This window comes from Choloepus didactylus, chromosome 22, assembly GCF_015220235.1.
Source record: "Choloepus didactylus isolate mChoDid1 chromosome 22, mChoDid1.pri, whole genome shotgun sequence".
Classification (NCBI taxonomy): Eukaryota; Metazoa; Chordata; class Mammalia; order Pilosa; family Megalonychidae; genus Choloepus; species Choloepus didactylus.
The window spans coordinates 28,204,821-28,348,999 of NC_051328.1; the positions used below are offsets into that span (position 1 = coordinate 28,204,821).

Here is a 144,179-nt window from a genome sequence, read left to right on the forward strand (position 1 = left end):
TTTTGCTGGATATAGAATTCTTGGTTGGCAGTTTTTCTCTTTCAGTATCTTAAATATATCACGCCACTGTCTTCTTGCCTCCATGGTTTCTGCAGAGAAATCTGTACGTAGTCTTATTGACCTTCCCTTGTATGTGATGGATTGCTTTTCTCTTGCTGCTTTCAGAATCCTCTCTTTGTCTTTTGACATTGGACAATCTGACCAGTAAGTGTCTTGGAGTAGGTCTATTGGGATCTATTCTATTTGGGGTACGTTGTACTTCTTGAATCTCTAATTTTCTGTCTTTTATAAGAGTTGGGAAATTTTCAGTGAATATGTCTTCTATTACTCTTTCTGCCCCTTTTCCCCTCTCTTCTCCTTCTGGGATACCCATAACACATATATTTGTGCATTTCATGTTGTCACTCAGCTCCCTAAGACCCTGCTCATATTTTTCCATTTTTTTCACCGTCTGTTCTTTTGTGTGTATGAATTTGAATGACCTGTCTTCCAGTTCACTGATCCTTTCTTCTGCCTGTTCAAATCTACTGTTGTGTCCCTCCATTGTGTTTTTCATCTCCTCCATTGTGGCCTTCATTCCCATGAGTTCTGCCATTTGTTTTTTTAAGTTAATGAATTCTTCTTTATGGTCAGCCAGTGTCTTCTTTATATCCTTCAGCTCTTTTGCTATATCTTCCTTCATTTCATCAAATTTATTTAGCATTAGTTGCCTCCACTCCTGTGTCTCAGCTGAGCTATTAGTTTGTTCCTTTGGCTGGTCCATGTTTTCGTGTTTCCTGGTATGGCTTGTTATCTTAAGTTGTCTAGGCATCTGATGCTCTTGATTAGTTTATTTTGGAGCTTGTTTTCTGTCTTTTACCTAGTGGTTTTCTTGTTGGTTGGCTTTGTTCTCTGGCCTCTGTTATTCAGTTGAACTTATTCTAGACCTCTAACTTAGGTTCTATTTAGTTGATCAGCATTTTTCCCCTCTTGTTTTTTCTGTTTCTCGCTCTGCCTCTATGTAACCTTTTTGTGAGTGGGTCTCCTCAGATATGGTCGACCCTAGTCAGATTTTCCCAGTCTAGTGAGGCCCAGGTCTCATTGGGAGGGTATGGAGTTTTCCTGAGAATGAGACCCTCCTATGAGGCCTTTAGAATTGGTGCTTTTCCTCTCCTGTCCAGCAGGTGGCGCTGGCCAGCCCACAGCTCCCCCACCAGTGTAAGGAGGTATGGAGCCTTTAGTTCTCCTGGTGACTCTGATCCTGTCAGGGGCATGGCTGACTGAAGCTGGAATCTGAATTCCAGCCCCTGGGGTCTGAATTCCCAGAAGGAGGACTGCCAGTTGAGCTGGGCCTCCCTCCACTCTCCCAATCCTCAGAACTCCAGTTGTCTCTCAGGGGCACTATTCCCTTCTCCCCTCTCCTCTTTGGGGCCTCTCCAGGTAGATTCCTTGGTCAGCCTGAGTTGCCAATTAAAGACGGGGCTGGAGGCCTTCAGTAGTGAATACGGAATTCAAAGACACCGTGGGTACTCCGTCTCCCCTCAAGCCCAGCCCAGTCCCCCAACCCAGGCCTTCCAACAGAAAACAACCACATATATTACTTTTAGATTTAAAAAAAAAAAAAAAAAGTAGAAAAGAAATCAAGAAAAAGAAAAAAGGAAAAAAAAAAAAAAAAAAAAGAGTCTCTTTTAAAAGTCTTTCCCCAGCCTGGAAGTTTTGTTGGTGTCAGAATAGAGCATTTAAAGATATGCTTTGGGCTATTGTCTGATAATTACTCTCCAACCGCTTCAGTTCCACCCCTGCCGGGGGCCATTGAAATGCAAAAAGACAAGGGATCAGTGAGAAGCCAGAAGGGACAAAATGCAAGGGAAAAAAAAATGGCTTTTTTGGAGTCTGGGAACGGGTGCCTGTTTCTACGTGCCCCCCACCCCTCGGAGCCCAGCCCTTCTTTAGCACCCCAGCTCCCAAAGTTAGTTAATTAATTTGTTAATTAATTCTGCAGTTGAGGCTGGGTTGAGTCTCCCTTCTTGCCATCAGCAGATTGCTGTTTTTTGTTTTTTTTCCCCCCCTTTCAGGGAGCCGGCAGCAAGACAGTCTGTGAGGTCTGGGTGGGGAGGGGCGCCAGACCCCTGGTCCGGGGAACTTACAATGTTCGCTGCGATCTCAGCTTTTCCTCCAATTCCAAACTTGTGTCCGATGTGTGACTGGTTACTGGAGACCCTGAAAACACTGTTTCATATAGTTCTTGGGTAATTGCCAGCTGCTCTAGGGGAGAGACGAAATTCTGCTCCTCACCACTCCACCATCTTGCCCCACCTCCCTCCAGAATCTTTTTAATTTGGTCGATAGTTTCTTTTATTTCCATAAGATCGTCTATTTTTTATTTACTCTTGCAATTTCTTCTTTATGCTCTTCTAGGGTCTTATTCATGTCCTTTATATCCTGTGCCATGCTCTTGTTGTTTGTCTTTAGTTCTTTGATTAATTGCTCCAAGTACTGTGTATCCTCTGATCTTTTGATTTGGGTGTTTGGGTTTGGGTTATCCATATCGTCTGGTTTTTTCACATGCTTTAAAATTGTCTGTTGTTTTTGCCTCTTGGCATTTGCTTAACTTGATAGGGTTCTTTTAGGATATGTAGACTGATTCAAACACTTATCTCTAATTTGTCAGATCTACAGCTTGGTGTAGTACACTTTCTCTAACTAACCAGCAGGTGGCGACCGTGAGCCCTCTATTCCCCTCAAGACAGTTCTCCCCAACTTTGTCTTTGTGGTGAGTGGGGGTCTGAGTCTTGTGGGGGTCCAATTGGTGTACCAAGTTTGTGTTTGAAGTTGATGCTGCCTGCTGTGAATGTGGGGTGTGTGTCTGAGTGGTTAGGGAGGGAGGGCAGCTTTAATAATCAAATCTCCCAGGTGTTCCTGGTGATTTAAAGCTGTTGCAATAGTCTAAATCCTTCAATTCAGCCTCACCCCAATTTGTCTCTGCTGCCAATCCAAACGTCCTTGGTATTGGCTTATGGTCCCTGGTACTTGTGAGTGGATCCCTCTTCCAAGCTGTGCCCTCCTAGGGCCTCTGCTGAGGGGAGACTGTGCTACATCACCAGTGAGTGCTGTCCCCAAGGGAGGTTCTGGGCTGCAGGGCCATGTAGGGGTGTTCCCAGCCTGCTGAAAGGATGGCTGAATGGGGTGTGTTAATTTCCCCCTTTTCACACAGCTCCGCCTTCCCAGCTCTGGGATGATTAGCTGTGGGAAAGGCTATTGTCCACACCACATATTGTGGTGTGTGCGTGTGTTGCTGGAAACACTTCCTGTCACACTGGGTTGTTTGGCACAGCTCTGGGCTATAGCGCTGGTGATGGGCAGGAGCATTCCCAGCCCACCAGGAAGATGGCTGTAAGGGGATGCCCCCCTTTTCTTGGGAAGTTGTGGTGTTTAGCAAATTTTCTCAGCCACTGGACTTATTGCCTTGTGTCTCAGAGTTATCTTAGCTCTGTTCTTGCCTGGGCCCAAATTGCAAGTCTTTGAGGCTTTCTGTAATGGTCTTCTTAGAGTAATTGTTTTAGAAAAAGAAAAAAAAGGTAAAAAAAAAAAAAAAAAAGAAGAAGAAAAGGAAAAGAAAAGAAGGGCCCTCCTTGCAGATCTAATGGCTATTGAAATGCTAAGAGACAAGGAGTTTAGGGCCGTTAAGAAACAGTCAAGAAAGCAGAGAAACCAGCTCTCTAGACAAGTGTCCTCGCCCTCTGAATTTGCATATGAGCCTGATTTTGTCTGAGCCCTGCCCTTCTCTGTATTATGTTCACTGGAACTCCAAAAAGTCTCTGTTTTTATTTAATTTTTATTTATTTATTTTTTTATTTTGCTGTTTTTGCTAGCCCTATCTCCTCTCTGCTGGGCTGACTGCTCCCAGATTCTCTGGTGTCTGGTCTCAGTCTGTGTTTGGAGTTTTTGATCATCAGTCTGAGTTTTCAATCAGAGCTGCAACTGTAGTTCTCCCTCTTGATTTCCCAGCACCAACAGCCCCTCTTCCCATGGACTGAGCCTGGCAGGGAGTGGCACGGGACCCTGGCCACGAGAACTTACAGATTTCGCTGATCTCAGCTGTTCCACGCATTCGTGAGTGTTACATGAAGTATGCCCAAAGTCAAATGGCTCTGCGGTGTCTGGTCCACGCAATTCCTGGCTTTCTCCCTGCTGCCTTGGAGGAGTAACTAAAACCCACACCTCACCACTCTGCAATCTTTTTTTGTTCACTTTCACTTCCTCAAGCAGCTTCTGTTCTTTCTCCTTCCTCGCCTGTGCACCAGCATGACTTGTTGCTGATGGTCATTTACCCAGTGTTCTTCCAACTCTTGCGCTGTTGACTCACCATCTCACTTAGGATTGGAAAGCCACATCTTTTCCAAACCACTCTTTTCTTCCCTGACTGTTTGTTTTGCAGTCATGCCTTGCTGTCGAGGGCCGGCACTAAGGCTGCATGAGGTTGCTACGCTTTTTCATTGGAGAGCTAGCTGCTTGCCATGCTCATTCTTTCTGCTAGGGCATAGTGAAACCCTCTCTCTCAATTTACAAGGAAAGTGGGCTGCCTCCTTTGGACCAGTGTTTTGTCCTAGGATAGCCAAGAGTTGATTCGTCAGGCTTTGTCTCCTCATTTCGGGATTCATCTGTTTTCTGACAGTGTGTGGTGCACTGGATACTGGGGAGGGGAGGGCAGCAGGGCAGCGGGGCAGCAAATGGCCCAAGGAAGTTGGAGTATTTACCCACCAACTCCAGGCTCTCATTGTTTGCAGGGTGCTCTGGAGATGTTAAACTCCCCAGAACTTCTGGCTTTCTGTGGTTTTGGATCATCCCCACCCCCCACCCTCTTTGTACTTTTGACTGTGCCTCTTGAGCTCCTCAGCAGTTAACTTGGCTGTGGCTTTAACTGTTTAGACTTGTCTTCTGAGCAGTGTCTCCTGGTGGCTTCAGGGATTTTCATGAAACCAGAGGCCAAGAAAAGTCACCTGAGGGAATGAGGGTGCTGAGCACAGCTGCTTTGTTTCGGACTCCGGGGGCCACCCACGGTGAGGGGATGCTCTCCTTTGGGCTGTGTCTCTGGGAACAGCTCACACCTTTCAGCTTCTCTTTTCTGCATGCTGACAGTGCTTCATGGGCAATGCTCTGTGCTGTCTCCCTGCTGTCCCCACCTTGGATGAGCCAGACGGTGTTCCTGAGCCTCCACAAAACTCCAGAAAGCCTGGGCTGATGCCAGGGTCTTGGGGCTTTCAAGAGGAGTTCTTTGGTCCAAAAGGACTGTTCCCAAGTTTACTTAGGTTTTTGAAAATTCATATTCATTTTATGAACGTGGCAGATTCAGAAACTTTGCTTTTCCTTAACCTTTAAGTTCAGTTTACGATTTCTGCCCTGACCGATTTCAACAATCACTTTTAAGGGGGTGTCGGTGAGATTCTGGGTCCTGTTTGGCATAACCCTTAATGAGTGGACACTCCCTTCTCACAGAAAGCTAAAGGGGTCACACATGGGCTGGTGGCTCAGAGAGGGGCCCTCCTGTTCTTCCTGTGGTGCATTGTTAATAAGCTATCTCTCTGTGCCTCCTTCAAGAGGGGCAGGTGGGGCATGCGAGCTGTGACGTCATGCAGGGCCCTAGGCTAGGTTGAATGCTCTGCTGTTGGCGTCTTGAAACTCTTGATATTTTTTGAACAAGGGGCCCCACTTTTTCACTTATCACTGTGCCTTACAAATCACATGACTAGTCCTGAAGATGGGTAGTTATAGACCATAATGTGTCCCTGGGAGATGAAGGGGGGCAGTGAAGGAACTGGGAACCGGCTTCCTAGAGAAAGAGTTGTGGAAACAGGCCAGGGGAGAGGAGGGAGGGAGAGAGAGAACAGAGGGTGGGTAGAAAAGGAAAGACTATCTTAGAAGGGGCTCTTTAAGGAGGAAGCGCTGCTGGCTCTGGCCCATTTTGGGTCATGTCCCCAATCTAAGGCCATAAAAGTGTCCAAATTAGGGCATCAACAAGAGAATACCTTCACTGAAGAAAGACAGTAGTGTCCGGAACACCTCTGTAAGCTGGGAAGCTTTGCTCACCTACTGATTTTCTGTTTGTGAGGGAAAACCCAGAGTAAGACAGTTGTCAGCTGAACTATTGACAATGCAACTACTGGAATCAGTGGCCTTCAAAGATGTAGGTATAGACTTCTACCAGGAGGAGTGGGCTGTCTTGGACATGTCCCAGAGAAAGCTGTTCAGCGATATAATGCTGGAGATTATCAGTCATCTGGTCTTGGTGGGATATCAGGTCTTCAAATCAGGTGTACTTTCCCAATTAGAGCAAAGAGAGGAACTGTGGAGAGAAGGAATGGGATATCTACAAAACCTGGGTTCAAGCAGTGAAAGTGGCCTTCAAAAATAGGAAATGATATCCATACAACATGTCTGCAGGAAAGATCATCTACTATCATATCATTGAGATCTCACATCAATTTAAAGAAGCCATTTAAATGTGACAATTTGCGAGAAGGTTTCACTCACAGATCCACAGTTAGCAACTCAACTTGTGTTAAGTCACCAGGGAAAGAAACACTATTTCAGCAAACCATTTGGAAAAGCCCTCAGTGACCAGTCAGCTTTTACTCAACATAAGCAAGCTCATACTAGATGTAAATCATATAAATATCATCTAAGTGGTAAAATCTTTTTTCAAAATTCTGGTCTTAAAGAGTGTAATGGAACTGACATTCAGAAGAAATCTTACGAGTGTCATCTTTGTGGGAAAGCCTTCACTCTTTGTGCTACCCTTAAATGATTTGAGAAAATTCACAATGGAGAGAAACCATATAAATGTCATCAGTGTGGGAAGGCCTTCGGTAGATCTTTTCACCTTAAACACCATAAGAGAATTCACCCTGAGAAAAACCCTATGAATGTCATCTATGTGGGAAAGCCTACACTAATTGTTCTGCCCTTAAACAACATGAGAGAACTCACACTGGAGATAAACCATATCAATGTCATCTATGTGGGAAAAGTTCATTCATTGTTCTCCTTTAGGTGACATGAGAGAATTCATACTGTAGAGAAACCAAATCAGTGTCATCTTCGTGGCAAAACCTTCACTCATTGTTCTGGCCTTAGACAACATGAAAAGATTCATACTTGAGAGAAACCGTATGAATATCATTAATGGGGGACATTTCACTTGTACTGGCCTTCTATGACTTGAGAGGACTCAGACTGCATAGAAACTGTTTGAATGCTACTGATGTAGGAAAGCTTTCATTCGATGTTACTTTAGACAAAATGAGAGGACTTAACTTTGGAGAGAAACTGAAAGAATATCATTGAAATAGGGAAGCCTTTACTCATTGTTCTGCCCTTAGGTGACATGGGAGAATTCACAATGAAGAGAAACCGTACAAATGTCATCTGTGTGGGAAAGCCTTCAGTACATGTTTTTACCTTAGCATGAAAGAATTCACACTTTGCTCATTGTTTTGGCTTTAGAGAACATAAGAGACCTCACACTGGAAAGAAACCTATGAAAGTCATCAATATAGGAAAACCTTCCATTATTTTTCTAATCCTGGGAAACATGAATGAATTCGCTTTGAAGAAAAACCATTACAGCATCATCCATGTGGGAAAACCATAATTTATTTTGTAACCTTAGACAGCATGGGAGTAAAAACCTTGAATATCATATATGGGGGAAAGACTTTAGGGAAAGATGTGACCTTAGATGGTATGAGAAAACTCACACTATTATTGTTTTCAATATGGAAGAAATTTAAGCCATAGAATTAACCTTTAACATGCCAGAAAACTCACATCCTGAAGAAACACTATGTAATCAATATGCAAGAGCTTTTGTCATTGTTACTATTTCAGTTGGTCTAAACTCATTCACAATGAAAAGAATCATCTCTCTAGCGAAGCTTTAAGTTGATGGACTGATGATATATAACATGAGTGAACTCACAATATATTTGTAATGAAAGTGGAGTAGTTGTCATCCACTACTCTAAAAACAAAGCAGAGTAATCACATGTGAGAAATTCTGTTTGTACTCATTGTGGGATTGACTCAGTATAATTTATTCTTTGAGTAAAGTAAGTGAACACCACAGGTGAGAAACACTAGGTTCATAATCACTGCACTACCATTCAGCCAAGCACCCTCTTTGGGGTGCAAAAGAAAATTCAATGTGAGAATAGCTAAGTAAACAGAAATAAATGGGGAGAGTGGGAGATGAGAGCTAGGTGTTTTGTATGGGATTCAAGAAGCAGATCTAGGAGGCAGATAATGGCAAGTCGGTAGATGTGATTGTTTGCCTCACGTCCTCTCATCAGACTGTGACTTTGGTGAAGGCAGAGGCCCATCTACTTGTGCAGGGCCACTCGAAAACCCACCACACACGTAGCATGACATGCTATGGGTAGCCAAAGCTCCAGAAAATAGTTGTCACGAGGAAAACCCCAGCCAAATATTTCTTTGACAAACAGCAGGTTTGCGGTCAGCAGCACTGATTTAAGCAGAAACCAGTGGGTCATGTGGCATTAATCGCTAGTATTTCTAGTGTTGGGTTAAACTTATGGAACACATATCCTGCAGCGCACACCTGTGGGATTTGAGCCGGTGGTGCAGTCCGTGCCTCTTGGAAAACATTCTTTTGGCTTCCGGCCCTCTACTCTGGTGTCTTTGTGTACCTGCTGGCTTCCTTTCTCCTCCCTCCCCCTTGCCATGGGCACCGTGGGTCTCAAACTCATGTACCTTAAAAATGTCCCTATACTGGGATAACGGCCTTGTTCACCCTGCCTACCTCTTTTGCCACTTTCAGCTCATTTCTACATAGCGTATGACATCTCTACCCTGTCCCTGCAGCTGAATGAATCTTGTTGTCACTGTGGGTGGACTGTAAATCGTAAACATGCTTACATCTCCACTGTGCTGTGGTACCCAGTCCCACGTGTCTTCCCTTCTCTGGGATGCTGCCCCCCTCCGCGAGGCCAATTCTCCCCTGCTCCTCACCTGTATGGATTTGCTGGAGAAAATCCTCCAGGGTGTGGCATCTTCAGGCAGGTGGAGGGAGGAGCTCTGCATAGAGTCTGCTCTGTCCTGGGCAGCTGCTGGGACAGTGGGGTCAGAAGCCAACTGGCAGTTTCCTTGGGAGGGGCTGTGGGAAACTCTGGGTTCGAGGGTTGAATGTGTAACACTCAGTGCGTGGCAGGTCATTATCAGTGATCCATGCATGATCCTTCTCTTGTGGTTTTATTCCCTTTCAGCAGACTTCCCACTGCCATTCCTCCACTCCCTCTTCCCACCATAGGCAACCATTGTGTGCCGCTTATGGGCGTCTTCTGGTTTCTCTGTGCTCTAAAAGGTCTGTTTTGTGTGTAGGCACTTTTAATTCACATTATAGTATTGTTATGCCATTTCTTAATTTGTTTCCATTCTCACTCAACACTGTTTTTAGATCTGTCCTTCCCCATTACCCTCTTAAAATTTACTGCAATCCCCAAAGAGCTTTTATTTATGTGGGTTAAACTATTGATATTTACCATATTAAATATTAAAATGGAGACATATAAAAATATTTATTGATTTATTCATTTGAAGCTAGCAATGGTAACACATTGCATGGTGGCATAAATAACATCTTAACAATATTATGAAAATAGTCTTGAGCCCGCAGACTCTTTGTCCTAATGTAAAGTGTAGGTTTGTTCCAGAATGTGAAAGAGCATTCAGAAGGATAAAACTTGGATAGTGAATTTTACTTGTTTCAGTTTATAATACCTGTGGCTGAAAGAACCTGTGAAATGTGGTGAAATTTTAACAAAGTTTGCTCAGTTTTGATGGGCTTGTTTCCTTGCTTTGCTGACTAATACTGTTGCTTCCAATTGGAAAGGTTATTCTAGATAACAGAGTTTCTGTGTCTTACTGGGATACTTTTTGGAACTTTGGTTAAATTTGTAGTGTCCTACCATACGTTATTTAACAATACAAAGAACAAAGATTCCTAACTTATGGAAGAGCTAAGTTCTTTACAATTGTGTATACTTCTCTGTTTATTGAATTTATTTTGCAGTTGATGTCTTCATAAGTTTTTTTTTTTTAATTGAGATATAGGGTAACCTTTTAAAGAGTATAGTTCAGTGGTTTTTCCTATATTCCCGAGGTTGTGCAACCATCACCACTGTCTAATTCTAGAACATTTTCAAAATGAAACTCAGTAGCCATTAGCAATCACGTCCCATTCTCTCCTTTTCCCCAGCCCCAGGCAAGCAAGAATCTACATTCTCTCTCTCTGAATTTGCCCAATCTTGACATTTCCTGTAAAGGAATCATGCAATATATGGCCTTTTGCATCTGGCTTCTTTAACTTAAAATGTTTTCAAAGTTCATCAATATTGTAGTACCTCATTCCTTTTAATGACTGAAAAATATTACATTATATGGATATGCGACATTTTATTTATCCATTCGTCAGATCGTGGCTATTTGGGTTGGTTCTACCTTTTGGCTATTGTGAAGAGTGCTGCTATGAACATTTGCATACAAGGTTTTTTTTTTTTTTCCTCTCCTTTATTATAGAAATTGTGGGTTTACAGAACAATCCTGCATAAAATACAGGATTCCCATATACCACCCCACCGACAACCTGCATTGGTGTGAAACATTTGTTATAATTGATAATAGCACATTTTTATAATTGTACTATTAATTAAAGCCAATGGTTTAATTTAGGGTTCACTGCGTAGTTGTAGTTCCATGGATTTTTTTTTTAATTTTGTTCTGTTGCCATATATACAATCTGACATTTCCCCCTTTAATCATATTCAGATGTATACTTCAGCATTGTTAACTATGTTCACAATGCTCCATTACTATCACCACCATCCATTACCAAAACACTTCCGTCATTCCAAATAGGAGCCCTGTACATTTTAAGCCTCAACTTCCCATTCCCCATCCCCACCCCTTCCCATGGTAGCCTGTATTCTAGATTCTGGCTCTCTGAGTTTGCTTATTCTAATTATTTTATATCAGTGAGATCATCCAATATTTGTCCTTTTGCGTCTGGCTTATTTCACTCAACATGATGGCTTTAAGTTTCATCCATGTTGCATGCAAGGTTTTATGTGGACATATGTCTTCAATTCTCTTGGGTCTGTTTATTTTTTAACTTTAAAAAAATCACTCAAGTAGGCAACCAAAGATGGTTTCTCCAGCACTGACAACCATATTTAAGTGCAATATCTCCTCTGACAACTCTTCACATTTTGCTTTCCTCAAATCAGATTGTAAGTATAGAAAAAAAAAAATGAAAGGGAACTTCCAGGATATCTTCTAAAACTAAAATGATCTTTGTGATTCCCCAGAGGACCCCTGGAAAATCACAAAGATTTGTTTCTTCACCTTATAAAAAGAGAGAAGCAAGACATAATTAAGTTTGTTTGGTATGTTACTGTTGTAAGATTTGCATGTGAGGAGTTGTCAGAACAGACCCTCAGCCTTTAATAGATTAAATGCTATTAATCTAAGCATTGCAGAAATTGTTTTATGTGAAAGTCCTGGAGATTTGTCAATACCCTAACTGCCTGTAATATTTTTGCCCTCAGGGGAAATACTGATCAAAACTCTCATGGAATATTTGTTCTGTCTCTAATAGAGACGTTTGCTGTCCTCCATTCCGATATTGTTAGTTATGGTGTTAGATTAACTACAGGTATGAAGTCTCTGCCCTCTATAGACAGCTTTTTTCTTTTCTTTGATGCTAGCCTGAAGGCTGTGCTATAAGCTGCAGGCTGCCGTTTGTGTCTTCAGTGAGGGGGCAGGCTCGGAGCCTCGGAAAATGACTGTACCAGGTACTTTAAACTATCAACACTTTAAAGGATAGACTCTTGGGCATGGGCTTCTGAGCTGACATCCCTCCGACAGCTTTCAGGTCCTACCAGTGGACTGAGTCAGGATTTCCAGGACTCTTTTTAGTCCAGAAGCAAACAGCTTCATGGAAGCAGACTGTTAAACCAAGATCCAGCGGAACTAGAATTAATTACCCAGGAATGCATGAAATGATGTGGGGATTTCATTGTGGTTATTTGTTTAAAATATTGTTGATGCTGTTTTAATATTCTGTTTTCTGGGTATCGGAGGAAGCCCATTCCCTTAAGCTGCCTGCAACCCACAAGAATTTAGTAGGCTCTGCTTTTGTAAACCAAAATAAAACTTTTTAAGTGATCGTTTGATTTTCATTGGCGTGCAGGTGGTAGCTCACCGTGGTTTTAATTTATGTTTCCCTAGTGGCCAATGATGTCAAGCACCTTTGCATGTGTTTACTTGCCATCTGTATGTCCTCCCTGGTGAAGTGTCAGGAGGTAAGGTTTGGAAGGAAACTTGCACACTATCCATTCCATGGTAGGGAATTTGAGACTCCAAAAGGGATGTCTGGCCAAGTTCTCAGAGCAGACTGTGGTCTCTGAATAGAAACAAAGGACAGATGGAAGGAGGACTGTGTACCCTGACCCAGGCCCTTGGGTGGTTTCCAGGATGCCCATATCTTCAGCTCCTTCCCACACCATAGGGAAGGAAAATTGGGGTATCTGCCAGGTTCATAGGAGTCACATCCTCTAAGCAAGAGGGGGTGCACCAGGCAGGCTCTCGTTCAGGTGGGCAGCAGGGGTGAACCGGACTTCTTGAACTTGGAACCAAGTGACTCCCTGCAAGTCCTGGGGCAGCCACAGAACATCTACCTGGAAGTAGAGGAGGCATCTGGGGCTTCATCTCTAGCAGCAACAGTACATATTATTCCCACAGCTGCCATTTAGTGATACTATGTGCCAGGTGCTGTGCTAAGTGTGCGTATTAGTTAGGGTTCTCCAGAGAAACAGAACCAGGTATAAATATTGTGGGGTTTATTATAGGAATTGGCTCACTTGACTGTGGGGCTTGGCAAGTCTGAATTCCATAGGGCAGGTTGAAAGTTGGCAACTCTGACGAGGGTGACACTGAATTCCCCAGGAGAAGCTGGCTGGCTGAAGTAGGGATCAAAATTCCTCTTTCTGACTGCTGAAATATCAGTTTTCCCTTTAATGCCTTCAACTCATTGGACAAGACTCTCACTGCTGGAGGCAGTCTCCTTTGTTGATTGTAGATGCAATCAGCTATAGCCTATGCATGCATATCCAGCTATGAAATACCCTTACAGTAACAATCAGGCCAGTGCTTGCTTGACTAAACAACTGGCACCATAACCTAGCTAAGTTGACACATGAACTCAGCCATCACAATATGTAATAAGGATTAGCACAAGTTGAGCCAAAACACTTGGAAAAAGATGCATCCTTACCCTCATAATGTGACAGGAACAAAAATATTAATGTGGAAGTAGGATTATGCTTTTGCCTGTGTATTAGTTTCCTGTAACACATTACCACAAACTTGGGCTTAAACTAACATGAATTTATTACAGTTCTGGAGATAAGTCTGAAGTGGATCTCACTGAGCTAAAATCAAGGTGTGGACAGGGCTGTATTCCTTTTTGGGACTCTAGGGTAGAATGTTTCCTTCCTCTTCCAGCCTCTAGATGCTTCCTTCCATCTTCAAAGCCAACAAGGGCCAGGCGAGTGTCTCTCATGCCACATCACTCTGGCTCTGACCCTTCTGCCTCCCTCTCCCACATTTAAGGAAACTATGATCTTACTGGGCTCACCGAATAATCCAGGGCAATCTCCCTATTTTGAGGTCAACTGATTAACAACCTTAATTCCCCTTTGCCTCGTAAGAGGACATGTTTGCTACATCTGGGGATTAGGACATGGACTTCTTTGGGAGGGGGTCATCACTGTGCCACCACTCACCTGCTTGGCCCTTGAGACCATATTGCTCTGGGAGGGAGTGGGATAATAGGTGAGGGGGACCCCCAGAAGGAGCTGGGTGCCCCGAGGTGTGTGTGTGGAGGGGGTGTGGGCAGGAGTTGTGGAGAATGAACATGCCACCTCTGCAGATGTACATTCTAGCTTGGGGCAGGGGGGAGGGGTGTGCAGTCAAAACATTCATCAAGTCACAAGGTCACAGTGCTGTGGAGGGCTGTGGAGGGTGGGCATGGCTGCAGTATGATCAGGGTGGGCCTCCCTGAGAAGGTGCTGTAAGCCATGCTGGGAAGGAGAAGGGAGCCACGGCCCTGGGAGAAGAGAGCACACAGTGCACACAGCCCACAGGCCTGCTGGCTCCGTCACGAGATGGTCACGTTTGGTCCTGGAGCCTTCATCACTCGCTTCTCCCTCCGAGCTTCAGCTCTGTTGAGAGACTTGCTGTCCCCCCTAATGAGCCAGGTGACCTCTGGCCTTGGTGCCACTGGTTATGCTATTTTTTTTCTTCTCCCTTCCTGAAAGGGTTCTCTCTCCTCTCATCCCTTCTGAATAAATCCTGTGTTTCCTCCGGTCTCAGCTTATCCATCACCTCCTCCAGGAATTCTTACCTGGCCACCTTCTCCCCCAGTCTAGGTTAGGTGCCTCTTCTCAGACCCACCTCTTATCCCACTGAGTCACCCGTGCAAGCATCATCATCTGCCAGGCCCAACGGCCTGTAAGCTCCTGGCAGCCAGGGGCTGTCCCATCCTGTTCTGTCTCCCTAGCTCCAGGCCTCGTATGTGTTCATACTAGGTGTTCACTAAATATCTGTGGAATGAATGTGTGCTCTCTACTCTATATTCAGCAGAAAAGCACAGTCATTTTGAACCCAGATTGAGCTCAGACTCTACCACTAACTTGCTGGGTTAGCTGGGGCAAGCGACTGCCCCACCCTGCGCAGTTTCCTCATCTCTGCAAAGGAGATAAACAACAGTACGTCCCCACAGGGCTGGAATGGGGACGAAGGAAGCCAGTGCTGTACATGTGCTGAGCAGAGCACCTGGCACCGAATATGTGCCCCCAAACCTGTTACAATGACAGTGCCACCTATTGTTCTCTAATATTTCGTGCAAAGAATTTTACCTGTTCAGCTTCATCCCGGGTGCTTTGAGCCTTCTGCTGTCCTGAAACAAAAGGCAAAACAAAATGAAACTGACCACCAGAAGATGAGCTCTTCACTCTGTGATGCTCTGTTCTAAGCTGGTTTTCTTTTTTCCTGTGCAGTTCTCCTGGTTGGCCACTTGGAGGCTGCTTAGCCCGTACGTTCTTCCTGGCTTTTATGCCTTCAAAATGACAGGAGCCCCCGCCGATACCTGTGGCTCCTAAACCAAATCCCCTGGGAAAAGGTGGCCACCCTTCCCTCAGGGACGTCTCCCTCACCAGGCACTGCAGGTTGAGCACCTGTGGCCCCCAAGGATGTTCTAATTTCTTTTAAAATCAGAGGGAAAAAATGACCTGTTAGGTTGCAGAAAATGTTTGCATACTTAATACATTTGTCTTTGTACCAGTGCAGCCATAAATATGTTTTTAAATATATATATTTTATGGAGGAAGAGGCCCATGAAGACAAAAGCATTCAGGGCCCCCCGAAGTCCTGCTCCCTCTGCTTTCCTCTTCTCTTTTCTACCCAGGAACTGGAAGGAGAAGTTCTTAGAAGTACACGAAGACTCCTTGTGAAGAAGTGATTCTTTTGGAGAACGCTCCAGTCTCCTTTATCCACCATGCTTAGTCCTCGTCCCCTCACTGCCCATCCTTGTCGGTCTAGAAGGCGCTCAGCACGCTCAGCAGACCTCTGTTTGGCTCACTCACACATGAGCCCACGTGCTGACATATGCCTCCTTCCCCTCTTGTTGGCTCATTTACCCACATGCACCCCCTTTCCCCGTGTTTTGACTTCCTTTCCTCCAGTTCATAAGGTAGGGATTTCTTGGATGATCATTTTGCTGTCCAGCACACTTCCCTTCTTCTGGGAATAGACTCATCCCTCCTTCCTTGGGAATCCCCCTCCACCCCCCCATCCCATGCATTCAGTCCTAATGAGGCTTATCCCAGCCGATGACCTAAGGTGGGCCAAGCAGAGTTCTCTCACCTGGATACTTTGAATTGGAACTAAGGGAAGAGGAACAATGCATCTTTGCCAGCAAGGCTGAGCTCAGATGTGTCCCCTGGAGTCTATTAGTTCATTCAATAAATGTTTATTGAGTACCTGCCATATACCAGGCATAGTTCTTGATGCTGGGGATATATATAGCTGGTGCTGGCTGTGTTTCCTGCCATATGGAGGAGGACATCAGTCTGAGATATGGAGCCATCAGAGTCCTGGCAGTTTGCTAGTTACCCTGGCAGTATTCAGGTTGTCTTGGAGAACCTTCAAGATATGTGGCAGTCCAGCTTTTATCCAGTACTTCTCTTTGCTTAAACTTGAAAAAATGGGTTTCTGGTGCTTTCCATTCAAAGACCTGACTAATCTGGGTGGCTAATGTCCCAGGTTTCTTGGAGTGATTATGAGTCCATCAGTCCCCAAAAGGTATCCAAGATGAAGCTCAGGCTCATACCCACCCTCTTGCTCCTAAGGAGGAAGCACTCATTTGTTTATTCATAACATTCACTCCTGCATTCATGCACTCTTAAAAAGACACAGCCCCCATCTCAGGGAGCTCCCATTGTCCTTGAGGAGGACTTAGTCAAGGAACCAAGCAGTCATTTAATTCTCAGCCCTTCTACATCTCAGCAGTGTCTGATACTGTTGATGACTTCCTCCTCCTTGAACATGTTATCAGCTGTCTTTCAGGAAATCACAACTTCCTCATCGCTCTCTACCTCCCTGGCAGTGAGCTCTAATTTTTGGGCCCTGAGATCCTTTCTTAGACCCCCTATCGCTTCCTGGCTCAGCTCCATCCCATTCCCATGATCTTAAATCCCATCTTTGCACTGATGTTTTACGAATTCAAACTTTCAGTCCCAGCCTCTTCTGGAACTCCAGATTCATATGCTCAGTGCCTGCTGATAGCTCTAATTGCCTGAGTGTGCTGAGTGTCTTCTGTTTGCCTCTCCTCATCACTCTCCCCACATCCCCACCTTGCTTTCTGCTCTTGGCCTTCTGGCTTGTGGTTGGGTCCAGGCAATAGGGAGCCTTGGAATGAGATGAGAGGCACGGAAGGAAGGAGAGTGGAGGTGTAGTCTTTGCTACCCGAGGTAACCTCAGGTTGTTAGTGTGCTTGGACCAAATCAGTGACATTCTCTGCACAACTCATTCCTTCTGGGTTTTGGTTACCACTTTCTCCTCTCATCCTTTGGGCCTAGGGGTGTTAACAGCGACCCCACTGTTATTAGTCCCTGTTTATCTACTCTCCCTAATGATGCCCTTGTACTTCACCCACGTTTGTAAAAAGACCTTTGCAAACAAATCCTCCTTCTCTCAGTACTCGTGGATTTGGTTGATTAATTATTCAGGAAGGGCAGAGATAACCTCCTCTTGTCAGAGGGAGATGGAGCATGGCTTACCCAGAGCAGGTGGTGGCATCACGACTGCTCACATTATCACCAGTCGTTGACTAAGAGGATCTGCAGGTAGAGGGTAGAGCACTGAGATTTCACGTGGCCGTGGCACTCAGTTTCTATGGCAACGAAGTGAATTTAAAGATTTTGGAGTCATTTGAATTCTTTTTACGGCCTTAGCACAAATAGGGAACAGGAGAATTTTTAAACTACAAACACAATCAAGAACACACACGAAGAACCAGAAGACCTCTAGGGTGGTTTGAGGGGGTCTCTCATCTCCGATGATAGCAGGGCAGATATGGCTGAGGACCAAGCCCAGGTGAGGACTTTTGCAGAGTCATGTCTCTTACACCAAGGTAAGGACACTGGGAGGGAAAGAGTGGGACCCAGAAACATGGTAGGAATATTTGTGCAGGTATGGATGAGGCAAAGAAATGGAAACTCCCCAGTTTTCCCTGGACCCCCATAAGCCCCAGAGGAAGCCCCTTGCCCCATCCCACCCCACCTGTGGCAACCAGCCCGTCTCTCATAAAAGCCTTTAAGTGGCTGCACATGGGTCATCATCTCACATGCTGATACCAGCCCCTGGTGGCTGCAGCATCTTCTGTGGCTCCCCTGTGCCCTGCCCGCACACCTTTGTAACCAGTCCCTCTGTAAATAAGCCCTCCTTATATTATCCTAATGAGAATGTGCCATCTGTTTTCTGACAAATCCAACAAACATCAGGCAGCTTGTTCAGACGCGTGATTCCTCACCTTCCCTCCCCAGAGCTGCTCCTCTGCTGGTCTCCTGTCTCAGTGATTGGCACCCACGAGGCACCCAGTGGCTCCAGCCAGCAGTCCTGGAATCGTTCTTGACTCCCGTCTTCCTCCCACATCTCTCATCCAATCCTTAGCAAGTCCTTTTGACTCTGTCTTAAAAGTGCATCCAGAATCTGATATTTAATGACTCTCCCCTGCTGCTTCCTTGGCCCAAGCCATCAACATTTCTTAACTGCACCAGCACTTCGGCCTCCTAACTGGTCCCTCTGCTTCCTCTCTTGCCTCCTACAGTTTAGTGTCCAGACGGAAGATGGATGGACTTTAAAATAAGTCAAACCATGTTACTCCTCTGGTGTCACCCTTCAGTGGCTTCCCTTGACACTTAAAATGAAATCCAAAATCCTTTTTATCATGGCCTCCAAGACACCATGTGACCCAGCCTCACCTACTTCACCAGCCTCAGGTAGAGGTCATCCCCTCCCCGACTCTGCTCGGGCTCCAGGGACCTTCTCTCCGAGCTCTTTTGCCCTTGCTTTCCTGTGTGGACTCTTCCCCCGGACAGCTGCAGGGCTCACTCCCTCACTTCACGCAGGCCTCTGAACAGTCTCCGCTGGCATATCCCCTTTTCAGAGAATCTAAACTAGCACCTCCCCCCACCCCTCCTGTCCCTTTCCCCCGTTTCACTTTTCTTCGGAGCATTTACCACTGTTTTACTATATGCATATTTTTATTTATATGTTTACTATCTGTCTTTCATCTAGAGTACAAGCTCCATGAGGGCACTCAATAAATATTTGTTACGGAGTGAAGATGATGGAGCCAAATACAAGGTGCCCATGCTAGTGGAACCCAACCCAGACATTGGGAAGCCACGGAGAAACTGCCAGAGGAAGTGATGGTTGCCTTGGAGCCACTGCCAAGGGGGTCTGTAGGACACACGATCCAGGGCGCTGGGGCCCATGTGTTCCCGACGTGGTCAGGGCCATGTCCAGGCCAGGCCCTCTCAGAGTCACTCCATCTGTCTCCCCATGCCACGTCCGGTAGAAAGAAGGTTGTCAGGAAAATATCTTTTCCATGGAAAAAGAACTGCAGAGTTCTAAACCCTTTAGCATTCTTCCCCGCAACCTGGCATCTTATGGGGTTGGCCAGTCTGATCTAGGAACATTTTCATCATGGCCTTGGGTTCTAGTAGATGCCAGCTACCTCCAGCTTGTTGAGTTTCTGAGCACTGTCCTCATCGGGACTGACTTGGCCCAGTCGACGGCCATGGGCACTTGTCCTTTTCCTTAAAAAAGTGTTCCTGTTGACCTTGGTGTTCAAAGCTGGGGCAGTGGCTGGGGTTACCTTCTAGGGTAATGCTTTGAAAAGTGCTGAGGACCTTGGTGCCACAGGGGCTGGGCTTTACCTGGGTGGGCCTGGGGGACTAGGGTGGAACACACTGCTTCCCTCTGAAAGAGTTTTTTGCACCTGGCTTTCAGGATTGTTTCAAAAGAGGATTGTGTGAATACAGCACATGCCCTGGAGACAGTGCCCTTTCTGGGTTGTAATCTCTGTGTGTGTGCTCCTTATCCTTCACTTACATCCAGTCCCACACTTCTGTTTGGATTTGGAGATGTTGGGTTCCCAGCCACTAAAGGAAATGGAGCTGGAGGAGGATTATCCTCCTAAGGTCCTAAGGCTTTCATTGGAGTTGAAGGAACAGATAAGCCTGTTCACGAGCTCTTAACACATCTGTGAACGAGGCCGCAATAGTCTGGTGTTCATGGGAGAGAAACAGTTCAAATCAATCACAAATGTCACCCAGGTCCCTGTTTGTGTGGTGTGGTCTCCTCAACCCAGGGTAGAATCTGTAGAAAATCATTAATGATGGCACTTTGATGTCTGTGGGATAGCTTTCCATTCTCCCTTTGTGCCCGTGAACAAAGATGCCTGTGCTCAGAAGGAATTAAATGGGCTGCTAAACGGGCTCATTAAAAAAGACCACATCTTGTTGAGGGCACAAGTCTCCCTGTGCCTCTGCCTGAAGCACGCCTGGGAAAAAGGGATCCAGTAAACCCGGGTCAGGGAAGCTGCAACCAGTTAGAGACGCCCAGTTCTGTCCCTGCCTAGACCCTAGACCACGGCAACCGCTTCACCCCCTCTTGCCCTGGGATGCTTTAACCTGGAGCACAGATAGAACAGTGTGCGTGTTGGAGGGGCAGGCGTGAAACCCGCAGCCTGGGGGGCTTCTGCTCCTCTTTTAGGTACATGCTGCCTGGAGACCAGGGATGAAATGGTCTCCTGGCCTCCCAGCCTGTGGGCGCTGTGCTCCGTGGAGAGGAGATGCCCTCTCAAAATAGTGTAAGTGAGTAGGGATTTGTTGTGGGTACGAAAATCAGCATGAGGAAGTGCCATGGGGCCTCACAGGAGCTGGATGCCATGGGATGGCAGGTAACTCTTCTGCCGTACCCCTTCTCATTCTGAGTGTGTCTCTCTCCTTCTCTCTCTCTCCCACCTCCTTGCCTCCCTCCCTCCTTCTCTGACTTTTGGTTTTCCATCTGCGTTTTTCTCTGAATATCTTCGCTATTATCTGACTGGCTTCCTCTTCAAGGGTCTTTGTTTCTGCTCCTCCCAACATCAATTTGGCTTTGGGTTGCCATGGTGCCACCACCCCCACCCCCAAAGCCATATTCTGCCACACCTTCTGCCTAACCCCCTCGGGGCTCAAACCCAAGTTCCAGGGGACTCTCATTGGCCTGGCCTTGAGTCAGATGTGCACACGTGGCCCCGCTGGCTGTGGCGGAGGACTCGCTGGGCTGCACCGTCCAGGCTGTGTGCAGGGCAAGCTCTCCCAGAAAGGGGTGTGGCTGGGAAAGAAATGAGGGCTATATGTGATTCGGGTGGGCAGTATCCTCGGTGGCCTGTTGCTCCAGGTGGTTCCAGGACAGCAGATAGAAGGACATTTCCAAAGGTGACTTTGGGGTCAGACCAGTCCACATTTTTAAGTCCTAGCTCTGCCACTTAGGAGTTGTATCACCTTCAATAAGTTACTTAATGACTTTGAGCCTTAGTTTCTTCATCTGCAAAATACTCACGGAATTGTTGTGGGATTAGGTGATGCCATGTTGTGAAAGTGCATCTTGTACACAGTCAGTAAATTGCAGCATTAAAAAAAAAAATGAGTTCTCTATTCTAGGGTCTCAAAGAGCTCTGTGAACCTACCGGCCAAGCTAGTTCTATACCAAGGGCTGGCTGATCCATGGTTGTGGGGTAACTTGCACTTTTAGGAGGAGAAGTTAAATTCGTGGTAGTCTAGAACTCCTGGCTTGAGTGCCTCCCTGCTTTGTGGAAATCACCTAGTCCCATCATTGTCAGAACTTGTTGGTGCCCCTACTACAGAGGGAGCAGGATGTGTGCTCAGTCTGCTGGATTCATATCCCAGCTCTGCTGCCAACTGGCCATGGGACCTGGGCTTCTCACTTACTCTCTGTAGTCTTCAGAGCACAGTGCCTCCCTCAAAGGATTAAGGGAGATACTTCATAGAAACTGCTTAGCACAATACCTGGCATCTAGTGAGCTTTCCGTGAGCTGGTTGCTGTTATCTTGGAGTTCAAGGAACAAACATGGAAGAAAGAAGTGACTCACTTTGGTGTGATGGTTAAGTTCATGTGCCAGTTTGGCTGGGTTATGGTGTCTACTTGTTTGGTCAAGCAAGCTTGTTACTGTGAGGGTGTTTCATGGATTTAAATCATTAAGTCAGTTGATTGTTACATCTGCAATTAACTAAAGAGCTTGCCTTCAACAATGAGAAGAGTCTCATTCAATCAGTTGAAGGCCTTAAAGGGAGGACTGATGATTTCAGCGGTGAGAAGGAAGAATTTCCATCTCTCCTTCAGCCAGCCGGGTTCTCCTGGAGACCTCGTAAAACCTTCATCAGAGTTTCCAACGTGTGGTCTGCCCTACGGAATTTGGACTTGCCAATCCCCACTGTCATGTGAGTCAATTCCCATAATAAATCTTATAATAGTTACACACACACGCACATATCCTGTTGGTCCTGTTTCTCTGAAGAACCCTTACTAACAGGCTGGTGAAAAGGCAGATGACAGGCAGTGAATGGCGAGTGAGAGCCAAAGTCCCGGGGTCCGAGGACTCTGCTTCTGGTGATTGGGTGGTCCCGGCCCCCTCCCCACCCGCCTGAGAACAGGCCCTCTCTTTGTCAAAAAGAGCTGTGACCTGCAGAGAGAAGTTGACAACTCAAGAAAACGAGTGCCCTTCCACAGCAGAACTTTTCCATTTAATTGTAAACTCTTCTTTGGTAAACAAGAAGACAAGAAACAAAAAGAGAAAAGGAGCACGTGGAATAAAGACAGCAAGGGAAGGGCCCGTGCCTTCCACAGACAGGAACTCGGAGGAGACAGCTACACCGCTAGCCAGGTGGTGGGTGGGACTGGGAAGTTGGGGGTGGCGTGGAGGAAAGGCAGAGGGCAGCAAGAGGGAGGAGTCCACTCTGTTGGACATAGAAGCCTAAACCATACAGTGAATGAGCTCATGCATCACACGAAAAGATGAGGGAACCTCCACCCATGCCCCCCCCTTCCCTGCATTTGGAGATCTAGGCTGCAGGCAGAGCAGGACGTCAGGTCAGGGTCAGGTCTGAGCAAGTAGAGCGGCAGCCCCTCCTCCATCTCTCCTTTCCTGCTCTGCTGGCTGGTGTGTGCGGCTCGTGGGAGGGCAGGGGACCATGACCCCTGGGTCTGGGTAGAAGTGTCAGGGCAGCAGGGGCAGGGTTTGGGGGAGGGTGGAGAAGCAGCTCCCACCCTCCTTTACATGGGGGGCTCACTGCAGAGCACAATCTCCAGGTCCTTGCGGTAGAGCTTCCCCGCCTCGGCCAAGGACATGACGCTCTTTCTGTAGCTGGTGAGCTGCTGGATGTTCATTTCCTGGGGGACACGGAGAGGGGAAGGGCAGGCTTGTGGATGGCCCCCACCAAACGGGCCCATCTCCACTCTCATAAATACACCGCCTGGGCCTTTCTTTCAGCCTACTTCCCACCCCACCCTCACCTCCAGTGTAAGTGGCTGAGAGTGATCCAAAGCAAGGGCTTTTGGAGTTGGATCTGGGTTAACACCTGGTGTCTCTGTCACTTACTGGCTGCAACGTGTTGGGGAAAGCAGTCAACTTTCTGGGACTCAGCTGCCTCACCTGTAGCATGGATACACTGACAGCACTTCACTGAGGCGTTAGGAGGATTAGATGAGGGAATGAAGGTAAACAGCACTCAGCACAGTGCCTGACATAACAGCATGCTCGTCCCAAGTGGTAGCTATGGTGGTGGCTGTTGTTGTCTACACCTAACTTGTGTAAATTCCTCTCCCTCATTTGGCCTCCATCAGCTGACAGCCAACCTGGTCCTTGCAGGTGATGGAGAGGATGCTGGCAAAGCCCCCAGGCCTTGTCTCCAGAGCCCTTGGACCACACTTCCTTAAACACCCTTTTAAACAAAGAATTCTAAATCCTGTCTCCTCCAGCAACAAAGCTGGTGGCCGGGGCCTGGCTACACTAGGACAGGTGGTCCATAAGCAATCAGCGCGTCTCTCATTTAAGATGGAGATCAGTGTTGGAAGGAACACATGCACCTGCTATGCCTTATGTTAAATATATGCTTTATACTAGTTGCTTTGGATGCAAATAGATCTGAAATATAGCAGTCATCATTAGCAATGGAAAATATTTGAACAACTTTTTCTCCCTCCCTCCCTCCCCTCTTCCTCTTCCTCCTTTTTTGTATTGAAAATGCTGTCATACCATGTACTCAGTATCAGAAGGATACTGCTTTTTGTTTTCTTTCTTAACACTTTGCCTTTGAGGGGTCATTATCCCCCTTCTGTTGCTGAGAAACGGAGGTATACAGACTAAGGAATTTGCTGAAGTATCGGCCCAACTCACAGCCATAAATACCCTCAGTCCCCAAGTCGTGAAGTCCATCTAATTCTTTACCTGGCTCACTGTCCTCAGCCACCTTTTTTACTATGCTCTTTTTTTCCTTAGCTCAGGGACACCCCTGCATGTTACTGATTTCTGGTTTTGTCCCACCATCTAGTCCAAGGGCACTGTGCAAACATCTCTTGCTTGGGGGCCCTAAAGTCACGAAGTCCCTGGAAATGTCCCTCATCCGCAACACTGGGGTGTGCTCAAGCCATCTGCCACTCATCTAGCGCATTTCCTTCCCAGTTTGGCCTGTTCTAACTGGGGGCCAAGGAAGGGACCCCACAGATCAATCCCGAACTTGTGAAAACTCCCCACAGTGCAGTGCAGCAGCGAGAAGCTTAGCAGCACGGAGAAAGGGGGCTGCTTGCTTTCAATGTCTGGAAGTTTTGTTGAAGCTGGCGAAGGTTTTAGTGAGTTGCACTTGCCTTAGGAATGCTAAGAAATATTGAAGTTTGATCCTATTCAGCGTTTTCATCCAGGGACCTCAAACATTAATCTGCTACAGAAACCTTATCACAGTCCTCGCAGGCACCATTAGAATGGAACGTGCGCCTGCCATGTGGGTTCACCAAAAATGGCCTGTCCTCTCCTATCTCGGGTGTCATTAAAGACATGTAAATAATGAGTCATTCTCTTGATTCCCAAGTGCCAAATCTGGAGCCCAGTACAGGTGGAGGGCTCGCAGGGAAACAAACTTTATTGTTATCCTTGTTCTCTAACCTTCACAGTTGCTCCCAACCCCCAATACCTGAAACTTCCCTTTCGTTTCCATGCCTGGAGTCAACCTGTGCAGCTATGAGTTACTGGTCCTTTGTGTTAAGCAAGAAAGAGCAAAGTCAGTTGATGACTAGGAAATTCAGGCCATTCCTGAATTTAACGCACACCTTCAGGGTTTCTCCACCGCAGATGTAAGGCGGGGCCATGGGAAGACTAATTGTGCCTCATTAATATATAATTATAGATATTCTCCATTATGGTGCCCAACATTCCCTTGATAGATGAAAGTACATAAATAATTTCCTCCTGGAACTTGGTGCCTGGAAAAATTTGCCAAGTTCAAGCATTGTGGCAAATACTTCCTTCCTCCTAGGAACACTTTGCTTACTTATAACTTATTTTCTGCTCTGTTAAAAAGCAATTTTAGGTAAGAAAGAAAAAGAAATTTAGGATAAAAATAAATGAAAGATGAGATTTAAGAGAAAGAGATCAGAAAGCAGTTGGATAGGGAGACAGATAGACTCAGAGGCTGCAAAGAATTTATTCCTGAAATTGAGCATTAAATTTAGCTCTTGCCTGTCAGCCAAGGCAGTTAGGCAAGGCAAGGAATTATGGAGCTTTCATTGTCTAATTAAAGAAAGCAGGCAAAACCATGTGCTGAGAGACATTTTCCAGGAGGTGAAGGGAGCCAGATGCAAAGGTTTTTCTCCTGGTTCCCATTCCACCCAGACCCCTCCTACCCAGTGCACCAAGGTGAGCCCACTCGAGGGTCTGCTGGGGAATGTCCCAGATGCAGCAAGAGTCCAGGTCTCTGCTTTTTCCCCAAGGGAACAAACATTCTGGGGGCTCCTTTTGGCCCTCTCGCCAGCTCCAGAATCTGTAGTTACTCGACTCAGAATAGCCCCTCACCACCCACTGGCCCCTGCTCTCCAAAATCTCTCTTTGTGTTGGAAGTCTTTTTTGTTGACAATTTGGCTGATGCTTCCACCAGACTGCCATGCCTGGTTATGGCCAATCAAAGGAGCTCTAAATGCAGCCCCAAGACATTCTCTCCACCTGCCCCTTCCCCAGGGATAACGCTCTAGCCCTCTGGGGACAACGCGCCAGCTCCCCTGGGTCAGCCACTCACCTTCTTGTTTTTCTCATACAGATCCTTCAAAAGGGCGTCCAGCTCATTCTCATCGATGTAGCCACTTCCGTCCTGGTGATGGGGAGTGGAGACTTATCAGCCCAGGGCTCTTAACATTTTAAGGCCCCCGTGGCCCCAACCTTGCTCCTTGCTTCTGCCCACCTGTTCCCAGGGAGGTCTAAAAGTTTAACCTTCCCGTACTGCGTACAAAAGACGTTCTGACTGTGCAGTGCCAAAATAATGCATCACACTTCTGTCTTAATTAACCCAGCAGTGCAGGATCACGGCAGATCCCCATACATGGTTCTTTTGTGGCCTTTAGTTCTGGTGTCTTTGGCTTGCAATGACCACATGAATGAGGTTCAAGCAGCATTTTGCTCAGCCTCTGAATGTCACATCCATGAGGAGAGGTCAGGGTGACCACGGGCTATTTCAAGTTCACCCCTACCCTCCGGTTGTAAAGAACCCTGTTAGAGTCGCACTGGCAGCTGCAGGTAAGGGAGGCGCGAGAGGGCAGGTGGGGTCTCAGGCGCGAGAGGGCAGGTGGGGTCTCACTCCCAGCTTCCGGGAGAAACTGGCTGGAGTGCACACTTACGAGCCGCCACCAGGGGACAGCACTGAGCACCCCTCCCTTCATTCCCCACACAACATGGTCACACCCTCTTCCACCGACTATTCTCCGCTGCATTTTTCAGAAATCAAAACATGGGCCACGAATTGTGAATGACGTTTATCTTCTTCCACAGCGGGAGATGCTGCAGGGAATCAAAAGGGCCTGGCAGAAACCCTGCAGCCGCAGCCCCAGCTGCCCCTGTGACCTCTGACCTCTGACTGTGGCAGGGGCCTGGTGGGGGGGGGGGCTCCCCTGGGGCTGAGGCCTTAGGCTTTGCCATTCGGCACAATCATCCTCACCTTGTCATAAAATGCGAAGATTGCGTTGAACTCCTCTGTGGTCAGCTTCATGCCCTGTGAGGACCGAGTTATTAAAGAGCGAAGGGCAAGCCTGGGGGTGCCTGGTGTTCATGGAGGGGGGGTGGGGGGTGGAAGGAGAAAGCTCAGGGGGATGAAGGCAAGGGAAGCAGCCAGGGAAAGCAAAGCAGCTCTTTTACCTGGTATTTAAGCAGGAAGTTTTCCTGTACAGGCAAGAGTCTGGAAAGAAAAGGTTAGAGCCAAGATGAGGTGCCAGTGCAGGCCAGACCCGCTGAGGCCTTGCAGGGGTGCTGAGGCAGCTCTGCAGTTATAGAGAAGATCTCTGAGCACGGAACAATCGGGAGTTAGTGGAGCGTTCAAAGAAGAGGGAAACAAACTGAGGTGTCGAACTTCACAGTTCTGTTCAGCTTTGTCTTGAGTTTCTTGACACCCAGCCTGTCACCCATCACTTTTCCCACCCGTGGGTCTTGAGATGGGGTCAGTGGCACTAGACTGATCTGCAGGAATCTTGTGAATGGTGACACTGGGGACGCAGGTAGGGGGTGGGCAGGCGCTTACCGGGACATCTCCGAGAGGCCCAATTTGCCATCCCCGTTCAAGTCAAACATCCGGAGCTGTTGGGGACAGAAAGAGGTGCCTGGGTTATCTGTCTTGGCCTTGACCTTGACCTGCCAGCGCCTTCCACTGGAGAGGAAGGAGGCAAGATAAAGAGTGCTCACGGCCCCTGGCGGATCGGGCCCAACAGTCAGGGATGGGGGGTGGGAGGATATTGGTGGGGGAAGGTGGGCTCTCTGTTACTGCCCCTCTCTCCCCTGCTCAGCGAGGAGGCGGCAGAGGCACAGCGGACCAGCTCCAGAGGCCCACCCTCTCCAAGTTTATCTTCTCCTGGAGCTGCTGAGGTTGTCATGGAAACAGAGGCTCCCCAGGCTCACACTGGCCAATGCGACAGCTAAGTGGGGATCTCAAAGAAGGCAGGCGCGGAGTCCAATGGCATCCCTCTTTGCTAGCTGCCACCGTGATGAGTCACCTCACCCTGAAGGATCAGCAAACAAAAGACCCTGCAAACCCAGAACCCCCCTGGCTGGGGGCCCAAGTCCTGTGTCCACTCACTATGGTCTGGGTGTACTCCTGGAGCTTGGATTCGTCATAGGGCCGGTTTGCCTTCTTCAGCAGGTCTGACAGGAACCCCTGGAATACAGGAGGCCTCTCCAGAGCTCTGGGCTCTTACTCATTCCCCCAGTCATTTGCTTCTGGATTCATTCAGTCAGTCAGCCTTATTTTCTACTGTGTGTATAGCCTCCATCCCTCACAGTTCCCTAAACCCTTGACCCCTGTGGAGTGACCTCCCAGAGCTGGAGGGAAAGGCCGGAGAGACTGGCCCTGCCTCCCCCTGGGCCCAGCACTCAGGGTCGGCAGTGCCTGAGGACCACTGGCTGGCCAGAGGACCCCAAGGGTGGACGGCCAGGCTACAAGGCCAACACCTGCCATCAGCTGGAACTCCCTCAAGGGCACCTGGTTTGGTTGAAGTCTGTGGCCCTACAGCTCCACATTAGTGATTTCACAGCCCTGCCCTGGAGAAGTTCAACAATTCAGAGCCAGGCCTGGGTATTCCTGTGCTGACCGTAAGCCCCCATTTCCCCACCTACCCACCCCCAGGTTCCTTCAACCCACTGCCACTCTGGCCTTTGTCCCCTTTTCCAAAGCCTCCACCCCGCCCCAAGGCCCGTCCTACCTTGAGCTCATTGGCTTCAATGTAGCCGCTTCTGTCTGTGTCGTACTTTCGCCAAGCCTGCAAGGGGAGCACAAGCTGTTTTCCTTCATGGGCCAGGCCGGGTCTTGGTATTCAAGAATGGGGGGATGGGGTGAGGGGCTGGCCCAGCCCAGTCCCTTCCTGTCCCAGATGAGGAAATGAGGTCAAGTGTCTTGACCAAGGTCACACTGAGGAGAAGGAAAACTGCTGGGATAGAACCAAGGCTCTTTACTCTAACTTGCTCCCAGCCTGGGTCCCTCCTTGGCTCATTTTGTGACCAGAGGGAGGCTTGCTAAGGTGTAGTTGGCCAGGCAGCTCCTACCAGGGCGAGAACTAGGATCTGGCGGGTCCGCTGTAGCTGTGGGTACACGGGGTGTCCTTTTACTGCCCTGAAAGCTTCTGTTGCTCTGAGTGGGGCCTGGGAGCAGGGGACAAACCCTCTGCAGGGGCAGGCATGGGCTTCGGTTACTCTTCCCTGCCCTCCCTGCTATGTCCCTTCAGGCTGTTTGCACACAGTAGCCGTCCGTGTCTGAGGGTGAAGTAGAATTGGTAGTGTAACTGGGTCCCAGAATACCCAAAGCCACTGCCCCAACTTTCTGATTTAAAAATGCCCCATTTTTTCTTTAGGAACTGCTCCCTCTGCCTTTCCACTCTCCATCTGTGTGATTCAAGCAGGGCTGACCCCATCTCCAGAGGCAGGCGTGATGCCTCCCAGGATCCCACCCCTCCCCGGTTTTGGGCTCTGATATGAGACCTAGTTATTTGGAGTGTGTGTGTGATCCCCGTGAGGGACCAGGGCACAGCCTGCTGACCACAGCACCAGGGAATCAAAGAGAAGCAGAGTGCCAGCAGGCGACGTGGATTTGACTGCCTCCACCCCCTACGTTCTGGCCGTCTGAGCAGAAGCAGACGTTAAGCAGGAGAAGCAAGGAAAAATAGTAGCAGCAGCTTTAAAATATTCATGAGTTCTCCAGGGCACCTCCCTCCCTTCAAAATGTGGAGCCCAGTGCCCCTCTTCTGGAGTGCGGTCGGACTGAGTGACTCACTCCTAACGAGGAGAGCATGGCAGATGGGACAGTGTATGACTGACCTCTGAGACCAGGTCATAGAAGGCAATGCCACTTCCTTCTCGCTCTTTCCTGGGGCATGCACTCTGGAGAGGAGGAAGCCAGCTGCCTTGTTGTGAAGCCACTCAAGCGGCCCCATGGAAAGACCTCCTGCCAACATCCACGTGAACGGCCCAACTTGGCAGTGGATCTTCCAGCCCCAGTCAAGCCTTCGGATGAGTGCAACCTGGCTGACACCTCGACTATGACCTCACGGACACCCTGAGCCTGGCCACCAGCTAAGCTGTTCCTGAATTTCTCACCTATAGTAATTGTGTATTGTTTTAAGCAGCCAAGTTGGGGGTAATTTGTTATACCACAATAGATAGCTAATGCAGTGTTCCTGAGAAAACATGGTCCTGGATATAACTGCCCTGAAACCCCAGCCTTTTCTCCAAACCATCTAGTGGAGAGGAGGGAGTGCCAGGGCAGATGGGGATGGGGGTGGCCTGTATCTGTGGCAAAGATGCACAGAGAACCTTTTTCCCCTACATCTTTGGTCTGTTTTGGTGCCTGCTCATATTTCTTAGACTTTCCTTCAAGTTCTGTTAAGTTGTCTTTCCTGCCCTTTCTTCCCAGCTCTCAAATTGCACATGTGGACACAAAGACTTTGGTTTTCTGGTGTCAACAAGCATTAATTCTTTTCCTAAATTTTATCTCTTGCCTCCCCCACTTCCCTACATCATGCCCTCCTTTTACTGTCAGAAGGATGAGAGTTTGGGGACATCTTAGGAGCTTCTTCAACGCCAGTGAACAAGGCTGTGTAATTCTCATGGTGTAGTGCCAGGCCTCAGGAAATTTGGTCCTGATTTATTATTATTATTATTATTATTGATATTATTATTATTGTTGTTGTTACTTAGTTATGAGCAAGAGCAAATCCTAGCAAAAATGTGGGCCTATACTACAGACAATTTGGGTATCTGATTAGGGGATTGTCTTTTCTCTGGGGGGAAAAACACCTTGGGTTCCATCAAAATATTCCTTCCCTCATCCAAAATGCCTCCTCTTGAAAAAGTATGGAGGGTTGAGAGAGATATGTGCAGGTTTCCAAACCTGACATCACCAACCACTGGCATGTACTTAGTGCACTGGAATTTAGTTCGTCCATGTTGAAAGAAGGCAGACAGCTCCCAAATTGCCTAAAAGGAGGATGACCCAGATAGACCCCAGTCCCCGCCCAGGGCAGAGCATCTGGCTGCTCTTCCAGCAGGTCTGATTCCCTCCCTGGATTCACTGTCCACCCTCGGCCTCCCCCTTCTGGCTCTGGATCTTACGCTTGGCTTCTCTTCCCCTTCAGCACTCTGTGCCCAGCCTCAGTGGGTCATTATTCTCTTCCCATTCAAGGAAAAGAAGCTCAAGAGACCTGGGCTTTTTGAAATTCCAAAGAAGTCCTCAGGCTTCACTAAAATTAGAAATTACAAATGTTGGCCTGAGCAGTGGGGTGGGAGATATCTGAGAGCACAAGCCTTTCAGGGCTACTGGGGGACCATGAGTTGTTTCCGGCTGATAGAAATGGGACAAATGGACAACTGCAGGAGGGGATGGTGCTGGAGGAGGGAGGGTTCCCAGGAAACTGGGGGAGTATTTGCTCTGTGGTTAGGCTGGGGCTTTTAAGGAAAAGGGAAGATATGGATATGGAATCACGTCAGCCACACAGAATGAGTTAAAGAAAAAGTGAGAGTCAGGGAGAGAGACTGAGAGGGAGAAGGGAGAGCATGAAATTGGGCAAGAGAGAAAGAGAGCAAGGGAGGAAGGGAGATGAGGTGGGGGGCGGAGGGAGAGAGCTGCTGTTTGCTCCTCTTTAGGCATCTCTGCCCCCTGCCAGCTATCACCATCTCCATTTTGAAACCAGAGATGGAACCGAGGCCAGTCTTTGGCTGCCTTCCTATCAGGGAAGGAGGGCTTGGGCATAATGCTCCTTTTTCTATAGACAGAAAAACCTGACGCTCACAAAAGTAGCCCCCAGACAAGTTATAAGTATATGCAGGACTTCTGCCCCCCAGAGAAGCAAGAGAAGAACTAAGAACAGAATCCAGAATATCAATGACCAGTTTATGGAATCTTGCCATCTTGAACAAACTGGAGAAAATCCTTTAAAGCACCATGAAATTAAATCCGTATCTAGTGCTGAGGCAAGCTGCCACCTAAAAAAATGACTCTTCCACCCTGAGAATCGGTTTTTGCTAACCGACTCTCTATTCGTGAGAGGGGCTCACTGCTGCGTGGGTTTCTGGGTTAGCTCGTCAGTCGCTTTAGGCAGCAAATCACGGAGAGGGGATAACCGGTGGCTGGAAATGGATTTAACCACACACTGAACGACTACATGAGTCACAGTGAAGGCTAGACGCTATTTATCACAGCAGGCAGCGTGTGTGGCAGGTATGGGTTGACATCCGTTGAATAGCAAGGGTGCAGAGTCCCAGAAAAATAGCAAGAAGTAATTGGTAGCTTGCAGGACACCAGGGTAAGTAACGTATCTGGTGGAACCACATGAAGTTGCCGTTTTTTAAGTCAAAGATGGTCGAATATTGGTAATTTCATGTGGTCCAATCTGATGCTATCTGTTTTGAAGTAGGACATAGTGAACATTACTCAAAAGACACTTGAATTTGGATGTCATGTTTCACACGAGGATCTCAGAGAATTTATATTGCAAAGACAGCAATGCCCATTTTTAAGGAGGGCACTGTAGCCCAGACAACTGTCCGAGATCAAGCTTGGAAAATACTGGAAACTGGAATTCTCACAGGGCTTTCCCAGGGATAGGATGATACATTATTCTTTCTTTTCTTTGTGGTAAAGGAGGATGGGGTGTCAGCAGAACTCTGGTTTCCTTGGAATTTGAGGAACACTAATGTTATTGAATGAGAAGAAAGTAGGGGAGATACGGGAGCCAAACCAAGTAAACTAGATTTCTCTACTCCAGAGACTGTAATATACAAACATCTGCAGCAAATCCAGCATTTCCCAGACGTACTTGACCCAAGCTTACCTCCAAATTCACCTCCCACACTTTCATGTGAACACAGATCACCCGGAGATCTTGTTAAAATGCAGATTCTGATTCAGTAGGTCAGGGACTCTGCATTTCTAACCAGCTCTCGGGTGATGCTGACGCTGCTGGTCCACAGACCACACCTGAGGAGCCGCGTTCCAGGTGGCTTAGCATCCCAGGGACCGTGTCTGGGCATTAGGGCGAGTTGCCTCTGGACACAGAGAGACAGCAGCGCCTTGGCCTCACCTCCATAAACTCCGCGCTGGAGCCCACGTGCTGCCGGAAGCACAGAAGGAAGTTCTCCTCGGTCGGCAGGATCTGCGCCAGCTGGGAGGATACCGAGAAGGATGTTAATGTGAGGGAGGGACGTGGCAGGGAGCAGAGCAGGGTTTCTTGTAGGAAGGAGGGGGAAAGGGTCAGTGGAGAGGCAGCACGGGAGTCACATTTTGCTTCCTTCCTTAGAACGGGGGCTGCTAGCCCTTCAAAGGGGAAGGAGGATGCTCTGAGAAGTGCTTCTGGGTCACCCCAAATCCTAGGGTATGAACAGCTAGAGGGACAGAAAGCGGTGCCAGTGTGAAATGAAAGTACACAGACTTGAAAGAATACTTAATATATGATTCCATTTACGTGAGATTCTTAAAAATGCGTATTAATCTAAGCAGATCAGTGGTTGGCTATGGTGGCATGGTCACGATGGGAGGGATGTTTAGGGGTGATGGAAATGCTGTGTCTTGATTGTGGTGGTGATTCACTGCTGTATTCAAGCATCAAAACTCATTGAATTTTACACTGTAAATGATGCAGTTTATTGTATGTAAATTATTCCTCAACAAATCTGACTTTGAAAAAATGCAAACAAGTGCCCTTGTGCAGCAAACACTGCTGGCTGCCCACCCAAATGGCCTTCCCCCGTCTTCCTCTCCCAGATGAGATCCTGATTAGTCTAAGTGAGTTAAAGGTGGTGATTCCGTCCCCCTTGCCAGTGATTGGCTTATGGCGAGGCATATGACTCAGTTCTGGCCAGCGAACTGTGAGGGGGAGGTCTGCTGAGGGTGCTTGTGGGAAAAGTTTCCTTGCTTTTAGGAGGGACCCAATAAGATGGTCCCTTTCTGCCTCTGGACATGGTTGTATCTGGATGTGATGTCTGGAACTACGCAGCCATCTTGCTACCAGCCTGAGGGTGAAACTGTTTTAGGACAAAGAACAGAATCTAGAGAACTGCAGAGAAGCAGAGCTGGACCCCTGACCTCTTTCACCTGGAGCCAACCCTACCTATGACCTTTCTTGTTGGGAGCCTCTCATGGTTGAAGCTAGGAGTTGGCAAACAATGGGTCACAGGTAAGTCGGGCCCAATGACTGTTTTAGTAAATAAAGTTTTGTTGGAACACAGCCATATCCATCCATTTACATACTGTCTATGGCTGCTTTTGTGCTATACTGGCAGAGTAAATCACTGCAGCAGAGACCATATGGCCTGCAAAGCCTAAAACATTTACCATAATCTGGACCTTTAAATAAAAATGCTGACCCCTGAGTCAGGGTTTTCTGAGCCTTGACCATCAGCATCTTGGTGCCCCTCCCTGATCTTCCTCACACCGCTGGGGTGCCATCCTCAGCTGCCATGAAGTTTGGGGGCTAACTGCTCATCACTGCCCCCTGCAGGAGAAATGCCCTCAACCAAAGTAGACTGCCTCACTGGGGACAATCCCCCCCTCACTCCCATTTGGGGGAGTGGGCAGCCGGAATCCAATGACTGATTGACATGGGGGTACAAGAAATCACCTCCTACCCCTCTTGCCTCAAGGTGGGACCAACTCTGTGGCACAGTCCACACTCCAGAGCTCCCCATGGGCTCAGGCCAGAATTGACTCCAGTTGAGTTCACGTCCTTGATTAGCAACTTCCTCTACCCTTTCCTGCGTCCCTCTCTTCCCTTCTCTTGAGAGCAGTCCCTCCACAAATCACATGCACTCGGATCTATCTCAGACTCTGCTTCTAGAACACCCGACTAAGACAGCATCCCGACAGCATCCCAACCTATAAAGCCCCGGAGGAGCTATGTCCTCAGTCATATGCTGCTGTCACCACTTCGACCCCTTAGCCAGGGGTTGCAAACTGATGGCCAGAGTGTCTGGTTTGGCACACGCACAAACACATATGTATATGCACAAATACACATACATGCATATCTGTATATATTAATTTTGCCTTTGGATGCCTTTAGAAGGGGTGTGAATCCTCCGTTCACTGTGGTCTTCACCCTTCCTATTGTCTTAAGCTGAGCTTTTCACACATTTACAAAACCTGTTGGACTTTGAAGGTATTTGAACTCTTGATCCCTGTCTTAAACCATTGTTAGTTGGTGCCTTTTTCCTTAGGAAAATTAAGAAAAATTCACTTTTCTTGTGATACAGAGAAAACACCCCACCTGTTCTTTTTGGTCAGCTTAAGTACTGGTGGCTGGGAGGCTGGGGGTGGGCAGGCAGCTCTAAGGCCACCTCATTTAGATCCCCGGATGGACATTTGGTGCATGGGAGAGGCACAGGGACGAATGGGGCTTCCCATGTAGCTCTTAGGGCAATAGGACTCACTTCTGCCATCTCGATTTTCCCATCTGAGTTCTTGTCATACTTCTGCATGAACTCCTTCATCTTCTCCCCAAAGTTGTCACTCTTTGACATCTGTGGAAAGACAAAGAGGGCTGATTCCACTGCTGGGTCCTCCTGAAAACCAGGGGTCTCACACCCTCTCACTGTGGCAGTGGCAGGGATCGTTTTGTGTCCCAAATCCGTGGGCACAAAACCAAGCTCTGCTGCTGCTCTGAGCTGCTGACCTTTACAGGACCCTTCCAAATCCAGCTGCGTCTTCGTCAAGGCTCAGTCACATACTTTACAAAGGGGCACGGGATACGGAGGCATGTAATTAAACATGCATCCCTGCCTTTGAGATGTATTACACCTCTACCAGAAGGGTGGGGACCCATTCCTGTCACGCAGATGTGAGACCTGAGGTCTAACAGAACCCAACTTAATCCAGTGCCTCCCAGAAAGTACTCCACCAAAGCTCATTTTCTTTAAAGACCAACTGGCAATTGCAGAATATTTTTCATACTGATTTTATGCCAGGGGGAATGTGAGAAGAAAGTCTTCATACATCAGAGGGTAATTTAGGTAGGCCATTTAATTATTGTGACTTCTGGGAAGACAAAGAAAATCAAAAGTTTCTTTAGCTCATCATTGCCTATCTTGAATATGAGCCTCTCTTGAAATTCTAAAACCTTGCCCTGGTTTGGGGAGTTGCTGATTAATTATCTGCATTAATGAGCTCTTCTTTATCCTTAAGCAAAGAGGAATACCCCTTTGGCAGCCGATACCTCTGCTTCAGTTATCAGATGACTTCTGGGTGGGCTGTGTGCTTTCTAGGATTGGCAAAGGAGAATTCTGCCAATTCTTAGAGTCTTCTCTGGATCCCTTCTATTGCTTTTTATGATATTGAGATGAACTGCTCTCAATAGGATGATATTTATATGTTTATCCATATTTATTTATTTGCAGTTACTAAGTGCTAACAATGTGTGCAGTATGACCCTTGGCATTTATCACAAATGTGGTCATCCCTTCTTGTTCTTACAACAGCCCCCGTGAGGTTGACGGACCCTCCATTTTACACCCAGATGGAGGCTGAGATGATGTGTGTGACTTTTCCCGGGTGACCCAATTAGTATAGCCAGGATTCAAACTCCTGACTCCTGATCCCAAGTCCAATCTTCTTTCTACCATATAACACCTGCTCTGAGAATCAGTCCTGGGTGACATCAGCTGGGGTCGTTGTTAACGGACTTGAAAATCATCCCTGAGGCCATCTGAGGAAGGGAATGACTAAGAGAAGGATTTCAGATTTGAAGTATTTCACAAAAACACATTCCTCTGCCTACTCCACCATCCCAGAGTCGGGTTGGAAGCTAGTGTTTTCTGTGATCCAAGCTTCATTGTCCTAGTAATGAGGGTTGACGGGGGAGCTGTTGATAAATAAACCCATGAGTCACCTCAAGCCCTCTAAAGCCAGTAGTTTTGACCTCCTCCTCATGGGGCTGCTCCCCCTAGCTTTCAGCCAGCAGCTCACCGGCAGATTCGTGACTCATCTCCCTGAAGAACTGCTGTCAAGCAGTGGACCGGCCAACAGACAGGCGGAGGGGCGAGGAGAGGGACCCCTGGAGCACCTGCAGGAGCTGGTGGGAGGGAGTGGGCCTGACTCCATATATCTGAGAACCAGACAAGGGGATCACAACAGACCAGCTCCAATCCCCTTGGCTTTTCAGTATCTCAAATGCCTCCCCCAGAAGGCTTTAGAGCTCAGTTAGTGCCAGGACGGCACCAGGGAAAACAACTTCTCTACCATGGTGGGGCTGAGCCGTGGTTTGGAGTCACCTTGGGCAGGCTAAGAAGAGCAGTTTGACTCCTCCACAAATGGGGCCGGCCAGTGTCATGGGGCCCAGGCACTGGTTCAGAGCAATCCTCAGTTTTTCTTAAGGCTCTCGCCGAGGAGTCCAGTTCTTGCTGGTCTAGAGCAGGGCCTTTCCCTCCCCACCACGGGACACTGGGCAATGTCTGGGAACATTTTTAGTTGTCACAACTTGGGGAGGTACTAATAGCACCCAGTGGGTAGAGGTCAGGGATGCTGCTGAAAATTCTACAACGCACAGGCTGATCCCTCAGCCCAAATGTCCACATTGCTGAGGTTGAGAAACCCTGAGCTAAGATAAAGGCACTTGAAAGTCCCTAGACATCCACTCTTGAGCCAGGACCCCTTTAAGCACCTTCAGAAACCCAAGGGCTCGGTCCACAGGGAAAAAAAAATATTTATACATACATATGCAGACACAAACGTTGCCATTTTGGGTGGTTCATAAACCCCTGATGCCCATTCATGAACACCCTGCCCCCCAAATCCCAGGTACTCAATGCTACTGAAGTACTTTTTGGGAGAGTATTCCAGCTTGAAAATTAAAGACAAACTCTAAGTGTCAAGGCATCTGTCCTGGTATAAACAATGCTCAAAGCCATAGTTCATGCTGATGGAAAAACCCAAACCATGGGGTAGGGGGCTGGGCTTACCATGCCAGCACCTTTTCTTGCCTTCTCCAGCTCTTGGAAAAAGTTTTCTAGCTCTTTACCTTCAATATACCCGTTTCCTGCAAAGATAGGAAGGAGCGGGGAAACAGTTAACGTCAGAGCTAAATAGTAAGGCTGATGTGGGGTGGGAGAGTCAGGGGCCTCGTGGAGATTTCTTCTCCCCACTGCTCATCAGGCATGTGTCCAGGCCAGCCCCGGGCTGCACAGGGTTAGGGAATGCAGTTCCTGTGCTTGGGGTATTTGCAACCACAGATAAATAACAGTGAGTTCTTGGGATCTACATTCAGCAGTCAGAGAATACTGGGAGGATCTAGCATCTGGGACAAGCTGGCAGAGTGAGCAGGAGCTGGCAGGCTGAGTCTATCCATAACCATTTGGACAGGAGACAACAGGAGCAAGATGCAGGAGGTTTGTCAGCAGGTGGCAGGCCCTAGGATGGGAAAGGAAGAGTGAAAAGAGGAAGGAGGGGCAAATGTCCTATGGGATAGGGGCACCAGAGAAACTCATTCCCAGGGATTGAGCGACAGGGAGGTAGTCCACTGTTCTGTAACTAAGGGAGAAGTCTCTGAGCTTTATGGATGCAGATTCAAACCCTGGTTCTGCAGCACTTACCAGCTGTGTGACTTTGGACAAGTTATATCTGAGCCTCTGTTTCCCTGTCTGCAAAATGGAGGTGATAATAAATGGGATTATGTATGCGAAGACCATCACACACTGCCCAATTGTTATAAATGCACCATAAATGTTACTGAGTTCAATTACTGAAACCTGAGTACACAATGGGAATGAATCTGGGGAAAATGTGCAATTATCAAAACCAGGTCCCCATGTCGAAGCCTGCCTTGCAAGAAGATACAGAAATAGTGGGGGCTCCTTTAGAATCTCAAGCCTTGAGCAAGGCTGCCTTAGATAGAGGCCAGGGCCGAGCTGCATCCACAGTCAAGGGTCACTGGTCTCGGCTGTTTTGGGGTGAAAGCACTGGGGGTGGGTATCAGACATGGCTTAAGGCAGTGCTTCCCAGACTTTACTGCACATTGGAATCTTCTGGAGGGACCTTTAAAAAATACAGATCTCTAGCTCCCACCCCCAGACCTTGTGATATAATTGATTTGGGGTGCAACCTAAGCACTCTGCTTTATTTGAAGCTTCCCCAGATGATTCCAATGTGCAGTAAAGTTTGGAAAGCACCAGCCTGAAGTCAAGTTCCAAATCTGATCTAAAGCAGTTTGAGCAAGGTTCCCACAGAGGAGCTTCAACTTGAACAGGAAAGTGGGGTGGTAGTTTTCTTCAAGGGCAAATGGAATTTAAAAACTAAACAAAGAAAAAAAAATAAAAGAAGCATGTACCCTGGCCTCTGGGGGTTTGGGGGTGGGGGGCAGGGTCCCTTCCTAGCCTCTCCTAGTGCCTCCCTGAGAATTAAAAATCCGAATAAATAACCTTAGAGAGGCCCTCTAGTGGAGAAGCAGCCACAGGAAGTATCGCATTGAGAGAATCACATGAGATAAATTATGTCTTTTTACCTGCAGGGAAAAGATGGGATTGTAATTGGGCGGAGGGCGAGGCGGGGGAGACTTGGGTTTCCTTTTTTCCTAGGGTGAGGTGATCCTCTTTCTTCTAGGGTGGACTTCGAAGCTTCTTGGAGATATGGAATTTAGGAGAACGTACCCAGTGGCTGCTGTGAGTGGGGGCGTGAGGGAGGAAGACTGAGGAAGAAGGGCTTTCCACAAAGGGCTGTTGTCTGGTGGATGACACCTTTGAGTTGGAGGAGCCAGTCATTTTTCTCTCCCTGGTCACTCCCTGCCTCGATCTGACTGTTCTCCCATTTCTTCCGTGAGATTTCCTCTTGCCTGAGAAGGCAAAGGCACACCCAGTTCCCTGGAGGCTTTGTAGGGTCAGAGAGGGAGGTGGAAAGCAGAGCTCAGCAGAAGCCTGGGGCTGGGGCAGGGAGTGGGGGGCTCGTGTCTGGCACCATGAGCACGTGATGGTTCAGTGAGGCAGGGGTCGCCGAGGCTGGGCTGGGAGCCAGGGCTCAGGGGGCACGTGAGTGGGTGCATGTGTCAGTTTCACGAGCAGGTCAGGAGGTGGCCGAAAGGAAGTCAGAGGCGCCAGCCCAGCAGTGCGGCATGATATGTTACCAAGAGCATCTTCCACCCAGCTCTGAACGGCCCCTCCTGCATTCAGGTCTTTGTACCAGGTCCTTGCTTTTTTTGCCATCTTTTCTGCAGCCCCTTCGCCTACTATTTGGGGGCTTGGTAGAGTGACTGGTCCTGTTTATCGAGGAGCTGGGGCCTGTTTCTCCTCCTGCCGCTATCACACACACTAGGGGACTCTGATCCCATTATGTTGCCTCCCTGAGCCTCAGTTTCTCCCCTATAGGGTGGGAATGGTGGTAGTGTCCCCCTCATCCTTCGTGGCGAGGATCCAGCCAGCACACAGTGAGCCTCAAAAATGCCCGTGGTTGTCACTGTCGTGGCTGGTGTTTGTCTCTGCTGCCATGCTGGGGGACACCTTGACCTCAGGGTGCCTGTTTCAGGCTGGGAAGGTTTGGGGGTGCAGAGGGAGGCCAGAGAGAGGGGTCCGAGCAATCTGAACTGAAATAAGAAAAGTAAAACAGCGTAGACCTGTGGGGCCACCTTTTCTGTGGGGAGTCTCTGAGACTTACAAAGAATACATGCAATTTATTTTTACTCTGCCTTGTTCTAGAAAGGTTTTTAGGTGGTTTAACAGCCTCATGAAATCCAGACATTCATCCAGTGCCTCGCCCAGCAGGAAATCAGGGACATTTGTGAACACCAGTAACTCCCTCACAGATACAATGCCTTCAGTTTTTCAAAGCACTTTTGCTCTTTCTTGGATTCAGCACATAACCTGAGGCCTCGCTGTGTGTAAGGCCCTGTGGGGGTTGCCGTGGGGGACAGGAACGTGGACAAGAGCTAGCCTCATCTTCCAAGTGGTCCCAACCCTTTCAGACACATGTGATTGCGGCATGGCAGAGTAGAACTCTCTCCGTGTGACAGAAGAAACTGAGGCACAGAGAAGGTAAGCAACTTGCTGAGGGTCACACAGCAGGGCAGGACCTGGATTCCCAACCAGCATGTATGTATCACCTCTTAGTGCTGGGCCATGTGCTAGGCACTGGGAATGCAAAGGTGAGCTAGACAAGGTCTGCTGTTATGGGGCTTACGCTCTAATGGGGGTGGAGTGGGGCAGACAATAAACAAGGAAATGAATTTAAACATATTTCCAGGGAGGGTCAAGTGCAATGAAGGAACCATGATCACAGCTACTTGGACAGAGGGACAGGGAAGGCCTCTCTGTGAATCCCCCACCACTGGGCAGAGGGAAGAGAAAGGGAAGGGTAAAACCGCAGGGAGAGGGGGCCAGGAGCTGGGATGGTGCCACTGTAGAAAGAATCCCCCCTCTCAGAGGCTGGGAGAGCCCCTCTCGCTATGCTGGGAACCCCGCCATCACCTCCCTCTGTCCACCTCCAACAAAGGGACTGAAATGTGTTCCAGTTTGACACGTCTTTATCTGTTGAACTGAACAACAGCTCAAATTTGTGGCCCCTGCTCGGGGTGCCATGGCCAAGTTTAGCTATGGGCTTGTTTCCCGAGAGCATTTAAGGGACCACTGGCATGAGGCAGCCAGACAGGAATGGCCAGAACCTACCAGCTTCTGCAAACCACCTGCAGTTTCCATCTCCCTCCATCACCCAGAAGGCCCTGTCAAAGGCTGGGGTAGAGGCTGGATGGGTTCACATCTTTTGAGGGAAGGCTTCAGCACTGGACAAGTGGTTTGCTGTTTCTATGGCTCTGTTACAGAGGGTGTGTGGCACCTGGCCACCATGCAAATCTCACATGGATGGGCATCCATAAGGATGTGGTTTCCATAGCAACCATCAATAGCAGAGTGCAGCCCCAGAATGGAAACAAGCCTGCTTTTTTCTTTCTGAGAGTTGTATTTACAGACCTTACAGGAGTTGAACAGGTAAGAAGTGTCTGAATAAGAGATACAATTCTACCACCAGCTCTGTGACACTCCATGTGATGGGGAGCAAGTCAATCTCTCTGAGCCTCAGTTTCCTTATCTCTAAAATGGGCACAACTATGTCCTCCCTATCTACTTTTATTGGGTTATGGTAAAAGCCACACAAGGTAATAATGGAAAATGGAAAATCTCACATAAACGGGAAGCATCATTTTTATACAGTCCTCTGACTCAAACTATGGCTGAAAACCCTTCAGCACAAAGAGTTCCAACACTGCCACTTTCTTTAGAGTTGTGGTTCCCAGCCCAGGCTGTGTGTTAGAGTCACCTGGGAAGCTTTTCAAACCCCACCCTTTCCTGGGCCCTACACACCAGAGTCTCTGATTTAATTGATGGGGCGGAAACATGGGATGGGTTATTTTTAAAAGCTCCCCAGGCGATTCTAATGCAGAATCAAGGTTAAGATCTGCTCTGAAGCAGCACATCTCAAACGGCAAGGTACTTAAGAATTACCTGGAGGATCTTGTTAAAATGAAGACTCTGATTCCGCAGGTCTGGAGTGGAAAGGTTTCTGCTTATAGCGTGGTCCTCGGGCAGAAGCATCAGATTACCAGGGAGCTTGTTAGAAATGCAGAATCCCCAGCCCCACACTGAATCAGAATCAGCATTTTAACCACGTATGAACATTAAAGTTTGAGAGCCACTGCTTTAGAACTTGTTCCAGGGAAGAAACTCTCTGGGGTTCAGACATAAAGGAGTGAAAAAACAGAATGTGGGGTGGGGGTGGGGGTGGGGTTGGGGAGGTCTTAGAAAGTTTAAGAATTAATACCCAATCCTATGGATTATAAATCTTCATGTATTTCTCATTTCTGTTTGACAGGCCTTAAGTGAAGGGACTATTTACAGAGGAAAGTGCTTTGGTCACCAAAGAGGAGGAGGCAAGCTTTCCACTCAGGGTGGGAGAGCTTTAGTTAAGGGGTATGTAAAAGCAAGCCAGGAGGGGGAGTTATTTATGTTCACTTGTTAGTTATGATTTGTGCACATTTCTGTATGACTGTTATACTTAAATGTTTATTTAAAAAATAAAATTTAGACACTGATTTATCTTTAAAGCTAGCAAGGATAGTGCCTTCTCTTTAGAGAGATGATGGCCTTAGATGTGCAAGGTCGGGTGGAGGCGGGGGTGGGCTGGCATGAGCTTGGAGATGGTAGACCAGATACTCATGCTACCAGTGCCTGCCCCTGGCTTGACTTGAGGGCCCTAGCCCACCGCTCCCCAAAGTGCACCCGGGGGCCTGACAGTGTCAGCATCACCTGGCAGCTTGTTAGAAATGCAGAATCCCAGGACCCACCCTGGACCTAAAGAATCTGAATCTCTGGGGACAGGGCCCAGCCATCAGGCTTTCTAGGTGATTCCTGGGCTGGCTAAAGTCTGAGAAGCACTGGCTCGGTAGTTCTCAAAGTGTGGTCTGGGCCACCATCATCAGAATCCCCTGGAGCTTGTTAAAAATGTAAATTATCAGGTCCCGCCCCAGGTCTACAGGATCCTCCAACTCTCTGGGGGTGGGACCTGGAAATCTGAGTTTTACAAGCCCTCCAGGTGGTCTTCAGGAGGCTCATGCTTGATAACTTCTGGCCTAGGTGCTGCATCCATCGCATCTGAGCTCACCCATCTGCGCGGTGCTCTGTGATCCGCAGGTTAGAGGGCTGTGTACGGCGTTCCTGCAGTTTGCAGCTTCCTCCTTAGGAGAGCATTCATGTGGCCAGGACACTTGGCTGCCCATCTGGAGTTTAGACTCATCGAAAGGAAAAGAGCCCTCTGCTGTCCAGCCTGATAGCCCCCTGGATGGCACAGTCTCACCCTCTGGGGCAAGAAATTGACTTCTCCAGGCTCTGCCCATTATTAATATTATTTTGCACAGTGCTCACTGTTAACAAAGAGCTATCTGCCCCCTCATCTCATCTGAGAGCCACAACTCTACCAGGTAAAGCAAGATGGGTGGTACTGACCCCATCTTATAGGTGAAGAATTTAAGGGGTGAAAAGTTTAGTCACCCAGCTAGCAGGTTTCCTACTCATCCCAGGGACAACCTCTGTCTGTCTTTGCTTCTTATTTCTCCCCCCTCCTCACCCCCCCACCCCCACCCCCACCTCCCCAGGGGTTCTTGAAGGTGGGGTGTGAGGGGGGAACCTCGGCAAAGGCACCTACTGGATGAACGTTTGGACGCTTGGATTCTGGGCTCTTTTTTGGGCTGGTCCCCTGAACCTGTGGACATCTGGCAGCCTGAATGCTGGGCTGACTCCCAGGCCTGGGGGAGGCCAGAAGGATGGGGTAGACTGGGGAGACAGCGGAGAGCCGCAGAGCGGGGGAAGGGCCTGGCGCCAGGGGCCCCAGTGGGCCCGCTCGGCCGAGGAGGGCAGCCACCCGCCGGGGGAGGCCCCGGCCGGCGCAGGCGAGGCGCCGTTCTTGAAGAGCCTCTCGCCTCCTTGATGAATTCTGGCTCCCAGGGTATCGGAATAGATTTCCCCGCGGGGTCTCCTTAACGCTGGAAACCTCCCCCGGGGCTCAGCGAGTAAAAGCACTGAAGTCTAGAGGGGCATAAACAAGGCGAGCAGGGCAGGGACGGGGCGCGGCCGGGCTGGTGGCTGCCCTGGCAAAGCGGGCTGAAGCGTGTTGTTTGTGAAATCCAGTCCCCTCGCTGCCTGCCTGGGGGAGCCCCAGCACGACGCAGACACGGCCGCCTCCCCCCGGCTGGTGCAATCTCCATCAGCGGGGCGGGGCCCCAGAGCACGCGATCCCCGCTGGCACCTCCAGCACCCCACAGCCCCAAGGCTCCGTTAGGGAAACAGCTGGGAGGATTGGGGCTGGAAGAGCAGGAAGGGGCTTACTGGGGGCTCACTTCCAGGGTGTTTCCCCAGGTGGGGCAGGAGGGCCTTCCCAAGAGCCTGGATGTTATTGCCACATGAGATTTATACAGACCCCACAGAGATACTCCTTTATGGGCCAAGCAGCACTCGTTTATATAGAGCCTGTAATTATCTTATGAATAGCACTGAGATACTGCCTTGCAAACGCTGTAGTGTGTATGTAAACACGGAATATATACCATATATTTTGTAACCCAGTTTCGGCACGGCTCTTTTTAGGATTCCCAGGCAAGCTGCCCCAGGCCTCTCTCGACCTCTGCGGGGCGCTGTTGTTCCCGCGCTTTTCCAAGCCCCCCCCCCCCCAACAGGGATGATCAATGAGCAGTGACCAGCGCCCTGGGTGGTGGTGGGGGGAGGGGGGCTGCAGGGCTCTCGGGTTCCGGCTCGTGGTCCTCGGTGCCGTGTGGGTTTGGAGGACCTTCCGTTATCGCCATCGGGTTTAGGAGGACAGGAAGGTGGGAGGAGACGAGCCAGAGCCCTCCAAACGCCTTGGTGGTCCTTCCTATCGCCTGAGGGGCTTGCAGAACCCCTCCCCCCTTCTCCCTGCCTCACTAGGTCCATCTGGAGGGGGACCGAGGCCCACACCTGGGGTGTGTGTCTGTGTTGTGTGTGTGTATATAGATATACATATATGTGTATATCTCTCTCTCTATATATATATATATATATAGATATACACATACATATTTTTTTCTTTTTTCTTTTTTTTTTGCAGGGGTCTGGGGCTGGCCATAGAATTGTAATTGTTTTCTTCTTATATCCTTATTTTTCTGATTACAAAACAAAACAAAACGTGCTCTTGTAAAATCTTCAAACACTATAGAAATTAACTTAAAAAGTGAAAGAAAATGCCCTTTAATTTTACCTCATCCACTCTGCTGAAAGAACCATTATTGTTATTATTCAATTATATTCTTCCAAATGTTTTCCAACATACACACTACATTAAAAATAAGATGGGCTCATACTATAATGGAGTTCTGCTATGGGATCTTTTTCCCCCTTAATAATATGTCTTGGACATTTTTCCACCTCACCCTTACCAGCTGTGTAAATTCCGTTGTAGAGATTACCATGATTTATTTTTCTGTTCCCTAGTGATGGATGTTTTTTCCCTCAAATTTTCAATATTCCGAGGAACGCTGACTAGACCTCCTGGTGTATATAATTTTTTGCAGGCAAATGAGTCTGTCTATGTAGGATAGATTCTTAGAAGTAAGTAAGATTCCCCACCCGCTCCCAATCCCAGGTCCTGTGAGTGTCTGCCTGCCCCTGGGAGAGAACCCACTGCCCCACCCAGTCCCCACCCTCTTGGTTGCTTCCAAAGGGATGGCAAAGGTTAAGGGGTTTCTCTTCCCAGCCACAGAGAATTGGCCTGAGAAACAGGAGCCTCGAGGCTCGTCTGACCTGGGAACACAGCGGGGACGGGGTGAACTCTGAGATGGGTGTCCCTCAGCTGCCCTGGACTTCACAAAGTAAGAATAAGAACGTTCCTGCAAAGAAGTGACCAAGAAGCACAGATCAGTGGACTCACACAAGTAAGCACATTATGGGTCATTAAGAGCTGGGGGTGTCGGGTGGAAGAGCCCAGCCCCCTCCCAGGTTGTAGGGTGGGCTTAGCGGTCATCCTCCCCACCCTGCTTTTGAGAGACCCAAAGGCTTGGCCTTGGCTGGTGGACAGTCCAGGGGATTCTCCTGACCCTGATTCCTGGGTTCCCCTCTTCCTGAGCTGTTTATCTTGTGGACAAAATCTTTGCTTCTTTGTGTCCCAGCTTCCCACTCTCAAAACACCTGTTCCTTCCTTTCTCCACTGCAAAGCAAATGATAATTTTGAAAATAACTAACTATTTGGGCAAAGGGACCAGGTGATGACTCTTCCTTCTGTTTAGGAATGTGCTGACTTAAAGAACAGAGCCCCCACCACCCTATCCTTCCTTGGAACCCAGCTTTCTCCTAAGTTCTCCTTGTTTTTGTTTACTGGAGGGTCTGGGAGTCCAGGAGGGGTGGGGAGGTGGCTCCTCTCGCAGGTGGCTCTGATTAATTGGGCTCCAGTGAGCTCACTCCAGGGACCTGGTGAGCAGTAAAGGAGGATTCTCCCAGAGGTCTTTGAGGTCTTGAGTGGCAGGGGGGCTCTTAGAGATGGGAAGAAAGTCCAAGTTGAAAACAGAAGCAAGAGTTAGTAAGAGAGAGGCCTCAGAATAGGGAGGGGAGCAGGTGGGGAAGTGGGGAGCTCACTGGCAGCCAACGGGTGCTTGGGAAGGGAAGGGTAGAGAAGGAGAAAGGTCAAAGAGAAAGAGCAAGGCAGCCTGAAGCCTAATTCTGGATCCTTTAGTGGAATTCCAAGTAGGTTCTAACCCCATTTTCCTAAATCACCTTTCTCTTCCATCTCTTTGCCTTCCTTTTCTGTTAGTCCACCCTCCCTCCTTGGGAGTTCCCTGAGGCTGTGACCCAGAGAGAGGGCAGTGGGGAGCCCAGTGGACAAGGGAGTCAAAAAGCAAGCTTTTAGCTCCCCTTTTACCTAGGAACAAGAGGGCACCAGATGAAGACCCTTGGGTCTAGTTCTAGCCAAGGATCCCTCTGTGGGATAAAGGGAACTATCCATCACTTCCAAGGCTGGGTTGGGGATTCATCTGTTGGAGGATAGATGGGAGGCTTTTATCTATCATCATGGAAAAGTCCCTCTTCCAACCTAAGCAGGTGTCGGAAACCAGAGCTGGGGAGGAAGCTCTGGCCAGGAAACAGCCTAGTCACTAACCTGCCCCACATGACCTTAGATAAGACACCCCTTGTGTCTCTTTCCTCACCTGACCAGGGAGGATGACAATCCGCCCAGCAGCCTCACGGGGAAGGACTCAAGAAGGTTCTGTTGTGTCTCAAAAAGTACAGTGTCTCATATAAATGTAAAGACTTGAATGATTATTGAGCATGCTATTGGTTGTCCCTGTGAGAAGGGAGGAAAGGTAGAATTGTGGACTCCTTCGTTTATAGCTGACTCATCTGGGAGGAGGCTGGTGGTATAACCTTGGCCACTTGGTAACTTTCCTTGAATCGTGTAAGTCTCTGGTGCAGATAACCTGGCAAAAGCATCCTTAGGGAAGATGCATGTCATCTGGAATACTAAGAAGCTGCAGACCCATTACAGCCCTTCCCCCACGGGAATTTGATGGCACCAGGTGGGGTCTGGAAATGCAACCCACTCCTTAGCCCCATTTTACAGATTTAACAATCTCTCCAACCTCCTTCAGTGATTCATAGGCAGAGCGGGGTCCTAATCTAGGGATCCAGGTGCCCAGCCCTCTGCCCCTCTGGCTTTCTCAGTTGGCTCCAAGGAGACCAAGCTTCACTGAGCAGCATCCCCAGACATTAACCCCTGCCTTCCCACAGTGTTCTGGGCAGAGGGCCTCTGTTTAACCACCTCCACACCATACCAAGGTGAGGAAGGGAGGCAGGGATGATTGAGTGAGCACCACCTGATCTTCTCTTTAGTTCCCTTCTCCTGCACTCTCAATTCCTGGATAAAAACCCTGAGCCTGATAAAGACCACCCTACCCAAGGTGCCTGTTCTGAGATGCCAGAACATTCTGGATGCCCACCCAACCAAGACCTCAGAGAAAAAGATCAGATCACCTAGCTTTTGGGGTGGTGGGGAAAGTCTCTGGTGCCATCCAAAGCCTTCAAAGGAGGCTCCCTTTATGCCTGAGGCTGAGCACCAGGGACCCCTGGAAGCCCAGCGCTGAGGGCCACCCCCAAAGTTTATTCAATCCAGTCCTCAGTTTTTCTGTAAGTCAATATCAAAACCACATACAGAGCAGGGGTCGATCATGGATGCATTTAAGATGTGCCTCTCCCCACACCCGGGGATGGGGTCACCAAAAGCACCCAGGATTATCATCATGAGGGGATATGTCTAGGGCTGGCACCCCAACTGCGCCCCCTCCACACCCTCTGCTGCTGTGATTGAGAAACCCAAATGCCCATGGAGGATGGAAAATGGGCACAGGAAGCCCAGGGGGTGCTCAGACCCCCAAATACCCTTGTATTTGCTCACTGCCAACCAGGCTGGGGAGGCCAAGGGTTTCCCTTCAGAAGCCCCCAGACTGATCCAGTCCCCAGTTGCCAAATGTGAGGCAAGAAATGAGTGGGCTTCTGAGACCTGTGGCTGCAGCAGCTGAAGCCAGGAAGTTTCCTTGAAGAGAAGGGCGGGGAAGATGGCATTTCCTAGCCCAGGCTTCCTCTCTGGGAAAGCTCCACCTTACCCAGGATGAAGCTGCAAAAGCAGGTGGGTTGTCTGTCGTCTATGCCAGGGAAGAAAAGTTACTGACAGTTGTCACCAGAGCAGCCAGATGTCTCCCACACTCGAGACCCCGACCCCAGCGGACGCTGGGGCCAAAACACCACCTCGGGCAAGGATGTACCCCTGCGTGTATGGAGCAATAACCCCTTCCCCTCGCCCCACTGCAGGTCCCCTGGGGCTAATAGGCACAGAAGTTGGGCGCTTTACTGACCGTCTGCATCAAAGTGCTTCCAGATTTCCAGGAACTGGGTCGCCGTCAGCTCCGCAAGGTGCAGGTAAGGGGGCTGCTGCTGCGGGCCAGCCATGGCGAGCCGCTCGGAGACCTCAGCCAGCACAGCGCTCTCCCTCCGCGCCGGCTCCGCTCTCGCGCTGGTCCGGGTGGTGCGCGCCACGCTGCCTTTATATACAGTCCCGAGGCTGCGCCTGCGCCGGGCTCCAGCAGGGGGCGCGCGGGCCCAGGGAATCGGGGCTGGGTCGCGGCTGGGGCAGGGGCGCCCGAGGGGTTCCGCGGGGGTTCGTGGGGGGCCGAAACACCTGCGCCGAGAGGGCTCCGCGCCCGCCAGGGAAACCCAAAGGCTTTCCGGTGAAACCGGGAGACAGGCTGCCCTTCCCCTCCGTCCCTCCCTCCTTCTCCCACCTCCTTGAGTACAAAGCCACCATGTAGGCCAGTAGTAGCAACGGTGATGATGATGATGATGATGATGATGAAATAAGCATTTTACAGGAATTAAGCCCCGGGTCTTCAGAGGTCACCGTGTCTTTCGCATGCCTCCTCTCACCTGAGCCTCCTACAGCAGGAAGAACGGGGACCACATTTCTAACTGAAGCCTGGGGCTTAAAATGGCTGAACGACTTGCCCAGAGCAGCTAGAATTTGAGCTGGACTCTGTCCAGGCGCCGTATGTCCCCTCCAAGTGCCCAGGCCTGGGGAGAAGCCCGGGCAGTAGTGGGGGCGCTGCTGGAATCAGTGACCCCCGCGGGAGCGTCCAGGTGGGAGTGGACAGGGCCACCTGCTGTCCCCTTGTCTTGGTTATCGTCCTCCCCCTGGGTGACCACCTCCACCCCCTGGGGTCCTGCCTCCCCCTGGACATGCCGTGGGTGGGGTGGGATTTTAGATGTTTGTCCAGCGGGAGGTAGAACCAGACCCTGGGACACTGTGGGAATTTGCCTGGTCCAGGGGGCAGAGAATGTCCCAATGGAGCAAGGAGTGTTGGATGCTGAGAAGACAGAAGCAGCTACTGAGGGCGCAGCCCTGAGGCCCCCAGGGCAGGACCCACCGCGGGACCCCGGCTCCCTCCCTGCCCCCTGTGGGGCCTGAGCCCTGGGGCGGTCCTGGCCTGGTGGAGCGGCCGCTTCACCCCTCCCTGCCCTCTCTCAGCCAAGGGGCTGAGAAATGAATTGATGCTCATTAACATGTGCTAATGAGTGTTAGCTGAACTGCCTTCCAAAGGGAGTGCGAAAGGGAAGAAGGTGAGAATCAAAAGGAGGGCGCTAGGAGAGAGGGGACGCCAGGAGGAGACCGAGAGGGGCAGGTTGTCCCTTCGGGGGAGGGACGAGCCCTGGGTGAACCTGGAAATGGGAATTCAGAGTGGAGGTTCCAGCACCCCTTGTTCTTTTGCCTAGTGAGATGTGTTTACAGTGGCTTTTTTCAGGGGGAACAGGTCGGGAGAGAAAAAGAATCAACTGGCCTATTGGGGAGGGCAGGAGGCCACCTCAGGCATTGGTGATGCGGTGGTGGCAGGTGTCCTGGTTCTGTCTTGCTCTGGTTTGGCGACACCTTCTCCCTGCCTCTAGGGAGGCAGGACGGCTCAGTGGTTAAGAGCAGTTCCTTAGGAACCAACTGGGCTGCTCGGGTTCAGATCCCGGAGAAAGCTCTGTGACCTTGGGCAAATTATGTAACCTGCCTGTACCTCAGTTTTCTCTTCTGCAAAATGGGAACATACTTACCTTGTAGACTTGTTCCCAGGATTAAGTGAAATGGTGGTGCTCTCTCATTTCATGCTCCTCTGGGCTCCTGATGGAGCCAGTGATCAGCAGTTGGCTTGGCAGGAAATTCCTTGGCCAGTGTCCCTCCCCGAGGGTAGCTCTTGGCTCCTGGAGGGGCTGACCCCAGAGGGAGACCAAGAGGGGATCGCCAAGACAGATGCTGTCTCCAGGATGCAGGCTCTTAGCTACTAGTAAGGGCCAGGCCAGCCCCTTCCAGCTCTGACATCTGCCATCCAGCTTCTCTGATCCACCTCCTGTCCCTGTCCCCACCCGTGGTCTGAGGGATGTGAGAGCTCATCCCTGGCTCTCAAAGACCTAAGCCAGCATCCCCTTGCTGCTTTGGCTTTCCTGGTGAGGAGAAGAGAGTGGGACTCCTGCTTTCTACTTTCCAGAGCTGCCCGCTTGACTAGGTATGACTGCAGGATGGCCACGGTGTCTTCCAAACTGTGCATTAGAAGAATCCTGCACCATTTATTTTGCATACATGGTTGGAGTCTCTTTCTGGGCAGCCCTTTCCTGGTTCTCTCAGACATGGGTGCAGGGGGACTGAAGAACTCAAGCAATCTCTTTGTCCTTTGTCCTCCTGCTGTCTTGCAGAAGCAAGGCCTGCTCTGAATCAGTCAGACACGGGTTTGAAACACACCGACTTGGGAGGCCTTGGGCCAGATATTCAACCTCTTGCAGATATTCAACCTCTTGAATCTTATTAAATAGAAGTAATATAGTTACTTCCCAAAGTCAATGTAGAGACCAAAAATCAATCAAAGGGTTAGTTAGCAAAAAGCCTGGCAGTGGTGTTTGAGTAAAGACAGTTTGATTAAAAGATAGTTATTATTAACATGGAATTTTGTTAGAAGGATGTGTTCTTGTTGTTCTGAAATGGTGGCACCTGGGAACAAACGGGACTAATTACCCTCTTGTAAAGCTAGTCCACCAGGAGCCAGGCACCTGTCTGCTTGCTTTGCTGAGCTTGCCTGGGCTTCTAACCACTGCATGGGCTATAAAAAGACAGGACTGAGTACGAGAGAGACAGAGGAGCCTTAGCCTTTGGGGGTTGCATCTGTGGCTCCTCTGAGGCCAAGTTTTGTTGGGGGAACCTCCAGAACACCTCTCGAGGTCAAGGGGGATGCCCATGGTAAGGGGATAACGTGGCACCCACCTGTTCCTTGAGGGGACTGGGTGAGCAGAATTCTTGAGTTTGGGGCCATGTATGTGGACAGAACTGGCTCTTGGTTTTGACTTAGAGATGGCTGATGAAGCAGGTTTGTGTTGGTGAGGCTTGAAGAGACTGCTGTCCTGTGTCTAGAAGGAAGATGGGGCAATCCCACCTCATTCTAGTTCTCTGGAGCCCTTGGAGGATGCTGTAGTTCCTGGGGAAGGTGCGTGGAGTTTAAAGGCGGAGCAGAGGCTAGATAACTGCTGGTCGGTCCTGGGTGTTGAAGGACGCTAGTGTGGAGCTGAAAACCGCTCCAAGGAAACCTCTGCGTCAGTAAGTGGGGAGACCCTGGAATTCCCCGGAGGCCGACCTGCAGTAGCTAGAACCAGGGATGCTCCTGCCACCCACGGATGACCAAATAGGTAAAAAGATCTCCTCTTCCCCATTTCTTCTCCCGTCACTCCCCCTCAAAGGGAGGGGATGTCTCAGAGCCGGCTACACACACACACACACCAACACACACCAGCCCCATATGTAGCCCTGGAGCCAAGCCCCTCATCCAGTTTGCAGTGGAGTTTTAAACTGGATCACACCAAGTTTAAATGACAATGCAAGAGGGAAAACATGGATTCAGATCAAGAAATCATTAAGGGCTGGAAAGGGAGATTCAGTGAACAAATTTTAAAGCAGTGATGGTAAAAGCAAAACTCTTATGTTTATATCTCGATTACTCCTGTAATTATTTTTGGATGTCTAAGGTTCTGCTACTCTTCCAGGGCCTCCCTCTCCCATGGTGATGATGACAGCAGTGATGACGATTACTTTAAATGCTTTTAAAGAAGGCTTTAGTGTGTCTTACCTTGCCTGGGCTTCACAACTAACCCATCAGGTGTGCAATGTAAGAAATGGGCCCCTTTTAAAGATGAGGAAACTGAGGCTCAGGGAAATTAATGCCCAACCCAAGACCTGGCATGGTGGGATATCAAGAACACTTTGGCTCCTCCAATTTCCTTTGGGTAGAGTCCCTGTGGATGCCAAACTCCTGGTCAATACATATAAAGTTCTTCCCAGATCCTGGCTGCCAAAACCATGGGGCCCTCCCGGTGGTAAGGAATGATGCAGTGTCCACTGTTTCCAGGACACTCACAGGTTCAGCTGCTTGCTGGCTTTTCCTTCCCCCAGAAAGGGTAATCTTTCCCATGCCTACTCGCTAGCTGCATCCTGAGTACTGTCATCCAAACGAAGAACTGATGAGGACACTTGCCACTTGCTCTCTGCCCCAGGCAACTGCCCTCAGTCCCAGAATCGCTCCCCCAGGAAGCAAGTGAAGCCTGGTGACTGTGAGATGGGGAGATGCAAACTCACCAGGCTGACAAACAACTTTCCAGCCAGCACCCACTGGGCACGGTAATTGGCAGAGCTCCTCAGAGCACCTGGTGTTATTTTGGAGCACATCAAAGAAAAAGTCAGAAGCCTGACCCGGTTCTTCCCTTGGCCTGGACGTGTTTCTTCTGGATATTGCTTCTTTGGTCTTTATAATGGTCAGGTCCAGCTACCAGGGGTGCTGGGGAGCTGGCCCTGCCTCCCAGAAAGGAGGATGAAAGAGATGCAGGAGCCTGGCAGTTTCTATGGAAACGGATTGAGGTGGAGGGAAGAGAGAGAGTCCAGAGGAACCCAGAGGTAGGAGCAGGACTTTTGAATAATTCAGTCTGAAGCTTGATAATCTGTGGACAAAATACCTTCCTCTGTACAAAGGCTTTGGGTCACAGGAGATGGCAACAGGCAGTAGACTATCAGTGGCTGGGGCCGTGCAGTGACAGCCCCCGCATCCTCCCAACAGGTAGGGATGCAGGGAACTAAGCTCTCAGGTTTCTGAATCCCACAGGCCCTGCTCAGTTCCCAACTCCACCATTTATTGGCATTGCTGCCACATGCTATCTGTGTGACCCTGGGCAAGGGGCCCATCTTCTCTGAGCTTTGATTTCCTCCTTGATAAAACGGGAATAATTCCAGGAACCTTCATATAGCTTTTGTGAGACTTAAGAGAGGTGATGCTTGTAACGTGTGACACTGGTCCTGGAATGGGATCAGCCCTCAAATGTTGTCATGAAACATGAGAAGCCGGAAAGCAAGTAAGGGAAAGTATGATTCAGTCAGTGTAGTCACAGCGATTGGTTCAGGGATATGTGTGCAATGAATTCCCTCCACTGAGCGAGTTTGTATCACTGAATGTGCAGGAGCCACTAGAAGGGACTCCCTGATTTCTTGCAGTCTGGTATGAAGCCGTGAGATCTGGAATTGCACGACCATCTCAACACCCTGAGTGACAAGTCAGAGATGGAGGAGGGCACACAGGAGACAGGATGAAGGTGACCTTGCAAAATGCAGAGCAGAGAGGCTGCAAGAAACCGGGTCAGAGGTGATGGCATATGACCTGCTGGATCAAGCTGAGCCTGAATACCTTTGTACTTTTTAATTACATGAGTCCATGCATACCTATCAGCGGTGAAGCCCATTTAAGTTGAGTTTTCTTTCATTTGCAACCCCAAAAAGGCCTAGCTGATAGTCCAAGAAGGGCACGATTGTCCTCATGGGAGCTGTAAGTGGGAAACCTTTTCAAGGAACCAGAGCTTCTCTCTCCCTTTTTCTTTCAGGACAGGAGGACTGCGCTCATAAATTCTGACTCGATCTGCATGGCTCCTCCATTTTCTTCTCTCCCTACCAGCAGGCTTCCTTACCACCTTGCCTTTCCCTGACCTACCGTAATCTCCCCAGCCTCAGCTTGTCCTCAAGACTCTGTAGCTTCCATTTTCCCCAGCGCCTTGGCCTCTCTGTCCCCCTATTTAAATTCCCAAGAGAGAAATCTGATTGGTTTGGTTCATCTGTTTATGCCAGGCCATTCGAATCGTAGGTTGCTGTCCAGCTGGGCAGGGACACCTGGGGGCAAACCCTCACCCCTTGCTCCAGTCGGCTGTGGCTGGTGGCAGGGGCTGAGTGGATGGTGGGCGGTGCAGAGGGGCCCTTTTCCCTTAGAGGGTTGTGGGTACAGCAGCAGCAACGACTGCTACTCTAGTATTGGGTGCTCCATGTGGAACACTCACACAGGTGGTGAGACATGTTGACTGCTAACCTGGGTGAAACACAGCCAGCCTGTGAGCCCACATGTAAGAGGGAGAGCCTGGGGAGGGGGTGTCATCTAGAACAGGGGTCAGCAAGCTTTTTCTCTAAAGGGCCAGATAGGAAATAGTTTTGGCTTTGGAGGCTGTACTGTGCCTGCCACAACTTCTCAACTCTGCCCTTGTACTGTGGAAGCAACCACAGATGAACTGTAAATGAACGAACTTGGCTCAGTTTCAATAAACCTGTATTTACAAAAGCACACGGTGGGCCAGATTTGCCCTGTGGGACATAGCTTGCCACCCCCTGATCTAGTAGGATGGATTCTAGGCCCTTTTTAACCTCTCCAAGCCTCAGTTTCTTTTTCCATGAAATGCAGATGCTCATTGAAACCTATGAGGAAGGATTGTTGTGATGATTAAATAAAAGGATGCATGTAAATTACTTACCACAGTGGCTGCACAGAGTAGATAAGCATTGGCTGCTTGGATTCTCTTTGTTGTTGGGCTGGAACTCAGCTTCACCATGGGTTTGCTCTGTGAACCTAGGATAGCCTCTTCTCTGAGCCAGAGGCTGAGTACCACCTCTCCATGGGGTGAGACAAGGATCACTAAAGAAAGGGGGTGGAGAGTTAGAGAAAGATAAGTCTCAGGTTAGGAGGACACAGGGAAATGTGGCCGCAAAAGCATCCAAAACTGCAGTAAGAGGCTGGCTTAGTCTCTGCTCGGCCCTGGCAGGGCTCCCTGGGCCCGCTTTGCAAACAAACCTGCTCCATTTCCTGCCGGAACAGGACTTTCTGGTGGCCAGAAATTTGGATCCTTTCACCAAGGATGGGAAAAAGTTCCCTGGAGGGACAGTGTCCTACTTCTAGGATTCCTCAAGATGCAACAGGGACATTGGAACGAGGCACCAAAAGGTAATGGCTGTGTTTCATTCATTCATTCAAAATTTTATTTATTCATGCTGTCAAAAATATTTATTGACCATCTACTTTGTTCTGGGCACTGAACTAATCACTGGGAATTCAATGGTTAGCAAAACAGAAATAGTCCCTACCCCCAGTAGTTTAAAATCTCTTGGGGAAGACAGATATTAATCAAACCAGACAATGGAACTTTTAAGTGCAAACTGGGTGTACAACAGTGGTCTGGCCTTCTCTAACCTTCCTGAGGTTTGGGGAGGCCTTCCTGCGGGTGAATTAGCCAGGGGAGGGAGGTGGTGAGTGAGCCAGGGGTTTAAACCCCAGGGGCAAAGGTGCCTTGGCGGAGGGACTGTGATAATTGTGTGACCGGAGCACAGAAAGGATGGGTGTTAGGAGTTGAGCTGTATCCCTCCAAAAGATATGCTGATGTTCAAACTCCTGGTACCTCAGAATGTGACCTTGTTTGGAAATAAAGTCATTGCAAATGTAATTAGTTGTTAAGATGAGGTCGCACTGAAATAGGGTGGGCCCTTAATCCAGTATGGCTGGTCCTTATAGGAGCAGAATCAGAGACAGAGACACACGGGAGAATGCAGAGTTGGGGGCAGAGGCTGTAAGATGCAGCCACAAACCGTGGACGCCAAAGATTGCCAGCAACCCCCAGAATCTGGGAAAGTCAAGGAAGGTCCTTTCCTAGAGTCGCTGCCGACACCTTGAGTTTGCACTTCTGGCCTCCAGAACTGTGAGAGAGTTTTAAGCCACGCAGTTTGTGGTCTTTTGTTATGGCAATCCTAGGAGACTGATTCACTGGGGATGATCCTGAAGAGGAGAGCAAGGCCAGATCCTAAAGCTCTGGGGAGCCATTGGGGGGTTTTCAGCAGGGAGCGATGGGATCAGAATTGCCTTTTTAAAGGGTCCCCTGGTCTCTGTGTGGGCTCACTGGTGAGGGCCTAAGTGGACACCGAGAGCCCTGTCCAGTGGTTCCTCCGGTTGCCCAGGAGAGATGGTGATACCTTGGACTTGGAAAGGGGCGGTGGGTGTGCAGAGAAGTGGTCAGGAATGATTCCAGCAACAAATGGGACTTGGCAATGGATTAGATGTGGAAGGTGAGGGAGAAGGAGATACCCTCATTGGCCTGGGTACCTGGGAGGGGAGCAGTGATGTTTCCTGGGATGGGGAATGATGGGGGAGGACCAGATTTGGTTGGGTGTTGGATGTGTTGTGTTTGAGTTATCTTTTAATCAATCCAAGAGAAGGCATGGGCCAGGCAGCTGGATTTATAGACCCTGAGCTTGGAGGGAGGCCTGGGCTGGAGAGGCAAATCTGGAATCCTTGGGAGCTGAGCTAAGCGAACCAAAGCTCTGGCCCTGGAAGACTGCACTGGACCTGGCATCCCTCACTTGGAGTGCCCTTTGAAGCCCTCCCCGAGACCCTATCCTGCTGCTTCCATGCCCAGTAGCCATTCAGGGGAGAGGGGATTGTTCCAACTTTGAAAGCATCCATGGTTTTGTTCTTCAAGTCCTGAGCCACTAGACTAACCAATAAAGAAAGTAGCTCTTCTTAAGACCTGCTACTCAAAGATGGAACAGGGATCCTGAGCAGCAGAACCTGGTGCCCTCTGTAAGGGCTGATGTGGTCTCTAGAACTTCCCCGATGCACCTTTGAGCTCCCAAAGGCTGGGGCTGCATGTCCTCCCCCTGGGTGGGCAGACTTTTTCTCAGAAATAATTATTCCAAGAGAAGAGGGAGAACTATGTGCAGAGAGAACAAACCAGTCCCTAACAATTGCAAGGAAGACATGGATTTCATGAAGACTAGCCAGTCTCACACTGGGAAAACCTCAGAACTATTTTTTATGGACCCTACTGGGAACTAAGAATCTTGGTCTTAGCTTTAGCTTCTGCCTTGGCCTTAGCTTGTGCTTCTTACATGTGTTGTTCTCCCTGTCTGTGATAACCTTCTTCTTTCTCCTTCTCACTGTTTAGACCTAACATCAGGAAGCTCTCTCATAGCCCTAGGTCATAAGCACAGCACTTCTGGTATTTAGTATGTGTAGTAGACATTTGTTGTGGCTGGTGAACCATCATTTGAACCTTCTTCCTGCATTTGGGAAATTCTACCCCTTATGAGATTCTGCCCCTCATTAGAGAAGCTAGAAATGATGGGTTTTCTCTTTCAGCTTCCCTTGCAGCTAGAGTACAGGTATAAAACCAACCCTCCTCCCATTGAACGTCCTCATTCAAACTTTTGTAGCTAGTGATGCAAGGAAACAGGCCTGCAAGGAGTACTCTATGGTAGGAGCAGCAACTGTATCAAAATAGAGTTCTTGAGGCTGTGGTGGCAACTGATGCTAATGGACTGTAAGGCTGGCAGTGCGAGCTGCAAGATCTAGTGCTTAGTGGTGATTATGGCAACAGGTAGTCTCACTGATCATGACTGCATGATTTTTAGTGGTGTTTTATGCTGTATAATCCTGAGCCCAGCTTTTAGCCTTCTGGAGATTATGGGAGCCAGCCAATATCCTTTTAACAAATCTATTCCCTGCTTGAGTCAGCCAGGATGGCTTCTGCTGCTTGCAAGTCGGAACCCTAACTGATACAATGGGCCTCTATCCAACTCTGGCTTACATATAGTCTTGTCTTATATCTAGATGTTTCCTAAATGTTGACTTTACTTCCCAAGAGGGTGATGTATAATCTCTACAAGGTAAAATACTGACTAGCTAAGCACATACATTCTCCCTAGTTTGTCCATGGTAGACAGCACTAATCGAACCCAGCATTTTCTCCCCTGGATCCTGGGCCCAGCCTCAGAACCATTTCCCATACAGATCCCAGGCAGTCATTACCAATCAATCAGAGTCATTGCCTGAACTGAAAGCTGTTTCTCCTGCCTGGTTAGGCAAGGAGAATCTGAGAATCACTGTGAGCTGGTGTTGCAGAGTTTAGCAGTATCAATATATGTATGTCTGTATGACTTCAAAAATTGCAGTGTTCATTTTAAGCAGGTTCTCACGCAAGGCAAGTTTGACTTAAGTAGCTTGAACAAGAAAATCTACCCAGCGAAATACAAAAATAGGGCACTCTCCAAGATAGCAACTGTTGCCCTTTTTTGATGTGGTTGCAGAACTGGGCTGGCATTTGGTGGCCAGAGGGGGTAAACTGATGTGAGAGGAGCAGGGTAACCACCTGCCAAGCTCTCTTATTGGCCACTCATAAGCCAGATTGGTGAGAAGTGTGGGCTTTCCCAGGACCTGAGGTACAGTGGGAACTTCACTCTCTCTCCTTCCTCCCTGCCCCACCCCAGACCAAGCCAGCATCTCCTCACACCTGCATGATGGCAGTGCCCCCCTGATTGTGACATGAAAAATGCCTTTAGATTCAGGGAACAGAAGACTGGACTGAAACAAAAAGGAGTTTGCTCTTTTTACTTGACAAAAAGTCTGGTGCTGACTCAGAAGCTCAACCTTGTCAGTCCCAGCACGTCCTACTGCCATGCATTGGGGTAGATGGCTGCCCCATTTCCATGCAATCCAGCCATAGTGATATCCGTCTTTTTTAGCAAGAAAGCAAAAGCACTCCCAGAAGGCCCCTGTCTTGAGTTAGGTTCTCTAAAAGCATGGTCTGAGGTGGGGATTCTTGTGCAAGTGATTTATTGAGAGAGGGCTCTCGGGAGAAATCTATAAGGGAGTGAGGGAAACAGATTGAAACAGAAGAATCCAAACAAAGGTGAGGATTCAGAGGAAGTCTAGCCTCAGTCTGATCCAATGGAGTTTTGGAGGACCAAAATGATAAACTAGCGCTAGGCTAGTATATCCTGCTCCTTCCTTCTTGCCGCCATTCTGTCCATCCCCAGGGGCAGGGGCCATCTCCCTTCCACCGTGGGCAATCCCTGGAGAAGGGGTGCAGGTGTGACAAGTTAGCAACCAACACCTGCAGCAGGTGGGGATCAGTGGGGCTGCCACAGCAGCTGCTGCTGCCCGGCAGACAGCACCAGGAGTATCTCAGTGTCCAGGCAGGGTGAGATAAGGCAGGCACTCTGTAGCTGAGGCCAGGGAGGGGGCCCCAGGGTACCTCCAAGTAGATCCCACTCTGCTCTGTAATCCCTCCCTCCCTCGCACTCTTACGCCATCCTGGAGAGGGAGGCAAGGAGAAAACTGAAGACTGAGCATTCATCCAAAAGAACCCAACTCATCCAAAAGAGCCCAAGCGCCTATTTAAGCTAAAGACACTGAAGTTCCATAAATTGGCAAGTTTAAAGTGTGTTTCCCCACCACCCACCCCCACTTCCCGGCAGGATGAGGCACTTGAAGATTAGGCCAATTACGGGAAACAGAAACTATGTTTTCCTTGCACATCTGAGTGAATTTGGGGCCCTGCTACACTTAGTTCTTGCCTCTCTCCCACACTGGAAGAGAGAGATCTGTTTTGCCTATTTTGTCATCACTTTTTTCCCTGCGCCCAGTACAGTTTGTGGCACATATGCACTCAGTGAATAATTGTTGAATGAATGAATGAAGGACAAAGAGTGGAAGAGGTTTCTGCACATGGATTCAAGGCCCCACTGGAGGCTCTAGAAATGACCACCTGCACTGACCTGGCCTGTTCAACTCCTGGCAATCAAGAGCCAGGCACCTCGCCCACTTGGGCTGCCCACAGGAGGGCAGCTGCTGGCCCTGCTGGGGGCCAAAGCACCGTCTGGTGAGAAGGAGCTGCCTGGCTCCCATCCTCTCCCCTCATTCATTACCCATCGGGCCTGGCTCGTAGCTGCTTCCCTGCTCTGCCTTCCTGATAGCGTCAGTGGGAATCCCCACATGGGCAGGTGACAGGATGGGGTGCAGGGTGGGCAGGCCTGGGCCGGAAGAGGCCAAACTGGGGAGCTTCCTGGAGGCCTCGGCTCTGGCTGTGTTTGCCAATGGCCTGACACAGAAGCCAGGAGCCTGGGCCAAGCCCAGCCTGGCCAATGCCGGAGGGTGGCAAAGGAGAGGGAGAAGGGTAGCAAAGGGAAGGGAATGTGATTTTCCAGGAGCTGCAGAGCCAGTTAGTGTTTTTTGGACCCACTGTTTATCCTTTTCGCAGTAGATATTGATGGTGCCTGATCCCCCCACTGCTGGGAGTGTTGGCTGCTAAGGTGCCAGGCTGTGTCATTCTCCGGAGAATTGCCAACTTGCACAGAGATGTTCCGCCCACCCCACTGGCCAGTGGCTGGCCCATCCTGGGTATAAAGTCCTGGCCCCCTGCCTCAGGGAGAAACAACTCCGTGGTCCGCTTATGCTCTGGAGCTCTGTGGGCTCAGGCTGCGGTGAGGCTTTAGCTGAACCCCCTCCTTTGCTTGGCTTCTTCCTCTGCCCTATCCTCCTTTCACTGTCTTACAGTTTCTCCTCAGAGCTCTACTCCTTGCAAAGGAATCCCCATCTCTAGTTCTGCCATTAGATCTGACCTAAGACATGCTCTCAGAAGAAAATGTTTCTCCCCACCTGTTGGGGGACCCAGCCCTTTGGTCTAGGACCCATTTCAGACAGCACTGTGTGTTTCTCATGAGAGCAGGGTGGGCTCCAGCATCTCTGCATGGCGGTGGCATGCCAGCAAAGGGTCCCCCCTCTATCATTTGTCAACTCCATGGACTGGGACAAAGACCTTCACCTCTCAGTATAGTTGGGATGCTAATATAATCTTGCAAGGTGGCTCTGAGGTAAGGGCAGGCAGTGGGGCCTTGTGGCCAAGAACCAGGCATTAAGAATTGGACAGACCTGCCTGGCTGGGATCCTGGGTGTTGTCATTTCTCCATATCCATAAAATGGAGATGATTATAGCACCGAAGTCATGGGTTCCTGAGAGCATTCAGTGCATATAAAGGTCTTAACCTACAGTCTGGTCCACTTAATACCAGCTTTATATTTATTAAATACCAGCTCTGAATAGTGCCTGGCACACAACAAGTACTCATAAGAAGCATGACTGTCACTATTGTTGGGGATGGTCTGCCTAAAATTCAGTGGTGATAATAATAAATGCCCATGGTGATTTGGGATTGGTGCCTGAAGAGAACCCCACAAGTGGGGCAGATGGGGAGTGGGGTTGGGGAGGGGTGGGCAGATGGAGCCCACCCAGGCTCGCCTCTCAGTCGGCTGGCGTGGATCCTCAGGCCACTGTTCTGCAGCAGCCTGCCCACATGCCAGCCCATTTGTCACCCTGTCATCTCCTCCACACTTGAGAGCCAGGGACAAAGCACACGGAACAAGAGCTACTTTATTTTTTCTCTAGACCTGGAGAAGGGGAGGCTAGGATGGCAAGCAGCAAAGAAAGATCAAGGGCGTGTCCTTGTGGAGAGGACATTTGGACAAGATGGAAGGGACCCAAATTTAAGGGGTGAGCAAATTATAGCTTGAAGGCCAAATCCAGTTGCCTCTGGTTTTTGTATGACCCAAAAGCTAAGAATGATTTTTGCAATTGTAAATGGTCAGAAGGAAAAAAATCAAGAGAAGAATAACATTTCCTGATTAACTCATGGTCCATTATTAAAATATTCCCATTTGATTCAAAATAAAAGGAGGGTGACTGTTCTTTGCACTCATTCAATATTATACCAGAGTTCCTATTTGGTTCAATAAGGCAAGATAATGAATTTATAATGATTGGAAATGAAGAATTATAGCTGTGATATATTAGATGATATTCAAACTTCGGTGTCTGCAAATAAAATTTTGTTGGAGCCTGGCCACATCCATCTGTTCACATAGTGCTCGTGGCTGCTTTTGTGCCACAAGGGCAGAGCTGAATGGTTGCAATGGAGACCGTAGACCCGCAAAGCTAAAAACATATGTCATGTGGCTCTTCTCAGAAAAAGTTTCCTGGTTCCTGACCTAGAACATCAGGCTGACCGCTATTGGATAGAAATGAGCCGTTTTCCCCCTGCTTTCCCACCACTCCATCTCTTTTCAGTAACCTTTCCGTTCCAATGCTTGGTGCTTTCTTAACACCCGGCTAGTGCAGAGGGAAGAATCTGATTAATAAATTCACACCGAGGTGTTGGTGACTTAATGTATTACACCCTTCTCCTCCCAGGAGGTTGGAATAAAGAAATGAATTTTTGAGCAGTGGAATTTTAGGAACTGTGGATGTGTGTGTGTGCGTGTGCGTGCATGAGGGAAAGAGGAGAGAGAGAGATTGAGATTGATTTGTAATCACAAAGTGTAGAAGCTGCAGGGCCTCAGCCCAGGGAAATAGATAGGTTAATTCTTCTGGGGATGGAAAGTATGAGCCCCAAATTAGAGGGCTCCTGGAACCTCCCAGGACAGGTTAGAAAAGGTGGTGGGCTTTCTGATGCAAACGTTAAACCTCTGTGGTCCAAGGCTCCTTTTATAACCAGATAGTGCTCCCTCAGGAGAACGTGGAATCTGCAAACAGCCAGGATAGTGGGGATGTCACTGCTCTCCCAAGGTGCTGCCCAGGGTGCTGAAGCCTTTGGCATGGCCCCCAGGACAGGTGGCAGCTGTCTTGGTGCCTTTGCAGGCCTTGACCCTTGCCTTCCAGGCCTTCAGTGCTGGGTACCAGCCACTTGCCTTTATTGAGCAGCATACCTTTGCCCTCCTCTTCTCTCTGCTGCATGGATCTGAAGGTCACTTACAGTGGGAGAGGCAGGGCCAGTTCAGCTCAGCTCAGCCATTGCAGCTCAGCCATCCCACAGACTGTGCATCAGCCACTGTTACTCGGGCCATGGCTGGCTGGTAAGCCATAATGGAATTTTGGTCTCTGATCTCCAGGCTGCCCTCCCTATCCAAACCAGGGTGAGCTTTCTGACTTGTCAGCCTAACCTGGGAACTCCCCTATTTACAACCTTTGATGGCTCTCCATCAACTCGGATAGACTCTGTGTGCCCCTCCAATCCCCCTGCCTTGTCTCTTGCCACCACCCCTCTTGGCCTTTCCTCCAGTCACGCCACACTCCTGTTCGCTCCCAGGATGAGCTTTGTTGCTCCTCATTGCCTTTGTTTATGCTCTGTCCCCTGTAAAAGCTCTTTCCCACACCTCGCAACTCCCAGTCCTCCTCCAGAACTCCGCCTCAGGGCCTCCTCCTCTGACCTTCCTGATGGGAACACTGATGAAGTCTCCGTTTGACGTTCCTTCTTCCCATGCTGGATTCCCCAATAACCAGTCAGGTCGCTCCTAGAGGACCAAGGCTGTGCTCCTTTGATCTGTGAGCCTCTTCTTGGTGATGTTTTGCTCGAGGTGCTGGGCCTAGCCTCTCACCTGCATGAGCTCAGTGAACTCGTAGCTATCAAGTGGGCGTCAGACACACCCCACCTCCCAGCACTGTCATGAGGCTTGAACAGTGCAGTGAGTGTAAAGTGCTTAGCCTGACACCCAGTGCATGTAAGAGCCCTGCCGGAGCAGCCAGATCCATACAGATCCCTGCTACAGGTTCTGGGCATCCAGCACCTTCAGCTTCGGGAGACCTAGCTTCTACCAGCTCATCCCTGCTACTTTCTTCAAGGCCACTTCCCTCTTCATTTGCAAGCATAGAGAATCGGAAGTGCTCCCAGGGGATCAGGCTGAGGCCAGGACTCGGCCTGAAATTACACCCTTGCTTGGCTTCCTTCCCTACCCTTCCCTGTCCCCTCCACCCACCACTACTCTCTTACTACTGGTTTCTCCTGGAAACATTTCCCTTATAAATCACTAGCACACTAATCCTTGTCTCAGAGTCTTCTTCTGGGAGAGTCTGACATAGGTTAGCAAACTCCTTCTGTAAAGAGCTAGCTAGTAAATATTTTAGGCTTTCTGGGCCATACGGTGTCTGTCATTCAAGCACAAAAGCAACCTCAGACTACAGGTGAAGGGATGCGCGTGGGGTGGCTGTGTTCCAATAAAACTCTATTTACAGAGACAGGTGGTGAGCCGGATTTAGCCTGAGGGCTACGGTTTGCTTTCCTTGGAAGATAACAGCCCCGGAAGCTTGGTGTTCTATTACATCCCCACTTTTACAGATGAGGAAACTGAGGAACAGAGAGGCTAAGTGGTTGGCCCAAGGTGCCCGCTAGTGAGGGGCAAAGCTGGGATTGGGAGCCAGCTGAACTGCCCGCGACAACAGGGGTTTATAAACACTGTGTCAGGGAATGGCTCCAGGTGTCTTCCAGGTGGCAAAAGGAAAAGGGGGTGCAGGTGAGAAAGTTCTGGTTGGTTTAACTCCCCTCCATCTTCAGAAGGAAGGGTGATGCACGTGTGCCTCGAGTGAGAATGGGGGAGTGCATCGTCCCCTAAAGTTCTGGGTGAGGTCCACCGAATGATTAATAGGTTCAGTTGCCCTCCAGGGCACTGGATGGACTGAGAAGTTCTCTGGAATTCTTTGTGAAATTTGCCTGCTGGAAAGATTTTAAAAATAGCACCAGGCCCTTTGACAAGTCTGTGCTAATTACCCTGAGGCTCTGGCACTCCAGCCAATGAGCTGCCACGGGGGCTGGGCCCCTCCCCAGCTTCATTTAGGGAAGTCTTCGTTGATAAGGGAGATGAAGCTGCCAGATAGGCGCTGAATTTTGCTGCTGGGGCCAAAGAACTGTGGCATCATAAGGGTCTCCAACGTGAATGTGATTTGAACGGGGATGTGGCGTAACTTTGCCATGATGAATTCTAGAACATTTTCATCACACCAGAATAATCCTGCAAAAGACATCGTTAGCCACATCACATTGGCTAAGATGGCTATAATAAAAAAGACAGATAATAAGTGTTGAGGAGGATGTGGAGAAATTGGAACCCTCATACACTGCTGGTGGGAATGTAAAATGGTGTATCTGCTTTGGAGAACAGTCTGCAGAATCTCAAATGATTCATCGTAGAATTACCATGTGACCCAGCAGTTCCACTCCCAGGCATATACCCCAGATAAATGAAAGTGTATGTCCACACTAAAATTTGTACATGCATGTTCATAGCAGTGTTATTCATAATAGCCAAAAAGTGGAAACAACCTAAATGTCCGTCAACTGGTAAATGGTTATAAATAAAATGTGGCGTATCCGTACAATGGAACATTATTGAGCCATATAAGGAATGAAGTACTGATGTATGCTTCAACATGGATGAACCCTGAAAACCTCAAACATAATTTCTGAATGAATGAATTTGCAGCTGAAGTACTGAGCATAGTGCCAAACCCCAGTTGGTGTGCAATGAGTTCTTGTTATTCACCTCCTGAAACAGCTGTATGGAACGACTGGGAAGTTGAAATGCTGTGTTCCAGGGGGTCTGAGCAGCGGTGACATTCTGAGGAGCCAGGAGGCAGGAGGTGGCAGGGATGTCCTGTGTCTTCATTGATGGGGTTGGAGTTGGCTGATGAGGTGTGACCATGGTTCCCCACCTCTCCCTTTTGGCTCCCTTCTCCTTGGGGACACTGTCCTCCCACAAACAGCCTCCTCTCAACCACTTCTCTTCCTGGGCTGTTGTCTTTAAGCAGGAGCCTGGTGTTGGCAGCCTGTAAAGACCCCAAGGATCTTCCTTATCCCTCACTAGCTTTCCTCTTGAGCTGCGTTTCTCCTCTCTCCCACCCTTGCTCCCAATGATAGAGTCCCGTTGAACTACTTGCTGTGCCCTGAATGCTCTCTTCCACCTCTGGCCTTTGCAATGATGTTCTCCTGCCTGGAGCCTCTTTCCTTTTGCCAGTCCTCTCCCCAACCCTGTCCCAGCCAACTCGCATTCATCCTTGAAGCCTCAGGTTAGGTTTCACCTGGGAAATACCCCAGTCTGGTACTTCCACAGCGCCCACACTCTGTCCTCATAGTTTTTATCACAGTGTGTCATAATTCGCTGTTTTCTTATTGGCTTCCCCAACTAAACTGCTGATGAACAGGGATTCTGCACTGCTCACTCTTTTATCCTTAGTACTTTGCCTGACATAGAGACAGTGAATGGATTATTATGAATTATATTGTTGGGTGAATGAAAGCATGAATCCTTGGTGATGAAATAGGCACAGCAAGTGTCAGTGGGAGGGTCTGCTGGTGGGATGCCTGCTTACGGCCACATGGTGAATTGGTGCCCAGGCCTGGAGTCTAGGGTCCTGTCTCAGGCTGGGCACTTCCCGTGGTTTCTGGAAAAAGCATCCTTAGGTGTCTAGGGAAGTGACATCCTCTGCCAGATTCCCAGGCCCTCTCGAATTCAAATGCTTTCAGTCAGTTTCTATAAATGGGAACATTTTCCTCGGGCAGCAGCTGCCATGGTAACTGGCTGAATCTTAGAATGGGGACTGGGGACAGACCAGTGATCAGGCAACTTTTAAGAGGTTCGTTTTGAATCATAGTGGTGTTTGGAAGCTCATTAATGAGAACTGATTCTGCCCAGGTGCCCCATGATTCCGTGCTTTCCTGTCTCCAGAAAGGGATATTCAAGGATTTACAGTGGACATGTTTGTGATGTCTCCAGCTTGTTCCCTTGGCTTCCAGGTTGTTTGGGGCTCAGATGAGGCATGCTAAGACTTTCCATGGTCTATTGAGGTGATAAGCTTGGGAAGGGGACGCAGTGAAGTAGGGAGAGGAAGTTCACACTTACCTTTTTTTTTTTTTTTTTTTTTTAATCATCATTTTATTGAGATATATTCACATACCACGCAGTCATACAAAACAAATTGTACTTTCGATTGTTTACAGTACCATTACATAGTTGTACATTCATCACCTAAATCAATCCCTGACACCTTCATTAGCACACACACAAAAATAACAAGAATAATAATTAGAGTGAAAAAGAGCAATTGAAGTAAAAAAGAACACTAGGTACCTTTGTCTGTTTGTTTGCTTCCCCTACTTTTCTACACATCGATCCATAAACTAGACAAAGTGGAGTTTGGTCCTTATGGCATTCCCAATCCCACTGTCACCCCTCATAAGCTACATTTTTATACAACTGTCTTCGAGATTCATGGGTTCTGGGTTGTAGTTTAATAGTTTCAGGTATCCACCACCAGCTACCCCAATTCTTTAGAACCTAAAAAAGGTTGTCTAAAGTGTGCGTAAGAGTGCCCACCAGAGTGATCTCTCGGCTCGTTTTGGAATCTCTCTGCCACTGAAGCTTATTTCATTTCCTTTCACATCCCCCTTTTGGTCAAGAAGATGTTCTCCATCCCACGATGCCGGGTCTACATTCCTCCCCGGGAGTCATATTCCACGTTGCCAGGGAGATTCACTTCCCTGGGTGTCTGATCCCACGTAGGGGGGAGGGCAGTGATTTCACCTTTCAAGTTGGCTTAGCCAGAGAGAGAGGGCCACATCTGAGCAACAAAGAGGCATTTAGGAGGAGACTCTTAGGCACAAATACAGGGAGGCCTAGCCTCTCCTTTGCAGCAACCGTCTTCCCAAGGGTAAAACTTATGGTAGAGGGCTCAACCCATCAAACCACCAGTCCCCTATGTCTGTGGTCATGTTAGCAACCATGGAGGTGGGGTAGGCGAATACCCCTGCATTCTCCACAGGCTCCTCAAGGGGGCACTACATCTTTTTTTTTTTTTTTTTTTTCCTTGTTTGTCTTTTTTCTCTTTTTTTTTTTTTTAACTTTCCCTTCTTTTTTGAAATCAACTGTATGAAAAAAAAAGTTAAAAAGAAAACAAACATACAATAAAAGAACATTTCAAAGAGACCATAGCAAGGGAGTAAGAAAAAGACAACTAACCTAAGATAACTGCTTAACTTCCAACATGTTCCTACTTTACCCCAAGAAAGTTACATACTATAGCAACATTTCAGTGAACTTGTTCCTACTACATCCATCAGAAATTAACAGACCATAGTCATTTCTGGGCATCCCCAGAACGTTAAATAGCTTATCTGTTCTTCTTGGATTATTGTTCCCCCTTCCTTAATTGCTCTCTACTGCTAGTTCCCCTACATTCTACATTATAAACCATTTGTTTTACATTTTTCAAAGTTCACATTAGTGGTAGCATATAATATTTCTCTTTTTGTGCCTGGCTTATTTCGCTCAGCATTATGTCTTCAAGGTTCATCCATGTTGTCATATGTTTCACCAGATCGTTCCTTCTTACTGCCGCGTAGTATTCCATCGTGTGTATATACCACATTTTATTTATCCACTCATCTGTTGATGGACATTTGGGTTGTTTCCATCTCTTGGCAATTGTGAATAATGCTGCTATGAACATTGGCGTGCAGATATCTGTTCGTGTCACTGCTTTCCGATCTTCCGGGTATATCCCGAGAAGTGCAATCGCTGGATCGAATGGTAGCTCTATCTCTAGTTTTCTAAGGAACTGCCAGACTGACTTCCAGAGTGGCTGAACCATTATACAGTCCCACCAACAATGAATAAGAGTTCCAATTTCTCCACATCCCCTCCAGCATTTGTAGTTTCCTGTTTGTTTAATGGCAGCCATTCTAACCGGTGTTAGATGGTATCTCATTGTGGTCTTAATTTGCATCTCTCTAATAGCTAGTGAAGCTGAACATTTTTTCATGTGTTTCTTGGCCATTTGTATTTCCTCTTCAGAGAACTGTCTTTTCATATCTTTTGCCCATTTTATAATTGGGCTGTCTGTACTATTGTCATTGAGTTGTAGGATTTCCTTGTATATGCAAGATATCAGTCTTTTGTCAGATACATGGTTTCCAAAAATTTTTTCCCATTGAGTTGGCTGCCTCTTTACCTTTTTGAGAAATTCCTCTGAGGTGCAGAAACTTCTAAGCTTGAGGAGTTCCCATTTATCTATTTTCTCTTTTGTTGCTTGTGCTTTGGGTGTAAAGTCTAGGAAGTGGCCTCCTAATACAAGGTCTTGAAGATGTTTTCCTACATTATCTTCTAGGAGTTTAATGGTACTTTCTTTTATATTGAGATCTTTGGTCCATTTTGAGTTAATTTTTGTGTAGGGGGTGAGGTAGGGGTCCTCTTTCATTCTTTTGGATATGGATATCCAACTCTCCCAGCCCCATTTGTTGAAAAGACCATTATGGCTCAGTTCGGTGACTTTGGGGGCCTTATCAAAGATCAGTCGGCCATAGATCTGAGGGTCTATCTCTGAATTCTCAATTCGATTCCATTGATCTATATGTCTATCTTTGTGCCAGTACCATGCTGTTTTGGCAACTGTGGCTTTATAATAAGCTTCAAAGTCAGGGAGTGTAAGTCCTCCCACTTCGTTTTTCTTTTTTAAAGTGTCTTTAGCAATTCGAGGCATCTTCCCTTTCCAAATAAATTTGATAACTAGCTTTTCCAAGTCTGCAAAGTAGGTTGTTGGAATTTTGATTGGGATTGCATTGAATCTGTAGATGAGTTTGGGTAGAATTGACATCTTAATGACATTTAGCCTTCCTATCCATGAGCATGGAATATTTTTCCATCTTTTAAGGTCCCCTTCTATTTCTTTTAGTAGAGTTATGTAGTTTTCTTTGTATAGGTCTTTTACATCTTTGGTTAAGTTTATTCCTAGGTACTTGATTTTTTTAGTTGCTATTGAAAATGGTATCTTTTTCTTGAGTGTCTCTTCAGTTTGTTCATTTCTAGCATATAGAAACATTACTGACTTATGTGCATTAATCTTGTATCCCGCTACTTTGCTAAATTTGTTTATTAGCTCTAGTAGGTGTATCGTTGATTTCTCAGGGTTTTCTAGATATAAGATCATATCATCTGCAAACAATGACAGTTTTACTTCTTCTTTTCCAATTTGGATGCCTTTTATTTCTTTGTCTTGCCGGATTGCCCTGGCTAGCACTTCCAGCACAATGTTGAATAACAGTGGTGACAGCGGGCATCCTTGTCTTGTTCCTGATCTTAGAGGGAAGGCTTTCAGTCTCTCACCATTGAGTACTATGCTGGCTGTGGGTTTTTCATATATGCTCTTTATCATGTTGAGGAAGTTTCCTTCAATTCCTACCTTTTGAAGTGTTTTTATCAAAAACGGATGTTGGATTTTGTCAAATGCTTTTTCAGCATCTATTGAGATGATCAATTGATTTTTCCCTTTCGAGTTTTTAATGTGTTGTAATACATTGATTGTTTTTCTTATGTTGAACCATCCTTGCATGCCTGGAATGAACCCCACTTGGTCATGGTGTATGATTTTTTTGATGTGTCTTTGGATTCGATTTGCAAGTATTTTGTTGAGGATTTTTGCATCTATATTCATTAGGGAGATTGGCCGGTAGTTTTCCTTTTTTGTAGCATCTTTGCCTGGTTTTGGTATTAGATTGATGTTAGCTTCATAAAATGAGTTAGGTAGTGTTCCATTTTTTTCAATGTTTTGAAAGAGTTTGAGTAAGATTGGTGTCAGTTCTTTCTGGAAAGTTTGGTAGAATTCCCCTGTGAAGCCATCTGGCCCTGGGCATTTATTTGTGGGAAGATTTTTGATGACTGATTGGATCTCTTTGCTTGTGATGGGTTGGTTGAGGTCTTCTATTTCTTCTCTGGTCAGTCTAGGTTGTTCATATGTTTCCAGGAAATTGTCCATTTCTTCTACATTATCCAGTTTGTTGCCATACAGTTGTTCATAATATCCTCTTATAATTTTTTTAATTTCTTCAGGATCTGCAGTTATGTCACCTTTTTCATTCATTATTTTGTTTATATGGGTCTTCTCTTTTTTTGATTTTGTCAGTCTAGCTAGGGGCTTGTCAATCTTGTTGATCTTCTCAAAGAACCAACTTTTGGTGATATTTATCCTTTCTATTGTTTTTTTATTCTCTATGTCATTTATTTCTGCTTTAATCCTTGTTATTTCTTTTCTTGTACTTGGTTTAGGATTGGTTTGCTGTTCATTTTCTAGCTTCTTCAGTTGATCCATTAGTTCTTTGATTTTGGCTCTTTCTTCCTTTTTAATATATGCGTTTAGTGCTATAAATTTCCCCCTTAGCACTGCTTTTGCTGCATCCCATAGGTTTTGGTATGTTGTGTTCTCATTTTCATTCGTCTCTATATATTTAGCAATTTCTCTTGCTATTTCTTCTTTAACCCACTGATTGTTTAGGAGTGTGTTGTTTAACCTCCAGGTATTTGTGAATTTTCTAAGTCTCTGATGGTTATTGACTTCTAATTGTATTCCATTGTGGTCAGAGAATGTGCTTTGAATAATTTCAATCTTTTTAAATTTATTGAGGCTTGTTTTATGTCCCAGCATATGATCTATTCTGGAGAAAGTTCCGTGAGCACTAGAAAAGTATGTGTATCCTGTTGATTTGGGATGTAATGTCCTGTAGATGTCTGTTAAATCTAATTCATTTATCAGATTGTTTAGGTTTTCAATTTCCTTATTGGTCTTCTGTCTGGTTGATCTATCTATAGGAGAGAGTGATGTGTTGAAGTCTCCCACAATTATTGTGGAAACATCAATTGCTTCCTTTAGTTTTGCCAATGTTTCTCTCATGTATTTTGTGGCACCTTGATTGGGTGCATAGACATTTACGATTGCTATTTCTTCTTGCTGAATTGCCCCTTTTATTAGTATGTAGTGGCCTTCTTTGTCTCTCAAAACATCCCTGCATTTGAAGTCTGTTTTATCTGAGATTAATATTGCTACACCTGCTTTCTTTTGGCTGTAGCTTGCATGAAATATTTTTTTCCATCCTTTCACTTTCAGTTTCTTTGTGTCCCTGTGTCTAAGATGAGTCTCTTGTATGCAACATATTGATGGTTCATTTTTTTTGATCCATTCTGCGAATCTATATCTTTTAATTGGGGAGTTTAATCCATTTACATTCAACGTTAAAACCGTGAAGGCATTTCTTGAATCGGCCATCTTATCCTTTGGATTATGTTTGCCATATTTTTCCCTCTCTCTATTAATATCCTTTATTGTACCCATACCGAATCTCTTTAGTACTGAACCTTTCTCCAAGTCTCTCTGTCCTGTCTTTGTTTCTCTGTCTGTAGGGCTCCCTTTAGTATCTCCAGTAGGGCAGGTCTCTTGTTAGCAAATTCTCTCAGCATTTCTTTGTCTGTGAAAAATTTAAGCTCTCCCTCAAATTTGAAGGAGAGCTTTGCTGGATAGAGTATTCTTGGCTGGAAATTCCTCTCACTCAGAATTTTAAATATATCGTGCCACTGCCTTCTCGCCTCCATGGTGGCTGCTGAGTAGTCACTACTTAGTCTTATGCTGTTTCCTTTGTATGTGGTGAATTGCTTTTCTCTTGCTGCTTTCAGAACTTGCTCCTTCTCTTCTATGTTTGACAGTGTGATCAGTATATGTCTCGGAGTGGGTTTTTTTGGATTTATTCTATTTGGAGTTCGCTGAGCATTTATGATTTGTGTATTTATGTTGTTTAGAAGATTTGGGAAGTTTTCCCCAACAATTTCTTTGAATACTCTTCCTAGACCTTTACCCTTTTCTTCCCCTTCTGGGACACCAATGAGTCTTATATTCGGACGTTTCATATTATCTATCATATCCCTGAGGTCCATTTCGAGTTTTTCAATTTTTTTCCCCATTCTTTCTTTTATGTTTTCATTTTCCATTCTGTCATCTTCCAGGTCACTGATTCGTTGTTCAACTTCCTCTAGTCTTGTACTATGAGTGTCCAGAATCGTTTTAATTTGGTCAACAGTTTCTTTAATTTCCATAAGATCATCCATTTTTTTATTTAGTCTTGCAATGTCTTCTTTTTTTTTTTTTTTTTTTTTTTTTTTTTTTTTTTTTCTGATTGATTCAAATCTTTGTATTTACAAGAACATGAAAACAAAACTACAATGTGGCTAACATATTAGATTTTCAGCAAAAATATTTGTGGCTTACATATATGCAAGTACTGATCCCATTTAATCTTCACAATACTTTTTAAAAATTCAGCATTTAGTATACCCATGTCACTTCATAATTCTACATTATCCTACATAATTTCAATAGTAAGTCTTGTTCAAAATTCTTGACTCTTTGCAGAATTGTGTGCTAAAGGGTCCATATAAAGTATTTCATTTTCCACTATGAATTTCCTGATGTGAAATCTAGCTGAAGATGTTCCTAAATTGACTATCAGATTGCTGTTTCTTCAGCATAAGAATATTAATGCCAAGGAATGAATTATCACTCTAGACATGCCTTCATGACACCCATAACAGTTTTATATAATGTGAATTCTTACTTGCCCTATAAGTGTTGCTGTATGAATAAATGATTCTGTGTGATTTTTCATGAATAAAACCTCCAGCATGTATGATCTGGCACTCCCCCAAGGGGCTTCATCCTCTGTTAAAAACTTCTTGCTCTATTAGTTGAAGATTCAATTTCATTATATTTATGAGTTCTCTCATGTATATCATCACATTGTCTATCCAATGCTTTGCTACACAGCTGACATTTATATAGGTTCTCTCCTGTATTAATTGGCTTAAATTGATAAAGTAGTCAGGATGACTAAAGGCTCTACCAGGTTGATTACAAACAGTCTTCTTCAATATGTGAGTACTCTAGTAGGTTTAAATGTTAAATAAAGGGCTTAAATCTCTTCCAAATTCAAAACATTGATAGCATAAGTTCTCTCATGTAATCTAAGGTCAGAATATTGACCAAAGCCTTTCATATATATAGTACTCACAGGGTTTCTCTCCAGTTTGAGTTCTCTCATGTTGTTCTTAGGTTACAAAAATAAACTAAGGTTTCCCACATAGACAATATTCTTACAGTATCTCTCTAGCATGAGTTTTCTCATGTTGTCTCAGTGTAAAACGCTGAGTGAAGACTTTCCCACATAGATGACATTCATAGGGCTTCTCTCCAGTGTGAGTCCTACTATGTCGTCTAAAGCTAGAATTATGGGTGAAGGCTTTCCCACATAGGTGGCATTCATAAGGTTTCTCTCCCGTGTGAATTCTCTCATGTTTTCTCAGGGCAGAACACTGAGTGAAGGCTTTCCCACATAGATGACATTCATAAGGTTTTTCACCAGTGTGATTCCTCTCATGTCCTATAAGGCTAGAATGATGGGTGAAGGCTTTCCCACATAGGTGACATTCATACGGTTTCTCTCCAGTGTGAGTTCTCTCATGCTGTCTCAGGGCAGAACAATTAGTGAAGGCTTTCCCACATAGATGACAATCATAGTGTTTCTCTCCAGTGTGAATCCTTTCATGTTGTCTAAGAGTAGAATTATGGTTGAAGGCTTTCCCACATAGATGGCATTCATAAGGTTTCTCTCCAGTGTGAGTCCTCTCATGTCGTCTAAGGCTAGAATTATGGGTGAAGGCTTTCCCACATAGATGACATTCATATGGTTTCTCTCCAGTGTGAGTTCTCTCATGTTGTCTCAGAGCTGAAGAGTAAGTGAAGGCTTTCCCACACAGATGGCATTCGTAAGGTTTCTCTCCAGTGTGGGTTCTCTCATGCTGTCTTAGGGCTGAACATTGAGTGAAGGCTTTCCCACACAGATGGCATTCATAAGGTTTCTCTCCAGTGTGGGTTCTCTCATGTTGTCTCAGAGCAGAACTCTGACTGAAGGCTTTCCCACATAGATAGCATTCATATCGTTTCTCTCTGATGTGAGTTCCATTGTAATATGTAAGACCAGAACTTTGAACAAACAATTTACCAATTTGATGACAGTCATATGATTTACTTCTTTTGCAAATTTGTGTTTGTTGACTGAAAGGTGACTGATCACTGAGGGTTTGTCCAAATAGATTGCTGAAGTAGGGTTTCTTTCTCTTGAGAGTTAATACATGTTGAGTCACTCTGGATCTGTGAGTTAAATCTTCTGGCAATTCACTACATGTAATGTTATTCTTTTCAGTATGAGACTTCTGCTTCAATGACAAAATGGTAGATGTGTGTTTCCTGCAGATATGTTGCATGAATAGCATTTCCTGTTTTCTAAGTCCACTTTCCTTGCCACGCAGTTCCAAAGTCATTTCTACATATTTGGTATTTGCAACATCAGCACCACACTCTCCTAGTTCCAAAATTTGTTGTAGTTTCTTACGCCACAGAGACCAGATGCCTGATGTTCTCCAGCATCACGTCTCTGAACAGCTTTCTCTGGGATGTGTCCAGCAGGGCCCACTCTTCCTGGGTGAAGTCTACAACTACATCTTTCAAGTTCACTAACTCCAGTTGTTCCATAGTCAACAGCTCAGCTGATAACTGTCTTCCTCTGGGTTTTCACTCTAGGTGAAAAAAGCAATGATGCTTTCACATTCCAGTGCTTAGAGCTTCTTTCTCACTCTAGGAAAAGGACCATTTTCATGGAGGACTCTCCTTTTATGCAGTTGATAGTGTCATCAGTCCTATAATCAAGACGCGGCCCGAGCGGTGCCAGGGCCGTGGCGACTCCCCCGCGGGCCCCCCGGAACCAAGTCTGCAATGTCTTCTTTATGCTCTTCTAGGGTCTTCTTGATTTCCTTCATATCCCGTACTAGGGTCTCATTGTTCATCTTTAGTTCTTTGAGTAGCTGCTCTAGGTGTGTCTCTTCTGGTCTTTTGATTTGGGTGCTTGGGCTTGGGTTATCCATATCGTCTGGTTTTTTCATATGCTTTATAATTTTCTGTTGTTTTTGGCCTCGTGGCATTTGCTGACCTTGATAGGGTTCTTTTAGGGTTTGTAGACCAGTTGAAGTCCTTATCTCTAATTTATCAGATCTACAGCTTCGTGGAGTACACTTTCTCTAACTAACCAGCAGGTGGCGTCCACGAGCCACCTGTTCTCCACAAGCCAGATCTCCCCTGCTTAGCCTTTTTGGTGAGTGGGGGAGTGAGTCTTGTGGGGCCCAATTGGTGTCCCAAGCTTGCGTGTGTAGTTGGTGTTGCCTGCCCTGTATGTGGGGCGTGTTTCTGGGCAGTCGGGGAGGGGGGGTGGCCCTAACAATCAAATCTCCCTGATGATCCTAGAGTTTTAAAGCTACTGCAATAGTCTAATCCTTCAGTTCAGTCCTGCCACAGTTTGTCTCTGCCACTGACCCACAAGTCTTTGGTATTGGCGTATGGCTCCTGAGACTTGCAAGTGGGCCCCTCTTCCAGGCTGTGCACCCCGGGTCCTCTGTTGAGGGATGACTGTGCTATGTCACAGGTGAGTGCCGACCCCCCAGGGCAGTTCTGGGCTGCTGGGCTGTGTTGGGAGGCTCCCAGTCTGCTCAAATGATGGCTGAATGGGGCTCTGTTAATTCACACTGCTCCCCCTTCCCAGCTCTGGGACATTCAGCTGAGGTTGCAGGGAAGGCTAATGTCCACGCCCAGTTTTGTGGTGTGTGCCTGTTATTTGAAGCACTTCCGTCACACTGGGTTGTCTGGGACAGCTCTGGGCTATGGGGCTGGCGATGGGCAGGAGTGTTTCCTGTCCACCAGGATGGTGGCTGTGAGCGGACACCCCCCTTTTCTTGGGAAGTTGTGTTGTTTAGTGAATTTTCTCAGCCACTGGATTATTGCCTTTTGTCTCAGAGCTCTCTTAGTTCTGCTCTTGACTTGACATGCCCAAATTTCAATTCTTTGAAGCTTTCTGTATTGAGCTTCTTAGAGTAATTGTTTTAGAAAAAGCAAAAAGGATTTAAAAAAAAAAAAAAAAAAAAAAAAAAAAAAAAAAAAAAAAAACGGTCCTCCTCAGAGATTTAATGGGTTATTGAAATGCTAATAGACAAAGCAACGAGGGCCATTAAGGAAAGGTGCCCAGGGCAGAGAGATCAGCCTTGCTTCGGGATTTGGATATGCGCCTCAAGGCCTGATCTCCGCCCTTCCCCTTTCTGTGTTCACCAGAACTCCAAAAATCCTCTGCTTTTATTTTGGAGTTTTTCGTGTTGTTTTTGTTCTATGCCTGTCTCCTCTCTGCTGGGCTGGCTGCTCTCAGAGTCTCTGGTGTCTGGCCTCAGTCTATCTATGGTTGGAGTTTGAATCAGTAGAATGAGTTTCCGGTAAGAGCAGCCACTGCAATTCTCCCTTCTCCTTCCTGGAGCTGACAGCCCCTCCTCCCCCGGGACTGAGCCTGGCAGGGAGGGGCGCGGGTCCCCTGGCCGCAAAAACTTACAGATTTCGCTGATCTCAGCAGTTCCACGTTTTCATGAGTGTTGTATGAAGTATGCCCAAAGACAGATTGCTCTGTGGTGTCCAGTCCACGCAGTTCCTGGCTTTTTACCTACTTTCCTGGAGGAGTAACTAAAACATACAGCTCACCAGTCTGCCATCTTGCCCCGCCTCCCCACACTTACCTTTAACGTTCTGTTCCAGCTGGACTCCCAAGTAACCATCAGGCTCTGGGGCACTTCCTCACCTTTGTGCTTTAAGTGGCAGGACAATATTTCTGAAACATTAATGATGTAATTTCCCTTCTGCATTTTATTCTCCCCATTGAGGCTGTATGGCTATATGGTGAGCATTTCTGCAGCATATGCCGCTGTGCACACACATACAGTTGCTCAGGTTGTGCACTGGGTGAGCCTACACAGGTTGTATGCATGATGCTCCCTGGAATTGTGCAATGGAGAGCCCTGAGAAAAGATCTAACAACAAAGGAAAAGAGAGATGCTTCCAGGCTTTTATATTCAGAGGCTTAGCCTTAGGAGAACAAAAGGGACTTGGAGTACAGATAAATGGATGATTGTTAGATAAGCAAGATCAAGGATTCTTCAACCCCAGGTAAAGAAAGATTCCTTGGGCTGTCAGAGGGAGAAGTGACAAGTGCATAGAAGTTAGTGGCTCTTGGAGAAAGAGGACCCTGCACTCTGCTCCCTGGGTCAAGTTCAGGTGGGGGCAGGGGGAACACGGCAAAAATCCTCAGGGACAGATCTGGGTCCCGTTTCCCGGGTGGAGCTCCAGAAAAGAAAGGGCTACATGGTAGCTCTAAGAAGGTGGAACCCCTGAGGGCCCTGCTGAGCTTCCTGCATCCCAGCATGGGGTGGGGCAGTAGATAGATGTCAGGCTTAGCTTGGCACAGGTCAGTGAGGTGCAGGAACTGAAGGGCCCTTGTCAGGGTGCACCTTCCCGAGGCAGCCTCTGTGTGAACCAACAATGAGGGGTGGTTAGGGTGATTGCCTAACCCTAGGAGGCTGGAGTGGACAAGGGACAGCAAGGATCAGACCCTGCCCTCACCCTTTCATGCTCCTGAAAGTTAGATGCCAGTGCGTGGGGATGTGGGTCGGAGACCTCTGGCTGTTTCCCCCTGGGCTGAGATCAGAATGGAGACTGAGTTGTATAAGAGAAAAATAAGGCAATGTTTCTTGCAATCCTGAGTCTTGTGTGCCAAATTTGTTCCTTCTACAACAAACTGTTTTGAGGTTCTCAAATAGAAGCCTGATTGGCTGTCTTTGGCTTATACTACAGGTTGTTCTCCAGGGCTGCTTATCAGAATTCCCTTGGGGAACTTTTTTAAAAACCTTGCTTGGGCCTTACCATAGAGTTAGAGAAACATCAGAATATCTCCAAGGTGCTGCAGGGATGCAGGCAGGGCTGCCCTGAGCAAATCATTTGATACAACAGGGCCTAAAAATCAGCCAGTGAGGACTGGAGCTGAATCTGCTGTGTGCTCCTGGGAAAATTGCTTCCTTGCTCTCCTGGGTCTTTATCCATAAAAGTCCCCTCTCTTCTTGTGAGCAACTGAACACTCAGAAATCCCAAGAGGAAAGAACTGCCAAGGAGCATATGGCATTCCATGATTAGTGTTTAAAAGGGGAGACTTTGCCATTTACAAATGTGTTTTTAGTATTAACAGATGAAATAACAATAATAACAAACAACTACTTACCTAGAGGGGAGGGAAGGAACAAATGGAGGGTCAGGGATGGAGGCTGGGTTTCCCGGAAGGTACCTTTACATGGGTTTGACTTCGAAACAGTGTGAGTGTTTCACGTGATTATTAAACGTACTAACTCAAAAATGAAAATGATCCCTGAACATTGAAAGAAGCATGCAACTAGTGAATCTAATTGTCTGTGGAGTAAGTGGCATAACCACACATCAAGATCAATTACTTCAGTGATTTCATTGTACATACCTAGCGGGGTATATGCTAAGGACGAAAGAACTGGAAACAAATCTTAAACCATTTTCAGTAAAGCTGTCATTAGAAATAATATTGATATTATTATCCAAAATGATTCTACATCACGTTAGTAAAGTAAAGAAGATACATAATGACATTACTAGAAAACGAGATTTTCAGCATAAGTGAAAATAGATACAGATATGAAATTAAAGACTTCAAATAAAAATTATGTAATTTAAAATTTGAATTGGAAATATCAGTATAAACTTCTGTCTTCTCTTTGAAAAATACACACACGTGTATTTTTTGTATTTCCTGTATCTACGAACCCACAAAGACCTCGAAGCAATAACCAACTCCATAGCAATGAGAAACCCAGCTCCTAGATTGTAGTCTCTAAATACCATTCCCCATTAAAAGGGGGGACCTTTCAACAAAATGCGATGTGTGGACCCTGTTTAGATCCTGTTTGAACAGAGCAACTGTAAAGATACATTTATTAAATGATTGGGAAGTTTTGAAGACTAATTTGATATTTGATGAAATTAGGGGTTGCATTATTTAATTATTTGATGAAATTAGGGGTTGCATTATGGCTATGTTTTGTTTTGTTTTGTTTTAAGAACAGAACAAGTCTATTTTATTTTATTTTATTATTTTATTTTATTTTTATTTTTTAAACATATAATCCATCCTAAATGAACAATCAATAGCTCCTGGTATAATCACATAGTTATGCTTTCACCACCACAATCTATATGAGAACACTTCCATTCTGCAAAAAAAAAAAAATAAATAAATAAAAGAATAAAGAATAAAAAAAATTAAATAAAATAAAGGAGAAATAACAACAAGAATACCATACTCCTCCCTTATGTCCCCCTCTGTTGACATTTATGGCTGTGTTTTTAAAGGAAGACCTTATCCTCTAAAGCTATATACTAAAGTAGTCACAGATCACAAATCTCGGTTCTGCCTCAAAATGATCCAGGATGGGGAAGAGTGAGCCAGGGTAGAGAAGGAAAAAGACTGGACAAGTGGTGGTCATTGTTATAGCTGGAGAATGGTTACATGGGGCTCATTAACCTATTCTCTGTACTTTTGTATGTGTTTGAAAATTTCCATCAAAACACTTTTTTTAAATGGAAAGAAAAAAAGAAAAGGAGAGAGAGAGTGAGAGAGAGAGAGAAGAAGAGAAACATTATGTAATTTTCCAAGTTGAAGGAATTTTAGGTTGTCCTCAAGGGGAGAAGCCCAGGCTCTTCCAAGGAGCACAATTTCCTTCTGGTTGCCTCAAGGCCGCAGTGCCCATGGAGCAGGGAAGCACACAATTGGTGACCCAGGCAGGATTCAGGAAATGTGGCAGTGAATTGGATAATCCATTTAGAGGCGGCTGGCTCAGCTGGCCTGGTAGAGGACAGCCGTGAGCCCAGCACAGAGAGGACAGGAAGGGCCAGCAGTGGTCCCTGGTCTCCCTCTTCTCTGGCGACAGTGATTTTTCAGGTATTCGGTCCTGCTGGGAAGGCATCGGCTGGAGTCAGGGTATGGAGACACTCTTGGGATTCCAGGTTTAAAATATTTTATAACACTAATTTTGTTTTAGATTATGAGAATAAGATATTCTTTTTTAAAAGCAATTTTATTGAATATATTCACATACCAGATACTCATCCAAAGTGTGCAGTCACTGGTTCATAGTATCATATAGTTGTACATTCATCACCACAATCAATTTTTGAACATTTTCATTACTCAAAAAAAAGAATAAAAATAAAGAAAAGAACACCCCAAACATCCCACACCCTTTATCCACCCCCATTATTTATTTATTTATTGTCTTTGTTTCCTTGCTCATCTCTCCATATACTGGATAAAGGAAGTGTTAGTCGCAAGGTTTTCACAATTACACAGTCTTATTTAAGAATTATATAGTTATACAATCATCTTCAAGGATCAAGGATACTGGTTTACAGTTCAGCAGTTTCAGGTATTTCCTTCTAGTTATTCCAATACACTAAAAACTACAAAGGGATATCTATATAATGCATAAGAAGAACCTCCAGAATGACCTCTTGACTCTATTTGAAATCTCTCAGCCACTGAAACTCTATTTTATTCATTTCTCTTTCCCCTTTTGGTCCAAGAAGGCTTTCTCAATCCCTTGATGCCAGAGCCAGACTCATCCCTGGGAGTTGTGTCCCACATTGCCAGGGAGATTTACACTCTTGGAAGTCATGTCCCATGTAGTGGGGAGGACAGTGAGTTTACCTGCAGAGTTGGCTTAGAGAAAGAGGCCACTTCTGAGCAACAAAAGAGGTTCTATGGGGGTGACTGTTAGGCAAAATTATAAGTAGGCTTAGCTTCTCCTTTTCAGGAATAAGTGTTATAAGGGCAAGCCCCAAGATCAAGGGCTCAGCCCATTAAATTGGTAGTCCCTAATGCTTATGAGAATATCAGGAATTCCTCAGTTTGGGAAGTTTAATATTTCCACATTTCCCTCCAGTCCCTCAAGTAGGCTTTGCAAATACTTTTTTATTCTCTGCACAAATTATTCTGGGATAAATTGGGGCCTCATGCTAACCTGTACAAACCAGTAAGATCTCACTCCCTATTCAAGGTTCCATGTAGTTATGGTATTCAAATAAACTGACCATGCAAGTTAAATTAGATAGTGTGCTACAGAAGATATATATTTTGCACCAAATAAACATCTCTTCCTTTGATGTCACACCAAAGTTGAAGTTTGAAAAACTGTCATTATCATCTTTTACCCTTTAGTCTGAGTTGCCTTAGTCCTAACCAGAGCTGCTTCTTTCATATCTCTGTGAATGAATCTATCTTCTAAGTGAAGTCTGAACTCTCTTTCAGCTTCTTTAACTGTTGCTCTATGGGGTAATTCTGATTTTCATAGCTGCTGAACTCTAGCTCTAAGTCTCAGGTGTCACACAGATACTTGAAGTTCCAGGGAATGACCAGGTTGTATACAACGAGCTCAGCATCTCCGTATTTAGAACGAACCATAACAACTTAGAAATAGATGTGACTGCTGTAAGAGCTAACAATCTAGAAACCTTTACAATAAGCTTTCCCCTGATAACCCATGCTCTCAAATTCAATTCCTAGAGTTTGCACATTATATTTAGTCCATATTAGTGAGGCATTATAATATTAGTCTTTTCATTTCTGGCTTATTTCACTCAACATACTGTCTTCAAGGTTCATTCATCTAGTTGCATGCCTCACAACTTCTTTCTTTCCTGCAACTGCTAAATATTCCATTGTATGCATACACCACCGTTCACCCTTCCGTTCATCAGTCTCTGTACCCTTAGACCACCTCCATCCATTACAAATTGTGAATACTGTTGCCATAAACACCGGTGCACAAATGTCCATTTGTGTCCCTGTTTTCAGTTCTTCCAATGTATACCAAATAACGAGTTGCAGGATCATCTGGCAACTCTATACTTGGCCCCCTGTGGAACCACCACACTGCCCTCCAGATGGGCTGCACACTCTACTTCCCCACCAACAACAGTGAATAGGTACATCTCTCTCTCCACATTATCTCCAGCACTTGTATCTTTCTGAAAATAAGGTATTCTTAAGAAGATAATGTTGAATGAAAAGAGCCAGACACAACGGAATACATATTATAATATTTCTTTTATACAAAAATTTTAAAAAGCAAAATTAAATAGCATTGTTTAGAGATATATGATTAGGTGGTGATTTTAATGAAAACAAAACCAGGATGTGGACAAGATACCAGTGAGGATAATGGTTATCTTTAGGTGGGAAGGACTGGGTTATTAGGAATAGGAAGGAACCAGCTGGGGCTTCTGGGATGCTGATGTGGGTGTTTATTCTGTAATTTACCGAACTGCAGATTTATGTTTTATGCACCTCCCTCTAAATGTGCTACATTTCACAATGAAAAGATAAAAATAAAATATTTGCTTGTGAGAATTAGGAAATTTTGAGTCCAAAATAGAAAAAGAAAAACCGCCCACAACCCCTCCACATAAAAGTAACCACCTTTAACATTTTGCTGTGAATTATTTTGGAAGGGGTTGAACTAGGTGGCTAAGAAGATGGGTTCTGTAGTTAAACAGGACTGGGGTTCAAATCCTGACAGTTCCACTTACTAAATATGAGAACGTAGGCACGTTACTAAAGTTCTCACTGGCAAAGTGAGGGATAATAATAGATACCTGTCTTGGAGGGATAAAATGAAATAATGCATGAAGAACACCCAGAATGTAATGTTTAGTCAGTGTTGACTATTTTTAGCTCATGCAAGTCTTTCAAAAACTTAATGTATACACCTATTATGTATATAATCTGTGATTGTGTATATATATAATCTATATATTTTTTATGAAATTGTGATTGCAGTTCTTAGCAATTCTGACTTGAGACTTAAAAACAAAAACTAACAATTCTTTATTGAACTTTGCAGAGGCATAATGCTATACAATAAAGCCCGAACAATCTGGTACCACTTCAAAAGCTCTCTGTAACCAACTGTCTGCCTCTATTCTTCAAAGATTGATTATCTGCCTTTGCTTGCACTGTTCCCTTTGTCTGGCAACCCCTTTCCCTCTTTTACTGATTGAAAGTCTCCTCATTCTTTGAGACCTGGCCTAAGTACTGCTCTGTGAAACTCTCCTTGGTTTTCCCAAGTGGGGCAGGGAGAGTAGCCCTCCTACCTGCAGGTTTCCCGAGCTCTGGAAATCTTTGTGGAGAAGCCCACACTACCTCCTACCTCCAAGGCATAGGTGGGACCTGAGTCAGTGTTTACCAGTAAACAAAATGTGGTGGAGTGATTAGCAGAAACCTTTAGAGTTTTTCAGTACTTGGTATTTTTCAAAGTGCTTTCACATGCATGGTTCCGTATAATTCTTACAGGACTCTGCTTAGCCATAATAGGTTGTATTCGTAGAGATTTTGCCCTATACCATGTAAGTGCTGAGCCTGACAATGCACATCCTCTCACTTCATCCTTACCATGACCCTGGGAAGCTGGAACTGCTGGAAGCCCGTTTTCCAGATGAACAAGTGGAGGCTCAGAGAGGTGAAGTGATTTGCTCGAGTTCACACAGAACACGTTTGGGAGCCAAACACAATTCTGCTTGATTCCAAAGCCCTTGTTCCTTAACCATGAGGCGAGAGTGTCTCTCATCCTATTTAGAAAATTGAGAAAAGGGACCCCAGGAGTGTTTAAGTGACTTGGAAAAGGGTATAAACTAAGAGGCTGGTGACACTAACATTAGAGCCCAGGCTCCAGCCCTCTTGTCCCTCAGCTGTGCAGCCTTATTGCCCAGGAGCTCCTAGCACTACATGTGCCAAGTTGACTGATGCGAGATTACCTTCCGATCCCTGCCCCATCCAGGCTAATCAAGGCCAAAGGAGGACCTGTGAGGTGCTAGGGAGAGGCTGCAGACTTAGTGGGGGGGAAAGAGAAGTACCTTTTGATTTGTGAGCTGAGCCCCTTTGATCTGAAAATCCATAAGAGTAATTTAGTTGCACGCTGGGAAGTTTCTCCCTGCCATGGCCCTGCTTGCACTAGCTCTTGAACTTGCCGCTGTCCTCGAGCATTGTGACTCCCTCCAGGACAGCCCCTGCAGTGGCCCCCATGACAAATCAAGCATCAGGTGGAGTTATCATTCTGCCAGCACCAAAAAGGCAGTATTTTTGATGGTTGCAGCCCTTGGTATGACTTCAACATCTCTTTCCCACTGTTTGGCAGGGGCAGCTGTCCCAGAGCCTCAGCTGTAGGAGAAAGGCTTAGATTTAATAGATCTTTGTAGCAAATGCAAACTGGATCCTATCAACGCTGCTTGGGGATCCCCCAGGGAGCATCGTGGGTCACTTCTGAGAATAACCAGCTCTATCAAGAAGAAAGCAGGCTGAGCGCTGAGGCCGGCCTGGCATCTGGAATGCATGGGCTGCTGGGCTGAAGTCAGGCCCTGCAGCTGGTTGTTTGTCCTGTCGATCACTCTGAGCATAAATTATGGGAGGTGGGGGGTGGGAGGTAGGGGGACCAGCAGAGGATGAACAGCCCGGGAGCACCAGGGATCACTGGACCCCAAGGCTGGAAGGGATAACCACGGTCATCTTGTCCATGGCAAACCAGACCTACTGGGAATATTTCCCTGTTGTAAATAATTCAACCATGTACCCTACCTCAGTGCCTGGTACATCCTAGACACTCAATGAATAAATGTTGAATGGATACATGAAAACATTGCCTCCATAACTAAAAACTTTACAGCCAGGAAGTTCTGCAGAGAACTCTGAGAACATACATTTAATCATCAGCTGTACAGGAGTGGAGAAAAGTAAAAGCTCAAAGGCAGCACCTAGGTGTTCGCAGCACTCTCCCTCCTGATTATTGACCTGTTACTCTAATTTGCTCTATCACAGATAGGTTTCTAGGACTCTGGTGCCATGAGCTTTAGCATCATACATATCTGGATTCAAATTCCGGACTTAATCCTCTGGAGACTGACTTTTCTCATCAGTACAGTGGAGCAATGATTGCGCCTAACTCTTGGGCTATTGACAGAATTGCCTGAGACAAGACATGTGAAGAGTGCTGGCACCTAGTAAGGGTGTTGATAAGTGGTAATGGTTACCGTGACAATACAACAACCACAGGTCTGTCTCTGAGTCACCCTGTCCTCTGCACCCCTAACCCTAATCCAGTGACTCCCTTTGTCTTTAATACAAACCTCACTCTTTCCCATTTTTCCAAGGCAAGAATTTTTCTAATAGAACTTCAGTAAGAAGAGAAGGGTTGGGGAGCCCTTCTAGTGACTCAAAGTAAAATAAAAATTAAGGAAAGAAATGTTTGCCTACCATAAATTGGTTTGGCTGGCTTAGTTTACCTGATATATAGCCCTGAAATGCTTCTCTCTCATCATCCTTGTCTGAGGATCCTTAATCATAATGATTTATTATTCATGGATTGATTTATTATTTATTGTTTGTCTACTGTCTTCTGGGCTTAGAAGATTCAGTGCTGCATTAGAGAGACAATAAACAAGGAGTTAAATATTTGGAACATCAGATGTCATCAGTACCCTTCAGCCAAAGACCACCAGGAACACATCTCTAGTTGAACGAAGTTGGGTTTGTTGGTTCTTGGCATTGAGGGAGGATGTACACTGCAACAAAGCATGGGCTTCTCATCAAGACATTAGCAAGAACTTGTTATAGAGTTGGAATTGTGGTGGATGATTGTAGGGAGGGTACAAGGAAGTGAGGCTTTGTTCAGGATTGGAAGTAGGGATAACTGTATACTTGGGTATGTAAATAATTCTTAACTAGGAAGCCAGAAAAATGGAGTGATGCTAAAGCTGTAACTGGTAAAACCGACAGCAGTCATGCATCATAGCCAGAATATGGGGTGATTATCATGTTTTGGACAACATTCATGTTTCTGTCTGTCTTGAGACATGCTTACGGAGTCGTCTTGTTTTTGTCTTGATTTGTCATTCGTCATGGTCACAAAGTGACCTTGTCTGATGTTGTTCTGTGAAATTGTTTGTGTTCAACTGAGAACTACAGCCTAGCTGATAGTGCCAGGCCAGCTCCTCTTTCTCGTGGTGAGGAATGTTAGGATGAAAAGTGAAAGAGCTTGAGGGGGATAAGGTGTACCAAGTGGAGTGGGCTCTTGTTTTACAGGCAGAGCCAGGGAAGGCTTTGCTGAAGAGGTTGACATGTGAGTAGAGACTTGAAGAATATGAAAGAGGGGGCTTGTGTGGTCATCTGGGGGGTGAGTGTTTTACACAGAGGGATTACCAAGTGCAAAGGCCCTGACATGGGCCAGTTTCCCCTATTAATTATTATCTTACATTAGTTTAATATATTTATCACAATTGATAAACCAATATCTATACATTATTAGTAATGAAAGTCCATACTTTATTTAGACTTCCTTAATTATTATCTAATGTCCTTTCTCTGTTCTAGGATCCCATCCAGGATTTCATATTACATTTAGTTGTCATGTCTCCCTTGCTTCTCTTGACTGTGACAGTTTCCCAAACTTTCCTTGATTTTGATGACATTGACCATTTTGAGGAGTGCTGGTTCAGATATTTTGTAGAATACCCCTTAATTTTGGATTTGTCTGACTTTTTTCTTCATGATTAATCTGGGGCTATGGGTTTGGGGGAGGAAGACCAGAGAAGTAAAGTGCTCTTCTCGTCACTTCATTGATAATGACCTTGATAGCTGGGCTGAGGTTGTGTTTGTCAGGTGTTCCAGTTTGCTAAAGCTGACATTATGCAAAATACCAGAAATGGATTGACTTTTATAAAGGGGGTTTATCAGGTTACAAATGTACAGTTCTAAGGCCATAAAAGTGTCCAAACTAAGGCATCAACAAGAGGATACCTTCACTGAAGAAAGGCCAATAACATCTGGAACATTTCCATTATCTGGGAAGGCATGGGGCTGGTGTCTGCTGGTCCTTTGCTCCTGGGTGCTGGTTTCAAAATGGCTTTCTCCAAAATGTCTCTGGGCTTCTGTCTCTCTTAGCTCCTCTCTCTCAGTTCCTGTGTGCCTTTGCTTCTTTCTCCCAGGGCATTTCACTCTAAGCATCTGGGGGTCCTCTCTTAGCTTCTCCAGGGCAAACTCTGGGCTTCATCTCTTACCTTAGCATCTCCAAACTTCCTTCCGTCTGCATCTCTCAGTGTCTGCATCTGTGTGGGCTCTCAGCTCTCTTATGGACTTCAGTGGTCTAGTTGAGACCTACCCTGAATGGGCAGGGTCACATCTCCATGGAAACAACCTAATCAAAAGGTCCCACCCACAATAAGTCTGCCCTCACAAGACTGCATTAAAGAACATAGTCTTTCCCGGAGTACATAATAGTTTCAAACTGGCACATCGGGTTTTCCCACAGTAAAGTTACTTTCTTTCCCCCTTTGCATACCGTACTCTTTGAAAGGATGTCACTATGTCCAGCTCACATTTAAGAAGCGGGAAGTTTCCTCCCCCTCCTTAAGGGCACAGAATCTACACAAATTATTTGGAATTCTTCTGCATGGGATATTTGTCAATACACCCCCATTAATTTATTTAATGCCATTTATTTATATCAGTGTGGACTCATGGATATTTGTTTTATATTTTGGATTACAATCCGTTATTACTTTATTTTATTCTATTTATTTATTTTTTTGCTGAAATTGTTCCAGCCATGACCATTGGGAGCTCTTTTATTTGGCTTCTATATCCTTTTAACATACCCCCATCAATGTGGGATTTAAAAAAAAATATCACTTCCTAACTTTCTGGCATTACAAGATGTTCCAGGTTTGTCTTGTGTATTTATTGCCCGGTCCTAGGATCAGCCATTTCTCCAAGGAGCCCTGTAACCTTTTACTGGAGAATGGTGTTAGAAACTGAGATTTACGTGCCAAATGTGCTTATTGCTACTAGAGTGTAGTTGCTTCCAGGACAGGTGTTCAATTTTGGTAATATTCAGTTGAATCTCCCATTTGTCATCCAAGTGGAGACATATACACAAGTGGAAGTTCTATATACAGATCTGGGGTTCAAGGAGGGGACTGAGCTGGAGATATGTATTTGAGAGCCATCATAATAGAAATGATAATGAAGTCATAAAACTGGATGAAACTTCCTAGTAAAGAGAAAATGTTTAACAATTTGAGAGATGAGAAGTGAGCAAAGAAGGCTGAGTGACCAGTGAGATTGGAAGAGCAGTGTCCCAGAAGCCAAGTGAAGAAAGGATTTCAATAGAGATCAGACATGTCAAGTTCTGATGATATGGTCAAGGGAAATGAGAATTGAGAATGGGTCAGTGGATTTAGCCATGGGGAGGTCATTGGTCATCCTAACCAGAGCTCATTTAGGGAAATAGTAGAGCAAAAGCCTGACAGCCTAAAGAGAGAATTGGAAGACAGGGCCTGGAGACATCAGGACAGATAATTTTTTTGAGGAGGTTTGCTCTAAAGAAGAGTAAAGAAATGAGGCAGTAATAGCTGGAGAAAGCTTTTTTATTTGTTCTTTTTTTCAGACAGGAACTATTACATTGTGCTTTATGTTATTAGAATAATTCAGTATAGAGGAAAAAAGTGATGATTCAGGAAAAAGAGAAGACCAGAATTATATTTATTAAGACCTTGCCATTTGCCCTTAATCTACTAAGTGCTTTACATAAATCATCTCATTAAATGCTCACAATAATCCTAGAAGGTAAATGTTATCCCCATTTTACAGATTAACAGATTTATAGATTAAACTGAGGCTCAAAGAGTTTAAGCAATTTGGCCAAAGTCAAACAGCTAGTGAGTAGCAAATCCAGGAAATATGTCCAGATTCCATCTGACACCGAAGTCCATGCTCTTATCTTATTGTTTTATCTTAAATCTTGGGGTATTTCCTCATCTCTCTCTTTCCTTTACTTCCTTCCTCTTCAGGAGAAAGAATCTTGACAACAATCTAAGTGTTATGGGCTGGTCACCCTTTCTATGGTTGGGCTTTGTAGCCAATTCTTCTCCAGAGCCACATTAGCAAGGCAATGGTCTCTGATGACTTTGAGGCACTCCACATGTTTCTCTTCTCCAATGAGGGAGTCCAAGGTCTTTTCATCCATCCACCCATCCACCCATCCATCCATTCATCCACCCATCCATCCACCTATCCGTCCATCCATCCGTCCATCTGTCCACCCATCCACCCATCCACCCTCTATCTGTCCATCCATCCATCCGTCCATCCATCCATCTGTCCACCCATCCACCCATCCACCCTCTATCTGTCCATCCATCCATCCGTCCATCCATCCATCCATCCATCCATCCATCCCTGAAATATATTGAGCTATTAATACGTGTTAGATGCTGGGGATACAATAGAAAATTGTACTTGCCTGCCCTCAGGAAGCTTACAGTCTCTTTCCTGAGCACCTTGGATAGAGGTGGTGACAGTAACCTTTAACTGGCCTCTGATCCCAGGCAGAAAATATAAAGAAATAAAAAAGGGTTGGGTGTAGGACAATAGGGATAAGTGAGGACTGTGGTTAATTGGATGGTGCATAGCCCACTTAAATAGGACAGCCATGCCTGAATTCCAGCTGAATGTGGTCCTGCAGTCCATTGTTGTTAGATCTTTGTATTTTGTCAAAAGAAGCTGGAAATAAACATGTTTATGTGAGAGCTTCAAATTTAAAAGTTTGGGCAATGCAGTGCTAATAAATACTTCCTTTTTACTCTCCCCATTCCCACATATGGGTCTGATCTAATTCCTGGGCTGTTGGTTTGCAATTTTTTCTTTGTAGCAACCCAGTGGGTTAGGTAAGAGTAGCAGTCCTATTTTACAGATGAGGAAACAGATATTATTTCACCCTTGTTTCTCATTGGTTTTTTATAAATAATTCAAGATTGGGACTTTAGCCATGCACCTATCACCCCTTAAACATCATTTCTCTGAAAGATGCATTTCTGCCTAGTAAGAATACTGGAGTGTGCCTAGAGAATATTAGTATCAACATGCGTTTATCGATGTGGATGTTACTTTAATTTTTAAAGCCACCCCTGTTTTTAAAAAAAATGGAAAGAAATGTATTATAGGAAAACTCTTTAGTCTTTTAGGGTTCACTTTGAAATGAACAACAAGAGCAGAAGGATGGGACAACACAACTCGGGCACTTAGAAGTGGAACACAGACAGTCTTTCATGTCTAGGTCACTGAGTTGAATAAAGCCCAAGGCAAAACTGTCTAAAATGTGTAAGCATCAACAGCTGCTCAATGGACTGTGTGCAAGGGACTCAGATCTCAATTTGCCATTGTAGTTGGGTTTTCTATTCCACTTTGTGGCTGCACTTAGGTGCTGTACTTCATAAGAAATATGTGAATATTGTTAGCATTGTCACTCTCCATTTACTGGAAGGAGAGATTGTGATAGAGGGAGGAGGGGATACTATGTTTACAGGGTCCAAGAAAAAGTCAAGAGTCGTGTTTTGATCATATATTTAGTTTCTTTGCCTTCTGTTCTAATCCAGTTGCTGAAGGGCTTGGGTTGGCATAGCCCTAAGACCAGAGAACACACCAGGCAGGGAGTCAGATGTGAGTTAATAAACCCGTGGACTTATGAACAGGAGAGAGCTCTTCCTGGAGGCAGCCAGCTGGGAAATGGAAGTTAGTGCTTTGCAAAGGGTGGGGGATGCAAAGGGCAGCTTATAAGAGTTTAGGACAAAGACATTCCATAGGGTGTGAGAACAGAGTTTCAGTTCTCTAGACACAGGGGTCTGGAGGTTTCGTTATCAACAGTGATAGGGGGGCGGTTAATGCTTTGTTTATGATAGCATCTGTACATACCTTCTTCCTTGAGGAGGTCTGATGACTTTCAACTTCTGTTCCGGTCATGCAGGCTGCTATGTGCTGTGGGGGCCTCATTCCCCATTAGGGAGGGGGAGCCTGGGCCCTGGGTCTCCGTACCTACCATGTGTAATCTAAAGTATCAGGTATTCTTATGTTGCCATAATGATTCTGACCACACCTGTGTACTACCCACACTTTTATTTACATAATTTTTGAAAGTTGACTCACATTTTTACTTCAATAAATTCTTTTTCTAAGGAAAATGTATCTCACTATAATGAATCAAAAACAAATATCACATGCCATAAATAGAAGGTAACGATAAGGCATGATGATAAGTTATGTAACCATTACATTTTTATAAATGTTTACTGTGAATTGGTTATACTTATTTTACATTCCATTAGTGGAATACATTCCAAACTTTGGGTGAAATGCATGCAGTAGAGAAAGAATAGTATGCCTAGCTTTAGATTATTTGTAGGTGAGAAGTCAGGTTCACTATTGTCCTATATGTTTTTCTGGTAAGTTTTTAATTCATTAACTCATTCATTGGCTTAACATTCATTAAATCCCTACTCTGAGCCTGTCAGACTCCCCATTCCTGTGATCCCTCTTGAATGAGGTTATTTCTGTGAATCATGAATGCCAGAGTGTTTGTCCTGGATTTTTGTCTGGTATCATAGGCTGCAAGATGGGCTAATCTTCAGTCAGAACACACCAGAACAGTCATATCACTGTTTATGGCTGATGCCTATTTAGTTTGCTTAGTGCATCTGTTTGGATGGGTTGATTGTTAAATATTTTTAATATTACCCATAGTGGCAGGCAACAGAAACTGACTCAAGCTAATTTAAGCTAAGGGGAGTTTATTGGGAGGAACTGGGAGCTCACAGCATTTTTTGGAGACTGAAGAGCCAGGCTAGACTGGGGTGCTTTAGGGCAGTGATGCTGGAAGGGATCGGAGACCCGTCCCCTGCCCCCCACGAGGTGAGTCTCTTTGGCTCACTGCTCATGAGTAAAATTCCAGGGACGAAGTGTTTGACCACTGCTGGTTTTGGTTACATGGACTCACTTTGAAAAGGAAAAGGTAAGAGTTGGATTATTGTAATGCAAAGAAGAAAAAGGATTGTATCTCAGAAGGCAATAGGGATGTGTTGGAAAAGGGATGTGGATGCAGGGTAATCAAAAGCCAATATATATCCAAATATATTGCCTTTTCAGGTTTGAAGTATAGAAACTTGGGTCATTAGCTAATTAAAATAACTGTGGGATGGGAAGACGATGAATTTTACCATAAACAATAAAGTCGGGAAATGTTGGCAATAGTTACCTTTCAATCAATTATGAGAAAAATGTCTTTTTCTCTCTCAACGATTTCCCATCTCCCTATAACATGATTGTACTAACTAAGCTCTATGTATCTAATGAGACAGATCATTGTACCTGGAGGGAAAGTTTCTCATTGCCTCTATGTTCAACTCTGAAGACACTGTAGGTAAAACGAAACAAAACGAAAACAGGGGATTTAATGAACAGGAGATTTGGTTCTGAGTCTCAGCCCTTCCACTGAGTGGGTGAGAAGAGTTCTCTGATGAGATGCTTCCTAAGAGCTTTTGCTGCCGTCTAAGACCAAGACAAACTGCTCAGTTTCTCTCCCAGGTTGATGATTACTCAGATTTGTATTCTAAGGCCGAAGATGATGTTGTAGAGGCCTCTCCAATTTTATACTGATGCTTGAAAATGTTCCAACTCTTAGGCAGTCTGCCCCAATCTATCAGTTTCATGGAGGAAAATAGTCCAGCTGATTAATTAGCATCAAGTGGATCAAACTTCTGATGTCTCACTGAATTTTTGACTCAGTACTTTTGATATTTGGGTTTCTAGCTTAAGCCTCCCAGAGAGGTAGCTTTCTGGGCCATCGGGGCGACTTTATTTATTGTGGCTAGACCAGGAAAAATGGTATATGCCACTTTAATGAGAAGGAGACACCAATAGTCAGTCAAGCCAGAAATAGTTTGGGAATGGGTTTTTGTGGATAATACACAAAATAATACACTAAAGTTTCATGAAGTAATACCCTGATTCTGTTCAAATACACTGTGAATTTTTTATCCCAATTTTTTCTTTTCTTTTATTTTTAAAATGCTAGTCACCCTCTAGAATTGATTTTGTGTTTTGTATAGACCCTGGTCCAAGTTCAAACCCAGTACCTTCTACCCAGTTAGTGGTTTGTGGAGCTGCCCACAAAATTGATTTGGTACATAAGAAAAATCATTCTAGGCCTCTTGAGGTAGCCACCAGAGGATATGCTTTTCAGCTCAGTCTCTTCTCTTTCCCACCCTGAAAAATATTTTCTGGCTACATTGCTGGATGTATCAATGTTGAATTATGTGCAACTAAAACATTCTCTGCTAGCAGCCAGCAATGGGTCTTTGGTCTTGCATATATCTCTTTAATCCTTGTAATAGCCTATGAGGTAAGTGCCATCCTTATCTCTATTTTTCAGATAAATAATTTGCTCAAAGTCATACAGTTAGGTAGTAGTGGAGTTGAGATTTAAATCTCCCTGACTCCAAAGTCCATAGTCTTTAAAAAAAAGAAATGTTTTCCTTAAGATGTGTAAGCATGGGGGGCTGAAAATTTTAGACCACTTCCAGTGCATAGTATTGGCTTTTGTGGGGAAGGACTTAGTTTCCTGTTCAAATAGCAGTACCCACCCCAGCACCCAGAGCTGCTGGCAGCTTGTCATGGTGCACAAGTGCATGTAATGCTCAGTGAATGTGACCAGGCAGCACTGACAACTAAGCCTTGCTGACGGCCCAACACACGTGCCTCTGAACCCCAAGCACCCCCCATCTGGAAAAAGGCCTCTCTTATGTTCTGAGGGACTGCTAAGCACAGCAGGCCCTGCATTGCAGCAAAACATACCTTCCACATGCTATATATTGGCTTAGAGAAAATCCAACCAAAGGAATGCAGCAAACTCAAGAGAGCAGGAAGAGAGCACACACGTTCAAAGAGCACCTCTGTTTGCAATCCACAGCAATGCACTCTCTAACTCCAACCAGAGACTTTAATGTATCTATGGAAACGGCCAATAATATACCAGTGCAACCTTTCCCAAGGTCACCTGGGCATTGCAATATTTTATAATCCAGACATCTGACACGAACCAGATGGCCCTCTTCTTCTTTCATAATAACATGTTTCTTTCTTCTCATCTTCTCTCTGACATTTATGGAGTACTTGGTCAGATGAACAAAGGAAAATAAGACAAGGCTCATCTGCTATTGATGCTGATGCAATCTCCTCTCTTTCAGAAGTGCCTATTATGGGGCTCTGTGCATTGCCCAGGGCCTCACCTGTCTCTATCTGCTCCTCTTTTCTCCTCTGCAAACTCCTCCCTACTTTCCCCAGGGATAAACATGAATTAATATGGGCATTGGAGACCAGCACCAGCACATGGTGAAATCAGGACTTTAAGTCAGTTTTTCCAGGTAGAAATGATAGGCTTGGCTCTCCGTAGTTGCTTGACTTCTAGTTAAACATGCTACTTGGCACCCTTGAAACCAGCATTGCCTCAGAAGAGGGTGGCTTCAAATAGGATAAGAGTGGGAAGCTGTTCTGCAATGCGCTTAAGTTGTGGGTTAATATTTTTAACCCTTTGTTCCCCAGCAGTAAGTACTGTCTGCCCTCTCAACCTGCATTCTCTTACCTACTCTACAGGATAATAATCTGTACCCCTTTTTGCCTTAGAATATTTTGCCTTCACCTTTCTCGTGGTTGACAAGTACTCTTGACATCATTCTGGTGTTTGTCCCATCAATTGATACTTCCTAAGAGCAGGCATTGATATCTCTTTTGATCACCCTTTGCACATGGTAGATGCTCAATACATGTTTATTGAATTAATTTAAAAAATGATGTGGACATGTGTCCAAGTGATAGACTTAGTGCCAAGATATTGAATAAAGCCCAGATCCATCCAGAAATCTTGTATTGTTCTTGGGAGGCATATATAAGGCATATATAAGATGGAAAGTTCTCCAGTAAAAATACTTAGAAAATGAGAACTCTGAGAGTCCACAAACATCTCTGGATCAGGGACTGTCTTAGTTTGCTAATGCTGGAGAATGCAAAACACCAGAGATGGATAGGCTTTTATAAAACGGGGGTTTATTTCACTAAACAATTACAGTCTTAAGGCCATAAAGTGTCCAAGGTAAAACATCAGTAATCAAGTATCTTCACTGGAGGATGGCAAATGGCGTCCGGAAAACCTCTGTTAGCTGGGAAGGCACGTGTCTGGCGTCTGCTCCAAAGTTCTGGTTTCAAAATGGCTTTCTCCCAGGACATTCCTCTCTAGCAAGCTTGCTCTTCTTCCAAACATCACTCACAGCTGCACTCCGTTCAGTCTCTTTGAGTCAGCACATTTATATGGCTCCACTGATCAAGGCCCACCCTGAATGGGTGGGGCCATGCCTCCATGGGAGTATCCCACCAGAGTCACCTCCCACAGCTGGGTGGGGCACATCTCCATGCAAACAACCTAATCCAAACATTCCAACTTAATCCCCACTATTATGCTTGCCCCACAAGATTGCATCAAAGAATATGGCTTTTTCTGGAGGACATAATACATTCAAACCGGCACAGGGACAAAGGTCCCATCAGCTAGTTGACTACCACCACCTTTTCTGTGGATTGTGGATCCTTTCGTGTGGCTTGTTATGGGGATACAGGAGAGGAGAGAAAGGGTTGTGAAATGTTATAGTGAGAAAAGGTTTTTTGGACACTTGGACAACAATTATATTTTTGAGTTATATAGAAGGTGATTGTAGCCCAGTACCCATGATCTGTCAAACATCGATTGTCAATAATCTCTCCTAGCATTTCACAATCTGTTCCTCTCTCTCTATTGGCTCAGGACCCCCAAGATGCCTCAAGGGCACCTTGGAATTTTAGACCTGGAAAGAACTTTTTATATCACCGAATTCAAATATCTTGTTTTATAAATGAGTCAACCTAATTAAATTCATTCATTTTTTTATTCACTCTACATCTATTTATCGGATATCTACTAGATGCCAGGCACTTAGCTTGTGGTACCACAGAGCTACAGAGGTAAAACAGAAAAAGTCTGCCTACCTCCTCTTTGCTCTTATGTAGTTTACATTCTGGTAGAATGACACAGAGGGTAAACCAGCCAACAAATAAAATGAGCAAGATGGTTTTAGATCATGTAAACATGGTGAAAAATGTAAAACAAGGTGATGTAACAGTGACTGGGAGAAGAGATAGGTGTGCTTTCCATGGTTTCTCCAAGGAAAGACATTTGAGTTGCGATCTAAATGATAAGAAGTAGCCAGCCTTGCAAAATTCAGGGTGAAGAATTTTCTGGTTTCTTGTCTGTCAAATGCCACAAGGTGGGAACAAGTTATTATGTTCAGGAAGAGAAAGAAGGCCAGTGTAATTGGATCACAGTGAGGGAGGGGACTGGGAGGAGAGGCGTAAGGTGGGAGAGCTGGGCAGGGGCCCTATCATGTAGGGCTCTGTAGGTCATGGAAAGTGTCTTGGGTTTCATTCTCTGTGCAATGAGAAACCACTGGAAAGCTCTAAGCAAGGGAGCATAGCGATTTGATATTTAGTTTTAGAGCACTACTCCAGCTGTCAACGGAAAATAGTCCCGGTGGGGAGGGAGAGGGGGATTTGGGTGAGGGAGAAGCAGGAAGTACAGGTAAGAGGCTGCTGCTGTGATCCAGATGAGAAATAGCTTCTCAGGCAAATAGTGAGTTCACAGCAGAGTCAGGGGGTAAAAAGGTTAGTTTCTTCTAACAATAAGCGGATTTAATATACCTGGAAAAAGAGAAAAAGAAAAAAGTGGCTACCGGTTATTAAGTGCTTACTGTATGTCAGGCCCTGTGCTAAGTGCTTCATATGCATCATTTTATTCAATCTTTGTCATAATTATCTGGATCCAATTACTCATCTTCCTAGTTAATAGATGAGGAAACGGAAGCTCAAGAATTTAAGAATATTATCCAAGGTCACACAGATAGCAAATGTCAGAAAGGCAAAGTGAGGCTAAAACCCTGATTAGTCTAACTTCCAGACCCATGTGCCAGCCTCGTTATTTGTAGTGAGGGACGGTAGAGCAGGGTGGTTCTGCAGGCAGATGTTGGGTTAGAAAGCCTGTGTTCAGATCCCAGCTCTCATTACCAACTCTTGGGCAAGTTCCTTCAGTAACCTCTCAACATCTTCATTTCCTTATCTACAAACTGACAATAATAATCAATCCAACCACAGACTGTTGGAACAGACTGGCACGTGGTAAGCATTCAGGAAATGTTAATTATCATTATTATTTAGCCACACCATGCCTATGCAAGCTGCATTGTAGACTAGAATCCAAAGAGAGCAGGCTCCCCTCTTAACCTTCTTTGTAACAGAAAGGCTCAAGCCAGGGCAGGGGCTCAAGAGAGGTCTGTAGGAAGTTATAGTTGACTGAAGCCAGAGGAGCACCCCTCCCTTCTGACTCCAAGTGAGCTGGGAAGAAACACCCCAAGTGCTGCTGCCTTCTTGGCTGGAGTTCCCAGGGCAGGGATGTGGCCCTCCAGGAGCTCTACCTTAGCTAGAGGGCAACTGAGCATCTGCTGTGATTTCACTGATAGAGAAAGTTCTGGGGCAGGAGCCATTCAAGAGAGGAGGGGAGTTCTGCTGAAATGTGCTCAAAGCAGGTGGGGGAGAGAGGGGAGTAGCGTAGAGGGGTCCCCTTGATTCGTTCCCCAGGGCTACTGTAACAAAGTACCACACACTGGAGGCCTTAAAACAACAGAGATTTCTTGTCTTGCGTTCTGGAGACTAAAAGTCTGAAATCAAGGTGTTGGTAAGGCCGTGCTCCTTCTGAAACCCTTACCTCTTCTGGCTTCTGGAGTTTTCTGGCAGTGCTTGGTGGTCCTTGGTTTGTAGATGCACCACGCAATCCCCGCCTCCTTCATCTTCGCATGGCTGTCTTTTCTGTGCTGTGTCTCTTCTCCCCTTCTTATAAGGACACTGCTCAGATTAAAGCCCCCCACTCCAGGATGATCACATTTTAACTTAACTAATTCCACCTGCAGTGACCCTATTTCCAAATAAGTTCCCATTCACAGGTACCAGGGGTTAGAACTTCAACATGTCTTTTGGGGGGACACAATTCACCCCATAACATCCCCCCTCAGAAACACAAGCAGAAACCAAAATTTACACGGCTTCCAGGTGACATTCCAAGGGAAGCCGAACATTAGAGACTAGAAACCAAAACTAAGAACCAAGGACAATCTGATGAGGCTCCAGAACTTCTTCAACGTGGTTGCAATTCTTGCTCTATCACTTGTCCCCCATTTCCTCATGGTGATTAGTAAAAATTCTGGAAAGAAATGTGGCCCGAGTAGAGGGGACGGTACCAGGGCCTGTGGGAAAGGAAGAGGTCCTGACCCTAGATCCCCAAGATAAAAGGGAGGAGCGTTGCTGAACGAGGCCTGATAAGTGGCCTTGGGACTGGGTAGGCAGAAAGTCCTTTTGGGTTCCTGGTCCATGTGTATACAGTTTAAGGTGACGGCCTGCCCTCCTGTCTCTTGCGGTTGATGGTGGTTTCTGTTCTGTTTACGGCTTGTTTGGAATCTGTGCTCTTACATACGATGGTCAGCAGGGGGCAGTGGAGCCAATGTGTTACTTGTGAGTGAGGGGCTGTCTGCTTCTCTCACAGGGTCTGGGGAAGAGTTTCTGCAACCTAAAACCACACCCTTCTGTGCAGGTTCTGAATAGAATACTCCACCTTTTCACTTTTCTCCAGGATCCTATTCCCACTTTCCTCCTTTCTCCTGCTCTATTCTGCTTCCTCACACCCTCTACTTCACCTCATATCCCCATACCTCACCTTTTATCTTTGTAAAGCATACTCGTACCCATAACCATCTCCCCCACCCCACCCCAATATTTTATGAAAGGGACAGGGTCGGGTTAAACTCTTACCATTTTGCAGATGAAGAAACATGCACCTAGAGAGGTGGAAGATGGGATGAGCTGCCTGGTCTCCACTGCCTGTTCTTTCCTCCAGTTTCCTATAAGCATGAACCAAGTACACATATAGGGCCTGAAAGCCAATAGCCAAGGCTTATACTGTTTATCATTGTAGGCAAGGATATTATACCAGGGCACTGCACACACTTGGGGAAGGTATTAGAGCCAAAGCTCCCAAGGCAATAAACTGAAACAGGGTTTGTTGAGAGGCATGGTCTCTGGGGCTCTATCAGTTTCAGGAGGTGCTTCATTGAACAGATGAAAAGCCAAAGGACTAAACCCTCTGAATACACACTTGGGACCAGGTGGGAATAGATCTTTCTCTGTGCTTCAAAAGAAAAGCCACTAGAGCTCCTGGCTCAGGGCCCGGCTGGTTGGATTGAGGGAGTGAAAGCTAAGATACATCCTTTGTGCATGAGATGAAATTTGTGGGGGATGCACAAATTGTGGGGAGAGTGTTGAAACTTTTGTGGTCACACAGAAGTAGAGTCAAAATCCGGCTATGCCACTCACCAGCTGAGGGACTGTGAGCAAGTTCCTTCATCTCTTTAAACCTGTTTCCTCTACTCAAAGGGGAGATTGTACTGGCGTCTGTCTCAGAGTGGTTGTGTCAGTCTGGCACATACTTTGCATTCACCCAATATTGCTACTGATATCAAAATAGGAGATGTGCTGGTTTCATAGCTGCTCCTTGTGGAACATTGTGGAACACTGGTGCCCCAGTTAATGACTCCCTTTGCCATGAGAATGTCTAGTCCTTGCCCACTCTGACCCAGGCTGGCCTTGTGACTTGCTTTGGATGATAAAATGTGGCCAAAGTGACCACATGTTCGTTTCAAGCCTGGGCCTCAGGGGGCCTTGCTCTCTCCTGCTCTCTCTTGCTCACTCTTGAAACCCGGCCCAAACCATATGACAAAGCCTGCTGGAGGGTGAGAGCTGCGTGGATCAAAGCCTAGTTGTCCTAGCTGAGGCCATCCTAGACCAGGCTATGGCCAACGCACCCCTAAACACGTGAGAGAGCCCAGCGAGGATCAGTAGAATCACCTGCCTGACCCATAGCTGACCTCAGCTGCATCAGTAAGCTCAGTCAAGACCAGAAAAACTGCTCAGTTGACTCATACAGACTCAGGAGCAATAACAAATGCTTGTTGCTTAATGCCACTTAGTTTTGGGAGATTTCATTATGCAGCAGTAGCTAACTGATACACTATTTGAAGTTTTACATAGGGTAATTGAAGGATGGAGGGAAATGCTGGGTGGGACTATTTGAAAGGTCACTGACTACATCCCTGCATACTTAAGGCAGTGTGATATTTTTTATAGACTCATGTTTAGCTAAAGCACATGGTGATTAAGAGTAAACACTAGACTAAAACAGACCTGATTCCAAATCCTAGCTCCACCATTTACTAAATGTGCACGTTTGAGAAAATTCCTGAGCCTCTCTATACCTCAATTTCCTCTTCTGTAAAATGGGGCAAATAGTTGTTGGGAGGGTTGTTGAGAGGATAAAATGGGATAATGTCAATACAGTATTTAGTAGGGTGCCTGGCATATAGTGAGTGCTGAATAAATTAATATTAATAATGATTCATTAAATCACCGAAGAACATATCTACACATAACTGGTATCTGTTCCAGATGCAATTGATAATCCAGGGCAGGTATTTGGAATCAATTCATCTAAAATGTTGGAAAGGAAAAAAATAGAATTGCATAAATATTTTCCTTCTTCTTTTAACTATAAAAGTAACTTGTACTGAATGCCTTAACTCAAAATCTCTCCTAAGGCAAAATTCCTGCTTCAAAGAAAATTTGGATTGTGAGTTATGACTTATAATTATGAATATCGAACTCTATTCCAGCGCCTCAAGGTAGACTTTATTTTCATAGAAAGGAAACGTGCACACTATGCTGGATTGAGAGACAGTGGCATAAATCTTCCTTTGTTACAAATTGTAACAATTTATTTCAGGTTTGGTTGAACAAAGGGGCAGAACAGTTATCCATAATATCTAAGGTGAAAAAAGAGTCATCTGTTTCTATAGATCTCATGCAAAGGTTTAATACAACAGGAGATCCAAATAGGAAACCAGTGAAACTTCAGTGATCAGTGCCTCCCCAGCTTTCAGATTGTGCTCATTGATGTTTCTTCCTAGTGGAGAAGGAAAACTGTGGGAGAGAGGGGCAGTCAGCATGGGAAATTCTTCCTGTCCAGAGAGAGAGAGATAGGCTGTGTCAACTCCTTGTCCCTGAGCAGAATTAGGCTGTGTGAACGTTCCTGATTTTGTTCACTTTCAGTCGATTTAATTTTAAAAAACATAAAAATAAACTCAAGTCTTTCCCCAAATGCTGGCTCTTGGCCTTTTGGGTTTTGTTTTGTGTTAGTCATATCATTGGAGTATCTGATACCAGCTTTATCTCTGTGGTTACCCACAAAACTCTGCATGTCTTGTCAGGGGGTTCATAGTCCCTGAAGCCCATCGGGGAGCTCCCAGATTACCTGCTATAGTGGAAGAGGCGAGTTTCCCAAATCCCATGACCCAGCCGGTGTGTCTTTCTAGTCCCTTCTCACACAGAGCAGATGGAGGATTTTCATCCCTGGAAGGTCATTTGTACATGTTCTTCCAGGGACTGCAGTAAATGAAGCAGCAAAGCACTTGACATTATCACAAAAACCTCATCTGTGAGTGGCCTGGCAGACATACTGGCTCCCCAGTGGGCTCCAGAGGAAATCTGCGATCACACTGAGGTTTGTGTGCTGGGCTGACATGTGACTCCCGCGCCTGCTGGTCTCAGGGTCTTAGGTTGGACCTTCTCCTGGCGTGACTCCCTAACCAGTGAGGGCAGCAGTGTATCTTGGGTGGCAAACCAGGGCTGGTGGGCGTCCAGCATCCAGCAGGGGTGGGGGTGGGGGGCCTGCCCCTCCTGATTGGTTGTTAAATATTGTAAAGTTAACATAATGTTCATAATATTAATATTCTTAATATTGTGGTTTCGAGTCATAGAAACATACTCAGGTTAGCCTAAGTCTTTATTGTAAGGCTGCAGGGATGCCTCTACAAACCCAGCCCACCAATCTCTCTGTCTCTCTGCCTCTTTCCCATCTTCCCACATCCCTTCTCATATGTGTCTGCTTTCTTCTTCCCTCTCTTGCTCACATCTGAATTTTTCTATTTATCTTTGAGCACACAGAGAAGCGGCTGCCCCATAGCTCCCGATTAATCTGATTTCCTTTCAAGCCTCTAGCAGAAACCATCCAGGGTCTCTGGATTGCAGTTCAGAATTACTGGGCAGAGAATCTAATTGGCCTGGTTTGGGTTAGGTGTCTGTCTCTGGTCTGGGCTGCTATGGCTATGGAGTAACAGTCATGTGGTATAAGCATACCATTTAGCCTGCCCCTCGGAGAGGTGGAGTGTGTGTGGGGTGCTGAAGTGAGTCCTAATGATTCCAACCTCCTGGTATTCACTGCCTTGTATAATCCCCTCCCCTTGAGTAAGGGCTAGAGGTAGTGCTTGCTTATGATGAATAGAATGTGGGAAAAAATGATGGCACTTCATTCCCAAATTTAGGTTACAAGACTGTGGCATCCATCTTATTCAAACTCTTTCTCTCTGGTTCTTCTTGCTTACTTGCCCTGATAAAGCAAGCTGCCATGCTGTGCCCTAAGGAGAAGTCCATGCGGCCAGAAAATTAGGGTGGCCTCTGGTCAACTGCCAGCAAGGAACTGACTCCTGCCAACAATTGGGGGAGTGAGCTTAAAGTGGATCCTTCCCCAGTTGAGATGGCTGCAGCCTGGCTGACACTTTGTAACCTTGTGAGGGGCCTTCAGACAGAGGTACACTGCTAAACTGTGCCCAAATTCCTGACCCACAGAAACTGTGAGATAAATGTTTTTAAGCCGCTAAGCTTTCCTCCATCATTCCAGAAGTCCTGCCCCTAAGCCATAAATTTTGGGGTAATTTGTTATGCAGCAATAGATAACTAATACAGTTTCCTCATGATTGAACAGGTTCTGGGGTCAGATGACCTATGTCTTGTCCTTACTTCACTATGTATTAGCTATGCGAACTTGTTCAAGTTATTAAACCTATTCAGATCATATTGTCCTCCTCTGTAAAACAGAGATTATAGTAATAAAAAGGTTGTTGTAAGAACTAAATGTGATAATGCAATCCCAGTGCCTGCACTTAGAACTCAACAAAGTTTAGCTGTTGTTATCAAGCTTTCAAAGCTCTGCCAACTCTACACCTGTGTGTTTTTGGTGCCCCGGTTTCTTCTTCAAAGAAATCTGAAGAATTCTATGCCCCTTACAGAAGTGATATAGAGATGAATTATAAAATATCCAAAAATCCCCTTGAAGCAAATGGTTATTTAACTTCAGAGAACTATGTTTGCTTTACTCATCTTGGCCATATGGTAAAGAACAATTTCGTATCATGGAAAAGTCAAAGGAAAACAAAATTAATGCCCAGAGATTCAAAATATCAAAAATTATTCAAATTGATAGAACAGAATTTGTTTTTGAAGTTTCCATTGCACAAAAGCATACATCAACCTTTTGCAGCCAATTATTTTGTGCATGGAAATGCCAGGGTGCTCTGCAGGTGGCAATCTATCACTGAGACAGAGCCTGAACATGAAGAGCAGGGGAATAATCATTGGTGTTTAAAATGTTTCCGCCTCCTGAGGCCACAGCCCATGGTGTCAAAGTATTGATGGGATTTGCTCATTAATTCTAAGCTCAAATGCTCAGTTCCTGTGTTTTCATTTCTCCTTGGAGATGTTAGTTTTTCATCCACTGGGTGCTGTGGACCCATGTGTGGTGGTGGGAGATGTTCAATTTATAATCTTCCACTCTGCTACACCTCCGTCTTTCCCACTGCTGCAGCCCAAGGCTCAAGATCAGACTTTCTACCAGCTCCTTCTGCCACCATTGTGTTCGCATTTCCAGCTCAGCCTGCCTGGCCCTCTTCTCCACTCATTCTCATTGCTGAGCTTCGTCCTCTCTGAACTTGGCTGCTGAGAGGAGGGCAACTTCTTGAACTTCCCCCACTTTTGCCATCTGAAACTCTAGCACAGCAGAAGCCCTTTCTGTGTGAAGTGTGTCACTGCTCCTTGCTGAACAAAGGGCAGCCAGAAAGAGTAAATGGGATATGTGGTGGCCAGATTTCTTCTTAAAAAATACTACGGCTCCCTGGCTATGGCCTTGCACTGCCATGAGGCTGGAGTCTGCTGGGGTCACACTTTATTTCTTCCCCCTTCCCAGCCCTGTCCCTGTGGATGCTAGGGGCAAATTGCCTGTCTCCTCACAATTAAAAAATTAAATAATCCTTTTTTTGCTTCCTAAATCACCCTCCCCCAACACTCAATGAAATAATCCAGTTCAAAAAAATTACAACCAATCAAACAGGAAGCAATGAAACAGGAAAGAGTTTGCCCTTTTTGTATAAATGCAAAATGTCCAACAAGAAGAGAAACAAGATTTTGGTGTGGCTTAGTGCAGCTTCTACAGAATTTATACTTCCCTCAGAATTTATACAACATAGAAGCTAAAAGTCAACAGAACCCAGAAGGGAAAGGAAAAGATATTGCCGTGAGCATTGCCATGTAACAGAAAAGCCAAGGACCAAAGATCACCAGCAGCCAGCGACAGAATGTTATAGACCTTGGGGAGGAAGCATTGCCTTGCTGGTGCCTCAATTTTGAACTTCTCCTGTCCTCAAAACCATGAGCCAATCAATTCCCATTGTTAAGCAAAAAAAAAAAAAAAAAAGATACGATGAGAAGAAAAAGATGTGAGTGACCTCTTCTTTCCAAAAAATGACAAGGACTTTCCAAAAGACAAAATCACAGGAACAAGACCTTCTGAGAAAATAGAACATCCCAATAAAATTGCAGCTTGAGCAACACTTAAAACACTGAGTAATAAGCCAGTTTCAGACCAGTAGAGACAACCAATTAGAAAAGCATAAGGTATATCATAGTAACCAACGTACATCTGTTCCCTGTGGTGGAAGACCATAATATGTAGTAAGAAACTTAAATGTCAACCATTCTAACTTCCCACTTGGAAACCCTCTAAGAGCCTTTATCAGCAGCTGTGACCAGGTGGCTTTTGAGACTCTCACTCTGACTTCTCTGGTTTGAGAGCTCCCTACTTGAGCAGTTTCTCTTTCAATATACTTGCGGCTTTGATTATATTTATTTCTTTTGACAGAAGTGAGTCACAAAACCATGAGAATTGTCATCAGTACCCCCTGGTTTGGATAGAAGCTGACAAAGTTGTGAGGAGGGAGCTTAAAGAAAAGTTAAGGAAACTTTCCCAACAGCAGAGGCCCTTACCTATGACTTCAGTATCACATCTGAGCCAGGAAAAGGCCTCAGGAATCATCAATTACCAGGACTCAGTGCAGAATCTGGGGACTGACTGGAAGCCTGAAGATCTCTCAAGGGAAGAAGGGGTTCCCCAACCTCGACTTTAACAAAATCTTGGAAGAGAGTTGGGCCCAGTCCAGTACAAAAGCTGTATGTAGTTTGCTGAGCTCTTCCCAAGTTCCTGCTCTCAAACTGTAGGAAAGTGGGTACAATGCGATCCCCAGGCCTCAAAATGTAGCTTGAAGGGAAAAAGAGTCCCAGATAAGGTGAGGAAAGTGTCAATAAGATTTCATCTTCTTTCTTTCAGAGAAAAAAGAAGTACTGGGCAGAGCTGTCCACTTGAAGCATGTGCAAGATGAAAAGAAGTGACATAGTGACTAAGCAAGCATTCCTCAGGAGAATAAAATGAAATAGAGAATTAAAATGAGCATAGCAGGCATGAAACAGAGACTGCAAGAAAAACATAATATAAGCAACCTGAGAAAAGTTCCCTGAAATTGCTTTGAGTTATAGAGGAAATTAATAAGAACATGAATTCAATAAGACAATTTAAAGAAAAAAAAAGTGATGAAATTCAACCAACCGAAAGATGAATGGAGAAGTCATGGAAAAAGGGATTAATGAAACTCTCATTTCTAGATGATCATGGAACACCTTCTACAAATTTATGAGGGAAAGAAAGTATTAATGTCCTTTGAAGATAAAGGCAACAGGAGATATTTTTAAGCTTGTTTAAACTTGGCAACTATAAATCTCCTTGGAAAAAAATTCTTGACACCACGGTACAAAAGACATAAATGGAGAAATCATAGTAAAAGGGCCCAAAATGAATCCATTTTTATTTGATAACACTAAGGTTTTGGTCTCTATAACTGGGAGGATAAGAGGGGAAATTGTGTGTGGATGAAGTTTGGGGGATTGGAATTTTATTTCAGTTCAGTTTGAAGTGCCTATTAGGTATCCAAGTGGAGATGTTGAATAGTCAGTTGGATATAAAAGAATGGAGATTGTAAGAGGATGTGGGATGAAAATACACATTTGAGAGTCATGCATACAGATGGTATTTAAGACTTGAGATTGGATGAGATGATTCAGGGACTAAGTACAGAGAAGAGGGCCAAGAAATGAGCTTTCGTGCACTCCAATATTAAGAAATCAGAGAGAAAAAAAGGAACCAGCAAAGAAGACTGAGATGGGCATCCAGCAAGATAGGAGGAAAACCAGACCCTTTGGAAAGCCAAGTGAAGGAAGGTTATCAAGGAGAAGTAAGTGATCAGTTGTGTCAAATGCTGATGAAAGATCAAAGTAAGATGATACCTGAGAATTGTCCACTGTGTTTGTAGTGTGGAAGTCATGAGTGATAATCAACAAGAGCCATTTCAGTTGAGTTGTGTAGTTGAGAGCCTGACTGAAGGGGATTTAAAAGAGAAAGTTGTATTGGAATTGGAACAGCAAATATAGACAAGTTTTTCAAGAAGTGTTGCAGCCAATGGAGTGAAGAAATGGGGTGGTAGCTGGTTGTGGTGGTGGGGTCAAGGTAATTTTTTAAGAAGTGTGAACTCAGTATATTTGTATGCTAATGACAGTGATCTAGTAGTAAGTGAGAAGTTGACAATTTGGAAGAGAGGAGAAAATGCTGGAAGTACGTCCTTGAATAGCTGAGAGAAGATGGGATCAAGTTCCCTAGTGGAGGGATTAGCTTTCAACAGGACCAGGCAGGAACAGGCTAGAGGCAGAGTATAGGAATCTGTGGAAGTTCTCTTTGAAGTGCTTTTCTTTGTACAGTGAAGTAGAAAGTAAGGGAAAGAAGTATTAGGGTTTGAAGAAGTGTGAAATAGTCTCAATAGAGAATAGGAAAGTGAATGGACTACGGAAGTTCCATTTGGTTGCCTGACCGCATTAGAGAATGTAAAGTAAAGTACCATGCAGGCTTCAGAGTTGTTTTTTTTTAATTTTTTGAGGCTTCAGTTAACCAAGATCATTCTCCTTTCCTTTGAGAAAACATAGTATGGCTTCAAAATTTGAGTGGTGTACATCTTTGAAGCCCCACCAATTAGCTAAACCTTTGGCCTTCTCTAGAATAATCCCATGTGGGCTTCTTTTCCCATGAAATCTGTTGAATGAGTTGGGATTTTGAGGCATGGACTCTTTAATGTCTGTAGTTTAGATTGGCTCCTGATGCTTTTCAGTTCCATCCAATAAATATTGACTTACTGATAAATACCAGGTAGTAGAGATCCACTTGTGAATAAGTCAGAGCTGCCCTCTTGGAGGTAGAGTCTGTTGGTGAAAAATAAGTGACTAGGGATGATAAAGGGATTTTAGTGTATTGTAGAAATACATTAAGATGCTGTTACTCCAATCTTGGGCATGTTTTGGGGAGAGATTGATCGGGGAAAATTAGATTTGAAAGCAGTGTAGGCAGACAGACAAGGAAAGGAGTAGAAACCAAAGAGTTCTGGACTAAGCGATGGAACATGTTCAAAAGGTGAGAAAGAACATGAGACAGATGGAGAACTTAAAGTGTAACATATTAATTTGGATGTAGGGCAGAATGTGAAGGGTACTAGAGTTAATGAAGGGAGCTGGGGATATGAGAATGGAAAAGTCAGTAGGGCTTAGATCATGAACTATACCCATGTTAAAGAGTTTGGACTTCATTCAAAGGTACAGAGGAGCCACTGAAGAGTTTTAATCAGGGGAGGACTGACAAGATCAGATTTAGTCTTTGCAGAAATCTCTGTGACTATAGTGGGCAAATAGATAGTTGAAAGAGATACTGGAGGCCCAGTTAAAAGGCTGTTATTATTGACCTGGAAGTTAGTCATTTATGGCCAAGAGAAAGAGAATAAATAAATTCAAGAGATATTATGAAGTGGATTAACCTTGTTGATTGACTGGATGTGGGAAGTAAAGGAGTTGTAAGACACAAATAATCTGGATTCAGTGAGACCAGGTGGTACCAGGAGGAGTTGAAAGGAGGCACTGAGAGATGTTGGAGAAAGTGTGCTGATATGTTCAGCTTTTGACATGTTAAATTTGAGATTTCACCTATGCGGTGATTTCTACATTCTTTTGGGCAATTGACTAACTGGCTCTGGTCTCAATAGAGAGCTCTGGGATGGAGAAATAAATTTGGGAGTTATCAACTATTTAAGATGATTGAAGCCTTGAGATTAGCTGAGTTATCCTAGGAGAGCATGTAGACTGAAAAATGTAGAGGGCCTAGTAGAGAACCACAAGAAATGCCAATATTTAAAAACTAAAGGTGCTGGAGCCAAAAAAGGATCTTGAGAAAGAGTGATCATAGGAGGAAAACAAGGGAGCATATTGTCACCAAAGCCTCAGGAAAAGAATGTTTCAAGAAGGAAGATCACAGGGTTGAATAGTGCCAGGAATTCAGTAGCAATTGGAGCAAAGAATTATGGGTTGAATATAGCAACAAATTTGTTTGGGACCTTCAACAAAAGAGCTTTACAGGTGTAACAGAGGAAACAGGTTTGTCATGAGTTGAGGAATTATTGGGAGATGATGAAGTGGAGACGGTGCATATGCAACCCTTTCAAGAACAGTGACTGTGAAGGAGATAAGGAAGAGATAGGGCAGTGATTGGAGGAAGACATGAGTTTGGGAGAACCATTTTCAATGTGGTAGAGACAAGCATATCTAAATGTTGATGGAAAGTTTCCAGAAGAGAAAGAGGTGAGGTTACAGGAGAGGGACAGATGAACCAGATCCCTGAAAATGGGCCCAGAGAATATGAGGAGCAATTATTAGCCTTAAACACCTATTCCGTTATGACAGGAAGAATAAGAGAATGGAGATAGATGTAGAAGAGTTTGTGGAGAGTGGCCGCATTCTGAAGGCATTCTCTTCTGATGGCTTCTATTTCTCTTGTGAAGTAGGAGGTGAGGTCATCTCTTGATATTGAATGAAAAGATGGTAGGGTAGGAAATATGAGAAGAATGGAAGAAGTTTGGAATAGCCCCTATGAAGGAAAAGGAGACTAGTCATTTGGGAACATAAAAGGGAGTGGGCGTGGGTAGGCAGAGTGGAGTTATTTGTTCTACTTACTTCTTTGTCGACCACACCCAAGAAATGGATCTCTTTTCTTCTTAAGATGTTGCTTAAGGATGGTCAAAATGGGTGGATCAAGGAGGATGTGGATAAGTTGGGCTTGAATTCATCTTGTCTCTTAAGAACCACCTTCAACAACTCCTCTTCTCCCTTCTGGTCTTAGGTTTGAAGACAGTTCATTTGTGAAGCCTTTTTTAACTTTTTGGTTGGAGTTATGAGGGACTTGTCAGTCTAACTCAAACTGAGGCTGTGGAAACACTGGAATTAAGATTCTGGGATTTGAGATAAGGTAGAATCAGAGGGAATGGTCAACGAAGAGACTAAGCATGTAGGAGTGTGTATTTACAGTCTTCCACAGCAGGGGTCCACAAACTATGGTCCACAGCCAAATCCAACTCACTCTCTGTCTTTGAATATAAAGTTTTATTGCACCACAGTCACACTTCTTTTGTTTACATATAGTCTATGACTGCTTTAGAGCTGCAACATCAGAGTTGAGTAGTTGCAATAGAGACCTTACGGCCCACAAAGCTGAAAATATTTACTGTCTGGCCCCTTATAAAAAATGTTTGTCGACACTTGTTCTAAAGGAAAGATGAGAAGGTTTTGGAGGAAGGATAACCTTGAGAAAATCCCAACTTCTGAGTCTGTTTCCTTTTCTGCAAAATAAGGACATTATTCATTAAAATCATTCTTTCATTTAACAAACATTTATTGATTGCTTATTATGTTCCAGAAACTGGGAGTACAAAGATCAATAAGATCTAGCCTTGTCCTTTCAAAGTCCACAGTCTAGTAGCAGAGATAGATGGGTAAACAAATGGTTGGAACACCTAGAGATAAATGCTATGTAGGTGCATTGGAGATGACAGGGAGGTTTCTTTCCCCTGGCCTGGATGGGCCTGGGAAGGCTTCACAGAAAAACAGAACAGTAGGGACTCATCAGCATGTGGCGTTGCTGTAGCTGAGAATAAAATCATTCAGGGAATGTTGCTCATGCTGCCAGAATGCAAAATACTAGAGATGGATTGGCTTTTATAAAGGAGGTTTATTTGGTTACAAAGTTACAGTCTTAAGGCCATAAAGTGTCCATCAACAGTAGGGTATTTTGACAGAAGAAGGGCCATTGACATCTGGAAAACCTCTGTCAGCTGGGAAGGCATGTGGCTGGTGTCTGCTTGCTCCCAGGTTGCATTTCAAAATGGCGTTCTCCAGAATGTCTCTGTGTCAGCTTTTCAGGGCAAACTCTGGGCTAGTACTTCCAAAACATCAGCAGAACTCCACTTTCAACGGCTGTCTTCAAAATGTCTCTGTAAGTTGCAACTCCTCTCTTAGCTCCTGTGCGTTCTTCAAAGTGTCCCTCTTGGCTGTAGCAGGAGTCTGGGCCTGTGTGGCTCTTTTTAAAGTACTTCAGTGATCCAGTCAACACCCACCCCCAATGGGCAGAGTAACACCTATATGGAAATTATCCAATCAAATGTTTCACTCACAGTTGATTGAGTCACATCTCCATGGAAACACTCAATCAAAGGATTCCAATCTAATCAACACTAAATACATCTGCCCCCACAAGATTGCATCAAAGAACATGGAATTTTGAGGAGCATAATGCATCCAAATCAGCACAGAGGGGTGATTTTGGGAAGCACCAAGTTAGAAGGGATACATGAAGAGAGATGGAGAGAGATAGGAGAAGAATCAGGAAAGTGTCAGGAATATAAGTGGGCCACTTAGGGTACCATTCCACCACCTAGCCCTGACATACCTCCTTAGCTGATGATTGCCCTCCCTGCTGAGTCCAGATGTAGCTTCAGAATTGTGTCAATGAAGCACTCTGGGCAGCCCCCATCAATCAGTTGGATTTGGCTCCTGAGATAAAACCTATTATTGATCCCTGATCCTACTGTATACACAAGCAATTTGTTGACGACAAAGCACCCAAAAAATGTTATGTGGTATTACTGTTGATCACTGATAAAACAAAAGAAATGAAATAAAAAGCTAATAATGATGTGTATGTTTAATTTGATCCAGGTTTTTCAGAATTTCAAATATATTTTGGTAATGGAAACATAACACAAAACACAATTTATTTTTAAATAGATTCTTTATGCTCTGTTCAAGTTGAATCTGAGAAGCATACGGATTTCTGAAAATCATTCATACAGGTGATTTAACTGAACGAGTAAGAGATTTCTAAAGTGTATGGGAATTTGAATGGATTTAGGAGAGGACAGATGGCTCTCTTATGTTTTAAATTTTCAGTGAATATTTCAAACATTCAGAAAACTAAAGAGAATAATATACACCCATGCATATACTACCTAGATTTTAAAAATGTTTATTTTTTTTCATTACTTCAGAGCCTAATAAAAATAATAAAACATTACAAATACAGTTAATGTCCCTTTTTTGTGCCTCTTTCCTACCTCAATCTAGAAGTTGGTGTGTATTCTCCTCATTGATGTTTTTTGTATTATTAGTATGTTTGTATCAGTAAGCATTAAATAGAAGAGTTTCATGTGTTTTAAAATATTACGTAAGTGGTAATGTAGAATGAAACTGTTCTGCAACTTGCCTTTTTCATTCCGCATTATGTTTTTGAAATGCATCCGTATTGATTCATGTGTTCATTCATTTCACAGCTGATCTTCTTTCTACTCTTTGAAACTTGCCCAAATTATTAGAGAAAGAAAGTAGATTTTTCTGATAGCTTCTCAGTAGCAGATATGAAATCATTTGACCTCAACTGTCTTCTCTTTTTCCCCTCTCTTCTCCTTAGCCTCTCTTCCTTTCCTGCTCTATTAAGGATTTCTTTTTATACTTTTTATTGTGAAATAGGACATATTTACAGAAAAGTGATAACTTGCAAAGTACAATTTAACAGGTAGTTAGAGAGCAAATTTCAAAGAATGTTACAGGTTACAGCTCCACAATTTCAGTTATTTCCTTAGTGTGAAATATCACATATATACAGAAATGTGATAACTTTCAAAGTATAATTTAACAAGTAGCCATAGGGCAAATTTCGAAGCATGTTATATGTAACAGTTCTACCATGTCAGTTATTTCCTTCTAGCTATTCTAGTACCCTAGAAACTAAAAAATATATTTAACATTCAGTATTTGTAATCCTGTGTTAAATCCTATCTTGTCAGTTGCTACCCCCCTCTCTCTCATTTGATCACTGTCTCAGTGTTCAGAGATATCTGGGCAATGACCAACCAACTTGTTCATATTGAAAAGGGGTGTCAACATTATGGGGAAGGGGAATGCACCTGGCTGATGTTGTTGGAGAGGCTGTTGCCTCTGAGTCTGGGGACTTATCTGGTATAGGAACACTCTGGGGGATTTAAGTTTCTGAAAAGTAAACTTAATGAATGAAACTTGTAAAGAGTCTCAGATAGGGACCTAGATATTCTTTAGTATTTTCAGGGCTACTGTTGGTTAGGGCTTGGCATAATGTGGGCATTTGGAATATCTAGCTGGAGCTTGCATAAGAGTAACCTACAGGATAGGCTCTTGACTCTATTTGAACTCTCTTAGCCACTGAAACCTTATTTTGTTACCTTTCTTTTCCCCTTTTTGGTCAATACCAATAGGTATTCTCAATCCCACAATGCCAGGGCAGGGCTCATTCTTGGGAGTCGTATCCCATGTCGCCAGGGAGATTCACTCCCCTGGGAGTCATGTCCCACGTAAGGGGGGGGAGGGTAAGGAATTTATTTGCAGAGTTGGGCTGGACTCTGTTTTTGGAGAAATCCCATTCCTTCTCTGCATACTTCCTCTCCTTGTGCCAACTGGGAAAGCACATCTGATTTGCAGACCTGACATCCCACTGAGACCAAATGATTGATATTCTCCAGCATCCCTTCTCTAAATAGTTTTCTCTGGCAAGTGTCCAGCAATGCCCACTTTTCCTGGGTGAAGTCTACAGCTTACATGTTTGAAGCTTCATTAACTCCCGTGGTTTGCATTGTTCAATACTTCAGCTGACAACTCTCTTCCTTAGGATTTTCATTCACAACTAGACAAACAGTACATGAGCAAAGGAGAGCTATGGTTGCCATTGCCATCTTGTATTATAGATCTTATTTTAAAGTTTATTTAAAATATAATTTTTAATGATATTTATAATCTACAAAAACACATTTTTTACTTTTCCCCATGTAGTAAGTGACTCACACTGTTTAACTGATTTTAGGTAATATGAAAGGAAAAACATGAATGGTTGAGAAATAAATTTTAAGAAAGACATTTTGTATTGTGTTTTCATCCTAAATGTATATTAAAATGCATAATGAAGTTTAACAATGTGTTACACCATCAAAATAGGTAAAAATTGCCTTCATGACCTGATGTTTATAATTCATGCATCTATATTTAAAAATCAGTTGATTTGTTTTCATAATTTTTGTTTAGTTTCTCTATAGCAAGGGAAAAGAGGTCTCAGCATTTTCCCACAAATACCACCATTTAGGCGTGCTACCCAATAGTTGAATTACCAAACTGGTTAACATTTTTACTGTAATTTTCTCATTTCAGCATTGTGTTTTGACATTTTAAGGGCTGCATGAGAATTTTGATCAAGTGAATACTATTGAAAAATCTACTCAAGAGCAACTTGAGGGAAAGTGGAAGAATTATTATCATGTTTATGACCCTCATGGAGTTCTGGAATTTTGATATCAGTGTTCCCCTAGGTGGACTGCCTTTGAACAATGGTCCATTTCATATGACAGGAAGAAAACAAGTGGAACACTGTGTGGGAAAGAATGTGTATTGGTCAAAACACCAAGATCGTGAGTAGTATTCCATCAATGATAAATGGATCAAACAGTGAAACCAAGAGAACATTCACTTGGTCTCCACCAAGTCCAGTGGAGCTCACTCAAAGCTCACTCCAAGGCTCTCAGTTTCATGTGTTAGTGGGAAATACTAGGTAATCATTGTATGCATTTTTTTTTTAATGGAAAGAGATGCCATTTCTGCCTTTCATCACGCAAAACTCTGTTTATTTCCCCCAACACTTTATTATGAAAAAAGTTAAATGTAGAGAAAAGTTGAGAGAATTGTATAGTGACCAGTCATGTGCCAAATCCAGATTCTACAATCGTTAACATTTTGCTATCCTCACTTTATCACTGATCCATCTCTCTATCTGTCATCCACCAATCCATCTTGCATGTGATGCATTTCCAAGTAAGGTGCAGACATCAGTACACACTTCAGCATATCGTTAACTAGAGTTCAATGTTTGTTTATGTTTTCCTGAAGTGAAGTGTATACACAAATGCTCAAATCCTAAGTGTACCATTTGATAAGTTTTGACAAATGCACACACCTGTTAACCTAATATCCCTTTCAAGATACAGAGCTTTTCCATCACCCCAGAAAGCTCCTCTGGGGTTTTGGATCATCATTTATACATTGCTGCTTCACAGTATCTATCTGGGTATATAATTAAAGAGTCAGTGTTGATTGGTGATAAATGACCACAGAAGCAGTTTCATCACTGTTCAGCACAGAAGCTGGGGAGCCAGTAATTGTAATTCTTGTGTGCTGTTTATATTCTCAGTGTCATGCCAGCTGAAAACAAAGAACGTGCAGGAACTGGAAAGAATAAATAATTGTAGCTAACTTCCATTCAGATACTACATATACTTGTTAAAATATATATGTAAAAGTGGATGCTAAATGCATTCATCTAACTATGCATTTTATCTGAATTTGCAAACATGTTAGCATGGGGCTTGCTTATTTTCTTTCAACTTATACCAGATACTAAGTTCTTTCATTTATAACATTTATCTTTTCCAAAAACTTTGCAACAATATGCCCTCCTGAGTTCATGGCAAAATTAATAATTTTTTTTAAGTTACTGGATTACCATAAGACATTTCTGGCAATGAATATGAACTATAAAGTTGTTTTTTAATTACTGGAGTCAATTTCTAAGAATTCTTTGCAGAATGAATTGGCCTTGGAGTCAGGCATACCTAGGTCCAAATCTTGACTCTGCTAATTATTGGCTACATGACTTTTAGCAAATTGCTTAGTCATTTTGAACCTTGATTGCTCTGTTTATTAAATGAGGACAATGCATCTGCCTCATGGAATTGTTGAGAGGAAAAAAAGTAAAAGCAGTTATCTCAGGTCTTAGCACATATTGTGCACTCGATAAATGTTAGGCAATGTGATTATTTTAAGGTTGGCTCACTAAGAGTTTTGTAGTTTGGAATATTCCTGATAATATTTATAAACCTCAAGAAACAGTGATTGTGTTTTAGGGATCACATATTGTTCAACTAGTTTTTAGTTCCATAAAAGGACAATGTCCCTCCATTTATACTTTTTATTAGTATTTATTAAGAATCAGATTTTAAAAAGCAACAAATTCCCACTAGTGGCTAAAATGAAAAACGTTGACAACAGCGAAAGTTGGTGAGGATCCGAATTAACCAGAATTCTCACACATTGCTGGGGAATGTAAAATGGTACAATCACTTTGGAAAACTTTTTAGGGGTTTCTTAAAAAGTTACACATGTTTGCTTTGGTGATTCTCAAAATGGCAATAATGGCAAGGTTGAGAAATGCTGGTATACTCCATGACCCAACCATTCCACACTAGGTATTTACCCAAGAGTAAACAAAACATAAGCTCACAAAAATATCTTGTAGTAGAATGGTTATAGCAGTTTTATTCACAATAGTCCCAAACTGGAAACAACCTAGCTGTCCACCAATAGTCCACCAATAAGAGAATGGATATTTAAATTGTGGACCATTCATACAATTGCCTGCTACTTAAGAAATAGAAAGGAACAAACTACAGACACATAAAACAACATGGATGACTCTACATAAACATGCCGAGTTGAAAAAGGCTGGGGAAAAAAGTGTATACTATATGATTCAATTTATATAAAATTCTAGAATAGGCAAAACTAATCTATAGTAATAGAAAACAGATCAATGGTTGCTTCTTGAGGGCAGGAGACTGATTTGGAAAGGGCTCAAGGAACTTTCTGGGATATTTGATAGGTTTATGTCAAAACGGGTTGAACAGTACACTTAAGATATGAGCATATCACCGTATGTTAATTATACCTAAGAATTTTGAAATACAAAAAAAAAAAAAAAAAGGAAACCAAGAAAAATCTTTCTCTACTAAACATCTTACCATTGGTTGCCCCTCATCCTCTCCAACACTTATACTTTTAAGCTTTTCTACATTAGCCATTTTGATGGGTGTGTAATGGTATCTCATTGCAGTTTTAATTTGCATTTCCCCAAAGACTAATGAAGTTGAGCAACTTTTCCTGTTTATTGGCCTTTGGATATTGTGCCAGTTTGAATGTATTATGTCCCCCAAAATGCCATTGTCTTTGATGCAGTCTTGTGTTGGCAGATGTATTAGTGTTGATTAGATTATAATTCTTTGAGTGTTTACATGGAGATGCGACACACCCAACTGTAGGTGATAACTCTGATTAGATAATTTCCATGGAGGTGTGGCCCGCCCATTCAGCATGGGCCTTGGTTAGTTTACTAGAGCACTATATAAGCTCAGACAGAAGGAGTGAGCTTGCTACAGCCAAGAGGGACACTTTGAAGAATGCACAGAAGCTATAAATGAGAGACAGTTTGAAGATGGCTGTTGAAAGCAGACTCTTGGTCCAGAGGAGCTAAGAGAGGACAAATGCCCCAAGAGCAACTGAGAGTGATATTTTGAAGAGGAGCTGCGGCCTATAGAGGAATGTTCTGGGAGAAAGCTATTTTGAAACCAGAACTTGGAGCAGACGCCAGCCACGTGCCTTCCCAGCTAATAGAGGTTTTCTGGACACCATTGGCCATACTCCAGTGAAGGTACCTGTTTGTGTTTTACCTTGGACACTTTATGGCCTTAAGACTAACTGTGTAACCAAATAAACCCCCTCTATAAAAGCTGATCCATTTCTGGTGTTTTGCATTCTGGCAGCATTAGCAAACTAGAACACTTAGTAATAGATACATATGACAATGGAATAGAATTGTGAGTTCACAAATAGTCCTGCATATCTATGAACAACTGATTTTCAAAAAGGGTGCCAAGTTGACTATTTGGGGAAGGATAGTCACTCCATAAAATGATGCTGGAAAAAATGGATGTCCACGTGCAAAAGAATGAATTCATACTCCTATTTCACACCATAGAAAATTAACTCAAAATGGATCAATGACCTAAACACAATAGCAAAAAACAAACAAAACAAAACAAAAACCAAAAAAACAAACAACAAAAAAAAAAACTTACGAGAAAACGTGAGAAAATCTCTAGGACATTTTATTTGGCAGTTAACTCTTAGATACGGCACCAAAAGTTCAAACAAAAAAGAAAAAAACAGACAAGTTGGACTCCATCAAAACCAAAACTGTTGTGTATCAAAGGACAGTAGCATCGTTTATTGAAAAGACAGTCCTTTCTCCATTGGTGCATGTCCTGGTGTAAAAACCCAGTATATACATACATACATACATATATATATATATATATATATATATATTTATTTATTTATTTGCATAAATATTTCACTCTACACACAGTTCTATATTCTTCTATTTTCATGCAGTACTTTTGACACATGTAGTCATTAATCTTTTTAAATAGCTTCCTTATATCCTATTATATGTATGTATCATAAATAATTTAATTTCCTTAAAGTAGACATTTAGACTGTTTCCATTTTTGTTGTTGCTATTAACGTGCTGAAATAAACATTTTTCCAAAGTGAATACCAGTTGTCTCATTATTTCCTAAGGATAAATTGCTAGTAGTGGGAATTGCTGGGTTAAAGCGCATGCCTAAATTAAGGTTGCCTTCTGTAAGGTTTATACTGATTTTTACTCCCACCTACAATATATGAACCTGTTTCCCCATAATCTCACCAACAGTGACCATTATTAATCTTTTTAATCTTTGTTTACTGGGTGAAAATAAAATAGATTGTCGTTTGCAATTCCAATTCTTTTAAATATCCTTATTGGCTATTTGGGATTTTTTGGATGGCTTGCTCAAATCTTCGCCCATTTTTCTACTTAAATTATTTGTCTGTTTTATTGGCTTATAATCACTCTTGTATATATAACAAAGTGTCATCTCACAAAGTTTCCTCATTTCGGCCTGTAACCTCACATTATCTTTCGAGGACCAATTTTAACCCAAGCGGGACCGTGAACCAACATCGGCCCAACAGCATTAGAAAGTCTTGGGACAAGCCAGCGACCAAATGGGCGGGGCCAGCGTGTCCCGGCCTGTTAGGGGACCGGGCCAAATTGCACTCAGTCTGCACGCGCAGCTCGCGTTGCTATGGCAGCTGGGTGGGAGGGGTTGGGGGCGGGCTTTTCTTAGCCCTGTTCCCCCGCGGAGAAACAAAACCTGGATTCCCTAAGCTTGGACGCTGCGAGAGTCGCGGCGTGCGTAACGTTGACGCCCGTGACGCCAGCGCGCCTCAAAGGTCGCATGCGCGGAGTATTTGTCAGGGCCCTCGGGCCGCGGTTGGCATCTGTTCCTACTCCCGCTCTTGGTACCTCGAAGGTGGGTCGGGGCCGCAGTCTGGGCCGCCTTCCGGGCCTTGCGCCCGGGGACGCCGCGGATCCAAGGAGCAGCCACCCCGGGGAGCAACCCCGAAAACACAAATGGAGAATGGCTCCCTCGCTGGAGGAGAGCGAATGAAGCGCAGTCTGTCTTGACCCAGTTTCCCTAGGTGGGCGTGAGCGAAGGTTATCAGGCCCGGGTTCCTCTTTCGACTTTCCAGTACCTGAGGTAGGCAGTGGCTAGGACTGAGTTTTCTCCAGGTCAGGGTCTGGGCCGCTCGGATGGAGCTTGGGGCTTATCTTCTACTAGATGAACTTCTACCAGATGTCCTGCGTGCTCCTGGCACAAAGTAAGCGCTTGATACACATTAGCTGATATTTTCACAGTTGCTGGGAGGGGGAGTCGGTGAAAACACTTCTAAAACCCCTTTGTAAGTGTTAATTGGAGAGGTAACAATTGTTGATGGGCTTTTGTAAGTTTTATGTTAGGTCTACGAATTCTGCAGGAATTTCCTTTGTGCCTCCGAGCAGAGGACTACATAACTTCCTTCCCGAACCTGCAAAATAAGAATTATAATACTGACCCACCTAGCAGAATTGTGATGCCACAAAGCTCTGTGGAGTGCTTAATGAAACAGAGGAACATACAGTGGAAGATTTTTCTGTGCTCTGTAAATCACATGCGTTTTTTTGTTTGTTTTTTAAAGTCACGCATTGAAGTGCTTGGAGTGAAGTTGGAATGCATTGTTATGACTTATATTCAGAAGCTGATCAAAAAAGTTGTGGCCTTTCTGACGTATCCATTCATTTATTCAGGAATACTTACTGAGTGCTTACGGTGTATTCAACACTGTTCTAACATCTTGGACACTGTTCTAACATCTTGGAATGATATATGAGTAAAGAAAACCGTTGAAGATCCCTTCCCTTGTGAGGCTTACATCCTAGTTTAGTTTGAGGAAGACAAACAATAAACAGTAAAATAAGTAATTTCTATGTTAGAAGTAAATAAGTGGCTTGGTGAAAAAAAAAAAACAAGAGGCATGGGAGTGCAAAATGCAATTTTAAATAAGAGTGTCAGGGTAGGCTTCACGGAGGAAATTTCCTTCAAGTGAGCAAATACTTGAAGTAGATACCTGGGGGAAGAGCGTTCCAGGAAGAGAGGCCAGCTAATGCAAAGGCTTTAAGGTTAGAATACGCCTGCTGTTTTCAGGCCTATGTGCCTTGGGCAGTGTGAGTAGGGGGGTGGTGGTAAAAGGAAAAAGGTTGGAGATGAAGGGTGGAGCTGGAGGGCAGAAGTCTTGTAGGGAGGGCCCTGTGGGCTACTGTAAGAACTCTGGTATTTACTTTGAGTGAAATGGGGAGCCATTGCAAGGTTTTGAGCAGAGCAGTGACACAATCTAGATTTTATACTGTTACTCTAGTCAGGATGTTTCAGAGTAGACTGTATGAGATAAGGATACAAACAATTAGAAGGGTGTGGTAGTAATCCAAGAGAGAGTTGGCACTGTCCACAATTAGGAGTCTGTGGTTGTGGAGGGAACTAAGAAAGGTTGAAGGTCGCCTTACTTGGAGGTAGTGAGGGGTGGTTGGATTCTGGATATTTGATAGTGTGAAACATGATGTTTGGGTAAGTACATGTACAGTCGTGGATTGTCAATCTAAACATTATTCACCATAATTCATAATTTTGGTCTCTGTACCACAGCTAAGGTAGAGTCAGGAAGAACAGTGGAGTGTCATGAGTCCTGTAGTTCTCATATGAAAAACTAAAGCATTGGTGAGACTTAAGAGCTTAACTATAGGCATTAATTAGTTTGTGAAGTTAGTGACTAAAGTCAGACCTTTTTCAAAGTAGCTGTGATTGAAATCTTAACATGGTTGTAGAGTTTCCAATAAGAACAGTGTGAATTAAGACAGACGAATTTATTGTAATAAACTTTTATTTGACCATATATAGGACTGTAGTAAATATAGAAATGCCTCCTTTTTGCCTTCATCAGAAATATGTCTAAATATAACTTCTAATAGTAAGAAATAATTGATCTAAGGTAAGAAAAAAATACTGATGGAAAATGATGACAGTGAACCTCCATTTACATGTAATTTGTAAATTGTTAAATTACTGACAAAAGATTAAGAAGTAGTTGTTATTTCAAGGAGCTTACAAACTAGTAAACAGTTTTGTAAGTAAACATAAAATAAGAAAGGATGAAAAAAGTGCTAAAAGAGCAATATAAAGTAAATGCTAGTGGAATGAAGCCATCTGGATACTATTGTATTTATTGTGGCAGTACCTCACCTTTATTAATCATCAAATATTAGCTTTTTGTGAGATGGTGATGTAGTTATCAATTTTTTCATGTTGAACAAATTTAGATTTATTTGAAAGCTGGTTTATAGAATCCATTGAATATGGTAAATAAATGCAAAATTCATGAACTAGAGCACTTGTTGATTAACACTGTACTGACAGGTACCTTGTAATACTCATTGCTCTCTCTGGTGGAATTTAGAACTTTCCAACACTTTGCCATTAAGCTGTGCTCCTTTCTCTTGTGTCCTTTTCCCTCTCTAGGGGATAAATGTTTTTGGTTTGCAGTGCTAGAACACAGAATGTTGGGTGACTGTAATTTGTATATTCAGTAAGGATATTTCTTCAGTTTAAAATTCTATCAAATTATTAAGTTTTGGTGCCAAGAAAAATAATGTTTTGTAGTGTAATCATGGGGCTTAGAAACTTTAGTTTGTGGTTGAATGACCAAACCAAATGACGCAGGAATCTGTAGTTTAGATACATACCAAGGGGAAACATAGGTCACTTTTATCACCAATTAGAAGGAGGCTAACCAATCAGGTAAAGCACAGTATCTAGGCAGTGTGGTAATGAGTGTTAGTTGGTGGCCCATAAGATGATTGGTACTCCCAAAATGCATGTCTTAGCAAGAGAGTAAAAGCTGTACAGAGGCTGTATTCAGCAATCCTGATAGGATGGTGAATAGCTGGTGTCAGGCCTGGTAGCAGGACCATCTCTGAGTTCAGATGCAGTACCCCTGCCTGGAAGAAGGTGAGGTGCGGAAGGAACTAAGAAAAGTTGGTCACCTGTAGGAACTTAATCAAAGTTCATGTGCGGAGATGAATCTGTGTGTGTGTGTGTGTGTGTGAAGTCATGTGGGTGGTATCACAGCCATGGGTAAAGGGAATTTTGAGGGTACTCTGATAATAGGAGCTACCATTCACTGATGAATATTCTTTGGTATATGTTTTAATATATGCTAGTGTGGTCTATCCTCATTTTAACAAAATGATAATATCTCAATTTTTTTAAATAAAAAGAAACAGACTGAGAGATGTAAAGTAATTTACCCAAGGCCATTTATTAAGTTGTAAGTGGCAGAGCTGGAATTTGAACCCAGGTCTGTCAGATACCAAAGCCTATGCTCTTTCTATATTCCAAATGCTTCATTATGTAACAGAGTGTGCTGACATTAGCTTTCTCATTTTGTGGAATTTGTCATGAATGTGATCACATTTGCTGTTGATGAGATTTCACTCACTAGTAAATGATTCATTTAATTATGTGTTTTCTTTTCCTAGATTTTAATTTATTTTGAAAATGAGTAAGTGCAGAAAGCCTCCAGTTCATCAGATAGCAAGTTCTGAGATGTTTAGCCCAGATGTTCTTGCTGACATTTTTGAACTCTTTACCAAGAATTTTTCTTATGGTAAGCCGCTTAATAATGAGTGGCAGTTACCAGATGCCAGTGAGATTTACACCTGTGACCACACGGAATTTAATGCATTTCTTGATTTGAAGAGCTCTCTAAATGAAGTAAAAAACTTACTGAGTGATAAGAAACTGGATGAGTGGCATGAACACACTGCCTTCACTAATAAAGCTGGAAAAATAATTTCTCATGTGAGAAAGTCTGTGAATGCTGAACTTTGTACTCAAGCATGGTGTAAGTTTCATGAGATTTTGTGCAGCTTTCCACTTATTCCACAGGAAGCTTTTCAGAATGGAAAACTGAATTCTCTACACCTTTGTGAAGCTCCTGGAGCTTTTATAGCTAGTCTCAATCATTACTTAAAATCCCATAGGTTTCCCTGTGATTGGAGTTGGATAGCGAATACTCTGAATCCATACCATGAAGCAAATGATAATCTTATGATGATTATGGATGACCGGCTTATTGCAAATACCTTGCGTTGGTGGTACTTTGGCCCAGATAACACTGGTGATATCATGACCCTGAACTATCTGACTGGACTTCAGAATTTCCTAAGCAGCATGGCTACCATTCACTTGATCACTGCAGATGGGAGTTTTGATTGTCAAGGAAACCCAGGTGAACAAGAAGCTTTAGTCTCTTCTTTGCATTACTGTGAAGTTGTCACTGCTCTGACAACTCTTGGAGTTGGTGGTTCTTTTGTTCTGAAGATGTTTACTTTGTTTGAACATTGTTCTATAAATCTGATGTACCTGCTGAACTGTTCTTTTGACCAAGTTTGTGTTTTCAAGCCTGCTACTAGCAAGGCAGGAAACTCAGAAGTCTATGTGATATGTCTCCACTATAAGGGACAAGAGGCCATTTGTCCTCTGTTAACTAAGATGATGCTGAATTTTGGGACTGAAATGACCAGAAAAGCTCTTTTCCCCCATCATGTGATTCCTGAATCTTTTCTTAAAAGACATGAAGAATGCTGTGTGTTCTTTCATAAATATCAGCTAGAGACTATTTCTGAGAACATTCGCCTGTTTGAGTTCATGGGAAAAGAGGAACAAGCAAAGCTGCATAATTTAAGGAACTGTGCTGTACAATATTTCATGCAAAAGTTTCAACTGAAGCCTCTTTCCAGAAATAATTGGCTAGTAAAAAAATCTAGTATTGGTTGTAGTACAAATACAAAATGGTTTGGGCAGAGGAACAGGTATTTTAAAACCTATAATGAGAGGAAGATGCTGGAAACCCTTTCATGGAAAGATAAAGTGGCTAAAGGATACTTTAATAGTTGGGCTGAGGAACATGCTGAATATCATCCTCAGCAAAGTTCTCTTTTGGAAGGGACAGTTTCCAATCTTGAGTGTCAATTATGGCATGTCTTAGAGGGAAAGAAATTGCTGAAGGTAAAGTGTTCTCCTTTCTGTGATGGTGAAATTTTAAAAACTCTTAATGAAGCAATTGAAAAGTCATTAGGAGGAGCTCTGAATTTGGATTCTAAGTTTAGGCCAAAACAACACTGTTGTTGTTGTCATGTTTTTTCTGAAGAACTGATATTTTCTGAGTTGTTTAGCCTTATCAAGTGCCTTCAGGATGAGCAGGTTGTAGGACCCAGCGACCAAATAAAGTGCCTGATTGTGGGTTTGCCGACTCGCCATGATATCAAAATGCACATACCATTGGAAGTTCGATTCCTTGAATCTCCTGAACTCATGAATTTCACCTGTTCATTGCTTCACGATGGAGACCCAGTTTACCAGCAGTTATTTTTGGACTGCCTTCTGTGTTCATTACAGCAGCTTCATACAGGAGATGCTATGATTTTGCCTGTACTTTCTTGTTTCACAAGATTTATGGCCGGTTTGATCTTTGTGCTCCACAGCTGTTTTAGATTTATCACATTTTCTTGTCCCACATCCTCTGAGTCCCTCAGGAGTTGTGCAGTCCTGCTGTGTGTTGGTTATCAGGACCTTCCGAATCCAGTTTTCCACCGTCTGCAGAATGTGAATGAATTGTTGAGCACCATGCTCAACTCTGATGCACCCCAGCAGGTTTTACAGTTTGTGCCGATGGAGGTGCTCCTTAAGGGGGCACTACTTGATTTTTTGTGGGATTTGAATGCTGCCATTGGTAAAAGGCATTTGCATTTGATTATTCAAGGAGAGAGAGAAGAGATCATCAGCGGCCTTCAGTTATGAAATTGAGCATTTCCTTTCTGGGATTCACTTTGACTTCTTAGAGTTTCCGGTGTTATTTCGTCCCTTTGCTCTATGGGTTTAAAACCTCAGAAGTTTCATTTTAGGGAAAGGCCAGTTTTTGCATCAATCAAAGTTTCATCAATTCTGGAAAACCACTAGCTAGTTCTGACCTATGGGATATTTACGCCCACAGGCATAGGGTTCTTCCACATGCTGGAAACTACGCAGTGAAAATATTCAACCTATAAATATGAGATGTGTTTATATGCTTGGGGGCAGACACAACCATGCTTGCGTATGCAGTTTAGTTGGTCTTATTTATCTACTTAAGAGTTGAACCTTGTGCCTTCATTCAGATTTTTCCAACTAGTTTCCTCTCAACAGACTCTTATTTCCAAATGACTCAATGGCTAATGCCGTTAATGAATTGATGTAGGTCGTTGATAAAAGGAGGTGAGTTACTCCTCAGCAACACTGACTTCCTTTAACACTTAACATGCCAGTTGTGGATTTCAGGGAATTCAACTTGCCAGATTAGGCTGTTGACCCAGTTTGCTTTTATGGTTCTAATGAAGCTAGTGTGTTTTATGAATATTTTACTAACCACAACCATCCAACCAAAAGGGATATCAGGACAACTTGAAACCAAAGATCATGTTTAAAACAATGGAAAATAGTTTCCTGAGTCTAATACACTCCTGTATCATGAAAAGCTTCATTTAGCAATGATGTAGTTATTTTTAACTTCCAGGAAATTATTTGTGAACTAAAAGATTTTTTTTCTAATTATAAAATAATGTTTATGGCCTCATAGTGGGGGCATATGAATGTGATGAACATTGTGGATACTGAAGAAAAACTTTTAACACATTCAGAATGATGGTTCAGCATTTTAAAAATTTTAATCTTGACTAATTGTCTTTTTCAATATGAAAGTAACTCTTTACCAGTAAGATTGGCCATGAAATGATTATTTTATCAGTTACATTTTTATTTCTTTGGAATTGTATGTATTTTACAGAGTAATATGAGCTTTTCTGATAAACTGTATGGAAGAAATCTCCACTACCTTGAAGTTCCACAAGATGGAGAATATTTATATTCTCGTATGCACATTTAAGGCATTTTTGTTAGTTATATGATGTATTCTCTGATGTATTTTGTTGATATATATATTAATCTGAAATTTTTTCATGTTCTTTGCTATTTTGAGTTCCATTATAAATTCGCGAATAAAGTCATTAGCACAAAAATTTTGTTTTCATCTTTCCTTTTTTAAAGAGTCATGGGGGAAGTTAAAAATATAACTTGGAAACAGACTGTTTTTTAATTGAATGGGAGGTAACATTCCTTCGTTTCCTCTAATTTATATTCATTAAAATTTAGTCTTTAATATTGTGATATTTATGGAAGATCTTCAGGAAAGAAATTAAATACTTAAGGGGGAGTATGTGTAGGTTTAGTTCTTGGCAGGGTGAGTATGGAGGCCGAGATACATTTCTGAAGGAAATCTGGTTTCTTACCAGTGTCTTCGTGGAAGAAGTTCCAGTTGTGTAATGATAGAAATCTGATAGAAATTGGTTACCAAGGGAGAACGGAAAACCATTTTGTCAGGCAGTGCTATGTACTTAGTAGTCTTTGTGTCTTGATAGGTTCAGATCAATATAATATGCAGTTTATTTTTACTTATTTTTGCCATTTGATTAGAAGTTTGAAAGTCTAGGTCCAGAGTCCAGTGTTAAAACTTTCTTTGAAGCCCTTCAAGTAAGTACTGAATGCTTTTTTTAACACCAATCTATATTGGAATATATAATATACTGGAGTATACCAGAATATATTTTGGTTTTTAACATGCCTTTTTAAGTCAATTGAAAATGTTTTTATATAAGAGTTTTAATTTGTGCTGCTTTTTGAAACTTAGTAGTTGGGAAATTTAAACTTCATGAATGTGTTTCCTTACAAACTTTGGTAAGAAAGATGTGTTAGAAATTTAATTTCTTCAACATGAATTTTTATTCTCCCTAAGCAACAATTCAGGTTTATATTTTAGTGAGAGCTTTTGTGTGATACCTAATGTCATTTAAATATTTAAATTCATTGGAAATATCTTTAGTGAAAAAATTTAAAATCTCAATTTATGGATTTTACTCCTATCTTTGAAATTGTTTTTTGTTTAATGAGATTTTTTTTTTCTCCCTACTCCAAAGATCTTGGACGGAAATGAAAACACGATTAAAATATTAGAAGAGATGAAAAAACGTGTTTGTTTTACCGATCTTTGGTGAGAATACAAAGTCTTTAAAAGTATTTAAACCTCATTTGTTATTTCCAGGTGAGATCATTAATTAGTTTTTAAATTACAGTGCTCTGATGAGGAGATATGAAATCATTTAATCCCTCATGCTTTTAGAAATGAAAATGTTGATTTCAAACTCAAATGAAATCTTATTTTCCATGTTTTCAATACTTGCTTCCTTGATTTTAAAAAAAACGATACTTTATTTAGTTTATTTTTGTTTTCTAAGGTTAAATAGGACTTTTTTAGTTTTGTGTCAGTTTTTATAATTGTTTTAAAGAATAAATGATTATTTTTGTAAAAACTGTATGCTTATAAAGATATAAAGCAAAGCAAAAAAGATTTTCTGTTAATTATTATGTTCTAAAAAATTAAAACTTTTAAGTATGCCAGTATACTTGGATCTTATTTCCTGTGTAATCTGTTTAATATAATTTGAACAAAACTTAGACTTAATGTATTATCCTCCATTAAAATGATGACAAATTAAAATTATAAGTGGTATAGATGTGCAAGGCCTGGCTCAGAATTTAATTCCACAATTGCTATTGAAAAGAAAGGCTAGTTCTTTGATAATAGGCCCCCTCCTTTTTTTTTTTAACTAGACTTACTTTAAGAGCAGAACCAACTACAGAACAAAAATTTCAACATTCCCTAGTGAATTATCACTTGGATGGTAAACATTTTTTAGGGTTGGTCTAATGGGCCAAGTAACAAGTAAACTAAAAGCCAGATGGTACATACAGTAGTTCATAGTATGTAAGTATGTTTTAGGACATGTAATTAAAACAATAATCCTAAAAATAGGTTTATAGTGAGTTGCTGCTTATGGTTTGGGGTTCTAATCAATGTACTCTTTAGATAAAAAGTTGTATAAAATTGCAGTTTTTGGATAAGGAGTTTTTTTCTTTAATGTTCTTACTAAATCTCTTTAGTATTTGTTTCTCTACATTTTTCTCATTTTTGGACAATGCAGAAAATGAAGGTAACTAATCTTTAAGTACAAGTTTATACTGGAAGAATTTGGGAAGAGGTGAAGCCTCTTGATAACCACAGATGGGTGAAGATGTCAGCTGTTTTTGATTAGTGAAAAGATTTAGAAATCGTCACTAAGCCTAGATTAGCATTTAATTTCACTCAACTGAAAATTTATTTAAAAGTCCAATCTGCTTGTGTTCACATGTAGATTGGGAACCTATTTACAGCTGGTACTTAGTTAATGTTTCTCTAATTTTCTGTAGCTCTTGATCTTTTTGTCTTTCCAGAGTAAAGGTACTTAACATAATAGCTCAACTAGGTGTAGTCATTCTGGGTTCATTTAGATCAAGTGCAACAGTGTCTGTTTTAGCCTGTTAATGGAATTTAATATTTAAAATTGTAGCTGTACTATGGGTTTACGGCTTAAATTTTATTGTTGTGATATAATAAAGGAAAACATTTGCAAACATTGTTCTTTTACCCCAAACTAGTTGGATACATTGTATTGAAAAGATATTTTTATTAAAATGATTCTACAGATCTTTGTATCCCTATATTTGTGGATAAACATCTATTTCATTTGCATGTGTATCTGCATTTTATTTTGCCATTTAATATTGCACGGACACCAAATTATTTCACTGGGCAAGACAGATGTCCTTTTTCTGTCTACTTTTGAGAGTTTCTCCACAATTGCATGCATATTAGACTAGCTGAGGAGAATTCAAACAAGCATACACGAGACACAGACTTGGCCGCTGGTGGCGGCGGCGGCAGCTGTCTCCCACTAAGCTCCAGACAAAACCCCAATTCCGAAATAGGTTGTGGGCGGAAGGCACGGAGGATTGGCTCCCACCCGGGACCCCCACCACCCTGGGGCGGCCGGCCCGAAGGCACTATGAGCCAGGTGCTGGGGAAGCCACAGCCGGAGGATGACGACGACAACGACGACGAGGAGGATGAGCTGGTGGGGCTAGCAGACTACCGGGATGGGCCGGACTCCGACGCGATCCCTCCAGCACTGAGGTGAAGCCAAGAATCTTGCTCATGGGACTGAGAAGAAGTGGCAAGACATCTATTTGGAAAGCTGTCTTTCACAAAATGTCTCCCAATAAAACCCTGTTCCTGGAGAGCACTAATAAGAAATGCCGGGAAGATGTTTCCAACAGCTCGTTTGTTAATTTTCAGATTTGGGACTTCCCAGGGCAGGTTGACTTTTTTGACCCTACATTTGACTGAGATAATCTTCAGGGGAACAGGAGCACTGATATTTGTCATTGACTCCCAGGACGATTACATGGAAACCCTGCCCAGGCTCCACCTCATGGTGACCTGCGCCTACAAAATCAACACTGACATCAATTTTGAGGTATTTATTCATAAAGTGGACTGCCTCTCAGTGACCACAAAATTGAAACCCAAAGAGAGATTCACCAGAGGGCAAATGATGACCTTGCAGATGCTGGACTAGAAAAAATTCACCTCAGCTTTTATCTGACAAGCATTTATGGTCATTCAATATTTGAAGCTTTTAGCAAAGTGGTTCAAAACTGATTCCATAACTCCCAACCCTGAAGAATTTGCTGAACATCTTTATGTCAAATTCCGGAATTGAAAAGGCATTTCTCTTTGATGTTGTTAGCAAAATTTATATTGCAACTGATAGTACCCCGGTGGACATGCAAACGTATGAACTCTGCTGTGATATGACAGATGTAGTGATTGACATCTCTTGTATTTATGGTCTCAAACAAGATGGAGCAGGAACCTCCTATGACAAGGAATCAACTGATTATAAAGCTGAATAACACAGCAGTTCTTTATTTAAAAGAGGTGACAAAGTTCCTGGCTTTTGTTTGCTTTGTCAGAGAGGAAAGCTTTGAAAGAAAAGGGCTTATTGACTATAATTTTCACTGCTTCCGGAAAGCCATCCATGAAGTATTTGAGGTGAGAATGAAAGTGGTGAAATCACGAAAGGTTCGGAATCAGCTGCAGAAGTAAAAAGGAGCCACCCCTAATGGGACCCCTAGAGTGCTTCTGTAGGTGAGGTTTCAGCAACATCTTTTGAAATGAGATCTTTATGAGGCTGCTGCGCTGCATTGCACTACAGAAGAGGAAGGAGTTGACATGACATGGATCTGTAAAAAAAAAAATGTTCCTGCAACCCACTCAATCTTCTCTTTTTTAAATAAAGTAAGCACTTTGAAGCAAAAACTTGTATATTAACAATAAAGTGAAATCCACTGTAATTTCATTATACAAATGTAAACTTTTTTGGTCTGTAGTAAGAAAAATCACATATAAGAACTGCCAGGAACTGTACATATTTTGCACTTTCTCACGGTTTTTTCCTCATTGAACTGAACTTTGATAAAACTACTTTTCTAAGCTTTTTTCTGTACTTGGTGTCAAGGACATGCATATTGTAGTCTGTATATATAAGGCAATCAGAAGTTAAAAAATGATACGTCGACAGTGACTTTTTAGAAACATGGGAATATTTGCTACCAGTTATTTAAAAGAAAACATTTTTCAGTGGAACTGGAACAAACTGGGGCAGCAAGCTCCAGTAGCAATAAGAACTGTCCTGTTTATAATGGTGTAAACAGGAGTTTTGTAGAATAATATTAGCACCGAACTTATTTAAAAATTTCCATAACCATGGCAGTGCTTCCCTATTCAACAGTTTTTACAAAGCTCTTTACCTCAACACACATCTCTATAGTCACTTGATACAGAGAGGTTGTTTCTTTTTGCTGCATTACTGCTTTTTTGAACCTTTAGGACCAGATTTCTAAAATACTGCTGACCATTGTAGAGAAATGAGTGTTGGTGAAATGCAGGGTTTCTGGAGGGTTTTCTGTACCTGGATCAGGAGCAAAAGAAACGTCAGAGGCCAGGAAGTTTCACAAATGTAAGTGATTGGCAACTGCAGGCTAAAAAATACAATATACAATTCTGTATTTTTGGCCCCTGTGAAATGGACCTATTGCTGTGCTATGTTTAATGTGTTTATTCAGGGCCATTTTCTTACTGCTCCATGACACAGTGAATGGAGCAAGTCTTGGATCTCCACCATGGAGCTTAATCCTGTCAGGCACATTGTCACTTCCGAGTTTCCTTTTCATCTATAGTAATGTGCCTCGTGTGTGCCATCCCTCCCTACATTATGACTGAACTCATGAAGCTCAGCTTGCCACCAGCATGCTCTTTAAGGCTGAATTGCCATCCCAGAAAACCCCTAATGGTCAGTTGGAAAAGGGATGTCCATGAGAGGCATTACAATTAGCTGGGTATTTGTTTCTGAAATTCTTCCACTTATGTTTAATTTAGACTAACAGGAAAATTAAAAGACCCCTAAATCTGTCCCCACTCCAGTTCATTCCAAGTAGATTATTCTTTGGCCATCCCAAAGGTCAGTGCCCTAAGGCATGCATGTGGGTCATTAGAAAATAATTTTGTTCTGTTCTGGTTCATCAGAACCTCCTAGGAACATCAAAACTGGTCCAAGCAAAATGTTTGAAGTCCCTAAAGTGACTTGTCCTTGAAATTCTCTCACTTCTATCTGTGACTCCCATCCTATCTCCTCCCTCTCCCCAAATCTTATTCCTTCAAAGCTGGTACCTGAAATTGAAAGCGGTAACTGATTGAAACTTAAGGTTTGAGCCCTCACAAGGATCTGTGTGTTTGGAAGGAGATTTCTAAAAATCAGTAAGACACCCTAACTCCCTTCTGCATGATTCCTACTCAGGAACCCAGAGTTCCAGAGAAGGCTTTTTCCTAATTTCCAGAACTATACCCTGTTGGATCTTTGCCAACAAGCCTAACACACACAGATTATTCTTATAATCTAATTGTCTAGTATTTTTTACAGAATTTTTCCTTTGAATAATCAAATAAAGAATCAGTTTTCTAATGTGAATTTATCCTCAAGATAGAGACACTTGCCTATCTGGTAAATCACACAATACTTAGGTATATATATTATTGTAACCAGGTGGAGCTTCCATTTTTCAAGCTGGGTATATGATGGATTTTTGTTAAAATGTGCCTTAAAAGCCTATTACTTCAAGTATAAATGATCCTTTGGGGGAAAGGCAAAAATAATACTATAGCATAGGACCCAAGTTCATGGTAGTGAGTGTGCTCTTTAATCACACACTAATAAAATATAGATTACTGCCTCAATGACCTCGTACATAAAGGGAGATGTAGGAGTTATGTCTAAGTGTTCAGTTTTTCAGGTCTGTGCTGTTAGAATTACACAATCTCTGATCCTTTTGCATTTTATTTTGTTATGGGAATTAGCTTACTACAATATGTATGACCATCTTTAGGTCTCAGGTCTAATACCATAAATACAGAGCCCCAATACATGACTACAATGACTGCACTGGAGCATATGTACTTGTTTTCAAAGGTTGAGAACTTGACCTGCGTATTTCTATATCAGGGCAGCTCTTGGCCTTTGGAGTGAGTTAGAAAATCTGTGTAGATGTGAGGGTATGTTTGTGAATTACAATCTCTGGTTATTTTCAGTGATATAATTAATGTATATGATCAGGGTGGAATGTTTTTGAAGAAATATAAATAAAAAACAAGTTGATATTCACAGACAATATCATTTTGTGAACATAATATATTTTAGACCCTTAAATATGAAATGACTTGAGACCACAGCAATATTGTTATATGCGGGTTATAATGCTAACTCTGTTTGAAACATACTCCCGAGAAACAGCTACACTGTCTTGATTATTTTATTCTGGTGTGCATTCAAAAAAACAAAACAAAACAAACAAAAAAAAACAAGCATTCACATTTCCTAGTTGATACCTTTTTTACTAGGGTAAACTTCTTCCGTAAACTAGCCAATAATTCCAGTAATATTAATCTCTTCCTGGACCTTTTGCACTTAATGCACGTAGAATTCAGTTTGAGCATTTCTCTTAAATTAATAAACCCTTTTTTTTCATTCATTCTTTTATTTTCCTACCAGGATTATTAACTCATTGAGGGCAGGAAGTATGACATGTACTTGAATTTCTATGCTATATTGCTGATATAAGTATCTACAGAATGCTTTGGTTTCATTTGATTTTGTTTGTATTATGGAAAATAGTCAAACACACACAAAATTAAAAACATATAACATGTCCCCTTGTGACCTCACCCAGGTTCAGTAATTAGCATTTTGCTGAATGTTTCATTCTCCTGCACTTTTTTTTTTTTTTTTTTAATTTTAAAAGCAAATCCAGGAAATACGTAGGGCTTTGTAACCCTAACAAAAGTACTCATTATCACCCAATGGCCAGTCCATGTTCAAATTTTCCAGATTGTTTTAAAATGTCTTCATACACTATGTTTATTCAAATAAGGATCCAAAGTTCACATGCATTTACTTAATATGTCTCTGAAGTCTCTCAATCTATTAATAGTCTCTCTCCCATCTCTCCAACATTTTCTTTTCCATGCCGTTTTACCTGTTGAAGAACTGGTTATTTGTCACATAGCCTTTTCCACATTCTGTTTTTGGCTGATCAGGTACTCATGATTGTCTTTTAACTTGTATCTCTATGCCACTGATTTCCTATAAATTGGTAGTTAGAAATAAAGGATTGATTATTTTTGGTAAGAATCCTTCATAATGGTAGTGTAATACTTCTTTTTTTATCATACCAAAAAGTACATAATGGCTAGTTGCTCCCTCATAGGGACATTAAAATTAATCAGAGGTTCAGATGTTGTGAACCTGATCCATCTATTATGTTTTCTATTACTCTGAACAGTTTTAGCTTCCACTGAATTTTGATTTATAGCTCTATTACTTTATTAGGGTTTACAAAGTAGTGATTTTCTAACTGTATTTCTTCTGTATTAGCTGACTTATGAAGATGTATTTGATGTTATCAACTATTTGTTTATTAGTCAAATATAGTTTATTCAGGAACAGCTGGACAGGTGTTTAATTTTTTAAAAACTTTATCATTTCAGAAAAATAAGTTGGTTCCCTAGCAACCTCAAAAGTGACCAATGAGGTATTTTTGTGTTGTAGTTATTTTTAAAGTATCTCTCGGAACTCATGGATGGTATATATTTGATGTATTTTAATCAGTTACAACTATTCTCTCTTGATGCTCAAAGTATTACATTTTGGCATGGGTGGGTAGGGGAGATGCTTCTTCAAGTTGAAGCCTATGTCATGTTTATATAATCCAAACAGTCTTTGATAGCATCTGTACTTTCTGGCACAATATGTGCCAGTTTCATCTTGTTATTTTCTGCTCAGACATGATGTCATCCTGACATTAGTGGGACTGTCCATAGGGCATAGGTTATCAAACTTTTTGGTTTTAGGACCCCTTAAAAATTATTGAGGAATCCAAAGAGATTTTATTTGAGTTGTATTTATTGATATTTTCCAAATTGGAAATTAAAACTGAGAAAAAATTTGTTGTATTAATTTAAAAACAACAATGATAAAAACATTACTTGTTAGTATAACTTTTTTAATGAAAAATAACTTTTAAAGCAAAAAAAGTTTAGTGAGACGCATATCACTGTTTACATTTTTGCAAATCTTTTTAATGTCTTTATAATAGAAGACAGCTGGATTTTCAAATCTGCATTCAGTGGGTTGCAAGGCATTGTCTTGGTTGAACTACTTAAGAAAATCTGGACTCACGTAGATATGAAGTTGGAAAAGGGAGGAGTATTTTTCAATAATTTTAGGTAATTATGACTATTCTTTGTGCTACACCCAAACCTGAAAAGTGATAGTTTCTTAAAGGTTGTTTGCAGTAAAGAATCTTACACTGTATTAATGAACTTTTTATATTTTTTTACACTAAAATCCATTGGTCTGTCCTGCACACTGAATGGATCTTTTACCCATGCATGAACTTCTTTTAAAATACAGTTTTCTTGAGATATATTCACACACCCTACAATCATCCACAGTGTACAGTCAATTATTCACAGGACCATCATATAGTTGTGCATTCATCACCAGAATCAAGTTGTGAACATTTTACTCAAAAAAAATAAAATAAAAAAGAACACCTAAAACATTCCATCCCACCATCCAACCCTATTTTTCATTTAATTGTTGTCCCTATTTTCTGAGAAAATGTCTGGCAAATGCTGAAGTCTGAATAACTATAGTTTGCTAGTTGTTCTTTCAAGTAAAAATGTCCTATAAGAAATGCACAATTTGAGTTCCTGAAGACAACCATCCTACTTCTGTATGAAACAAAAGTGCTTTATGAGTACTTCACATTTATTCACATAGAATATTTTTTAACTTTGTCAAAAAATTAAAAAATAAACAATAAAAAACCTTTCAAACAAAACCAAAACAAAGGAATAAGAAAAACAAATAACCTAAAATTACATTGCTTCCTACATGTTCTTACCCTACCCCAAGAAAATAAACAAACTATAACCAAAGGAATAAGAAAAACAAATAACCTAAAATAACTACATTGCTGCCAGCTTGTTCCTACCATACCCCCCAAAATTAACAAACCATAGTCGTTCCTGAGCATTCCCATAGCATTAAGTTTACCCTCCATACCTTATCTGTTCTTAGTGGATTATCATTCCCCCTTTACTGTTTGCTGCCTATTGCTAGGTCCTGTACATTCTAAAATATAAACTGTTATTTTACATTTTTCACAGAATTCACATTAGTGGTAACATACAATATCTCTCTTTTTGTGTCTGGCTTATTTCATTCAGCATTATGTCTTCAAGGTTCTTCCATGTTTTCATATGTTTCATGACCTTGTTTCTTACTGCCACGCAGTATTCCATCCTGTGTATATACCACATTTTGTTTATCCACTCATCTGTTGAAGGACATTTGGGTTGTTTCCATCTTTTGGCAATTGTGAATAATGCTGTTATGAACCTTAGTGTGCAAATATCTGTTCGTGTCACTGCTTTCAGGTCTTGAGGGTATACACTGAGAAGTGAAATTGCTGGATCGAAGGGTAACTCTGTATCTAGTTTTCTAAGGAACCTCTAGACTGTCTTCCAGAGTGGCTGCATTTCTCCACATCCCCTCCGGCATTTGTAGTTTCTTGTTTATTTAATGGCAGCCAATCTAATTGGTATGAGATGATATCTCATTGTTGTCTTAATTTTCTTCTCCCTAATAGCTAGTGAAGATGAACATTTTTTCATGTGTTTTTTTGGCCATTTGTATTTCTTCTTCAGAGAAATGTCTTTTCATATCTTTTGCCCATTTTATAATTGGACTGTTTCTACTATTTTCATTGAGTTGTAGGATTTCTTTATATATGCAAGATATCAGTCTTTTGTCAGATATATGGTTTCCAAATATTTTTTCCCATTGAGTTGGCTGCCTCTTCACTTTTTTGACAGATTCCTTGAGGTACAGAGCTTTTAATTTTGAGGAGTTCTCATTTATCTATTTTTTCTTTTGTTGCTTGTGCTTTGGGTGTAAGGTCTGTGACGTGATCTCCTAATACAAGGTCTTGAAGATGTTTCCCTACATTATCTTCTAGGAGTTTTATGGTACCATCTCTTATGTTGAGGTCTTTAATCAATTTTGAGTTAATTTTTGTGTAGGGTGTGAGGTAGGGGTCCTCTTTCATTCTTTTGGATATGGACATCCAGCTCTGCCACCCCCATTTGTTGGAGAGACTGTTATGTCCCAGTTTAGTGGTTTGGGGGGCCTTATCAAAGATCAGTTGACAGTTTATCTGGGGGTCTATCTCTGAATCCTCAATTTGATTCCATTGATCAATATGTCTATCTTTGTGCCAATACCATGCTGTTTTGACTGCTGTGGGTTTAAAGTCAAGGAGTGTAAGTCCTCCTGCTTTGTTTTTCTGTTTTAGAATGTTTTTATCAATTTGAGGCATCTTTCCCTTCCAAATAAATTTGATAACTAGCTTTTCCAAGTCTGCAAAGTAGGTTGTTGGAATTTTGATTGGAATTGCATTGAATTTGTAGATGAGTTTGGGTAGAATTGATATCTTAATGACATTTAACCTTCCTATCCATGGACACAGAATATTTTTCCATCTTTTAGGTCCCCTTCCATTTCTTTTAGTAAAGTTATATAATTTTCTATGTATATGTCTGTTTTTGGATTTTGTCGAATGCTTTTTCAGCATCTATTGAGATGATCATTTAATTTTTCTCTTTTGATTTGTTAATGTGTTGTAATACATTGATTGATTTTCTTATGTTGAACCATCCTTGCATGCCTGGAATGAACCCCACTTGATCATGGTGTATGATTTTTTTTAATGTGTCTTTGGATTCGATTTGCAAGTGTTTTTTGGGAATTTTTGCATCTATATTCATTAGGGAGATAGGCCTGTAGTTTTCCTTTTTTGTAGCATCTTTGCCTGGTTTTGGTATTAGATTGATGTTAGCTTCATAAAATGTTTTAGGTAGTACTCCAATCTCTTCAATGTTTTGAAAGAGTTTAAGTAAGATTGGTGTGAGTTCTTTTTGGAAAGCTTGGTAGAATTCCCCTGTGAAGCCATCTGGCCCTTGGCATTTATTTGTGGAAACCTTTTTTTTTTTTTTTTTTTTTTTCCTAATTCAGTTTTATTGAAATATATTCACAAACCATACAGTCATCCATGGTATACAATCAACTGTTCACAGTATGATCATATAGTTATGCGTTCATCACCACAATCTATTTCTGAACATTTTCCTTACATCAGAAAGAATGAGAATAAGAATAAAAAATAAAATTGAAAAGAGAATACCCAAACCATCCCCCCATCCCACCCTATTTGTCATTTAGTTTTTACTCCCATTTTTCTACTGATTTTTTTTCAATTTTTTAACTTTGTTTATCAAAAAATTAAAAACAAACAGGCAAACAACAACCAAAAAAACCCCACAACATTTCAAACAAAGCAATGGATTAAGGAAAACAAATAACCTAAAATAACTACTTTGCTTCTAATATGTTCCTACCATACCCCAAGAAAATTAATAAACCATGTCCAAACAGAGGAGTAAGAAAAACAAATAATCTAAAATAACTACATTGCTTCCAACATGTTCCTACCGTACCCCAAGAAAATTAACAACCCCTAAGAAAACAAAGGAATAAGAGAAAAAAAAAAACCTAAAATAACTCTATTGCTTCCAACATGATCTTACTATATCCAAGAAAGTTAACAAACCATAATCATTCCTGAGCATTCCCATAACATTGAGATTACCCTCCATAGTTTATCTGTTCTTATTAGATTATCATTCCCCCTCCACTAATTGGTATCTCTAGGTCCCCTACATTCTACAGTATAAAACATTGTACATTTTTCACAGAATTCACATTAGTGGTAACATACAATATCTCTCTTTTTGTGCCTGGCTTATTTTGCTCAGCATTATGTCTTTTTTTTTTTTTTTTTTTTTTAATCTTCATTTTATTGAGATATATTCATATACCATGCAGTCATACAAAACAAATCGTACTTTCGATTGTTCACAGTACCATTAAATAGTTGTACGTTCATCACCCAAATCAATCCCTGACACCTTCATTACACACACACAAGAATAACAAGAATAATAGTTAGAGTGAAAAAGAGCAATTGAAGTAAAAAAGAACACTGGGTACCTTTGTCTGTTTGTTTCCTTCCCCTATTTTTCTACTCATCCATCCATAAACTAGACAAAGTGGAGTGTGGTCCTTATAGCTTTCCCAATCCCCTTGTCACCCCTCATAAGCTACATTTTTATACAACTGTCTTCGAGATTCATGGGTTCTGGGTTGTAGTTTGATAGTTTCAGGTATCCACCACCAGCTACCCCAATTCTTTAGAACCTAAAAAGGGTTGTCTAAAGTGTGCGTAAGAGTGCCCACCAGAGTGACCTCTCGGCTCCTTTTGGATTCTCTCTGCCACTGAAGCTTATTTCATTTCCTTTCACATCCCCCTTTTGGTCAAGAAGATGTTCTCCGTCCCACGATGCCAGGTCTACATTCCTCCTTGTGGGAAGCTTTTTGATGACTGATTAGATCCCTTTGCTTGTGATTGGCTGGCTGAGGTCTTTTGTTTCTTCTCTGGTCAGTCTGGGTTGTTTGTATGTTTCCAGGAAATTGTCCATTTCCTCTACATTATCCAGTTTGTTGGCATACAATTGTTCATAGTATCCTATTATATTTTTTTAAATTTCTTTGGGATCCGCAATCTCATTTATTAGTTTGTTTATTTGAGTCTTCTCTCTTTTTGATTTTGTCAGTCTAGCTAGCGGTTGTCAATCTTGTTCATCTTCTCAAAGAACCAACTTTTGGTTTTATTTATTCTCTCTATTGTTTTTGTTTTGTTTTGTTTTTTTCTATTTGTCATTTATTTCTGCTTTACTCCTTGTTATTTCTTTTCTTCTACTTGGTTTAGGATTAGCTTCCTGTTCATTTTCTAGCTTCTTCAGTTCCAACAGTTCTTTGATTTAGCTCCTTCCTTTTTAATGTATGCATTTCGAGCTATAAATTTCCCCCTCAATACTGCCTTCACTTCATCCCATAAGTTTTGATATGTTGTACTCTCATTTTCATTTTTCTCTAGATATTTATCAATTTCTCTTATTTCTTCTTTAACCCACAGATTGTTTAGGACTGTGTTGTTTAACCTCCAGGTATTTGTGAATGTTCTAAATCTCTGATGGTTGTTGACTTCTAATTGTATTTCATTGTGATCAGAAAAAGTGCTTTGAATGATTTTTATTGACTTCTAATTGTATTTCATTGTGATCAGAGAATGTGCTTTGAATCATTTCAATCTTCTTAAATTTATTGAGGCTTGTTTTATGGCCCAGCATATTATCTATTCTGGAGAAAGTTCCTTGAGCACTAGAAAAGAATGTGTGTCCTGGTGATTTGGGATGTAATGTTCTATATAAGTCTGTTAAGTCAATTTCATTTATCACATTGTTTAGGTTTTCAATTTTCTTATTGGTCCTCTATCTGACTGCTCTACCTATAGGAGAGAGTGATGTATTGAAGAAATACTTCCCGTCACAGTGGGTTGTTTGGAGCAGCTCTGGGCTGTGGCACTGACACTGGGCAGGAGCATTCTCAGCCCTCCAGGAAGATGGCTGTAAGGCGATGCCCCCCTTTTCTTGTGGAATTGTGGCATTTAGCAAATTTTCTCAGCCACTGGACTTATTGCTTTGTCTCTCAGAGCTATCTTAGTTCTGCACTTGCCTGGGCCCAAATTGCAAGTCTTTGAGGCTCTCTGTAATGGACTTCTTAGAGTAATTGTTGTAGAAAAAGAGAAAAAGATTTAAAAAAATAATAAAGAAGGGCCCTCCTTGCAGATCTAATGGGCTATTGAAATGCTAGGAGACAAGGAGATTAGGGCCATTAAGGAACAATCAAGAAAACAGAGAAACCAGCTCTTGGGCTCTTCAGACCAGGGTCCTCACCCTCTGGATTTGCATATGAGCCTGGCTCTGCCTGAGCCCTGCCGTTCTCCATTTTATGTACACCAGCACTCCAAAAAGTCTCTGTTTTTATTTTATTTTATTTTTTTTTTTATTTTTTATTTTTTTTGCTGTTTTTGCTAGCCCTAGCTCCTCCCCGCTGGGTTGACTGCTCCCAGATTCTCTGGTGTCTGGTCTCAGTCTATCTATATTTGGAGTTTCGATCAGCAGCCTGAGTTTTCAATCAGAAGCGCAACTGCAGTTCTCCTTCCTCATTCCTAGCATAGATGGCCCCTCCTCCCATGGGACTGAGCTCGGCAGGGAGGGGCACGGGTCCCCTGGCCACAAGAACTTACAGTTTTCGCTGATCTCAGTTGTTCCATGCGTTCATGAGTGTTAGTATGCCCAAAGTCAACTTGCTCTGTGGTGTTGGGTCCATGCAGTTCCTGGCTTTTTACCTATTGCCCTGGAAGATTAACTAAAACCTACACCTCAGCAATCAGCCATCTTTCCCCGCCCTCCCTTCCTTAAGTCTTTTAACATACATATGTTAGTAGTTTTAAATTTATTTTATATTAATTCTAGCAGTTAGGTTATCTCAGGGTCAGATTTTAATGTTGGTTGTTTATGCTTTTCTAGGAAGTTGTCCATTTCATCTAAGTTGTCTAGTTTATTAGCATATAGTTGCTCATAGTATCTTCTCATTATCTCCTTAATTTCTGCAGGGTTGGTAGTTATATTTCCTTTCCCATTTCTGACTACATTTATTTGCATCTGCTCTCTCTTTTTTTTTGTTAGCCTAGCCAGTGGTCCATCGATTTTATTGATTTTCTCAAAGAACCAACTTCTGGTTTTATTGATTCTTTCTATTGTTTTCCTGTTCTCAATTGCATTTATTTCTGCTCTAATCTTTGTTGTTTCTTCCTTTCTGCTTGCTTTGGGGTTAGTTTGCTGTTCTTTCTCTAATTCCTCCAGGTGAGCAGTTAACTCTTCAATTTTTGCTCTCTCTTCTCTTTTAATATAGGCTTTTAGGGCAATAAATTTCCCTCTCATCACTGCCTTTGCTGCATCCCATAAGTTTTGATAAGTTGTGTTTTCATTGTCATTTGCCTCGAGCTATTTACTAAAGGGTCAGATTTTATTGATTGATTGTATTATTGGTTTTTCTCTTGACATTGGGTTTTGATTTCCTGTTTCTTAATATGCCTAGTAAAGTTTTAAAATTACTTAGCAGATGTTGTTGTAGAAATTTGGGGGTCTGTTATCTTACACTGAAGAGTGTTGGGTTTTGTTCTGACAGGCAGTTAACTTGGCTAGACTCAAATTCCAGACTTCATTTCCCCTGTGTTGGGCAGCAACTAAAGCTCTGCTGTGTTCTTTTAGCCTTTTAACTGCTACTGTTCACTGGCAATCTCAGAGTCTCCCTTACACATTTGCAGTTCAAGTGTTGGCCAATAATTTGGGCAGAGGTTATAGTGAGATTTTAGGGCTATGATTTCTTTGACTTCTTCCTTATTAAGATTTTCCCCATTATTTTTCAGCTGTTGTAGAACTAAATGCCATTTTCTGACTCCTCAAGTCAGTAAGACTGCAGCTTTCTACTTGAGTTTTATCCCTCTCATGGTGAAGAGACTGGAGACTATCTTCAAGCAAAATACCTTTTAAATATGAAGCTTATTCAGCATACTTTCATTTTTTCAGAGGTTATTGCCCTTCAGTGCCTTTAAATAGTGTGGGTTTCTTTTTTTAAACATTTTTCTAGAGTTATAAGTATTATCTGCAAGAGAATTAATCTGATACAAACTACTCTAGTATTACTGGAAGAGGTATTTTGGAATATTTTTTGTTTGTTTGTTTTTTTCCTTCCCACATTTTTCTACTCATACATCCATAAACTAGACAAAGGGGAGTGTGGTCCATATGGCTTTCCCAATCACATTGTCACCC

The 144,179-nt window shown here is 43.9% G+C and overlaps 3 protein-coding genes and 1 pseudogene across 4 annotated transcripts; 2 read left to right on the plus strand and 2 right to left on the minus strand.

Moving 5' to 3' along the window:
- Window positions 1–22,467: 22,467 nt before the first annotated feature.
- CALB2 (calbindin 2) lies at window positions 22,468–49,449 on the minus strand. Its single transcript, XM_037816075.1, has 11 exons — window positions 49,303–49,449; window positions 37,865–37,941; window positions 35,342–35,431; window positions 32,998–33,078; window positions 28,630–28,686; window positions 28,008–28,085; window positions 27,456–27,511; window positions 27,077–27,116; window positions 26,880–26,933; window positions 25,968–26,039; window positions 22,468–23,073 (listed from the first exon to the last, which is right to left on the minus strand). Exons 1-11 carry the CDS (start codon window positions 49,394–49,396, stop codon window positions 22,957–22,959), a joined length of 816 nt encoding a protein of 271 aa, XP_037672003.1. The 5' UTR covers window positions 49,397–49,449; the 3' UTR covers window positions 22,468–22,956.
- A 24,608-nt stretch (window positions 49,450–74,057) lies between these two features.
- LOC119518675 (zinc finger protein 596-like) lies at window positions 74,058–76,080 on the minus strand. The gene has a single exon (XM_037815969.1). It carries the CDS (start codon window positions 76,054–76,056, stop codon window positions 74,878–74,880), a length of 1,179 nt encoding a protein of 392 aa, XP_037671897.1. The 5' UTR covers window positions 76,057–76,080; the 3' UTR covers window positions 74,058–74,877.
- Window positions 76,081–120,573: 44,493 nt separating this feature from the next.
- Window positions 120,574–128,389, plus strand: CMTR2 (cap methyltransferase 2). 2 transcript variants are annotated; one of them, XM_037815854.1, is made up of 2 exons: window positions 120,574–120,965; window positions 124,213–128,389. In XM_037815854.1, exon 2 carries the CDS (start codon window positions 124,232–124,234, stop codon window positions 126,533–126,535), a length of 2,304 nt encoding a protein of 767 aa, XP_037671782.1. In that variant the 5' UTR covers window positions 120,574–120,965; window positions 124,213–124,231; the 3' UTR covers window positions 126,536–128,389. The 2 variants fall into 2 exon arrangements, with proteins under 2 accessions (XP_037671782.1, XP_037671783.1); XM_037815855.1 differs by having other exon boundaries at window positions 120,574–120,844.
- A 2,009-nt stretch (window positions 128,390–130,398) lies between these two features.
- Window positions 130,399–131,852, plus strand: LOC119518861 (annotated as a pseudogene).
- Window positions 131,853–144,179: the final 12,327 nt, after the last annotated feature.

Coding starts and splice junctions, on each gene's coding strand:
- LOC119518675 (XM_037815969.1), bottom strand. CDS start 76,056: ATGCTATTCATGCAACATATCTGCAGGAAACACACATCTACCATTTTG.
- CMTR2 (XM_037815854.1), top strand. CDS start 124,232: ATGAGTAAGTGCAGAAAGCCTCCAGTTCATCAGATAGCAAGTTCTGAG.
- CALB2 (XM_037816075.1), bottom strand. CDS start 49,396: ATGGCTGGCCCGCAGCAGCAGCCCCCTTACCTGCACCTTGCGGAGCTG. Junction 35,432..37,864: donor CAAGAAAAGGTGCTGGCATG/GTAAGCCCAGCC, acceptor GTCTTTCCACAG/ATGTCAAAGAGTGACAACTT. Junction 28,687..32,997: donor CCAGCGCGGAGTTTATGGAG/GTGAGGCCAAGG, acceptor CTCCCCTTGCAG/GCTTGGCGAAAGTACGACAC.